This window comes from Macaca thibetana, chromosome 5, assembly GCF_024542745.1.
Source record: "Macaca thibetana thibetana isolate TM-01 chromosome 5, ASM2454274v1, whole genome shotgun sequence".
Classification (NCBI taxonomy): domain Eukaryota; kingdom Metazoa; phylum Chordata; class Mammalia; order Primates; family Cercopithecidae; genus Macaca; species Macaca thibetana.
The window spans coordinates 104171233-104315411 of NC_065582.1; the positions used below are offsets into that span (position 1 = coordinate 104171233).

At 40.5% G+C, this 144179-nt stretch overlaps 1 protein-coding gene and 1 pseudogene across 10 annotated transcripts; one reads left to right on the forward strand and one right to left on the reverse strand.

The window, feature by feature from the left end:
* The first annotated feature begins 8132 nt into the window (after window positions 1–8132).
* On the forward strand, window positions 8133–90324 carry DCUN1D4 (defective in cullin neddylation 1 domain containing 4). Of its 10 annotated transcripts, XM_050790623.1 has the most exons (12): window positions 25683–37089; window positions 37246–37316; window positions 37476–37515; window positions 45731–45978; window positions 47898–48012; window positions 51019–51110; window positions 60050–60120; window positions 65246–65337; window positions 72776–72884; window positions 84581–84685; window positions 86786–86888; window positions 87040–90324. In XM_050790623.1, the coding sequence occupies exons 5-12, from the start codon at window positions 47942–47944 to the stop codon at window positions 87093–87095; spliced, it is 699 nt and encodes a 232-aa protein (XP_050646580.1). In that variant the 5' UTR covers window positions 25683–37089; window positions 37246–37316; window positions 37476–37515; window positions 45731–45978; window positions 47898–47941; the 3' UTR covers window positions 87096–90324. The 10 variants fall into 10 exon arrangements, 8 of the variants coding, with proteins under 8 accessions (XP_050646576.1, XP_050646581.1, XP_050646577.1 ...); XM_050790619.1 differs by lacking the exons at window positions 25683–37089; window positions 45731–45978 and adding an exon at window positions 8133–8205; XM_050790624.1 differs by lacking the exons at window positions 25683–37089; window positions 45731–45978 and adding an exon at window positions 17125–17342.
* LOC126954761 (deoxyuridine 5'-triphosphate nucleotidohydrolase, mitochondrial-like) lies at window positions 38885–39369 on the reverse strand (annotated as a pseudogene).
* Window positions 90325–144179: the final 53855 nt, after the last annotated feature.

Sequence of the window (144179 nt, forward strand, 5' to 3'; positions counted from 1 at the left end):
TTTGAAGTGTCCATTTATGTCCTTTGCACACTTTTTAATGGGTTTGTTTTTCTTTTCATTGTTAATTTAAGATCCTTATAGATGCTGTATATTAGACCTTTGTCAGACGCATAGTTTGCAAATGTTTTCTCCCATTCTGTAGGTTGTCTGTTCACTCTGTTGATCATTGCCTTTGCTGTGCAGAAGCTATTTAGTTTAATTAGATCCTACTTGTCAATATTTGCTTTTGTTGCAATTGCTTTTCATGTCTTTGTCAAGAAATCTTTTCCCATTCCTAGGTTCAGAATAGTATTGCCGAGGTTATGTTCCAAAGTTTTTACAGCTTGGGTTTTACATTTAAGTCTTCAATCCATCTTCTGTTAATTTTTGTATATGGTGTAAGGAAGGGGTCAAGTTTCAATCTTTCTGCGTATGGCTAGCTAGTTACCCCAGCACCATATATTGAATAGAGAATCCTCTCCTCATTGCTTATTTTTGTTGAAGATCAGATAGTTGTAGGTATGCAACCTTATTTCTGTGTTCTCTATTCTGTTTCCTTGGTCTATGTGCCTGTTTTTGTACCACTACCATAATATTTTGGCTACTGTAGGCCTGTAGCATAATTTGAAGTCAGGTAGTGTAATACTTCCAGCTTTGTTCTTTTTGCATAGAATTTCCTTGGCTACTCAGTCTCTTTTTTTGGTTCCACATGAACTTAAAAATATTATAGTTTTTTTCTAGTTCTGTGAAGAATGTCAATGGCAATTTAATAGGAATAGTATTGAATCTATAAATGCTTTGGGTAGTATAGTCATTTTAGTGATATTGACTCTTCCTGTTCATGAGCATGGAATGTTTTTCCATTTGTTTATGTCATCTCTGATTTCTTTGAGCAGTATTTTGTAATTCTTATTGTACAGATCTTTCACCTCTCTGGTTAGCTGTATTCCTAGGTATTTTACTTTTGCGTGGCAGTTGTGAATGGGATTGCATTTCATGTTTGGCTCTCAGCTTGACTGTTGTTGATGTATAGGAATGTTTGAGGCATTTGCACAATAATTTTGTAAGCTGGGACTTTCCTGAAGTTCTTTATCAGCTTAAGGAGCTTTTGGGCTGAGACCATGGGGTTTTCTATATATAGAGTTATGTCATCTGCAAATAGGGATAGTCTGACTTCCTCTGTTTCTATTTGGATGCCATTTATTTCTTTCTCTTGCCTGATTTCCCTGGCCAGGACTTCTAATACTGTGCTGAATAGGAGTGGTGAGAGAGGGCATCCACATCTTGCTCTGGGTTTCAAGAAGAATATTTCCAGCTTTTGTCCATTCAGTATGATGTATGCTGTGGGTTTGTCATAGATGGCTCTTATTATTTTGAGGTATGTTCCTTCAATACCTAGTTGAGAGTTTTTAAGCTGAAAGGTGTTGAATTTTATTGAAACCTTTTCTGCACCTATTGAGATAATCATATGGTTTTTGTCTTTAGTTCTCTTTATGTGATGAATCACATTTACTGATTGATGTATATTGAACCAGTCTTGCATCCTAGAGATGAAGCCTACTTGATCGTGGTGGATAAGCTTTATGATGCGCTGCTGGATTCAGCCTGCCAGTATTTTGTTGAGGATTTTTGCATCAATCTTCATCAAGAATGTTGGTTGGAAGTTTTCTTTTTTGTTGTGTTTCAGCCAGGTTTTGGTATCAGGATGATGCTGGCCTCATAGAATGGGTTGGGGAAGAGCTTTCCCTTCTCAGTTTTTTGGAATAGGTTTAGAAAGAATGATACCAGCTCTTCTTTGTAAATATGATAGAATTCAGCTGTGAATCTGTCTGGTTCTGGGCTTTTTTTTTGGTTGGTTGACTATTTATTACTGACTCAATTTCAGAGCTCATTACTGGTCTGTCCAGGGATTCAATTTCTTCCTGGTTCAGTCTTGGGAGGGTCTATGTGCCCACTAACTTATTCATTTCTTCTGGACTTTTCTAGTTTATGTGCATAGAGGTGTTCATAATATTCTCTAATGGTTGTTTGTATTTCTGTGGGGTCAGTGGTAATATCCCCCTTGTTGTTTCTTATTGTGTTTATTCGAATCTTCTCTCTTTTCTTCGTTATTAGTCTAGCTAGTGGTCCAGTTAATTAATTTCTTTCAAAAAACCAGCTCCTGGATTCATTGATCTTTTGAATGGTTTTCCGTTTCTCAGTCTCCTTCAGTTCAGCTCTGATTTTGGTTCATCTTTTTTTCTTTTGCTAGCTTTGGAATTTGTTTGCTCTTGGCTCTCTAGTTCTTTCAGTTGTGATGTTAGGTTTTTAACTTGAGATCTTTTAAGCTTTTTGATGTGGGCATTTAGTGCTATAAATTTCCCTTGTAACACTGCCTTACCTGTGTCCCAGAGATTCTGGTATGTTGTAGCTTTGTTCTCATAGTTTCACAGAATTTCTTGATTTCTGTCTTAATTCCATTATTTACCCAAAAGTTATTCAGGAGCAGGTTATTCAGTTTCCATGTAATTGTATGGTTTTGAGTGAATTTCTTAGTCTTGATTTCTAATTTGATTGCACTGTGGTCTGAAAGAGTAGTTGCTATGATTTCAGTTATTTTTCATTTGCTGAGAAATGTTTTGTATCCAATTATGTGATTAATTTTAGAGTATGTGCCATGTGGCTGAGAGAAGAATGCATATTCCGTTGCTTTTGGGTGGAGAGTTCTGCCGACGTCTTTCAGGTCCATTTGATCCAGTGCTGAGTTCAGGTCCTGAATATCTTTGTTAATTTTCTGTACTGATGAGCTGTCTAATATTGTCTGTGGGATGCTGAAGTCTTCTACTACTGTTGTGTGTGAGTCTAAGTCTCTTTGTAGGTCTCTAAGAACTTGCTTTATGAATCTCAGTACTCCTGAGTTGGGTGAATATATATTTTGTATAGTTTTATCTTCCTGTTGAATTGAACTCTTTGTCATATAATGCCCTCGTCTTTTTCCATCTTTTGAAAAAATGTTTTCCAAAGCTGCTTTATCATTTTACATTTTCACTAGCAGTGTATAAGGGTTCCAATTTCTCCAAGATGTGTTGGTCTGTAACACTTTTGCCAAGACTTCTTATCATTTGTCTTTTGATTAGAGTCATCCTAGTTAAGTATGAAAGGGTATCCCACTGAGGTTTTGAATTGCACTTTCCTAATAAGATACTGGGAAACTTTTCATGTGCTTATTGGACATTTGTGTATATTCTTTGGAGAAGTGTTTATTCGGGTCCTTTGCCCATTTTGAAATTGAGTTAGTTGCCCTTTTAAAGTTGAGATGTGAGAGTTCTTTATATATTCATAATACTAATACCTTGTAAGATATATTATTTGCAAATCTTTTTTCTCATTCTGTGCATGGCCTTTTTACTTTCCTCATGGTGTCCTTAGAAGCACAAAAGTTTTTAATTTTGATGAAGTTCAGTTTATTTGTATATTTTTTGTCACTTGGGCTTTTGGTGTTAAATCTAGGAAACCATTACCTATTTCAAGTTCACAAAAAATGTATGCCTTTTTCTTATAAGCCTTTATTTACAGTTTTAGCTCTTACACCGAAGTCAATGATCCATTTTGAGTTATGTTTTGTATATGGTGTGAGGTAGCAGGGCAAATTTATCCTTTTGCCTGTGGATATCCAGTTGTCCAGCACTATTTATTGAAAAGACTATTCTTTCTCTGATGAATTGCTTTGGCAGCCTTGTCAAAAATCAATTAACTATAAATGCTTACATTTTTATTTCTGTGCTCTGAATCTTATCTTATTGATCTACATGTCTATCGTTATGCTAGCAACACATCATCTAGATTACTGTAGACTTGTAGTAAGTTTTAAAATCTGAAAGTGTGAGCTTCCAACTTTGTTGTTATTTTTCAATATTGTTTTGACTTTTCAGTGTTCCTTGAATTTCTATACACAACTTTTTATCTGTTTTGCTAATTGCTGTATCCCTAGAGTCTAGCACAGTGCATGGTACATAGCAAGTGCTCAACAAGTATTGTTAGAACAAATGAACGCATTGTCATAAAATAACAATTAAAAAGTAGACATCTTTAAAAAAATTTCCTGCTTAGCATTTCTTTCCTCGATTCTTCTGGAAACAGCCTCTTGCCTTCTTTTGAGTACTGCCCTTTCTTTACTAACTTTATGTTGTTCCTTTGGGGCTCCCAATCCTAGTATCCAATGGCCCCAGAATAAGTTACATGATTCAGTCCTGGCCTATTCTATTCCATCGCCTGCTGTGCCATAGGCTTAGATATAAGCACATGATTTAAGCCCTGCCAATCAAGATCCTGAGATCACACATTTTAAAGAGTGACCCTAAACTGCAAGATAATATATCCTTACCAAAATGAGAAGTGTGTGAAACCACACACACACACACAAAATACTCAAAACCACCATCACAACCAAAACAAGTCAAAACATACATAGAAGTGGAAACAAGACAATGAGAGGAGTCCCATTGAGTTCTAGTTCCTGGATCAAGTTGACCCTGAGGCTAGATTATGTCCGTGGAACTTGGCAAGATTCTTGGTTGCACACAACAAAAGTGACTCTGGTTAACTTATACAGATGATTTATTTAGTGGGAAAGCACTGGGGAGTTCATAGAATGTATGGAAAGCTTGAAAACCCTAGCTTATGCAAGAACCAAGCAGTTTAGAGCATAATTTAAGTCTTGCCACAGAGATGGGCCACTTAGGATGCTGCCACTGACACCAGGCCAGTGCTCCAGACACTTCCTGCACAATGCTGGACTCTGCTACCTCTGAATTCTCTGCTTTTCTGTTAGACCCTCAACTTTGCTGGAATCAAGTGACTATCTCTAATACACTCTTGTACCTTTGCAAAACGTTGTAAAGGTGCAAAGTCCTGGGCAAGAGTATCTGCTTTTTTATTACATGGTCCCAGGCAAGCCACTGAGGCCCCTTTCTCAGTGTCAGGGCCAGTGCTCAATAAATACATTTTCTTCTATTAGTATACCTACTTTGCCTTGTCTTGATTACTCCTTTTTTTTTTTTTTTTTTTTTTTGCCTAAGCTATAAAGGTTGAACTCTTATCATTTACCACAAAAGTAATCCGACTAAAGGAAACAAAAATAATAGTGAAAGCCACAGCAACTTATGACATTTTATGAGGTACCTGAATAAGTGTTTTACATGCCGTATTAATTTCTTACGACTGCTATAACAAATTACCACAAATTTTACTGGCTCAAAAGGGCACATATTTATTGTCTTACAGTTCTCGAATCAGAACTTCAAAATGGCTCTCATAGGATTAAATCCAGGTGTTGTCAGGGCTGTGTTCCTTCTGGAGGCTCTAGGGTAAATCTGTTTCCTTGCCCTGTTCAGTTTCTAGAGGTCACCACGTTCATTAGCTTTTGGCTCCTGGCTCCTTCCAGAGATCGCCTTACTCTGACTCTATCACATCTTCTTCTCTGATTCCCTCCTTCACTTCTAAGGACACTTGTGATTACATGAGGCCCATAGTGAGAATCCAGGATAATCTCCCCATCTCAGGGTCCTTAATTACATCTACAAAGTCTCTTTTGCCATTATTCTGTCTTTCGCATTATGAATTGTCTGCTTAAGTCCCCATAACAGGACTGTGAGGCAGGTGGCGCTATTCGGCCATTTTAGAGATAGAAAAATCTTGCCTAGAAAGGCGGTATAACAATGTCCTCTGTTGGGTGGAAGAGCCAAGTTCAAACCTTGGCTATTTGATTGCAAAATCTAGGTGTAGCATCTTTTTGCAACCCCCACCACCTGGCTTCAATAGATTTGCTGGTTCTATAGTTTTGGGGGAGAAAGTGTGAATAGAATCCGATGGATGCATTGTCTTCATGTTTATCCCCTTATGGGATGAATTGTGAAAAGAATGACAGATACTCTCAAAACCCTTGGATCCCAAGATGCTGGGAAGAATAGCAACCTAATTCTATAATTCGTATACCCAAATATTGGTTTATTCAGCAGCCTCTGTAGGCCAGCCTGGGTCTCAGTCAATAGAGTCTGGCTTATTAAAAAGGGACATGAGTCTCAAATACCAGCTCAAATATCAGCCTCAAATACCAGCCTTTTAAACAAAAAGCCTCAAACACCAGCTTCTTTAACAAAACTAATAGCAATGGTGGCGGCAGCAGCAGCAACAGCACGAGATGCAGTAAGAAGCTGAAATTCTTCAGGCCCTGGAGTTGCAGGGGAAGGATATGCCGCAAAGAGTGATTGCCTTTAGTATGAGAATAATACAAAGACCAATGGGAACGCAGACTGTTGCCGGATGACAAAACCACAGAGGATTTCGAGTTGCCTGACACCTCTAGACAAGGCCCTAGTGGATATTAAGCACAGAGTGAAAGTCATCTTTAACATTCAGAATAGACTTTCAGATCTGAAAAGCATCTTAACCTAAAGGGGCCCCACTGGCACTCAACATACTGAGACAGAACAAAAGCTGCAGACTCTTTTCCTCATGAAATCAACCCCTCTAGCTATCCATAGACAAATTCTAGAGTCATCAGACTCAAATCGGAGTAATCTACTAACGTAAGTATAAGCCCGAGACTGCATATAGAAATACTACCAGTAGAAACCTGTGGATGAACTTGGAGGGTGATGAGAGAAGTACAGAAAAGCCAATCTATCCCTCAATATTTCACCACATCATCCGGCCATGGTGGATGAAATGACTACTGGCAAAGAATTTGTCAAATCTTGATTTGCGAAATATTTACTGAGTTTCAATTATCTGCTAGAGACAGTGCTAAATCATTAACGATAGAGTTCTTGCTCTAAAGGAGAGGGAGTCATACAGAGTAGAAGTTTCTATCATGGAAGGATGAGGTCTGGTAGAGATAATGGAGGCTCCCTGGACTTTGGAGGAAGGAGAGTTGGACAAGCTTTGCTCTATGAGCTGTGACTTTCCTGGTTTCAAGGGACAGAAACCTAACTTGAACTATAGAGTGGGAAGGATTGCCGTGAGACCAATGCACTGGAAGGACAGAGAATTGGCCAGGCCTTGGGAGTGATTGAAACCAGAGGCTAGAAAGTCATCATCAAGACAAGGCCATTGCGTGGGCTGTTCTCTGTGTCTGGAAAGCTCTTTCCTCCAATTTAGTTTATCTTTTGCTCATCGTTCATGTGATTCCAGTCACCTCCTCAGTGAAGCCTCCCCCTCCTACCACTCAACTCCCTGACTGGATCACACCCAGATTCCTGGCTGTTCCACTCAAGTGTTTGGGCAAATTAGAAAAAGGTGATCCCTTTGGCTAGACAGTGCCAGTATGTGAAAAACAGAGTGCCCCTTTTTCTAAGCAAACACAGCTTCTCACCAGGGTTCTTGGCTTGATGAGCAGAGTATAAGTGACATTTCAGCCTGCTTGGCCCCTTTGCTCATGCTGTTTTATGCAGTGCACAAATTGCACAACTGTATATAGCAACTGAGCCAGATTCCACATCTCTCAAAAAAAACTGCACTTTTTCATCTCACTACTTGTTAAAATGGTAGTTTTACTTTGCTTACATGATTATTTAAGGCAAGCCCCATGAAGGCAGCAACTGGGTACATTCTCGCACAATGTACAATGTCTAGAGCCCAGGACAGTGTCTGACATATTGAAGGCCCTGGATAAATAATAGTTGTTTCATGAATGAAATGAGTATGTAAGGAAATGAGTGTTTCTGACTATTTCTCTTAGACTAGCTTTTTCTATGAGGTGGGAGCCATGGTTGTTGGTAGCTATGAGCTCACAGCCACAGAAGGCTGCTTCTCCTTAATTCTAATTTTTAGAATTCCAGGAAAGGATATTTATTGGTCCAGCTGAGATCACATGCTCTCTGGGAGTGGGAGTCTCCCTGACTGGCAACCCCTAATAAAACTTAGTTGCATAAATGGTGGAGTAAACAGTTTCCCAATAGACAAAGGAGTCCTTCTCAGCCAAAGATGGGAGGGCTAAACAGAAACAACTCCAGATGTCCCCCAAACAGCCCACTTATGTCCACAGGCTGGCCACTTCTGTGTCTTCCTTTCCTCACCTGTGAAAGGAGAGAATGTGCTGAGCTGACCTCTGAGATTATCTAGCCCCAAGATTCCATTCCCTTTTGTTCCGGTTCTGGTTCTCCAGCAAAATTCTGTTCTAGTGCTGGAGGCAGTAAGTGGAAAAAGACATGACTGTGGGGAGCCTCAGTGAAGGAAGGCTTAATGGAGGTGAGCTTTAAGCTGTGGCATCAAGGTGGAGGAGGATTTGTATACCGAGAGCGGAAGGAGGGGAGATTTTGAGAGTGGGAGCCTGGCTTGGGGAAGTATATTAGGTTTTGGTGTTAAGCCATTTGTTTGTTAGAAGTCTCTCTCTCTCTCCCTCTCACTCACTCTCTCTCTCTCTCTCTCTCTCTCTCTCTCTCTCTCTCTCTTCTTTTCTTTTTCTTTTTTCTTTCTTTGCTGTAAATCTGTTTGTACGGGATAATACCTTAACTTGTCTATATTTTTCCCCTAACCAAGAACAGCAAGCCAATCATCCACAAGGATCTGAGGGAATGAGACACTGGAAAAGCAAGTTTTGATAAGGGCAAATTAATCAAAATAGGTCCTAAATGCAAACGTCTCTAGGGTATCTGAATTAGGCTGTTTCCGTTGGGGTCTATAATTTGTATGCGTGCTGGGGGTTTTGGAGGGTGGTAGTTTGTGCTCCAGTAGCACAAACTGAGAGCGCTTCAGGGAGGCAGGGAAGAAAGAAGCATCTCCATTTCATGATGCTAAAAGGACATGAGGCTCTTACACACCCAACTGGCCCTATACCCTTCCCTAGATCATTAAAATAGAATAATTTTGGCACTCGTCTATTCTCCTTCTGAGTCTTCAGGCTTCTTCTCTGTGGCTTTCTTCAAGGATGTTGCTCAAGCTCTTTTTAATCTTCAGCCTATTCATAAGATTAGGGAACAAAGAGTGAGGTTTGCCTTTACTTGCTGAGAATGGGCCTTGTCCCGAAAATGGGAGCAGTCTGTCCAGGAGGGCCACCCACCAGGAGCCATGGTCAGAGGCCCTGGGCACCTGGTACAGGAATCTGGAAAGGGAAGCAGAGGCTCCCAAAGAGGATGTGGGAGAATGGGAGCAAATGACGCACTTCTGATCCACGCACAATGGCAATCCTTTAAAGTCGCGTTGCCTGCAACTACACTCTGCTACTTAGGGACCTACTTTTACATATACCAACTTGTGGTCCTGTTTCCAGATCCTCTAATCTGCTTATCAAGGAAGAGAATAAAGGCCCATACCCTGATACTGGGGAAACTGTGTTTCATGTTGCCCCTAATGGGGGGCAGAGAGAACACAGGAGATTTGCCGTGGACTCCAAAGACTATGCTAGGTATCTACTGATGCTAGAAAAACAAGCACAGCTTTCACATTAAAGAATTTGGAGTCTGTGTTGGGGATGCGGGTAGCGGGTGGCCAAGCAGCCTTCTGTAAAATGTTATCAAAGAGGCAACATAGCACAGTGAGTAAAAATACCGATCTGAAGCTGGTCTGCTAGGATTTCATTCTCTGACTTCCACCACTTACTAGCTGTGTGTCTTTGAGAAAGTTACTTTACCTCTCTGTGCTTCAGTGTTTTCACCTATAAAGTGAGTTTTACAAAAATATCTACCTCTTGGGATTGTTGGGAGGATTAATGACTTAACATAAGTACTTGAAACAGTACCCTGGTACAAAGTGAGTGGTACATAAAATGTTTGCCAATATTTCTATTCCCCAATCTGTTATCTGTGGATTTGAAATGTTTCTCAAAGCTAAAGTTATAAAATGTGAATGGAGGTTCAGGAACCACTGAGGTTGTGGTGATGGTGCTTTGAAGTCAGAAAAAGTGCTTGTGAGATGGAAGAGTAAAGAATAAGAGATAAGTTGTTGTGGGGGCCCAAGGCTGGACTTGTAGGCTAAGATTAGCCTGTGGGATGGGGACAGGGCAGCTGGGAGGTCTGGGGCATTTCTGGGGCTTGAGGAGCTGCTTGAGGTCTCAGGTTGAGGGTGAGGGGATGCCATGATGAGATGAGAGAGATGGCAAAGGGAGACCGTGGGTGGGGGTACCCAAGTCTGGGTGTGGGTGGCTGCACAAGAAGCAGTTTTGACTAGACCCCTGTTTCGAACTGGAAGTGGGTAAAATTTGGAAAGAGATGAAATCTATTCTTGGCATTTTGTCTCCAAGAGCTCTTCTCCTCTCTTGCTTCATGTCCAGTACCTTCCCACTGCATTAAAATGCTGGCCCCCAAAGCCAAGCCTTCCTCCTCCCACTGCTCTACAGCCTGAAACTGTTCACTTCACCCACCAGCCCCATCATTTGAGTGCAGGCTCGGATGTCAACCAGACTCGGAAGGAAAGCTAACAAAGTGGAACTAATCTCTCACTAACAAAATTACTGATAGCCATGGATTGTTCCCCAAAGCCCCTGGCTTTTAAAAATGAAATACTTGCTAACTCAAATGTTTAATCTAGGAATTCTTAACTCAGGAGCCGGTGGGGTAGGCATGAGAGGGTTGCAGGCCTCTGATAATCATCATTGTGAATGATTATTAAAAGGGGTCTGTGACCCCTAAAATGTTAAGGGCCATTTGCTTTAACCTGTCTTGGCTGAGGCAGTATAACAAAGTAAAATGTAAGCATTCGGGTTAGTTGGAAATAAATATTTTTCAGTGGAGTAAGCTAGTGATTTGCATGTGTTTGTGTGCATGCCTGCAAATGAACATATGTGTGTGTCTCCAAATTTATTTCTTTTTCAATTTTGGAACCATAGATTTTTCTTCAATGCTTTGATTCATTGCATTTCTCCCACCAGCATAGCTCCTGTGGTAGATTCAGTTGGGGTTCAGATCTGAGTGTTGGGCAGAATGGGGTGGCTGAGGTGGCTGTAACTTGGTTGTAGGGTCTGGAATCTGCTTACTCATGGGTTTTTGACGTACTGCATGTTCTTCCCCCCTAGGACAGGAAGTTCTTACTTCCATAACACATTATCATCACCAAGGAAGTAAGCACATATTTTCCACAGCTCCCATCCTCCCTTCCCTACCCCATTTCCTATTGCTGTCTGCCTTCCCCATCCACTTCCCAGAATGCTTCACTTTGCCATAATGAGATGCTCAGCTGTCATGCAGCCACCAACAACCAGAGATGGATGGGGTCTCCTGTACTGCCCTGAGAGGGATCTTAGAAAGACACTGTATTCATGGTAGCAGGCTAGAGAAGGCAAGGAGAAATGAAGAGCCCGACCATACACAGATGCCATTATCCAAATAAAATGATTATTCTTTCGTCCAGCCCCTGCTAACTGGAGTAATTGAAGCAATGCTATATTTATGGAAAACACCATAAAGGTCATGCATTGTTTAGACTCAATTGGAAAATTGCACCTTCTGAGATCAAATTTAATGCAGCATCATTAGGACTTGATTAGCTCAATGCAGAATAAGGTGAAAATACTCAATTCAGAGAAGAACATGTGGTAATGAATGAATATATTTTTATTCAAATACTTTGTTAATTCCCTAGGCAGGTGTGATTTCCATAAAATAAAAGGTCCTGAGTAAAAAGGAAAAAAAGTCAGTTTAAGAATTCTATGGCTGTACTGGAATAAAATGTTAGCAAAAAGACTTACTAATGCTACCCTGATAGTGATGTGTTTAGAAATCTTAGAAGTTAGAAATAATTTACAAATAAAGGATATTTTCTCCATATCCAGGAGAGGCAAAAAAAAAATTGCTAAATGAAATTAAAATTGAAACACAGATGTCACATCTAAGTATAATTGGAAAATTCTTAGCTTTTCTGAGAGATTTCTAAGATGGCTTCTTTCTAAAGAAAGAAATCAGAATTTTTTAGAAAATTTAAAAGTATAAGGCTAGGTGCTATTGCTCATACCTGCAATCCCAGCACTTTGAGAGGCTTAAGGCAGGCAGATCACTCGAAGTCAGGAGTTAGAGACCAGCCTGACATACATGGTGAAACCCTGTCTCTACTAAAAATATAAAATTAGCCGGGCATGGTGGCACACGCATGTAGTCCCAGCTACAGGATGAGCCACGAGAATCACTTGAACCCAGGAGATGGAGATTACAGTGAGCCGAGATCATGCCACTGCACTCCAGCCTGGGTTCTCAGTGATATGTCAAAGTTGAGAATTTATAACATTCAGCAGAGCTTCATTAAACATGCTGAATAAATAATCTCATTTGCTGTGGGAATAAGGCCAAAGGGTAAAATAGGTAAGAATTTAGTAACCTGGAAGTAATCCTTCTGACCCATACTTTTCATTATATACATCTATAAAAGGAGTCTGAGTGGCTAGATGTTCATCCCTAGAAAGAGGCCTAGTTTCACTTTATTTATTTATTTATGTATTTATTTATTATTTATCTATTTGAGGCAGGGTCTCATTCTGTCACCCAGGCTGGAGTGCAGTGGTGTGATCTCAGCTCACTGCAGCCTCCACCCGTAGGGCTCAAGGGATCCTCCCACCTCAGCTGCCTGAGTGGCTAGGATTACAGGCAGCTGCCACCACACCCAGATAAATATGCATTTTTTTGTAGAGATAGGGTCTCCCTGTGTTGGCCCAGGTTGGTATCAAACTCTTGGGTGCAAGCGATCTGCCCACCTCGGCCTCCTAAAGTGCTGGGATTTCAGGCATGAGCCACCATGCCCAGCCTGGTTTCACTATCTTTTGAGAGCATGTTAACATCCATATTATTGTATTCTTATAAATAATCTCTGAGGTGTATAGGGGCATATATTAACCTGATTAAAAAGAGAAGGAACTGGCCAGACGTGGTGGCTCATGCCTGTAATCTCAGCACTTTGGGAGCTGAGGCAGGCAGATCACCTGAGGTCAGGAGTTCGAGACCAGTCTGGCCAACATGGCAAAACCCTGTCTCTACTGGAAACACAAAAATAGTCGGGTGTGGTGGCATGTACCTGTAATCCCAGCTACTTGGGAGGCTGAGGCAGGAGAATCACTTGAACCCAGGAGGCAGAGGCTGCAGTGAATGGAGATCCCACCACTGCACTCCAGCCTGGGTGACAGAGTGAGACTCCATCTTGAAAGAGAGAGAGAGAGAGAGAGAAAAGGAAGGAAGGAAGGAGAGAAGGAAAGAAGGAAGGAAGGAAGGAAAGAAGGAAGGAGGGAAGGAAGGAGAGAAGGAAGGAAGGGAGGGAGGGAGGGAAGGAGGGAAGGAAAGAAAGAAGGAAGGAAGGAAGGAAAAAAGGAAGGAAAGAAAGAAGGAAAGAAGGAAGGAAAGAAAGAAAACCAACAAGAAAGAAAGCAAGAAAGCAAGCAAGCAAGCAAGAAATGCCCAGCACAGGAATATTAAAAACAGGGAGTCTGGCTACTTAGGGGCACGTTCACTTATTAGCTGGGTAGCAAGTTATCAAAGCTCTTGAAGCTTCAGTTAACTTACCTGTAGATTGGGGATACTATTAGTTATTAGTACTCCACTGGGTTGTTGTGAGATTAAGTAGATTGGTTTACCAGTACAGTACTATCAGAGTAGTGCCTGTCACATAGGAAGCATTAAGAAAGAATCTGTTGTCACTTGGGACAGCAAATTCAGTTGGTCATATTTGGAGAAAGAAAACTATCCTGCCCTTTATGGATAAATTCTCCTTTTTGAGGGGATTTATTTTCATTTCCAAATCCTAGAAACCCACCTAGCCTGACTTTTTATTACTAAAGGAGTTCCGCCAACTCTCTCACTGTAATCTAAGGCCAAATTAATTCCTCCCTGTACTGTGTTCTTTCTTATTCTTTTTAAATCTTACCAGGGACACATTTATCTGTCTGTGCAGCCCCAACTTAATTTCAGTCTTGAGGACTATGCTATTTTTCCTTCTACTCCCAATCCCAACACACGCAGGAAAAGCATGCTACAGTGGGCTTAGCAGAATTTAGGGGAAAGCTTAACGTTTGATAGAAGAGCTCTGCTGTTTTTTTTTTTTTCTCTTACTAGACTTCTCCATATCACATTCTAATCTAGGCTTAGGGCATTTCAAAATATATCTGATTAAAATTAATATTGTACAACTAATAAAGTAGAAAAATTCCAATTAAATTAGGTATCATTAACATGAAGTAACTTGCTTCAATATTACCCTAAGGCACTAACTGGGTGAAATGAAATGGCATAAAGACTGCATCTCCAAATATCTCTACCCATCACAGTCCCAAGATATTCAATTATTAATTTTTTTCTCCAGGGATTCAAATATAAATGTACAGAAGTATAACATTATTATCTCAGTAAACCTCTCCATGGGGATCATGTTCTTTGGGGATACTACCAATGAGAAAAAAAAAGTAAAGTATTGAATTATATACTGAAAAAATCCTGAATGAAATTCATAAAAAAGAAGGCAACATTTCCACCATGAAGCAGACTTGGCATAGTAACTTTCAGATGGGGAGGGAGAGTAGTTTACCTATCTTTGGAATTTGAAGCTTTGATATTAGACAGTGTGGTACAGAGGATAGACCCAGACTAAGAGTTGGGAAACCTGAATTTAAGCACTGTTTTGTTATCAACTAGCCGAATGACTCAGATTAGACATTTAACTCCTTTGGACCTCAAGTCTCATATTTTTAAAACGAGGACATTGGATTTGATAATCACCAAGGTTCTTTTCCAGATCTAAAATTTCATGTATAGTAAACATTCATTTTAAAGGGTATGGTTAACCAGTGCCTACTACAATATTTGAAAGCATTGTACTAGGTGCTAGGCAAATAAAAAAATAACTATAACAAGTTTCCTGATCTCAAAGGTTTATATGTTATGGATTATTTAAATGACCAGCTAATATTTGCAGAGCATTATGTAGTCATTTTACTATACTTCATAAAATGTGGGGGCAGTGAGGCTCAGCCGACTAGGAATGAGCTTTGCCTTTTAATCGTTAGGCTGTAGCTGACTCATTATAAAGATCTGGGTAAATTGCCTCTAAGTCTGTTTTTTACTTGAAAATAATCATACTGACTCAACTGAAAGCAATGTTGAGAAATAACAGGTTGTACATTCCATAAATTTTTATGGACACCATGTACATGCCAGGCCAGTGTTGGGAGCTGGGACAAAGCAGCCAACCCATCCTTCATCTAGCTTAACTCTTATACACATTATTATAAAGTATGCTGCAAATAAATTAATACAGCAAATGGCTAGCTATAATCAATTGTGGGCTTATTGTAATTTAGAGGTGTCACGAAGGAAGCCCTTTTCTGTGCAAAATAACATGTGTCTCAGCCTTTGAAGTACAATGTAAACGGTTAAAAAAAAAAAACCCATAAATATTACACATACAAAAGATTTGAAACTTGTATAAGAAGACATATAATTTACTATTTCCTAGATGTAGATTAAGCTGAAACATAAATAGAAGAAAGAATGCAGAAGCAGCGTCCCTGCTCAGAGTAAGGGCGGACATTCTTACTGCTAGATCTGCCCAACGAGCAATCTGCTATCTCAAGAGTTCAGAGGTACCTATCCATCACTGTGGGGCCCCGCTGAGGCACTGTCGTGATAAAGGTGATCAATAAGGATGTTCTATGAGAGATTCTTGTCTTGAGAAGGAACCTGAAGTAAATAATAAATAACTTCAGGTACAGTTCTGAGATTCCATAAAGTGATTCATAAATGTTTGAATGATAAAAATATGATATAAATAAAATTATAAGGATGTAATTTATTAAAGAGAAATTAGAGATTAAGATGGAGGGAGCGTTTTAGCATGGGAGTGCTGTGGGACACAGAAACTGGTTTGTCTGAGCCCCTTCCAAATAGCATAACATCTGTGTCCTGATTTAAAATCTACATTTCAGAGCCTCGAAACCCAAAAGCCTTGGCTGTAGAAATCTAAAACCAAAAAGACCATGCGTTCTGTTACCTGTGATTTGTGGTGTCACCACTCTTTGAGGCTCCCAGATGGGGCAGGGCCTTGGGATATGGGGATGCCTTGTAGGTATGTTGTTGTTGGAGTTGGTGGTGGGGATGGGGATGGAGGCAGGGTAGGGTAGGGGTGGGTTGGGGTGGGGGGAATCCTCCGTTAATATCTCGAAATATTATTCTGTTGCCATAACGCAGCATGTTAAGTTAGTTTCAAGTATTGAAAAACCAGGGCAGAACTCATGGAAATGGTGCAAATTCTTGACTTAGGGTCAGAAGAATTCACCAAAATTAACGTCTCTCTGTGCCAAATAACAGCCAGTTTTCAATTTCTGGACGGCCTCTCCGCGTGAGTGACAGGTTTTCTTAGATGCCGCGGGGGGTCTTTCGCGGGCTGGTGGCCTGCCCCCTGGACTCGTCCATGTGTCAGGCTGAGTCCGCAGCTTAGAGCGCGGCCCTGTATTTCTGTCTGATGTCTGGGGCATACAGATATGTGTGACGGACAACGCTCGTGGCATTCGAAGCCTCTTTAACAGACGTTTGTGACGAGAGGAAAGAAGTGTGCGAACTCTGGGAAACAAGTGTGCGGACTCTGGAAAAGAAGTGGATTTCGAAAGTGGGGAGGGGATGGATCTTCGTAGGAGAAATGGAAATTTGCTGCTCACCAGAGGGTTTGCTGGAAATGAAAACGCGGCAATTCTTAATCCAGTTTCCTGCAGTAGGAAACAGCGGGCAAGGGAAGTCCCAGTTCAAGTTCGGAGCGAAGTGGGCTCCTGCAAGGAGCCGCCCGGAGGCGTGGGACAAGTGGCGGGAGACCCGGCCGCGTCGCGCCGGGCGCTAGGGACGGACGCACTTCCCTACTTCCAGCAGCGGGTACGAGCCGCCCCAACTGCGCTGCCCTGCTCGATTCTTTGGGAAACACTTCGCGAGCTTTGTTTCAGACGCCGACCCATCTTTCTTGGTGGGTCTGCAGCTCCACCAATCACGCCCGCCACTGGGCGGGGTTTCAGGGTCAAGGTGGACCAATTTCCAGCATCGCCCCTACACGCGCTCTCGGACCCCTGGGGGTGACTGACAGCAGCCGGGCCCAACCCGCTGCTCCGGAGCGTGGCCTCCGCCTGGGGCGTTACGAAGACAAGGCCCCAGGACCAATCGTATTGGCCCGTGGGGGGCGGGGCCTCGCTGCCAGCTCCAGACCAGCGCTACCAGCACTCCTTTTGTCATATGAGAGACGCGGCGGGGCGGCCCCTCAGCCGCGGTTTAGCCAATGGAGAAGGCGAGATGGGCGGGCTGGGAGTGCCTGGCGGCGGGTCGTCAGCTCCGAGCCGAGGTGCAGTGAGCTGGTCGGGGGACCGCGAGGCGAGCGCGGAATCCTGGGCGGCGAGCGGGGTGTGAGCTGCCTGAAAATGCACTCGGATGCCGCCGCTGTCAGTGAGTAGCTGAGAGCCAGCCAGCGGGCCGGGGCTGGGCGGCTACCAGCACTAGCCACTCGGCTCCCGCAGTCCCCGCCCCATGCCTCCGGTCCCGAAACGCGCCGGGACCCCTTGCCCGGGAGCCACCCCTTCCCCTCCCGGGGCCGGGGCGGGCGGTGACGCTGCGGGCGGGCGGGCGGGCGGCGTGGGGCGGGGGCGGGCGTAGGGGGAAGGGGCCGGCCTGCGGGGAGGGCGGAGGTGGGGGGGGACTGGCTCTGTTTCAGTGTTGGGGGAAGGGAGGGCTGGACTTGCGATGAAGGGCCGAGACCCGAGTGTCCGGGGTGAATGGAGGTGGAGGCGGCGTTGGGCTCTAGCGGGCAGGGCCGGGAGGGTGGCACTGGCGAGGAGAGGGAGGGAGCGAGCGAGCGGGGATTCCAAAGGCCTGAGCGGTGCGGGCGGCTCCGTGAGAAAGGCGGGCGAGTGAGAGGGGGGCGCGGGGGCGGGGACAATTGGAAGAAGGGCTGGTTGGCGGGGGTGGGGGGAACAATGGGTTGGGGGAATGGGGGCAGCCACAGAGCGGGGCTGGAGGGCGGGCGAGGGGATGAGGGCTGATGTAACGGGAGAGCGAGGTGGTGGGAGGGACTGGGGTGTAATGGTAGTTGGGGAGTCCGGCGAGGCGGGAGGGGCGTTGGAAGGGCGGTGGGTAGCGGAGAGTGGTGGTAGGGGAAGATATTGAGGTAATGGGATGGGGCAAGTGTACAACGGTAGGGCGATTGGGAGGAAGAGGAGAAAAAGGTGGGGAGGATTTAGGGTGGCAGAGTGGGGGCAGGGGCAGAGAAATAAAGTGGGGGTGAGGAGCTAGTCGGGGAGGAAGAGGAGGTGGGGCGGAGTTGGCCAGGAGGATTGTCATGTCCAGATTCGGTCCGGAGCCGGGCTAAGGGGGTGTCAGACTGTGCTTAGGGGAGGTGCTTCCTCTCCCCGTCGAGGCAGGGTCCCTTGAGGGGGGATTCCAAGCTTCTGGGTGCGGAGAGAGGAGGGGGCGGTGCTGAGGTGGAGGGGACGAGGTAAGTGCCCCAAGGTTGGAACTGGCCGCGGTTCCCCCGGGGCGGCGGGAAGCGAGGTCGGCGCTGGCGCGGGCTCCGGCTGCGAGACTAGGAGGCGGGGCAGGGGTGCGGGCTGCGGGTTTTCCGCCGCAGGAGCCGGAGGGGTCGGGCCCTGAAGGCCAGGTCCGGGGCTTGGCGCGGGGGAGATGTCTGGGTCCCTGGCAGTCCGTGGGTTTGGTAGTCTGTGACGCAGTTGTCTAATTTCTGGCTATTAGGTGTGGGGGTTGGTACCATGGAACCCGCTTCCCTGGAGGGATGGCTGGGCCCTAGGCCGCGCGCCACGCCCTGGGGGCGCGACTTCTCCCAGGCGTGCTGGGAGGGCGCTTGAGGGGTTTCCTTTAGGGTTTGTCTCCAGTCAACGGGTGTGAAGGGGAAATGCGGTTCCGCGGAATTCTGGGACTTGTAGTCGCGGCCGCGCCGGACCGCGGTTGGGTTGGGTGCACGTGGGTAACTGTGGAAACGAGTCCCGGCCTGCAGCGCGCCCTCGGAGCCTCCCTGCTCGGCGAACTTGTGCTTTATTACCTGGCCAGCCCCTGCGCGCTCTCGGGAGGCGGTTGAGTTCCCAGAGACGGAGCGGCTCCCCAGCCCGTCTCCCTTGCGAGAGGGAGAGCCCAAGCCAGGCGCAGCCCTCTCAGGCTTGGGTTCTTGATCCCCAAGTGAATTTCCCCCTGCATTTTGTTGGCCTCGCTCGTGGAATAAATGCTTGGTCTTGAACCATCATGCGCACAGGTTGTGGGAAAACATTCAAGAAGCAATACAATGTAAAGCAACCTTTAGAATAGTGTATTATGGCATCCAGTGTATGTAAGCACTGGGTTCAAACATTGCCTTACATAAATCTGAGAACACAGTGGAGGTACATGTAACCCTCGTAAAGATAATGTAGACTGTGTGTTGGTATTTCTTGGAGTGTTTGAAAAAATAACCCACTTGAAATGAATGATGGAGGTGGCTTAATGGAATTTAGGGTGGCAATATGAAGGTGAGCAAAGGTGATATGTGATGTCTTCAATTTTCGAAGAAGCTTGGAAAGCAAATGAGAATAGAAGAAAACTGTAAGAAGTGGAGAACCGTAAGACTTTTTTTTTGTTTGCTTGCTTTGTTTTTAGCTGCAGGCTGCAATTCCTTCTCTCCTTAATATTAGAAACCTTCCTCTCTGTAGGTAGACTCCCTAAACATCACATCCTTCACCAGTTCCCTTTACTGTTTACAGGGAAGGCACTCCAGAATCTGTCATGTAGAAGGCTAAGATTTAATGCAGAGATGATAGATTTTTGTATGTAAAATATAAGGTATTATGAAACTATTGGCAACATGGTCATTAGAAGAATATTGTAATTTTTCTGATGATAAAAATATTACCAAGAAGTCCTAAAGTTTGTAAACCTTTTGGTGTGATTACAAATATACTGAACTTGGATACTTGGTTGTTTGATGGTTCTTTTCATGATGAGTGAAAAATTGGGCAGTGTGTGGTGTTCTTGTGGAGATCATTTATATCTATCTGTCGTATTTTACATAATCGTGTGGTGAAATATCCAGGAAACTCTTGGTAATATATAAATATGTACAAAAATATGCATTTAACTCTGGAATTTTTTCTTGCAGAGGGTAAAGTGATGAGATTGAAAAACATGCAAGAGCTATAATTGTCTTCAAAATGGTGTTTTTAAAGAAAATATGAAGCTAGTCATAGCTTTCTTTTTTTCTTTTGTTCTGTTACATCCCAAAGAGCAGGTGCTTTTTATACACATACAGCCCACCTCCATCCATTCCCCAAAGCCCTAGGCTCCTACACAGTATCACTGTACACTTTCTGCTCTGGTTTTTAGGTTCCTTTTTGATTTTTGGCCCTTGGGGAGGTCCTTTATTTTCTTGTGAACCTAGCTGTTCATTTAAACAGATGGTTCTTACACGTTACCTAGAATTTTTTACTGTTTTATATTAAGAAGAATTTTTAGGTAATCTTGTCTGTCACATTGCCGGAAAAGAAGGCCTGCCTCATTTTCTCTATCTTAGTGGACTTCTATTCATTTACTCTCTTCTTCCTCTGTTCTTAACCTCTATGTACCCCTACTGACACTTAATCATATTTTTTCAAACTTTATCATTATCTCGTTTTCTGTTTTTATGTTAAGTTGCTCCCAGCAGCTCTTCTTGGCTTACTACCTTCTTCCTGGCTACCTGTTTACATTATTATCTCAGTCATCATCATCTGCTAATTATAACTAATAATATCTAATAACCCTGCTAACTCAGCAGTATAAAGATCAACCTGTGAGAAACTGACCTCATGATGATCTCTTGTTGTATCAGTTAGGATGCCTTTGCCAATACAATGCTCAAATTAATGGCTTAAATAATAGGGCTTATTATCGTTCCGTAGCAAGAAACCTAGAAGTAGTTGGTTCTAAAGCTGGTGCAGTGGCTTAATAATGTCATTAATGATCTAGGCTCTTTGCATCTTTTTCTTCTTCTAAGTGTTTTAGCTTTTATTCCTCAGGCTCATTTGCCTCATGTTTGCTGTATGGTTGCTTTAGCACCAGACATCATGCCTGGATTGGAAAGCAGGGAAGGTGCATATTTCCTTATAACTCCCTGTTAACGGAGAAGTCTTTTGCAGAAACTCACTTTGGAGAGTTTCATTTCAGTGTCATTGGATCGAACTGATCTCATGCCACTGCTAGCTGTGAGGGAGGCTGAGGCAGTGAATGTCTGGCATTTTCCAGCATCTCTTGTAAGATATGGCCTTTCATAGGGTGGAAGAAGGGTGAGAAGAATGCGCTGGGTTGGCAGCTTGCAGGTTATATCTCTGAACCAGCTACTTCGGCCAGCTGTCTCTGGCTTGGTCTCAACCTTTATGTTGATTTAATTTCTGCCTTATTCTAAAAGAATTAGGGGTGACTTGCTAAATATAGATAAAATCCTGTCAAGAGAAGGAAAATTTATATATAGACTTATAAGGTACACAGAAACACTTGCCATGTGTTAGAAATATTTGGCACTGAGCTTCTTAATAGTCAAAGAAGAGAACAAAACTAATAAATTTTATTCATTTGGTAAATGAAACTGCAGTAATTTTAATAACCCACACTGAAATCCTGGACATTTCTTATCCTCTTCTTCCCTGGTCAGTGGCAAGGAGAGAATGCATCTCTTCCCATGCCCAGCCTCTCTTTCCCATACCTATTGCCATGGCCTTATGTCTGAGACAGCCTTTCTTACAGTGTTACAATAACCAGCAATACATTTTTCTCCCTTTTTTTTTTTTTTTTTAGAGGTGGGGTCTTGGACTGGACTCGAACTCTGGGCTCCAGGGGTCCTTCCACCTCAGTCTCTGAGTTGCTGAGACCGTAGGTGCACACCACTGTACCCGGCTCCAGCTGCCCTCAGTGCTGCTGTTTTAGAATTTTTCTTTGCTGTGCTCCCTCTCTGGCAGACTCTCTCCTTCCATGGAATCTCTGAAGCAGTGCTTCCTTCTGTTACTCAGTTTTGTGTTACATAACAATAGCTGCTTGTTTACTTTTATTTATCCTCCCCAATTAGATTATTACCTTTTTGAGATCTGGGACCATGTCTTACCTAGTATCCACTTTAGCATCTAGCATGATGCCTTGCATAGGTCCCCAAATATGTATTGAATTGAACTTGAATGATCAACTGTTGAATAACTTGTGCATTATCTAGGAAAAGTAATTCTTCCTGCTGCTGTTGTCTTTCATTATCTTTAGATTTTTCTTTAAGGAACACAAGCTTTCACCTATTCATTCTTTGCATTTTTTAGACAAAGTCAGTTGTATGCAAACTAATGTTTCTTTTTCAAATATATGCAAGTATCAGTTTTAGAGAATGTGGCATGGAGAAATTCTCAAGGAGAGAGTAAAATGCTAGTAATGTGCTGAGGGAACAGAAGGAGCGTTTGTGAATGTGCACACATCCATTTCTGGTCTCTCGTGTCAGCATCCTACCTGCAGAAGGTTAAGGCAGCATTAACAGGTCTGATGTTAAGGGGCCTAGAGTGTTTGTCCTTTTCCCTTCTTTTTATTTTATATCCATATTCTGGTCCTAAGGATTTATTTCTTAAGTTAACAATATAGTGAGATCGCTGAAAGTCTTTCTTTATTTAAACTGTAAGTTGAAGTTCAGATTTACACAGTAAAATTTTCTTTGATGAATCATAAATGCTGGTAAGTTTTTATAGTTAGTCAACTTCAATTGGTGTTAATTCTTCTCATAGCTTGCTTTTTTTCTTTTGAAATTTACATTAGGAAAAGTACTTCTTGAGAAGTATTCTAAGCAGAACATGTATTTAAAAATGTGTTTTAAGAAGAAAAACACTGAAATACATTTTAAATAGAATTAGGTATTTTAACAATCATTGTATGACAGTTTTAGATGTAGCAAAGTATTTGCTACTTTAGGTTTGAATTGCTTTTAATCAGAAAATGCTGTTAATGAGTTATGTTCAATCTAGGAAGATAGGCTTGTCGCTTATAACTAATGTACTGAATAAAACACTAGATATAAAAAAGACCCTAGCCCTCTTCAAATAGCATTACCTGTGGTATCATTTATTCTAGTTCTGCCTTCGAGGATTTTTTTTTCCTTGTGAAGTTTTTTGCTGGCCTGTATCAGTAGATTTGCAGAGATGGGGAGTAATCCATTTGTATCTGTAATGGACACGGTCAGTCTTGTGGGACCCTGACTCTTCGTCTAGTTGAAGAATTCTTACCCTAGCAGACAGATCTTCTCAGACACACTCACCTGAGACTGTGAACCTGAGGCTGGAGGCAAGGAAAGAAGAGTAGCCCATGTGACCATTTTCTGGAGGGATGCACAGTGGTGGCTGCCGTGCTGCTTCTAGAGGCAAGGTCTAGTTGTGGCTGTAATCATGATGCAGTCTGCTGTGTGCCCTTATGACCAGGGGGAGATTCTGCAAACTGTGTAATAGCACTCCCCCTTTTTTATAAATCCTTTTTTGTTTAAATTAGCTAGAATTAGTTTCTGATGCCCTCCACTAAGAATTCTGATACTTCAGCATCCAGACTTGTCACTGTTACTGGTCAGATATGTGGTTGAAGCCCTTGTGAAGAGCAGTGATGTATTTTTTTCATCCTGGCTGCCTGTACATTCTGGTCAGAGGTGACCCAGAGGACCGGAGGAGGACACAGTCGATACCAGCTGTGGGTGTGGGAACTGTGTTTGCTGGTGGTCAGGCAGGACTCCGAACCACACACTGGGTCTCATCATGTGCCACTCTACTGCTGCTTTTTCCTAATTCTTTGTCCCCCAAAAGTTGAGATGCCTAGGAGCTAATACGTAACTCCTCGTGCAATTTTTTTTTTTTTTTTTTGGCTCTATGGGAATATTAGCTACAGAAATATGTGTGTGCGTGTGTGTGTGTGTTTTAGTGGAATGTTTATTTTGTTTAGCCAAAAATTACATCTGATGTACCAAATACCTTTTTAGTCAACGTTATTTAGGTATAATTTTATGTATTATAAAATTGTACTCATTTTAAGTGTTTGGTGAATTTACTAACGATATAGAACATTTCATTACCCCAAAAGTTCCCTTGGACCCCCTTGTAGTCAGTGCTTCTCTCCCTGCCCCACTACCATAATTGTTGGCTTTTAGTCATCTTAGGCCTCCTCCATATTAGTTGATGAATTGTCACTTTGCTGTTCCTGAGGATATTACAGTATAATAAAGGCATGATAAATCTCTCATTTTTACTGAACTATGAAATCCAAAGGAAAACTATCAGTGCTGTATAAATTATCAATCTGATAAATAATACTTTGCCGCATGGAAGTGTCTTGAGTTAGATGACTTGTTCTGGTGAGCGGCTTTCCAGTGGATGGCTTTTCTGGCTTCTCTGTGGCCTGTAGACATGCAGGGCTCGGGTTTTCTCCATGGATGGGATGATGTCTTTTAATTGTTATTTAGGTCATGTTGGGAGGCAGGAAAGCCAAAATGGCTGGATTCAAATCCTTGCTGTGTCATCTCCTAGCTGAGGGACTGGAGGAGAGTTACCCAGCTGCTCTGTGTGGGCTTCAGAGCCCTCACACCTAAAAATTACCTGTTGAAGGCTGTGGAGTTGTTCAGTCGCCAAGTGTTTATTGGGTACCTACTAGGTACCTGCTCTTCATCTTTCATGAAGTTTTCATTCTGGTGTAGGGGAGGGGGCAGATAATAACAAGTAAATTGTGTAGTATGTCAGATGGTGATAGGTTCTGTAGAGAAAAACAGCAGGGAAGGAGTGCATGCAGGCACCCCTGTGTGCGGGCGTCGGGTGGGGTGGAGGGTGTTGTAATTTTAAATATCGGAGCCAGGAAAGGCTTCACTAAGGAGGTTTTAAGCTAAGCCCTGATGGAGGTGAGGGGCCATTCCAGGCAGAGAGAACATAAATGCAGAAGCTCAGAGTGGAGAGCAGGCCTGTATTTGAGGAACAGTAGAGGCTGGGGTGCTTAAGAGTAGAGGTGTGGAGGCAGGCAGGGGGGAGAAAGTAGGAGGCAAGATTATAAGTAGTCTAAATGAGATGAAACACATAACATGTTTTTGTTGCTTATAATTACTGTGTGATGATAGTCTCCTAGGTAGACTTTAAAAAATAACTCTTGAGAAGAAAAGATGTTATAAGAAAGAACAGAACCAAATGAGGCATTCCCTCACTCAGCCATTCAGCAGACATTCAAGGGTTTTTTTGCTGCCAGGTGCTGCTGTCACAGGCAGGACTGCGTTGGGGAGACCAACCGGGGCTTCAGGAGCTTCCTTCAGTGAGTTCAGTGTGGAGACAGAGAAGGAATGGATGCATGGATTGGTGATGCCTGCTAGGTTAGATGGATACCCAGGGGGGGCTTTGAGAACATGTGGGGAATGGTTAGCAGTTGTCATGTGAGTTGTGTAGCTTTTGACGTTTTATTATGTGAAGAACAGGATCTGTGTGCATGTGCAGGTGGCACATGGGGTCAGGTGGGAGCTTTCCAAGGCCAGTGACAACATGGTGGGGACAGAGAACTGTAGCAGGAGAGGGTGGGTGTTTGGTAGGCTAGAGTGGAGGGGAAGGTGAGGTGCAGGGCTAGGCAAGAGCTGGTGGCAGGGGTGGGGTGGTGGGCGGTGGGAAGGACTCAAAAGAGGCACCAGGGAGAGAGTGTATGAGTGGAAAGGAACTGAGAGAAGAAAGCTCCGAGGTGGGGCACAGGGAGGGAGGAGGAGCAAAGGGGAATGGGGAGGGACTAACACAAATTCAGTGATAATCTTGGATTTGCCTCATCTGCTTTGCCTCTATTAACTCATTTAATCCTTCCAGCAGCCCTCAATAAGTTAGGGACTGTTATTATCTCCATTTCACAGATGAGGAAGCTGAGGTGTAGAAAGGATCACTCACCTCTTCAAGGTCGCACAGCTTATAAGTGGTGAATTGAGATTCTAACCCAAGCATTCTGACTCTGTGGTCTTGGTAACCCTCTACTGCCACTGAAATCATTCTTAACATTTTGTTTGTGCTTTTCATTGAACCCTGATTGGAACACTCACTGCATGTATATTGGAATTCTTTTTTTTTCCTTTTGTCACTGGCCTATGAATGATGATGACAGAGCCAGTTGATGTGATTATGTCTTGGTTCTTTTCTTCTTGGAATGAGTCTCAGCAGGATCAGGATCTGGGATTTCTGAGTCTCTTCTTTCCCATTCTTCTTCATCTCCTCTCATTTTTGCCGGTTTGCTTACAATGATTTAAAAACTGATTTTAAGTGGGAAACTGAAGAATTGTGGCAAAGTATTTGCATACTCTAATGAAATAGTCATTTTTAGTTTTCTTAGATTTTATTTAAATAGACTTGTTATTTTTAAATATAGGAGATCTCAATGACATTGCAGCAAAACTAGAAAACAACTACTAATATCATTTTTGCTTAACATTTTTGAAATTATTTTTCTCTTTTTCCTATAGGTTAGGGTAAGTTTAATGTCTTGTCCTACATATGCAATTCCCAAAATTAAACCACAGATCACTTCTTAATTATTAATTAAACAGGAAACAGGATAGTTGTACATTTAAGTCCAATAGCTAGTGAATTAGTAGTTTTAAACACCGTCACCTTGTAATCTCTTCTGCCCTGTCTTTTTGCAGTTCTAGGTTCAGTCTGTCTCAGTGTCTTCTACGTTCTAGTAATAATAGGGATGAAAACAATTAACCTTGATTGGCACATAATATGGACCAGCACTGTGCTAAGTGCTTGACATGCACCATCTCATTTAATAATCCTCACAGTAGCCTCGCAAAGAGGGTTTTGTTATTTTGGCTTTATGGGTGAGGACACGGGCACAGTGAAGTTTGGAAGCATGTACAGGGTCACTGAGTTAGGACTCAGTTGGAGCTCTGACTCCAACCCAGGGCTTTCTGTTATCAGAGCTGATTGACATTCTTTAACCAAAATCTGGGCTCATTTAACATTAGTGAAATGAAAGGATTTTTACTCTGAACTATCCAGTGATTCTGTGTTCTTCAGTGAGTAGCACAGATTATTTGTGCTCACCTTCAGTGGGTAGGTGGGGTGAGGAGAATGAAGCTAGGGCCCTTTGTACCGTGTCACATTGGGAGTGCAGCCAGACTGGGTGTCCTAAAGTGACTGAGTCCCTTGGGATAGCACCAGTAGGCACAGGCAGTGTGGTGGGCGATGGATGGATGCTGCCTCCCTTGGGCGGATGGTTCCTTCTCCCAGCCCCTTTTTTGAGTCCTGCAAGAGGAAGAAAAAGCCAGCAGCATTATGCTTGGATGGCTTTAATTTTGGATCTGTGTTCAGTGAAAATGCTGAGTCACTTTGAATGACCCGCTCCCTTATCAGTTTTCTCCCTTGGCTTTTGGCTTTTGTGCCTTGTACATAGCATTTATTGATGAGGAGAATGAAGTTAGTTAACACCTTCCTCACCTGCTACTTTCAGTTCTTTCAATTTTTACCCTGCTTTTCAGCTCTGCAATCTTTTTCCTGGACCTTGGCCTTTTCATCATGTGCTGATAGGGTATGGTGAATGAGTTAGATTCCTGTCTAGCGGTGCTGAGGTTGTTCTAGGAGTGGATTGGCTACTGGCAGGCCAGGGATTGAGTTGAGAGTCAGGGATAGAAACTACTTCTCTGGTTACATGTTAGAATCACCTGGGCTGCTTGAGAAGCACGTGGTGCCCCACTCCCATTTTTATTTAATTGATCTGGATTGGGACCCTGGTATTTGGTGTTTTTCAATCTTCTTAAGTGATTCCACTGTGTAGCCAATTGTTTCATTTAAACATTAATAGCTTAATTAGGAAGCTGAGTTTATTTTGGGCTGTGGGGATGGGGCTCAAAAGATGCAGCAGCTCCCCCATGGGCACTGCACTGGGCAGATTACACAGACCCTTCCTGCTCGCCTATGACATAAAAGCCAATACTTGGTAGTGCTTCCCCTGTGCCGTGCACTGTTTGAAGCACAGTGCAGCATTAACTCATTTAATCCTTATGATATCCTTATGAGGCAGGCACTGTGATGATCCATTTTGTAGAACAAGAAATTCTTGCTTGTAGCCATGAAGGACATGTAGTATGAAACTGACCCATAAACCTAGGTTTTGGTTTTTCCTAGGTTTACAGTATAGAAAACATTTCAGATCTTTGTATTTTAATAATTTAGTCTCAAATGTGAATGTATTTGTTTTTACAAATGAAACTGAGACCTGTGCCATGTCATATAGCTAGTGACTATCAGTTAATATACAGAGTTGTAAATTGGTATTGTAAATCATTTAAAACACTACTTTTTTATGGTTTTGACATAGATTTTACTTTATGGTACATTTCATATTTCAGGTTATTTGAGATGTAACTCATTTTTAATGTGATCTTTTTTACTTAAAATTGCATTTTGTACTTTTTGAAAATATATGTACTATGATCTTTGAGTGTGTATTAGATCTTCACTGACTTGTGATCTGACCTGCCTCTTCACAGTCTGGCTACTGTAACTCTCCAGGATACTAAGCAAAACTAATAGCAGCATTTTAAGCATGCTCAAATCTGGCCGTGGTAAAACCCAAACTCAGCACTCCTTCAAACCCACATGCATTTCTAGTCTCCCCTTTATAACCAACTTACTGAACAAGTTGTCTTTGCTTGAAATAGTCTGTATTTCTTCATCATTCATACTATCCTCGGCCCACTTTGTTCTGGTCTCAGTTCTGTCATTGCAGTCTTCTCTGAGGTCATGGAGTAACCTTCATGTTGCTAAATTTAGTAACTATTTTTAAAGCATTTATTCCCCCATTTATTGGTACCTGCCTTGTACTAGGTTTGCGCTGTTGTAGGTACAGGTTGAATACCCTTTATGTGAAAATATGAAACCCAAAATGCTCCAAAATCTGAAACTTTTGAGTGCTGACATTACACTTACGGGAAATATTCATTGTAGCTTTTCAGATTTTTGGATTAGGAATGCTCAACTGGTAAGTATAATACAAACAACAAAACCTGAAGAAATCTGAAATCCGAAATGCTCTGGTCCCAAGCATTTCTGATAAGGGATACTCCAAAATATATTGAGATAGAGTAGTGAATAAAGCAAAAGGAAGACCCTATCCTCATGGAGTTTGGGCTCTAGGAAGAGTGACAAAGACATAAATAAATATATAATATAATGTTAGGATCATGGAAGACTTCCTGTTGTATGACTCTACTAATATAAAATGTCTAGAGTAGGCAAATCTAGAGAGACAGAAAGTAGATTAGTGGTTGCCTAGGGGCTGAAGAGGGGTGAAGGGAGAAATGGGGAATGACTGCTAATAAAAAATGTTTTATAATTAGATTGTGGTGGCGTTTGCACAACTCCGAATATACTGAAACAATTGAATTTTACACTATAATGAGTGAATTGCATGCTATGTGAATTATATTTCAACAAAGCTATTAATATCAGGAAGGTGATAAGTGCTATGAAAAAAATCTAAATCCACTGGGAGATGGAGATACTATTTTGCATAAAGAAATTAGATGAGATGTCTCTGATGAGGTGACATTTAAATAAATATTTCAGGAAAGATAGCTGTTGAGGACAGCTATCAAGGGTCATGGAGGCTTAGGGGCACAGTAAATGCAAAGGCCCTGAGGTAGGAATTCACTTGAATATTCACGAATTGTGTGGCTAGAATGGAGTAGGCAAGGATAATGTATTGGGATGACTTAGGTCAGATCGCGTAGAGCCTTGTGAGGACTAGAATTTTTTTTTTCTTTTATGCTGCAATAGCAAATACAACATCTCAGTGATTCAAGTAAGTGGTTGTTACGCATCCTTTGTGGGTTGGAATGGGTGTCTGCTCCACATCGTTGACATTTTCATCCCTAGTCTATGTGAAACCCATGGGAAAAGAGGGCATGTATTTCTAGAAGGAAGGAAACAAGGCAAATCTAAACAGTGGCTCCCAACCACAGTGCACCCTTGGCTTTAACAATTTTTGTTTTCTTTTCCCATATCACGTTATAAAATTGACTTTTCAGGAGCCTGAGCCATGTGACCCATGGCTTGAAATACCCTTAAGCATTATCTGGTGAATCCCAGTTAGAGAGGCAGATCCCTGTACCTCAGTTGTGTTCTTGTTCTGTTCCAGAGACATTTAGATGAGTGCCGAGGTTAGATGGTAACCTTTAATTTTGTCCAGTAATATTTTGCTTTTTTGGCAGTAACATGGTCATTATTTTGCCCTTTCCTTCTGCCACCTTTACAGGTTTATTTCGTCATTTTCATCATCATCAAAAAGCATTTATTAAGACCATAATACTATTTAAAAATTTTATACCTGAGAGAATTGCTCAGCTGGAGTTTAATAATAAAACACTTTGATGACACTTTAGTGACCAGAAGAGTGAATTGTGCTTAAAAATAGAAATTTAACATTAGTGTTAAATCTTTTCTGTACCATTATTTCCCTGGGGGGAAAATGGTGAATTGTTTTAGATTCAGCCAGTTTAAAATTTTTTTCTTTAATATTAAATTATTTTAAGTATGTGCTTGCTTATTGACAGCTTTGGGTAGGAAATGCTGCTGCTTTTTTCGTATTACAGAGTGTGAAAAGAGATTGATATTTTTGCTTTGATTGGAAATAATTTAGAATGGAAGAAGTAGCCTTGGATTAGGAGTTAGAAGATAGGAGTTTTGCCCAGCTTGGCTATAGCTAGCTCTCTGACTCTGCTCAAGCTAATAAAATGAGAATTGGACAAAAGAACATGAACCATTGAGTGCCTCACTCGCTCTCATCTCTCATGTGCAGTCCTGTTAGTTTTTCCTTACACTGCAATCACATTTTATATAGAGGTTGGTTCTAAAGTCCCTATATAAGGTGAAGATCATTGGTGTTAAAAATACCATTGGAAACACTTGCAGAAGATTCCCCTTTGGAAGCTGCCTCAGAAGAATCCAGCACAGCCCATTCCTTCCTCCAGCATTGGAATAGATCGCTGGCTGTTTATTTGAGCACCAGTTGAGCATCTGGCCTTGGCTTCAACTTCAGTTTAGGGACCATGTTTTATGAAAATACATCATTTTAAATACTCGACTCATACCGTATTGTGAGATGCACAAAATCTGATTAGCATGTGGAAGCAGACCAATGGAGTGACTATTCACGTGTCACGTCTCATGCTCATTAAGTAGATGGGGGGTGGGCAGTTACTGAGACAACTGAAATTTCTTTTCATCTTGCTTCTTCCTTTTTTTTTTTTTTTTTTTTTTTTTTGACCAAATGAGAAGAGTTGAATTTGTGTGAGCTAAATGTCTATTTTCTGTAACTCCAGTGTACTCAGAATCTCTCCTCTCCACTTCTACAGCCACTGTCTTAATGGCCCTAATCCTTTCCCACCTCAGTCACTTCTAGTCATCTCCGTAAATGGCCACTCTAAATTCAGATCACCCATCATCTTTGCTGCACACTTGTCCTAGAGTGATCTTTTTAAATAACTCTCCTGATCAGAACACTTCCATGGCACCAAGACTCACAGGAGTGCTTCTCAGACTTCCCTCCAATGTTTTCTTGTGCAGAGTTTGGTGAATTAAGTTGTCTCAGGGTTCCGGGAGCACAGCTTGATGTGGGGATTATGTTTGTTCTCATGTAAGACTGTCATATTATTGTTGATTAGAATTGATGCTGCTGGAATGTGCCATGCCTGTCATTACGTTTGCATGGTCTCTGGTGCCCCTGTTCGAAGTACAGATCCTTAGGAGATTAAATCTAAACGCTCAAGCAGGATTCACAGGCCCTTGTGGAGCTTACATTCTAATGGGAGAGGATGATGACAAATATATAATGTCAGATGGCATTAATGCTGTAAAGAAAAGCAAAGCATGGTAAGATGATAGAGTGAAGAGGGGGCTCTGTTGATCTGGCAAGGTTATGTGAGGAGGTGATTTTTAAGAATTTTATCTTAATTGACAAATAATTGTATATATTTATGGAGTACAATGTGATGTTTTGATATGTGCATAATTGTGGAGTGATCAAATCAGGCTAATTAACATATCCATCAAAGGTGATATTTAAATGGAAACCTGATGAAGTATGAGAGCAACCATATTATTATTAGGGGGAAGAGGGCTCAAGGTAAAGAGAACAGCACGTGCAAAGGCCCTGTGGTGGGAGTGTTCTTGGAGTGTTAATGAAACAGTAGGAAGCTCACTGTGGCTGAGTGGAATGAACAAGGGGAAGATGGGTAGAAGATGAGATTGGAGAGATTAGTAGATGCAGAGTGTGCAAGGCCCTGAGCCCATAATAAGTTTTCTTTTGCTTTGAACAGCTTCCCCTTCCATCTGTAACTGTTGGGTGAAGTGGAATTAATTTTAATTTGTTCTACATGCTAACCAGTTGCCCCTCTGTTCACTGAATTATTATCTCTTCTCCATTGAATTTGAAATGCCATTTAATTATATGTTGTGTATGCATATTTATATGTATATGTTTGTCAGCTCTCTGTCATTGATTTTTCTTCTTGCACACATAGTATAACATTTTAATTACTGTACCTTTATACCAGGTCTTGTCAAACAATGACCCATGGGCCAAATCCAGCCTACCACCTAGTTTTTATAAATAAAGCTTTATTGGAAAGCAGCCATATTTATGTATTGTTTATGGCTGCTTTTGAGTTACTATGGCAGTGTAGTTGCAACAGAGCCTGTATGGGCCAGAAATCCGGAAATACTTACGATCTGGCCCTTCACACAGAGTTTACCAGGCTCTGCTTTATACTGTGTATCGATATCTGATAGGGCAAGTTCATCCTCATTCTTCTTTTTCAACAATTTCTTGGCAGGGCTAACATGTTTATTTCTCCAGATGAACTTTAGAATCAATTTGCCAAGCTTGCCTGACTTCCTTCTTTTCCCCACCTCTTTTTTGGGGTGGAGAACTGGGGAGCCAGCAGAATAGGAATTTTGATCGCATTAATTTGTGGTTTAGTGAAGTGAGAAGTGATTGCTTTACGTTGGGTCTTTCTATTCCAGAAATATCTCTCTATGTGTATATCTTTCAGTAAACTTTTATTGTTCATTTTGAACAATAAAATCGTACATATTGGAGTTTATTCCTGTATGTATTATTGCTTTTTGTTGCCATTATAATTGAGATCTTGTCCCAGTTATATTTTACAAGTGACTGTGATATAAAGGGAAGTTTTTGCTTTTTATCGATTTAAATTCTGTTTCTAACCCTCTTATGAGAGTAAACTATTAGGACTGTTAATTTTTGTTTCTTTCAATTGACAGTCATTGTCTGAACTTATCAATAATTGTTTTATTAATGTTTATGTCTCTGCCTATATTGTGGAGTTCTCTTACCTAAAGTAGTTTGGGGGAATGGACTTGGACACCCTCAGTGGCATTCGTTTTTTTTCTTTTGTGTAGGTCACAGCAAATGGTAGTTAAAACAAGCCAAAAAAAAAAAAAAAAAAAAAAAAAAACCAGATAACCTAGACAAGTTTATGCCCAATCTGCAGTTGTTGATAGTTTTCAGAAAATCCAGAAGATAACGTAGGCAAGCTATTTATCAAATAGGCTCTGTCTGCCTTTGCAGAGCTGATTGCTGCTTTTAATATATAGAGTTGCCATGTCACCCAGGAGAGTCAGACTCAGCACTGCTTTACTTTGGAGAGCCATTTGATCATGGAATGCAGTCAAAACCTAGCATTTATCCTTTGGAATTGAAATATGAACAGAAGGAGATTTTTATGAATCAGTTAGTGCTTTCCAGAATACATTCTCGGTAAAGCATTTGATCTTTATCCTTAACATCTATGCCTTAAGGAGGTGAAATCTACTTTAGATTTCAAGGTCTATTACTTGCCATGAGCATTGAACAGATGAACTGTAAATCCAATGTGTGTTAACCTTTGTGAATCTATCTTTTAATGCCATTTTTGTCTTTTTTTCCTCCTGAATTTGTGTCTTCTTAACTTTTCCTTATGTTGATGAGACGAAGGAAAAATTATCCATGTTACTGGTTTCATTTTTTCCTTTTCCTTTTTGTTTTTTTGGTTGAAGTGATGATGGTGTGGTAGCAATAGGGATTGGATATAGAAATGGAGAATTGCTGACATATATTATGTATTTGTGAAATGAACCTGTTTATTCCTGTTGCCTTTAGTAAAGTAAAACTTCATGTGTGGAACCTGATTTTAAACATAATATCTGTATTTTTGTTCCTGTGTGTTGTGATTATCTGCAGTCAACATTATGAACATCAGTTGCTGGTATACGAGTAGCAGTGCCATTCTTGCATTACTATAAAAAAATACCTGAGACTGGGTAGTTTATAAAAGAAAAGAGATTTAATTGACTCACAGTTTTGCAGGCTTTACAGGAAGTATGGTGCTGGCATCTGCTTGGCTTCTAGAGAGGCTTATAATCATGGAGGAAGGTGAATGGGGAGCAGGCACATCACATGGTGAAAGCAGGAGAGAGAGAGAGGGTGAGAGGAGGTCTCACACACTTTTAAATGACTGAACCCCATGAGAACTCACTGACTGTCTCAAAGACAGCACTAAGCCAGGAGGGATCCGCCCGCATGATCCAAACATCTGTCACCAGGCCCCACCTCCAGCATTGAGAATTACAATTCAACATAAGACTTGGATGGAGATATATCCAAACTCTATCACATAGGCTATAAAGATGTACCAGGCCACCTGCCTCAATTACAGAGGAAGCTCTGACCTTGGGATCATTAATGTGAGGCGAGAATTGGACTGAGGAAAAGTTAGAGACTATTTTAGATAGCTGTGTGGTATGGAGAATGGTATAAGTAAATATAGTGGGAATTGATGTCTTTTATTGAGCACTTACTATGTTCCAGGTATTGTAATGGGTACCTGATATACCTAGGCGTTGTAATAGGTGTCTGATAAATATTTTCAACCATACAACAACGTTATGAAGGAGAATTTTTTATCCTCATTTTACAGATGAGAAAATTGGGAATTAGGTTAAATAACTGGTAGACCTGAGATTTGAACCAGCTGTTAAGACTCCAGACTCAGGTTGTGAAGCAAAGTGGATTTTTGACAGGAATAGAGTGGTTGTGTGTGTGTGTGTGTGCGCGCGCATGTGTGGGCACACATTTGAATTCTGTTATGTGTAGGAAGGGCAGTGGGCAGAATGTGGGGTTGGAAGGAAGGGTTTTGTGGAGTGGGGTGGTGAAGATATTTGGAGTATGAGTTGGGCCCAACCCACGAAAGTCCTGGAATTCCAGATTGAGGATAACTTGTTTCTTGTCTTGTCTACTTCTTCCATATTTATATAAAGGAGGGAGAAACATACAACAGTTTTGGTTTATTTAGATTCTCTTATGGAAATTTTGGGAGTTGAATTAACAGCAGGGTGGTGAAATGACAAAAGCATAGCCTGGAGAGTTAGAAGAGACCTCATTGCTGGAATAGCTTTTAGCAAGCCCCTTTTTCTCTCCCCTCCCTTGTCCTCAGTGAAAACAGAATGCAGAGCCTAAAGTTTTCTGTTTTTGCTTTTTGTGTTTTTGGTAGCCCAAGAGTTTAACTTCATATATTAAGGTGATAATGGAATGTATCATTTGTCTTCCTATATTTAATCTGAGAGAGTACAAAAAAGGGGCTATGGCTTGGTAGTAGATCAGGTGGAGGTGCAAGAGTTGGATGTTCAAGCTCCTCAGCACCTCTTGCTGGTCCTGAGATGCCTCTTGCTGGTGAGAGGGTTGTTGCTTCTAGCTTCTACCCCATTCTTGTTTAGTAAATATAAATGTCAATAAATAAGTATACAATGCACATACTTTTCTAAACCTCTGTGCAGTTGTATTTAGATGAAAAATCCAGATTCTGAGCCACATTATGTCATCATTTACCTTAAGCATGGCTAGGCTATTCGGATGCTAAGAAATTCATGCATATCTGTATTGGAGGGCCATTTAGAGCTTGAGGCCCTGCTCTGGCTGTCTCTCAGCACAAAACGCTGGTTTTTGGGACCATTCTAGATGGCTATGACTGTGAACAGTGCACATGCACGTGTATGTATACAGGTATGGCCTGCTGTTCCTGACACCGCATGTGAATGTTAGGGGCTCTGCTTCTGCCAACCCCTCTGCCCTGCAGACCTACTCAGAACTGGATGCCCAACAAGCTTTAGAAGAGAAAGTAAAGCGTTCTAACTGTGAACAGGGAAGCCAGCTTGCTTTCAGGGTTCAGAGTGACAGCCCAGAGGATCCAGCCCAAGCACAGACACCTGATGTAGCACCTGCTCTTTGGGTCTGTTCTTTGGATCTGATACGTGTCCTCAATAAAATGTTTCAGTAAAGGGTTCTTTTTTCTTTCTTTCTATCAGAATGGTATAACTTGGAGAGTTACAATATCTTTTCATGGTCATTTTCATACTAACCTTTACTAATAGGAAAGAAGGAACTAATGTAAATCCTGATATTTTATGAAAATACTTCCAGTGGTGCTTACATATGAAATTATTAATAAACTTTCAGCTTACATTTTTATTGCCTAATATGTATGCAAACATACTTTACTTGAAGTTGAGGATGCGTGTGGTGGCCCACACCTTTAATCCCAACATTTTGGGAGGCTGAGGCGGGAGGATCACCTGAACCCAGGAGTTCAAGACCAGCCTGGGAAACATAGAAAGACCCTGTCTCTACAAGAAAAAAAAAGAAAAGAAAAATTAGCCGTGCATGATGGTGCACACTAGTAGTCCCAGCTACCCTGCAGGCTCAGGCAGATCACTTGAGCCTGGGAGGTTGAGGCTGTTTTTGCGCCACTGCACTTCAGCCTGGGCAACATAGTGAGATCCTGTCTCGAAAAAAAAAAAAAAGAAAAAGAAAAAAGAAATACTAATGTTGAGATGCTTTTCTATCATTTTCTTGCCATGAGCTTACTTAATTATACCAGTATTTCTAGAGAAGAGAGGGGAAAGTGAACATTTCATTTGAGACTAATCTGTTTTTATGATTTGTTTAATATGCTAACATTGATGTCTTTCTATTAAGTTCAAGTTCACTGCTGACAGGATTTTACAACTACTGAAGTATTTTTTGTTTTACCTTAGAATTCACATGAAAATTTCATGAACTTTAACATTTGGTTGGGAATTTAACTTTGTTGTCAGACTATTTCTAGGAGGTAGGTCACTAATTGCATGTTTTTAAAACAATTTAGTGTCAGGTTAATTGAGATAGTATTTAATTATATCAAAACATTTGCTTATTTTCTGAGTTTGTTTTTTTTTTATGATATTGGAAATAAATGAAGCTGACATTTTTCCTTTTTCTTTTCAAGATTTTCAGCTGAACTCTCATCTCTCGACACTGGCAAATATTCATAAGATCTACCACACCCTTAATAAGCTGGTAAGTCATTCTTTTAAAGACAAAATTACCAACTGTTTGAAGTAGTCATTTTGTGTAAGAGTATTTGATAAAAATTTAGATTCTAGATACTAGGATATCAGTTTATGAGAATGCTAACGGTGTGTGATTTCTTGGTAATAACGAACATATTTCTTTCAGAACCTAACAGAAGACATTGGCCAAGACGATCACCAAACAGGTATCTGTAAATGCTAACACTACTTAATTTTAAATAACTTCTTAATGTAAAATTAAGAAAGAGAAATACTAGCTATGAATGTGCTGTATTGTCATAATGTACTCCATTAACAAGTTGTTCCTTGGCTGAGGTTGTTTTTCAGGGAGTAATGAAGGCAGCCATGTTATAGCTTCTTCCCAGTAGGAAATCTCTTGTGGAAGCACTTTTTAGTGCCTTTAAAGAGGCTCGAGATTCTTTTGAATAATTGTTTCAAGATACCATTTTTTCTCTACTGCAGTATTTTCATTTATACTAAAAAGGTGCTACAGTAATGCAGTTTGGAAGGTATTCCACAAATATTTGAGAAATTGAGCTGAAAAATGATTTAATGTGTGTGTATGTATGTGTTTATAGTTACTGAGGATTTAGGAATCGGAAAATTGAAGCTTGATTAGTGTAAGGTGTCCTCTAAGTCTGTGGTTCTCAGAGTTTAACTGGCATTATAATCACCTGCGGGGAGGCCTTGTTTAAAGTACAGATGTTAGGTTCCACCCCAGAGTTTCTGGTTCTGTAGACTTGGGGTGGGGCCCCAGAGTTTGCTCCTATGTGGTGCTGATGGAGCTGGTCTGGAGACCACAATTTGAGAACCACTTCTCTCAACTGTTAGTAATCATAAGTTCAGAAACTTACATCTGATCTATAGTTACTAAACTCCCAGCAAAAATTATTAAAACACATTTTAAAGTGTTTGAAAATGGCCATAGTAATAGATGAATTGAAATTTGTCTTAGTCTGGGCTGCTGTAACAAAATCCCTTAAACTGGGTAGTTTATAAACAATAGAACTTGATTGTTCATGGTTCTGGAGACTGGGAAGTTTAAGGTGAAGGCACCAGCAGATCCTGTGTCTGGGGAGGGTCTGTTCCTCACTGATAGTGCCTCTTGCTCACTGCATCTTAACATGGCAGAAGGGGCAGGCCATTTTCAAACACTTTAAAATGTGTTTTAATAATTTTGCTGGAAGTTTAGCACCTTCCTCAGACCTCTTTTGTAAGGCCACTAATTCCATTTATGAGGGCTCTACTTTCCTGACCTAATTGCCTCCCAACTCTACCTCTTAATACCAAGAGACTGGGGATTAGATTTCAGCATGTGAATTTTGGAGGGACAAAAACATTGAGGCCATAGATAGCATTGCTTGTTGGGGAATTTTGAATAGCACAAAAGTAAATAGAGTGAAAAGTGACAGTTATCTTTTGTTTCCTAATCCTATCACTATCTGCCAGCACACGGTTTAACATTGGTTCTTTCAGACATTTTTTTCAAAGCAAAAACTCTTTATTTTTTAAGAAAAAGGTATGATTTCTTATTTTCTATTCTTAGCATAAGTTTTAATTCTTTCCAGTGGAACCCAAACCTTCTGAACCTCTTTCAGTATCATCCAAAGCTTTGAACTTCTATTTCTGGGTAAATAATTTGTTCACAGATGACGTGCAGTTCAATCACCTTTTTTGACTTCAGACTTTTCTTTGCCAAAATTAAACAGTACAGCACCAACATTTCCTCTGTAATCTTCCTCTATGACACCACCTCCTACATCTATAAAGTGTTTTGCAGCCAAGCCAGTCTGGAGCTACTCTTCCACAACACCTGGAAGGAGGAGCTATCTAAATGTCTGTTTGCAAGAACTTTCTCCATAGGTGGTATTATATCATCATAGGCACTGTACAGGTCATAGCCTGCAGCCTGTGCAGGCCTTCAGGTCAGGCTGTGGTATGCTTGGAGAGTTGGGCAAGGCAGAGCTGCATGCTGACCTCCTCCACAGGCCAGAGAGCTTGCCGGGGGAAATGGCAGGTATCTCTTTAGAGAAGGGCATGGCAGTACAAGAAGGTGAGCGAAGGAGAGAGCCGAGGGAATGAGAGGGTGCAGGATCCTTTCTCACATTTGTATGCATGCATATATGTTTATAGTAGTGGTTTTTAATTGAGCATCCCATGATATCATACTGTACATGTTATAGTGTGTTTTTCTTTTTCATTTAATGGTGCATTTTGGGGGCTGTTGAGATTTAGGACTGTCCCCACCTTCTCCTCTAAATTGATTCAAAATCAATTGAAAATTAGATGTAAGATGGAGACTGAAGTAACAGTGTTTTTTGAAAACACAACTTAGATGTGCAGCAAGAATGCGCAGGACTTTCAGCATTTCACCTGAATCACTGTCACAACTACATAAGCACAAGCCAGCACACCTGCTGACCCTTCACACCCTACATTATGACTTTCAGCTTGCTCCACTGGCAGGCGGATCTGAAAGGAAGTTCGAGGGGTTAGGCTCTTTGCTCATTCAGTCTCTCAGCACTTAGATCAGGTACTCTTTCTTCCGGGGGAAAGGAGTGAGACAGAGGGGCAGAGACTGCGCTAGGAGTGTTCTAGGAGTTCAGGGGTACTAAGGGTCCCTTCACCTGATCCTTCCGTATTGGCAAATATAGATCAACTCAAGGACAGTCAAAATCAATTTATTTAATAATTTTAAAAGCAGTATGTCCCTGTGGTTTTGAAAGAAGTATTGAAAAAATATAAAACAAAAAGTGAAGATTTCTGTCCCAGTTTATCACCCCTAGCTTCCATCCCCCACTAGTAGTCCACGTTTGACTTTCCAGAGGTAACTTAGGTTTCTTCTGTTTGTTAACCAAATTATGATGATGATGATGTATTTTTTTCCTTAAATACAAGTGTATATTTATATTTACTGCTTTTTCACTCGGTATGTCTTCGAGATCTTTTCATATTAACACATTTATAAAGTATCTGCTTTCTTTTTTAATGGCTGTGTAATTTTCCAATCAATGGATATTTTATAATATGTTCCTTCCTTCTGTTGATTTATGTACACGTATGTGTTTAACTTTTAGCCACCGCCAGTAATGCAGGAATATAACTTTTGGACCAGTTTTAATAGTTACTTTTGAACTTTTAAATTAGATAATTATTGTTAGTATAGTAATTTTGCATGTAAATATTTAACCCAAAGTGTGGCAGTTGAAATTCAGTTAAATGAAAGTATACTTGGACTCATGCCTCCACTTTTGCTTTGGTTACAGTGGATATGTCTAATACTGGGAGTACTTTTCATGGGATTCTTGGGTGTTGCTTCGCCAGCCGGAAAATTCTGTGGCTGGTGGCACCTTCTGCCTGAGTATTGCCTGTATCTGCTGGGCTCCTTCCACCCACTTGGCCAGGCAGGCTGCACTCAGCTCGCACTACTGGCCTGGATCCCACACCTGCCAAGTGCGAGTTAGGCACAGAGTGGCGAGCAGTGTGTGAGCGAGCGAGCACCCAGTCCAATCACTGCACACAGCCAGGCACGCTGGCTGCTGCAGTGGGGCAAGTAGCGCCAGGTGCCAGCACGGGCGCTAGTACAGGCACCAGCTCTGTGCGAGGCTGCAGCTGGACCAGATGTACTGCATGTGGCTTCCTCTGTGGGCACCTGCACCTGGACGAGGGGAACAAGGTGGCGCCCAGAAGCTTGGAGATTCTAGGAACCACAGAACCCCAAAAAGGGTGTCACAGCCCTGGCTCAAGGATCCCCTAGGTCTGGGCTCCCCAAAGGGCTGCAGCTCTTCTCTCTTCACCGCCCACAATGTGGCAAGTGGCAAGGGGTGTGTTTCAGCCCTGTTCGTGTTACAGTTCTTTTAGTCCTGCCATTTGGCGGAACCTGAGTTCCTGTCCCACATCCAGGAAGAATGAGGTATGCAGACAACTAGAGGGTTAGCAAGGTATAGAGGAGCTTCATTGAGTGGCAGAACAGTTCTCAGCAGACCCAAAGTGGGTAGCTCCTTTCTGCAGGCAGGTCATCCCGACATCTATGCAGCCCTCAGCGGAGAGGAGACCTGAAGTGAGTAGCTCCTATCTGCAGGCAGGTTGTCCTGTCCTCTGCCCGAGTCTGGCAGAGTCTGAGGTTTTTAATGGGCTTCAGAGGGGAGAAAGCACGTGCTGATTGGTCCATGGGTGGCCATGAGCTGGCCTGGAAAAAGCACAATAAGTTCTCACTCTAGTCCCTGGAACTGGCAGCCCAGCCTCCAGGCTTCAGGCCATTCCAGGCTTGAAGGTGGGGATTTACCAGGGACCCACCCCTTTCTGCCCAGAAACTTGTCTGCTTCCTGCTGCCATCAGCTTGCCATCCATGGTGCCCATGGCACTCAGGCTGTTTGTGCCAAGCGGCACCTGCAGGTCTGCACCAAGCTGCTCTCAGCACCCCCCAGCCTCCCCTTCATGCTTGTTGGTGCCCAAAGTTTGAAGGGGGCTGAGGCGGCAGGGGGCTGGTGTGTTAGTGCTGCCCCAAGCATGTGCACACCTGGTTAGGTCACAGCAGTGCCTGGGCTCAGCCTCAACTTTATTCTGATATTGGACAAGGCACCTGGAGTGGGGAGATGCCAGGAAGTAGAAGCAGTCACTTCTGAGGCTGTGGGGGCAGGGAGCTTTCCCAGTCCCTGAGAGTGCAGGGATGCCTGGGTCTGCAGCCATGGTTGGGCGGTTGCAGCTGTGCCAGGAGGGTGAGACTCTTGCCCCCACAGCTCAGAACGGGGTGGGGCTCCTGCCTGTTCCCAGCTCCGTGGAGTGTGCAGCACCTGCTGCTCCTCCTCCTTTGCAGCCCACCTCATGACAGTGATTGCTCCAGGCGGCTGCTGCCGCCATCAGTATGACGTGCTGGTTTATTGCCTGGTACCTTGTAAGTGCCCAGTCAATGTCAGTTAGTGTTAGTAATTTCTTGGAGTAGTCAACTTCATTAACATTTCCCATCTGGTTATAGCATCGCTTGTGATTCCTGTACCCAACAGAGTATACTTTAAAAACTGAGCAACATAAAATCTATGATGTTTAGAAATCTGAGAAAGCTGAGTCATTGTAGTACTTCTTTGAGTCTCTCAACCTAACAGTAGTCTGGGCAATGCTACTGTGTGCAGAAGAGCCAAACCTAAGTCACAGAGGTTGGGTATCTTCCTGCTCTGCCTCCTCTCACGCCTTTCTTTTGTGTGTCCCAGTCTTCATCCCACCAAAAGGAAAAAGACAGAATGAATTAGTGGCTACTCTTGGAGAAAGAACACAAAATAGTAGTGAATTTTAAAAAGCCAATCAGGCTGGGTACGGTGGCTCACGCCTGTTATCCCAGCACCTTGGGAGGCCGAGGCTGGTGGATCACGAGGTCGGGAGTTCAAGACCAGCCTGGTCAACATGGTGAAATCTCGTCTCTACTAAAAATACAGAAATTAGCTGGACATGGTGGTGCATGCCTGTAATCTCAGCTACTCGGGAGGCTGAGGCAGGAGAATTGCTTGAACCCGGATCCGGGGGGCCGAGGTTGCAGTGAGCTGAGCTCACGCCGCTGCACGCCAGCCTAGGCTGTAGAGAGAGACTCCATCTCAAATAAAAAATAAAAAATAATAAATAAATAAATGAGTAAGGATGAAGATGATAGATGTCAGAAGTATTTAGAGAGAGGAAAAAATTCTTTTGTCTTTAGCAGTTCAATGATCTGTTCAAGAAAATGAAATAAAAATATTAGCTACTGGTAAGATCTTAAGAGGCAATCTATTTATCAACTTAAATAACTATCTTTGTGACATTGTTCAATGAAAAGTGAGGTGAAATAGCTATATAAAAAGTACTAAAGTGGCAGAATGAACTCTGTAAAATGTTAGTAAATGAAACAAGGCTATGATACAATCAGCTCACTAAAATGAAACATGAGACAGTGAGATTTTTGTATTGGCACATCTATTTGTATTAAGTTTGGAGAAGTAAAAAATATTCTCTAATTTTGTAGACCTCTTGTACTCTTTTTTACTTGAGGACCACGGAGCAGAAAGATTAAAAAAAAAAAAAAAAAAAAAAAAAAAAAAAAAAAAAAAAGAAGTGAATCACATATTTAGGCACTATTCGTTAAGAAAAATGTGCTATGTAATTAAATTATTATGAAAATAGCAAGCTGGATAGATGATAAAGGGCCTTTAGTCTGAACCAGATGAACTCAAGTTGCCCTTTAAAATGGACTTTCTGTCATAAATACTAGGATAGACCTGTTGAAAAAAATGTTGGCAGTATTTCTGGTTAATGTGGGAAGAAAAGCTATATTCGTTGACTGATTTATTTGAAATCAGATGGGGTCCGTTAAAAAATATTTAATTTGTTCTCTTGAAACACTGAACCCAAAAGAAATGAACCTGAACTTAAACAGTAATCTTTGGGCAAAAATTGCACACAATTTTGATTGCTTTCCTAAGTGTCATGTAAACACCAAAACATTAAGAAAGAGCTTCTAATGATAGGAGGATTGATTTCAGATTCACTAAAACATCAGCCTTAATGTCTTGCTTCTACCTCTAATGCCAGATGTTTGTACCTAAGTAGGTACTTTAAAATGGTTAAAATAGCTATTTTCTGAAGCAGATAAATATTCCATAACATTCTTGTTTATGTTATTTGTATATTTTTTGTAGCTTAAAGATAAACTTGTGAAGTCAAGTAATGCAAAGATACTTCACTGAGTCAGTGAAGTCTAAATTTAATGATACAAATAAATACAAATTTGTAGAAATTATTTCTATTTAAGTATTTTTATCATAAAAACATCACAGAGTTATTTTAAGAAGCAAACATTCATTGAATATGTCTTTTAAAAAATCCTATCTGGTAAGAAATTTAAAGTTAACTGTTTTAGTGACACATGGGGAATAAATATGAAATGATGGTGTTTTATTTACTCATAGGTGTTTTAAGTCTCTGGAAATGTACTTTTTTTTTTTCTTTAGCAGAATCTGATTTATATATGTTTTAGGAGCATTTATTCAACAAATATTTATTGAGAGTCTACCGTATGACTCAGTAATGATGTATCTTATTATTACTGTAATAAGATACTGTATTAGATGATGAGTGTGCACAAATGAACCAAGCAGGACCCCGTAAAGCAGTATGTGCCATTTTACGTACACTCGAGAAATCCTAGTTGTTGCTCTTGCTTAGTTGGGATCCCTGCAACTATTGGGGGAGCAGGTTTGAGGCAAACAGACTTGAATTGGGTGTTTTCTGTGTATTTTGTTGATTTAGTTCACTTTGGCAAATTACTATTTTAAGTAAAGTTGTTTTCCCAAGCATTAAAAAGTTGCTTTTTTTGTAGCCTGAATGGGTTCCAGGGAGACTCCACCTTGACCAGCTGTGCTGTGTGGTCCTCAGTCAATTCCCTTCCCTTTCCTGGGTCTGAGTTTGCTTCATCTTCCTTGTCAGCCAGCTGTGTGAGAGTCAGCGAGTCAGTGCCTGAACTTAGATGACTGTTGGGGCAGGTGGATAGACACAGTTTCTTTGTGAAAAAATGACCCCTTAACTGTCACTTGCTTATGCTGATGATTAGAGTGGAGAGATTTACACACACACAAAAAAAGTCATGCCTCTTAGGAGATAAAAAATTTAATAAATGACAGATCACTTGCTAATCTGGGATGATTTGGGTCTCAAAGATGAGTAAGTTTTCCACAGACACAAGAAAAAAGTATTTGTGAAACTTTTAATAGAAAGCATTTATCAATAAGAAAGAAACATAAGAGAAAGCTGAAAATGTTAGTTATGATGTTTGTGTATTTACCAAAAACGTGCTAATCTTGACAAGTAGGATTCAGTGGAAACCAAATGTTGTACCAGTGTGTGTCTAGGAAGAAGCAGGTGGTAGAGGAGCTAATGAATGAACTTTTATTGGTGAATATTGGTGTAGACATTATTTTAAACAGTGTTTCTCTTCTTATGGATTGAGGAGACAAATGCATTTTCTTCTGTGTTCTGCACATGTGGAAGGGGAGGGGTTGCTGCTAGACCAGAAGCTAAGAACCAAACCATGATTTTGCTATTGGAAGAAAATGTCTTTTATTCCCACATATACCACTAAGGAGGGAGACGCCAGCCTTGAGGATCAGGACAGACTCTTCATTTCTGGGCAATATAACACGCTTTACAGCTGAGCAGGGCATGTTTTTCATTCTGAAAGCCCTGCCCTAGGGCATTAATAGATATGAATAAATCTTTGTTTTTGTATGTTGGCAGTCTGCAGAAGCTTGGATCACTGCAATTCTTTGGACCTTTTAGTATGCTTTAGTGGTGTTTGTGAACGGGGCAACATTTTACAGGGAAGATGAATGGGGTGTGTGGGGTGGTAGGCAGCACTCTCCCTGATTCTTTCTTTTCCAGTTCTCATTGCAGGTGTGGGAAGAGAGATATGGGGGTGCCTAGTGTCTCTGAAGAGCCCTCTACTCCTATCCTTGGAAGGAAAGAGCCTGGTTGGGTCCCCAGGAATGTTGACTGAGGGTCATCTGTTTAGACCTGAACTGGTGGTGTGCTGAAGGAGCAGGCAGGATCCTTGAGCCTGGGCACTGTCCAAGACTGGGGTCTGGGAAGGACCCTCATCTGGGCCAGAGTCACAATTTATAATGGAAAAGGTGCTTTGGACTGTTATGTTGCTGGAGCATGTCACCCCAGGAACTTAGCACAGTGATAGAAACCCAGATATGAACTGGGATTTGGGTTTCAGCTCTGATCATTGCTCTTAGCAGGGTTGTGACTGTTGGCTGTTGACAGCTCTCTCTGCCTTCAGAGCAGGTATCTGGAAAGAGCTGTTCACATTCACTGTGTCCACTTCCTCACCTCACTTCTCTCCACAGCCCGTTGCAATCTGGCCTGCACTCCCACCGATCCATGGACACTGTACTTGATTGCTAAATCTCATGTGTGCCTTCACTCCTTAGTTGAGTTGACCTCTGTGCTGCAGTTGGACACTCCCTTCTCAAAGCATGCTCTCCTCCTTTGGCTTCCAGGACATGACACTCTCCTGGATTTCCTCCCTGCCTAGGTTTTACCTTCTTTTCCCAGGGCTCTGTCCTTAGTTCTCTGCTTCCCGGTTTCCGCTTTTATGGCCTCATAGAAGTGGCAGCAAATGGTGGCTGAGAGCTTGGGCTTTGCTGCTGGGCTGCTTGGGTTCATACCTTGGCTTTACGTGCTGCTTTCCAGCTGTCACTTAATCTATCTCTGCGTTGATTTCCCTGTTTGTTAAAATATGTTACATGCTGGTGAATCATGTCCTGAGAGTTCAGTGAATGCTGAAGGCCGCCATAAGGTCAGTGCGCATGCCTCCTTCCACGGTGCTGCTCGGAACCAATGTCTTTATTTCAGCAACACCTGAACACAGCACTTGGTGCCTAAACACTTATTGAATGGATATTTTTTTCCTTCATAAAAATCCTGAGAGGTAGCTATATAACAATTCTTATTCTTCAAATGGTGAATGAGAGACCCCAGGTAGGTTAGTGACTGATAGAACCCCATAGGTAAAGAACTGAAACTCACTCATTGACTGCAGATCATTCAGTCCCCAGCACCCTTCACGGTCTCCTGTCCTCATCACTCCCTGAGAGCTGTGGGTCTTTAGCCAAGGGCTTGTGCAAGGAAGAAAGGCATGGGATTCAGAATTCACCACTTTTCACTCCTGAGACCTCAGGAGGTCACTCGAATGCCTAAGCCTTAGTTTTCCCTGTCTGTTAAGTAGAAATAATTATCTTTGCCCTGCCTGTCATTCATGATTATTGTAGAAACCAAATGACATAATATATTTGAGGGCACTTGTACCAAGATGGGGTATTTTAATCATCTTATAGTTGTCTTGTAATTTATAATTTAAGACGGCCTGAAGCAAGAGCTTTGCCATTTACCTAACCCCCCTCCACCTCCATAAGTGTTCAGTGGCTATTATTATCTGTTATTACATTTTAATATCAGACAATTACCAAATGCAAGTTATGTTTCCTTACTGAAAACCCTGACTGAACATGGCAAAATCTTCAAGTGGCAGAAATAAACAAAATTGTTGTGGACATTTTGCTGAAGGTCATGTCAGACTTCTGCTTAAAAAATCCCAGATCCTGTTTTTTTTTAAATCAGGTATCTCTTGAAGGTTAAGAGTACTGGGACTGTTGTGCCTACATGTATTTTAGAGTCAGGGTTACTCGTTGAGCTGACCTGTTACCTCTGTAGTTCGTTTTGAGAGAACATTGACATAGGAGAAACAGAAAGGTTAAATGACTTAGATTAGTATTTTTGGAGAGTAAATTGAAATTATAATAACTTCTATTTCTAGTGTGATTTGGGTTGGTGGACGTATTAACTTATTTGTGTCATCACTAGGTTTATTTCTTGACCATAACATTTTTTTCAAAAAGGAACTGAAAGCCCATCTTTTCTTTAACATCTAAATTCTTTACAATACAAGCTGTGGAAGTGTTTAATTTAGCAATACTGTTCTTTGGAAGTATGAAGTTAGGATGTAGCATACCTTAATTTTGTGCTCTTTGAATTTGTTTTGTAGGAAGTCTGCGGTCTTGCAGTTCTTCAGACTGCTTTAATAAAGTGATGCCACCAAGGAAAAAGAGAAGACCTGCCTCTGGAGATGATTTATCTGCCAAGAAAAGTAGACATGATAGGTATGATGTAGAGACAGTAGATCAGAATCAGTGATACATATGTCGAAGATGCACATTTCTACCTAATTTAGTATGGGTCTTCTAAGTGTGCAAATGTCAAGTGGAATATTGTTTTGGCTTTGCCAGTCAGTTTTTCAAAATGTAATTATTTGATCACATTTATTTTGTGTTTTAGTTTAAAAACAAAAAAACAAATTCGGTAATTTGAATTCTTAGACGTTAAAGTTTTATCTTAATCCATTGATTGCCCAAAACTGGTGCAGAGTTGATTTCTTTCCTTTTAAAGCCTTACTGTCTGTACCTGCTGAGGACCACAGAATTGGTCTCTTGTTCTTTAAGCGGGTCTCACTCATTCACTTCAACCACAGAGCTGGAGAGATCTGCCTGTACTTAATGGTCTGTGCCTGCCCAGAATATCAGCCAAGCTGAGGTTTATTCTCACATGGATGAGAATTTGATAGAACTGTGAAAAACAAGACTCTTTAAATTGCTTCTCTTTCAGATAAGTGAACTTGCTAATTTTGATAACTCCAAGGGCATGTTAGATTCATTTATTTCAAACATCTTTATTGTTTCACCCTGAGTCTAGTAAGTAGTTTTTTCTTCCTTGTTTTAGAAACAATGAACGAACATCATTGTCTAGTCTTTTCTGCCTTTCTCCATCTTTCCCCATTCTGGCTTTGTGGGTCACATCACTAATGGACCTGAATTTCCACATCTGTTAATCCAGGGAATTTAAGTGGGATTTTTCTGTTTCTTTCGAGCTGTGATTCTTTGTATACTACAACTCAGAGGAATAAGAAAGACTCTGAAAATGTAAAAATAATGTCACTGTTTATATCTCAAATGAATAGAAAATATTATCTAAAAGAAGCTAGTAGTGATTTAGAAAATAATCACCAGCAATCTTTAGGCCAGTGATTTTTCAACTTTACAAAGGCAGGCTACTTTGATACTTTTTTGGTGGTATGGATGTTACTGTCAGAATTGTTAAATTCTGACAATCACACAACATTTTGTGACTTTATAGCACTTAGTATTTTCTCACCATAGTCTAATAAAATATAGTATGATAAAGCCAGATTTGAAACTGGCAGTATAGTTGCAGTTTCTGAATTTCATTCTTGCCCTTTCTTTTATAAACAACTTTATTTTTATAAACAACTTTATTTACATACCATAAAGTTCATCCATTTTAAGTGCACAGTTTAGTGATTTTTATTAAGTTAACTGAGTTGTGCACACCATCACTACAAACCAGTTATAGAACATTTCCATTATCCCAGTAAGATCCCTAATCCCCATTCAGTCACTCCCAGCCCTAGACAACCACTAATTTACTTTGTCTCGACAGATTTCCTTTTTATGGATATGGTCTTTGTGTCTCGCTTCTTTCACTAAGCAGGATGTTTTTGAGATTCTTGCGTGAAATAGCATATATCAGTATTTCATTCCTTTTATTTGCTGAATGATATTCCATTGTATACTCTTGGTTCTTTTTTATGTATTTTTCAATAATTAATATAGTGTCTCCAAGTTATTGACCAGTTACAGGCTTCAAGCTGAAATAGGAATGCCTGGGCCCAGAATTAGAACATATCTATTTGAACACTTGGCCGGTATCCACTTTTGTTTCCAGGTGGTATGGCTACCTTTTATAGAAGAAATACAGAACTGCTGGTTTGCAGTTTCAGTAACTTAACACCTTATTATAACTATGTTCTTTTTTTGGTGTTAAAACCCAGAAACTAATCAGAAGTATATACTGATAATCAGGTGAGTGTCTAGATCATGAATCAGTGTTCAATGAAAAAGAATTATACAGTTGACTGTTGCACAATACAAGTTTAAACTGCACGGGTCTACTTATGTGGATTTTTTTCAGCCGAACAGAGATAGAAAATATACCATTGAGGGATGTGAAACCCCACCTGTATGGAGCACTAACTTTTGGTATACACAGGTCTTGCAGGGCTGACTGGGGGACTTGAGTGTGTGCAGATTTGGGTATAGGTGGGGGTCCTGGAACCAGTCCCCTGCATAGACTGGGGAATTAACGAATATTATTTTCATATTCTTACATACTGTATAAATAAAAACTGTATTTATAAATGCTTATATACACAACTAGGTAATTTATAAATAAGGGATACAAAAATGTATATACTTACAATTTTTATATCCAGATCATCATTTTAAAGCTATTGCCTCCTTTTCCCTCTCCATGTAGGGAGTATCACCTTCCTACCTTCCTCAGCCCCTGGTTATTATGAGTATGTCATTTTTGTGGAAGGTCACACTTGCAACAGGAGGCTGCTGTGCTTCCTGATTCAGTTCTCCAGTTTATGCTGGGCTGTCCACAAGGCTAGAATCTGAAGAAAAAGGCAGAAGCTGGATTCTCTATTCTTCTGTCTCCTGAGGTTTCTAAGGTTATACTAATCAAGAAACCACCTAAGGGACGTTGTCTTTGTCAGCCTTACATCAAAGTTTATTTTTTTCCTGGAAGCTTGGACATGATTTGATGTTTCTTTTTATTTGCTTAGTGTTCTCTTGAGTTGTCTAATACTGAGAGATTCTTCCTTAGACTGTGTTCTGTGCCCAGCCTAACTTGTAAGACACAGAAGTCAGACATGAGTTGTAGGCTTATTAATTGCGGAAAACACCTTAGACATTTCTTGCCGTATCTCACCATTATTTTGTAGTTAGTTCTGGCTGGTGAGGTAGAAGGGAGTATATCAAATACCTGTTCTGCTCAGTTCTTACTGATTATTTCTTAATCAGAGAAAAACTGACATTAAGTGCTTACCACTTCTATATTAGGAGTGAATGTGTTTAAACACTGTAGTTAAAAGCTGAAGCCTGCAAATGCAGGAAATAAAATGTTTAAAGTATACTTAAAATACTGACTGAATAGATGTCTGGTTTGGGTAAAAGAATATAAATTATCTGCTACTTAAAAGAACTCAGTATCTTTAAATAACTTAAAACTGCTTTTTCAATTTCTAGCATGTATAGAAAATATGATTCAACTAGAATAAAGACTGAAGAAGAAGCCTTTTCAAGTAAAAGGTGCTTAGAATGGTTCTATGAATATGCAGGTAGGTAATCATTTGTATCATCTAAGACTGATCCTTATGACAATAAGGAGTACCTTAGAAGTAATTAAAGAATTTAAAAATGTGTACATTTCAAATTTGTGTGTGTATGTGTGTGTGTGTGTCCCTGTTAGAGGGAGAGAGGGACATAGCTTTAACAAATCACCAAATGGCCTATTTTTATAGCCAGCAGCTAAGCCAAATAATTCAGAACACTAGAAAAGAACTGAAAACATGAAATGACTTGGGAGAAGTACTTTGGATTGCTAGGAAAACTATTTAGAATGCTGATAATGGGTGATTATTGGTCAAAGCACCTGTGTTAAAATAAGCTTTGCTGCTTTGAACCCCTAGAGCAGTGAAATTTCTTTATATTAAGTGTTTCTATTTGGAAAGATCATTTGGCAGAAAACATTTGTTTTGTCACTTAAAATGTCTTAAATTTAGTCTTTCTTTTTACAACTTACTATAATTGGTTGGGTAATATAACGTTGCAACCTGGGGCTTATTTGTTATTGTGGCTTTGTGTGGTGTAAAAAAGAAAAAGAAAAAATTTTCAAACAAGCTCAAGCTGAAGACTCTTTCACCTTTCTTCTTTTTCACCTTACTTCAGGTTCTTTTATAACTTACCAACTGGCTATTCCAGCAACCTTCAGACCAATTTTCCTGTCATCAATCTCTTCTCCAGACAGCCTGCCATGTGCCACTGTTGTCTTATTTTTTTAAAACTAAGCTGAGCAGATCATACATGCATTCCTTAACAACCCCAACCGCTCCCCTCCAACCCCAACCCTATCTCCTGGCCAAAAAAATCCTTGCTATCTGCAGGATAAAAGACAGTGAACTCCCTGTGCTTTTGCCTGAAGTGATTTTCTCCACTTTTCTATCTGACATGCTCTATACATCTTTTAAACCCTTAATTAACTTAGTAGCCTTTTCTGTACTTCACAGGATAGTGTTTATAACTTTTTTTGGTTCCCTTTTATTGGTATCAAAATGAGGAATTCCCCCTGTAGCCTGATCTGGCTATTTTTCTCCTCTTCCCAACCAACCCTTTTTGTGATAAGAGCCTTGCCCCTGTTGTCCGCAGAGATTGGTCTAGGTGACTGGCACATAACCCAGGCCAGGGCAGTCAGACAAATCTTCCCAGGGGTTTTCAGACTGAAGCTGGGAGGAGCATGTCTTTCTCTTCTGGTGGAGGACTTGAGAGGCTACAGTTCCGATTCCTGTAGTTCTTCTTTGGACTTTTGTGAGCTACCCCAACATCTTTCTAATGAATTCTCCGTCATTCCTTTAACAACTTTGATCTGGATTTTGTTCGCGAGGCATGGACACTAGTGCAAACACATAGATGGTTTTAGCATTTGTCTGTTTTCATGTTTACAGACAAATTAAACATGAATTTGTTTGATTCATTGAACCCGAATCTCTTGGAAACCTTTAGAATTTCTAGTAAAAGTGATTGACAGCTGGGTGCGGTGGCTCATGTCTGAAATCCCAGCACTTTGGGAGGCGAAGGCAAAAGGATTGCCTGAGTTCAGGAGTTCAAGACCAGCCTGGGCAACACGGTGAAACCCCGTCTCTACTAAAATACAAAAAAACTTGTTGGGCGTGATGACATGCACCTGTAATCCCTGCTACTCAGGAGGCTGAGGCAGGAGAATCACGTGAACCTGGGAGGCAGAGGTTGCAGTGAGCCGAGATTGTACCACTGCACTCCAACCTGGGTGACAGAGCAAGACTTTGTCTCCAAAAACCAAAAGTAATTTGACACTTTGCCAGGTATTCTGTAAATAGGTTCTGAATGAATGAAGAGCATTCTCATATTCTTATCACATTGATTATGAAGATCTCTTGCTTTCTTATATTGATTCACATTTATTGTTATGAAAATGTTTTATAAGAAGGAAATTTTAAACAAAGAAAAAGTACACTTAATCCCATCACCATAGCATAGTTATTCTGATCTTTTGGTGTACCTTCCTTTATAAGCAAACAGATTTTTTCATAATAGAAGCTAAGAAAATAGCAAAGGATGACTTTTCTTCTTGTTTGTCTTTCTCTGACTGCAGAAAGGTGACATTTTGGACATAAAGATTAAGCTACATTATTTAGGTTCCTTGAAATCCCTGCTAAGTCGTTCATTTTAACTCATCCCTTAGCCATCCCTTTCTTTTTCCCCCTTTTGCTATAGCTTGTCCATGGGGAAAATCTGGCATTGGGAATAACTGAAAGCCCCATTGACATATGTTTTCATTTTGTGTATTCTCAACCACATGAACTGAAACTGTAGGTCAGTATTAGTCAAGAAAAATGAATCGGGAGAAGAACCAGTGTGACTAACAGGTTGTGCTGTAGGATGAGTCTGTGGGAGCAGGCTGTGAGACCACAGGCCTCCTAGATACCAGCACAAAGAGGGCTTATAAGTGAACTTGAGCCATGTTCATTTTCCGTAGAAGAGAGCAGGCTGGTTTGGGCTGAGGATAAATGCTGACTCCTTGCCTTTTAATCTGGAGGACACTGGAGTGGAGGGGCAGCAGGGTCCTGGTGTGTGATTATTTCACATGGATGGACCTTCAGCTCTTTCCAGCATTCTCAGTTCCACTTTGTACCTTGCCCTCTGCTTTACATGGCTCCTGAGGCCTGAGCCCAGCTCCTCCAAGCTTATGTCTGGCCAGTTAACCCCAGTCGTCCACTGCATATTCTAGAATGCAGCTTCTCACTTTCTAAAATCTCCACCAGCTCAATTTCTGATCTCCAGAAATGTAATAAATAAACCGTCCTTCGCTGGGGGCTTTTCCTCCTGTTCTCTGATTGTAGGTTTACTCCCTTTTGCACTTTGGTACTTTAGCTCTCTGTGACTTTAGAAAGGATTAGCTGGGAGGTTCAGGGGAAGTGTTTTTTTGGACCTTGATCTGAACCTGGACTCCCATTTTGTTTCATTAGAGCGAAGACAACCAGGCCGGGCATGGTGGCTCACGCCTGTAATCCTAACACTGGGAGGTCAAGGCGGGTGGATCATGAGGTCAGGAGATTGAGACTATCCTGGCTAACATGGCGAAATCCCGTCTCTGCTAAAATTACAAAAAATTAGCCGGGCATGGTGGCTTGCGCCTGAGGTGCCAGCTATTCGGGAAGCTGAGGCAGGAGAATCACTTGAACCCAGGAGGCAGAGGTTGCAGTGAGCCAAAATTGCATCACTGCACTCCAGCCTGGGCAACAGAACGAGACTCTGTCTCAAAAAAAAAAAAAAAAAGAATGAAGGCAACCAGTTTACATCATTTATCTAATAACTTCCACTTTTTGAAATGTATCTAAGAATAATGAATTAAACCAAATACACAGGTGCCAACATTGGTTTTACAGTTATACCAAAGCTCACATACATAGGTCATAATAGTTCTACAAGTTCTGACTGTAGGCCCTTAGTCTATTTTGGATTAAGTTCTATAGCAGAATTGTTTGGTTTACCAGAAATAAAGTCAGTCATGGACAGTTGTAACAAATAATAAACTGGTCTGATAGCGAAGGAAGAGATGTTAAAAACTACCAAAGAGACCATGTGGGCCCCATTTGCCTCCGTGATGTGGCATGCTGTAATTATGGGGCCATCATGAAAAGGTCAAATACCTTTAGTTAGGGGCTCCTGCTTAAGATGGCAGGGAAAGTGGAAGGACCACTTCTTTCTGGATTATTGTCAATATATCCGCCTTACCAGATGTACCTCCAGTATCTTGTCACCTAGGGCATTTTATAGCTTATTATTTTAGATATAAGTTAAAAAAAAACCCTCAAACTTCACTTCTAACCTACTTTGTGTTAGCCAGTGGCATATTTGTTAGCTTGCTTGACAGAGGTAATTACCTTAATTCTACAGGTAAATTTAGTGTAAAATGCAACTAGAATCCCAACAAATCATGTGATTACAACTAGATTTAAATGTGTGCATGGGAAAGATGAGAAGAAAGGTGTTAGGGCTGGGCGCAGTTGGTCACGCCTGTAATTCCAACACTTTGGGAGGCTGAGGTAGGAGGATCGTTTGAGCTAAGGAGTTTGTGACCAGCCTGGGCAATATAGTGAGACCCCATCTCTTAAAAAAAGTGTTAAGATGGCAGGGTTATTGGTAGCATTTAAATAATGTTGATTGGCAAACTGTATTTTAACTATTTTGGATAAGATACTACTTTTGACAGTCATGCCATTGCAAATTATACTCTAAAATCTTGCTCTTCTAAAACACAGACATGTGTATATATAAGTAGTACAACAACACTGTATAAAATTGGGAAAAAAGAAAAAGCATGAATAACTTACATAACCCCTGCAAAGTATACCTCAGCAGACTTTTGTTGAGGTCTGGGGTGCAGTCAGCAGAAGCACTCTGCTCAGAGTTCATTTTCCCATGTGGCAAACAGGCAAATAAAGTGAGAAACATTATCTTTATAGTGAACATTGACAGAAAGAGACGGCGGCAGCCAAGTTGGAGGATGCACGAGGGGGAGGGGAAGCCGGGTAACACCCAAGCCCTGTGCAGAGGCATGGCAAATGCAGGCGGCTTGCTAGGCTCAAGAATAAGTTGCACAGGCCGGGCACGGTGGCTCACACCTGTAATCCCAGCACTTTGGGAAGCCAAGGTGGCCGGATCACGAGGTCAGGAGATCGAGACCATTCTGGCTAATACGGTGAAACCCTGTCTCTACTACTAAAAAATACAAAAAATTAGCCGGACGTGGTGGTGAGCGCCTGTAGTCCCAGCTACTCGGGAGGCTGAGGCAGGAGAATGGCATGAACCCAGGAGGCAGAGCTTGCAGTGAGCCGAGATTGCGCCACTGCACTCCAGCCTTGGTGACCGAGCCAGACTCCGTCTCAAAAAAAAAAAAAATTAAGTTGTACAGAAAGAGCTTTTTTAAATCAGGAAGAATAGAAACCAAAGAGAATTTTAAAAGAATTACAAAGTAACTTGCCCCCAGCTCTCTATGCAACTACTTCTCAATAAGCCATATCAGTAGATACCAAAAAGTATCTATTGCTAGAAACAACACAAAATAGGAATAGATTAATATTTCCTTATCAGAATAATTATTCTTTAATCTCACAGCCTAAATACTTTACAGTAGTAGAATGATGAAAAGAACTTTGATTCATATAAATAAATACACACATATACACTTACAATGGGATAACATAAAATGTATTAATATTAGCTAAGAAGAATGAAGTAGATATATGGGTCCTGTCACAGGAAGATTACCAGACACAGTCAGTGAAAAAGGCAAGGTGTAGAATTACAGGTACCTCACAAACCTATGTACAAATTTGAAAACTGCATTTTAGTATATATTTGCCCATATATAGCAAAAAGGTCCAGGAGGATACATGTCTATCTGGTAAAGAAAGGGAGAAGGCAACTTTCTTATTTAACTGTTTATTTTACTCTGTATCTTCTCTATTTGGATATTTTATCATGTGAATGAATTGATGTGTCGTGTGTCTAATACATACATGAATGTGCACATGTGGTTATATGCACTCTCAAACCAAAGAAAGCAGGCAATATATTGTGTGATAAAATGCTAAATGTCCTATATGAGTCAAGAATGAGATAAGAATGTCCACTCTCACTACTCTTATTTGCCATTGTTTTGGAAGCTACTAGCCACTGCTGTTAGACAAGAGAAAGGAGGAGTGTAAATATTTGAAAGGAGGAGACAGAAATGATCATTGCAGATGAAATGATTAAATTACTTTACACTTGGAAGGCCAGAGAGAATGCCTGGGCAAACTTAGAAACACTAAATAAATATGTATACATTCCATGCCTATACAATTCTATGAGATGGCTTATTTTGGGAAGTGTTGTTAAAGAAGCTCTTTAATAAATAGTTGTCTCTGCAGAGTAGGGAGGAGTTAGAGGGGGATAACTTCACTTTTGGAACATCTTTATTTTTTATTTTCAAATGAAACTTTTTATCATGTTTATGTATTAATGTACAAAACTAAAATATTACTTGGTTTTCTTCTGATAAGAAAACTAGGAATACAAAATATATATTTATATAAAAATTTATATTTTTATATTTATGTTTATACATTTATATAAAAAGGGGATAAAAGGGTACAAAATCCCAGAAAAAGTAACAGATTTGAATATATGAAGCAAAACATTGTGTAACAAAGTAGAACATTTGTGATTAAAAGGAAAATAATGGCAAGGAGAGAAAAGTATTTGCTTTGGCCAGATTATGAGGAAGGGCCTGAGTTTGAACTTTAGGGAGAGCCAAGGATTCGAAGCAGAAAAATGACATAAGACTTCCCAGCAGGAGCTTCTTGTGACTTTAATGTTCCTCCTTTGTTAAGAACAGCCAGTCACCGTATACTTTGTGTTAGTGAAAGTCTTGTTACTTTGTATTGAAGTTACTCCTGGGCCTTGTCTCCCTTCATGGAGGGCAGGGACCATTTGCACCCTAGGCAGCTACTGCAGTGCATAGCTCCAGAATGTGTCTAGTAAATGTTATGGTAATGAAATGGATACATTCTTTTATTTATTTTATTATTTTTTTTTTTTTTGAGACGGAGTCTCGCTCTGTCGCCCAGGCTGGAGTGCAGTGGCGCCATCTCGGCTCACCGCAAGCTCCGCCTCCTGGGTTCACGCCATTCTCCTGCCTCAGCCTCCCGAGTAGCTGCGACTACAGGCGCCCGCCACCTCGTCCGGCTAGTTTTTTTGTATTTTTTTAGTAGAGACGGGCGCGGTGGCTGAAGCCTGTAATCCCAGCACTTTGGGAGGCTGAGACGGGCGGATCACGAGGTCAGGAGATCGAGACCATCCTGGCTAACACGGTGAAATGGATACATTCTAAGATGGTGGATTCTGCTGGACTTGGTGACTTGCTAGATCTAGAGGGTATGGGAGGATTGTAGAGCGATTCCTATATATTCTGGTATTCAGCCATTCATTTATTCCTTCATTCAGTTTTTATTGGACCAACTACTATATACCAGATGATATGCTGAACTTGTAAGAATAAAAGAACTGCTCTTGAGCTTAGAGGAAAAGACAGATGAGCTGGGACTTTGAATGCAGTGTGCTAAATGTGTGAGAACCCTTCCTAGCATTGCGAGGGGTCACAGGACCGCCTGACCCAGCCTCTGCAGGTGGGGAGATTGAGAGGACTGCCCCTTTGCTCTCAGTCTTAAAGGTTGAATAAGTTAGCCAGGGGAGTTGGGGGAAGGGAGAGGAGGGGACAGGAAGGGGACTAGAGGAAGATAGGCAGAGACACAAAGAGTAATACCATGCTGGGTGTGTGTTCGGTGGTGGTGCAGAGTGAAGCCACATTTAAGTAGGTGTTTCTGGACCTTGATTTTTACTCATCCGGCAATATTTATTGATTCATTTATTTCTGAGAAACTTGTTTTACAGTTAGAAAGATATAAGACTGAGGAGGGAAGAAAGGCACTAGATCATAGAGAACCTTATGTGATAAGCCAAACACTTTGGATTTTATCTTTAGGCTCTAGGGAGCCATTGAAGGATTTTAAGCCAGCATGGGATTGCGTTTGAAGTGGATCCCTTCAGTGGCTGTTTGCAGGATGGGTCAAGGGGGAAAGACTCTGGAATTAGGAAATCATGAGGAGACTGCTGTAGTTGTCAAGAATAAAGCTTTGAAAGAGCATGGTGCAGGAGAGGCACAATTAAGAAATAATTAGAAGGTAAAATTGGTAGTACACTTGATAATTGATTGGGTGTGGGAGAAAGGAGGAATACAAGATGACTCCCAGGTTTCTATTTCTGGGTGTGCCACCAGCTGGGACAGCATACCAGAGGATAAGCAGGCCTGATATGGAGAGACATTGGGATCCATTTTAGTGAGGCAGTGTTTGAAAATGTGAAATTCAGGAGGAGTAGGTGTGAAGCAGAAGAAGAGTGTAGTTATGGCAGTTAAACAGGAGGTAGAGCAGCTAGTGAATAAAGTGGCAAGTAGTTCAAAAGTAAGGGGAAAATGTGGTCTAGAAAGACATTTGGGTAGGACCTGGGACCTTGAGTATGGTTGAAATTTCCTGAGAATAATGTATATAGGAAGCACTAGAAGAAGTTTAAGGATGAATCTTTGCACATCAAATTTAACCATCTGGGAGAAGCAGAAGAACCCATAAAGAAGCCAAAAGAAGAGAGGAAGGAGAACCAGATGAGAGAGGGTGCTTCCAGAAGCCATGGGAAGAGACAGTTTTGTGAAGAAAGAACTGCTTCAGATTTTCAGATATCACACAATGGTCAGTTAAAACAAAGACCGAATTTGTCTGTTAGATTCGACATTTAGGGGGTTATCAGAGACGTTGGCAAAAAGAATTTCAGTGGAGAGCTAGGAAAAGAAGAAACCAAATTCCAATGGCTGCAAAGTGAAACGGAGATAAATTAGAGATGGAATGTGTGGACGCTTCCTTCAGGAAGAATCAGGGCTAATGCTAGAACGGAAAAAGGGGACCTTACTGACTTTATCAAGAACAGAGTGATAACTTGATTTTTTTCTATGTAAAAGAAACATTTATGTTTTTTCTTATTTAATTTTATAGAGACTATTATGTGGTTCTTTGCTGTGTTTCCAAAAATTATTTTATGTATTGAAATTATTACCCAAGTAAGAGTTGAAGATTAAGCTGTTTTAAAGAGGAGGAATTGAATTCAGCCTTAACTTTAGACAAATGGTATATACCATATTCCAACGATTGAAGTACATGGTGATAAGTTGATTTAAATGATTGTACAAAGTAGAGTCCTTCAAAGATACTGGAATTCCAGAATACTTTTCAACTTATACTTGATTTTTTTTTTTCCAAAAGGAGTTAATGGCCTTTAAGTCTTACTTGTTGACAGTATATTACTACTACAGTGGTAATAGAGTAGTGTGAATGGTCAGATTTAATTTACATAAGATTGTATTTCACAGGAACTGATGATGTTGTAGGCCCTGAAGGCATGGAGAAATTTTGTGAAGACATTGGTGTTGAACCAGAAAACGTGAGTCTAACTTACTGAGTTGGGTGAATCCGTTGGTTATTTTTCTTACTTAAATCTTTGTTCTTTAGCAAATAAATAAATAAATAAATAAAAACTAATGGTATGTTAGTTTTTATGAAGCAATCTAAGAAATAAGTTCCAATTCTAGTTTGACTTATAAGCACATTTTCCATTCTTGTAAGTGATATGGTGTAACTACAGTTATTTTTTCTCTCATTTAATTTCTTGTATGTAAAAGGTACAGTAAGCCAGATGCTTACAAAATGGTGTGGCCACATTTGCCTACAATGACGGATCAACTGGAGGCCACATTGTACACTGTGTACCTTCGTGCCCCTCAGTAGTTGTTTCAGCCTAGTGTAGAGTCAATGTAGGACTTAAAATTATTCACCATGATTTTGAGTAGATTGTAATTATCAAGACTTTTTCACAGATCTTTTACTTCCAATTGAATTTAGTTCAGAAAGTGATTTTTTTTTTTTTTTTTTTTTTTTTTTTGAGACAGAGTCTCACACTGTCACCAGGCTGGAATACAATGGTATGATCTCGGCTCACTGCAACCTCCGCCTCCCGGGTTCAAGCAATTCCTCTGCCTCAGCCTCCTGAGTAGCTGGGACGACAGGTGTATGCCACCACACTTGGTTAATTTTTTTTATATTTTAGTAGAGATGGGATTTCACCATATTGGCCAGATGGTCTCTATCTCCTGACCTTGTGATCCACCTGGCTCAGCCTCCCAAAGTGCTGGGATTACAGGTGTGAGCCACAGCACCCAGCCATGATTGCTTTTTATAATGTAAAAAGCCCTAGATATTTATTTTTAGAGTGATTTTTATAGGCTTAATTATTTTTGCCTAATTCTTAGCATGTTATTGTTGAATATTTTTTTTCTGTTCCCACATCACCTCTCTTATACTAAAATGAAAAACTATGCTTATACACATGCACTGCCTCATTAACTATGCAGTTTAATATTACATTAGCTCCAGTGTAACAAATATGTACAAGACCCTAAATGAATTTATGATCTGGAAGAGATCTCAAGAGATCATTCCCTTTATTCAGGCTGTTTCGAAGACATCTGCCCAGGCATGTATATCATGCTTTTAAAGAAACTAGCAAAATTCACATTTTTTTCTTTAAACTTTTTATTTTACCCTTACCATTTCTGTGCTTCTGTCATCTACCTCGGCCCCCAGCAATGCTTTAAATTTTCTAAAGAGCCTTTGGAATGTCTTTCACTTATTACGTAGATTTTTATCGTGTGTGTGTGTGTGTGTGTGTGTGTGTGTGTGTGTTTTTAATGTATTCCAGTTCAGGTATTTCAATAAATTACCCAACTTGGCATGAAGGTTTCGGGACACCTGGGTCAATAGTATTTTACCATAGACTGGGCCATAGGCACAAGAAAAGGCCATTACATTGAATTTAAGAAGGAAGTTTTCTATGAGAGCTGGGCCAAGCTTGGCAGAGTGTTTTCTAAACAGTGTAGTCAGAGGGCTGAGAGTGAGTTGGGCTTGAGAGGGGCTCTGGAGGTTCCACTGGGGTGCCGTAATAAGTATATGACAGAGGAGTGGCAGCAGGGCCTGGGCTTGAAGTTAAAGGCTGAGAAGATTGGGAGACAAAGGGCTCGCTGGTATGTAAGGGATTAGCTGAGCATTTAGTCTCAGAGGCAGAAAAGCCTGTCAGGATGGGAGAGCACTGATGTTGATTCTAACTGAAAAAGAAAGGGAGGCCCAGCTCTTCAAGTTACTTCACCCCCAAATACCAGTACTCAATAAAAGATAGTTATTGTCATTCTTTTTTGGTAGTTATGAGTCCTTTAGAACTCTGTTTCTGGCCTGGCGTGGTGGCGCTCATTCCTGTAATCCCAGCACTTTGGGAGACCAAGGCAGGTGGATCACCTGAGATCAGGAGTTCGAGACTGGCCTGGCCAATAAGGCGAAACCCCATCTCTACTAAAAATACAAAAATTAGCTGGGTGTGGCTACTTGGGTGGCTGAGGCAGGAGAATCACTTGAACCCAGGAGGTGGAGGTTGCAGTGAGCAGAGCCAAGATCATGCCACTGCACTACAGCCTGGGTGACAGAGCAGGACTCCGTCTCCAAACAAACAAAAAGAACTCCATTTCTGTAGGAATAGAAATAGCCTTAAAATTTAGAATCAAATTAAAGACTAAAAGGCCATATTATCCAAGTATGTAGGCCGGGCGTGGTGCCTCATGCCTTAATCCCAGTACTTTCAGAGGCCAAGGTGGGTGGGTGGATCACGTGAGGTCAGGAGTTCAGACCAGCCTGGAGAACATGGTGAAACCCCATCTTTAATAAAATACCAAAATTAGCCGGGTGTGGTGACGTGTGCCAGTAATCCCAGCTACTCAGGAGGCTGAGGCACGAGAATCGCTTGAGTCCAGGAGGCGGATGTTGCAGTGAGCTGAGATCGTACCACTATACTCCATCCTGGGCAACAGAGTAAGACTCTGTCTCAAAAAAGAAAAAAAAAAGAATATTATCCAAATATTTACACTGTATGTACTTCAATTCCAAGCTGTCACCAATAGAAGTTATATTATTTTATATCACTAAGAAAGAAAAAGTGTTGCTAAATAAATTCTAACATGCTATATCAATTGTGGATGCATTCCCATTTCAGAGACATTAACGTTTGTAAAATAAGTGGTGAAATATGGTGTTTTCAAGCCTTGTCTGCATTGATAGGCAAGCACGTTTAAAGTATTTAAAACCCTCACCTTGCCTGATATTTGTAGCTTATGAAATTAAGCAGGCTTGTAAAATTCAAGTCTACATTCATTTACCAAGATAACAGCAAAATTCTTTATTTAAGTACTTAGCTTTCTTGTTAGTTAACTTATGAAAGTCTCTTTTTTAGGAACTTGCCCATTATGAGTATCTGTTTTGGCTGCTTGGCCATGTTTCATTCATACTTGTGTGTGTGTGTTCTTGCACCTCACCATTTTTTTTTTTAACTTAACAAGTGTTTATGTAGAATTTTTAAATCTTTTTGGTAGAGAGTAGAATAGAGATGGTTTGAGAATACCTAGTTTGCATTAGAAAATATGAGCTGGTTAGTTGTCCTAGGTAAATTGATATGCAAGAGTCAGAATTCCTAGACATCTGAGGGATGAGGAAAAATCCACTAATGGTGTGAATAATTTGAAGAACTGTAACCCCATCGTTTTGGGAAATTCTTAGTAGCCCCTCGGTCTCTTAAGTCACCACTTTCTAACCTATTTAACAATCATGTTTTAGCCTTGTAAGCAATCATTACTAATCAGTCCTAGTGATTTACCTAGTAATCTAAATTTTTTAATCTAAAACAACCTAATGACTTTCAAAAATTCATATGTACTGATTTATTTGATGAAAGATCCTAAAAATTTCGTAGGTTCTCACTGATACTAATTTCCAGTGAGGAAAACCATAAAGCATCAAGAGAAAGCTTCTCCTTACTACTCTAGATGTAAATTAGACAGAGCTAGAGATTTTTTAGCCTACAACCTAGCTTATTGGCAGACAATTTAAGAAGAGCTTCTGAATCTCCTAACTACTCTTGTTCTAGAGTTTTTAATGGACATGTTGGCTCTCGGAGGCTCAGAAATCATTAAAAATGATTTCTTGCCTCATGTTTCATGTTTTTATATCATCCTAGTTCCTTTTACCACAGCCATCATCTGACCCAGTTGGGCACAGGGATGGTGTTTTAATGGTTTTGAATGATTCTTTCAGTAGCTGAAATGAAGCCTTAGGTTTAAAAGTAGAGATCGAATTAACTGCCAATGTGGAGTATCCTAGTCCTTGGAGAAACATATATCTCTACCCATTGCCTTTTTCTGTTTCAATACAGAGAGAGAGCCTGTTAACAGTGTGTACCTGATTCCCATTGTAGGACTTGGATGTTCCTTATATATGAATGACCGTCCAGAGATAACCAGTTCTACAGAGTGGCTGGCAGAATGGTCCTAAGAAGGCCCTGTCCCTCCTCTTTACCTTTTTAGGACTGACATTCTTTTTTAGTTACTTCTCACCTCTTCTAGCATCTTTGAGGTAGATGAGAAGGAAGGCTTCCTCCTCTTGTCCCAATCACACATGGCCTCAGCCCTGTCCCTATGTAGCATTCCAGATAGCTTAAAACTGGGTGCACCTTTGAAATGTCATTTTGTCTTTACACCTTCAGGTATTTATTAAAACTCACCATCAGTTCTCTGTGCTATCTTTTCTCTAAAATAGCTAAGTGAAACAGTAGCAAGCAGTGGCATAAACCAGAGTTGTCACCGTTTCTGAAACCTGCATGGTTTCAGAAGAGTCACAAAAGCACAGGTGGCACCTGGGGGCCTGACCCTCCTTTACAAGTGATGGGACCATGCCACAGACCCTGGGCCCATTCCAGGCATAGTGCTGTCTTAAGTGGAATGTGGGACTACTTTAAAATAATTTCCAATCAGTGTATATAGTGAATTCACAAACATTAAAGTATATGTGCTACAACTCCACTGCGTGTCTCCTCCTGTCCACCTTGTTATGTTTTAATCCACTGTTCTACACCTTGCTGTTTCACTTAATACATCTTGGAGATTATTCCGTATTTGTCCAGCTAGTTCTACTTCGTTCATCTTAGTGGTGTCATAGTATTCCTTTATATGGAATGTATTCAGCAAAGAAGTATTTAACCAGTCCCTTAATAATGGACATTTGGTTGTTTTCATTCTTTAACTGCTACAAATTGTACTGCAGTAAATACTGTTGACTATTCATCTTTGTGTCTGTTTACAGGTAGACCTATAAGATAACTTTCCATAGGTGGAATTGTCAATAACTGGTTTTACATTTGATACTGCGCTCTGGAGAGAGTGATCACCCTATACCTCTACTATTGTACATCAGGAGAATACATGCTTCTCCAAACTCTTGTCAGCAGACGATATTGTCAAATTTTTTGGATATTTGCCAAACTAGAACTCATTTTTGAAGTTAACTCTGCTCATATTTCAGTGACTACTGTAAACAGACGCATTTGGCAAAACGTTAATGTATTAATGACAGATCTGTTTGTTTATTCTTTTTTAATTTGTCTAATACATTTTTTTAATTGTGTATTTTTTTAACAGGTAGTTATGCTTGTCCTAGCTTGGAAATTGGATGCACAAAACATGGGTTATTTTACTCTGCAGGAGTGGTTGAAAGGAATGACTTCTCTCCAGTAAGTCCTAGGCTGCACTCATGGGGTCCCTGTCCTTCGCAGGTGGTTGCCTCTTCCTGGGACTTCAGGTTTCAGGTGATTTAGTGAGTGGAAGGAAGTCAGGTGGTCTGGCCAAGCTTCCTCAGTGGCCAAGGATGTAAAGACTAAGACCCATTTTGAGGACTATTCTGGGCGAATTTATAAACTGTCTATACGTGTATGTGGAGAGACAGAGTGTGTTGGTATTCTTGTAGAGCAGCTCTCTCCAAGAGAAATAGACCAACATTTTCTCATATGACAAAGCCACCTATGTAATTTAAGATTTTTTGATAGCCGCATATAAAAGTAGAAACAGGTAAAATCAGTTTTAATCTATTTTATTAACCCCAAACAATCCAGCATATTTTCATTCCAACATATAATCAGTGTTTTTAAGAAGTCAATGAGATATTTTTATGTTATTTTTTCTCATGGTTAGTCTTCAAAATCTGGGGTGTATTTTATGGTCCATCTCCATTTGTATTAGCCACATTTCAAGTGCTCAGTAGTCACATGTGCCCAGTGGCTATTGAGTTGGACGGTGCAGTTTTAGAGATTAAAAGGCAAAGACTTACTGGCATCTGGTTTATAGTTAGTGAGAAAAAGTTGAGTAACATATAACTTGTAAGTTAAAATATTTGATATCTCTTTATATATTCTGATTTTAGCTTTGGGTAAAATTAAAACTTCATTACTCCAGTGATTTAAAAAATTAATAAAGATTTGGTTTGTGTAACCTGACCCAGGATAAGAAAAATCAGTGGTTTTATGTATTTGCCTTGTGCATACAGTATGTGCGTGTGTGCATGCGCCTGCGTGTTGTGTGTTTGCTCAGTTTCATTCAAGAAAACAAATTGTCATTCTATATTAGGCCTTGAAAGATGCAGTTAAAGTGGATGACTAAATGTTTCAAATAGCATTGAAGATGAAGTGCTAATTCTTAACATAGTAATTTTAATCTAAAGTAGTTGGGATGACTTTTTCTTTTCACTTTAAGAATAATAGGTCTTGATTTTTACTGGATTAGAATTGGAGTCGAAATGGTTTTATTTAAATAATTTTGGAATTTGTCCACTTTTAATGTCACTGTTCATTTGTTACTGTTAAGAATGCTTTCACATCGTGCTTTAGTAGTTTATGAAGACTTTTCACTGTTCTCACATTTGAATGCCTCATAGCTACTTTGTGAAGAAGACAGATCAGATTTTATCCCGAACATTTTACAAATGAGGAAACTGAGGCAGAGAGGTGATCGGTGATGTGTGAATGTGGCAGAGATGGGAAGAACACTTAAGGCTTCTCATTCTTAAATCATATTCTTCCTTCTAACAATATTATCTGATGACAAATGAGTTTTAGGTAAAAGCCAAACCACCCTTTTCACCCTTTTACAAATATACTTTCCTATCAGAGTGTGTTCTAGAATTTTAGAATTAAATTCTCTGAAATGTTTTAAAACTTGTTTGTCCTTTTGGGGGAACAGCTCCTGATGATTTTAATCCTTTTCACTCTCTTTCATTATTTTTCTCACTTTTCTTCATTGCTTCCTTTTTCTTTTCTTTTCTTTTCTTTTTTTTTTTCTTTTGAGACGGAATGTCCCTCTGTCACCCAGGCTGGAGTGCAGTGGCGTGCTCTTGGCTCACAGCAACCTCCGCCTCCTGGGTTCAAGTGATTCTTGTGCCCTAGCCTCCCGAGTAGCTGGGATTACAAGAGGGCACCACCACACCTGGCTGACTTTTGTATTTTTAGTAGAGATGGGGTTTCGCCATGTTGGCTAGGCTCGAATTCCTGACCTCAAGTGATCTGCCCACCTCAGCCTCCCAAAGTGTTGGGATTACAGGCGTAAGTCACCGTGCCTGGCCATCATTGCTGAGTAGAGCAGCCGATGGCTCCATTTTAAAGTGTCCTTGTGATGATGAATGCATGGGCGTATCAGGATTTTATTTCCAGCCTTCAGACGAGGCACCATCAACATTTTCAGGCCCATTTTTATTTGTCTTAAGAAGGTGTGATACCCAGTTTGTATAGTACTAAGTTCTTTACAAAAGAATGTCCCTCTGCAAAAGAATATTACCTGATACCAGACCTTGCCCATGTGTTTTGAGGGCCATGTCTCCTGGGAAGTGAGAAGCAATTTCCTGGAAGAGGTCTGTGTCCACGTTCTGAGTGCAGGGTACTCCTTCAGGCTGTTTGTTGGGAACCTTGCTTGCCACTTTGTATGATGCAGGTGGTGGCAGGTGGGTTCTCAGGGTGATTGCCACTTGATCCTCGCAATTTGGAGTTTAGTGACAAGCCTGATCCACTATAAAGACATGGAGGAACTGCTTGCTTTTTGTAATGTGAAACTCTGAGGTTGGTGTCCTCATCAATGAGGTGGAGATAATTATTCAGAATAACTTTTAAGTTTCTTTGTAGTTCAAAAATAGTCCAACTTCAAGTTTGAAGAACCTCTGCCTACCCTCCCACCCCTACTTTCCAGCCTTTCTAGATTAGTCATTTGTTCAGCAAATGTTTGAATGGCAGTGATATGCCAAGTATAGTATTCCAGACCCTAGGGAAACAAAAACCATGAGTAAGATAAAGTCCATTAAGAGGAGGGGCTTATAAACAATATTCAGGAAAAAGATCTAAAAGTAACACGGTCACTTATCTTTATGCCAGTAAAGTAACTAAATAAGCATTGTTATTTGTGAGGTATGTGCACCTAGTACTCAAGAAAACCCAGAGAGTAATCGTTTACATGCTCTAAAGGCAGAAAGTAATCTATCTTTTAAACTACTTTGTCTTCTGTTTTGGATTTCTTTTCTATTTTTGCTCATTTTGATTTTATTAAACCTATCTAATGAAATATTTTGATCTCAAACTGGAATTAACAAGTATAGAACAAAATCTTTATTTATATATATTCATGTCTTAGGCCATTTAGGCAGCTATAACAGAATGCTTTAGACTGGGTGGCTTATAAACAACAGAATTTTATTTCTCTGGAGGCCCAGAAGCTCAAGACCAAGATGCCATAGATTTGGTGTCTGGTGAGAGCCTGCTTTTTGGTTCAGAGATGGTGCTTTCTAACTGGATCCTCCCATGTTGGAAGGGGCAAACAAGCTCCCTTGGGTCTCTTAACTAATCTCATTCATGAAGTTTCTGCCCCCAGAACCTAATAATCTCACAAAGGCACCACTTTTTGATACCATCGTCTTGGGGGTGAGGATTTCAACCTACAAATTTAGGGAGGATGCATACGTTCAGACCATTCATTATATTTAGTTAAAATGCTGCAAAAAAGATTAAAAAAAAGTTACTGTATGGTGGGAGTGTGGTAGAAACAGAAAGCCCATGGGCTGTGAAACCAGAGTTTTCAATCATTTCTGTCATTTCCTGGGTGTCTCTGGTAGCATCATTAAACTAGGGTGTTGAAGTACAGCTATGGCTTATGCCTGGGCTCTCAAAAATTAATCTCCTTGATGCTCTCCAGAGGAATTGTGTGCTTGGCTTCCCTAGGGCCTGTGAACCTGGAACAGGAGGTGAATGGTGTGAGAGTTTGGTCTTAGGCTGGCAGCTGGTAGGGAACATCTATCCTTGCACTCCCGAGATCATTCCTCTGCCAGAGAAGACACAGCTCCTGTTTTGGTCTGATGAATTAAGCTAATTGTGGTGCTTAAACTTAAAAGAAAAAGTGAGAATTGTAACTACAATAAACTGATGATGGCCTGGAAAAATACCTTTGGGATGACTAAGTGAAGGGGCAGAGGCCTTTTCCTGGGTAATAGGGGAAAGCTACCTCTGATTTTATAAACTTTGAAGATTACTGTGTTGATTTCTGTCCTTACAAATCTGTTACTGCAGCAAACTCAAAAAGAAAACATTGTGTGCATTTTTTGTGTTGGGAAATGGTGTTCCTTAGAAGCGTGGCACTGTCACTGTGACTTGTACAAGTTTTTTTATACATGGTACATAGAAACATGTTGGAAGACTTGAGTTAAAGATGTGGCTGCTTTCTAAAGTCACGTTGGTGCCTTACATGTCCCAAGCCAGGCTCTGTTAGAACCGAGTCTGAAGATGTGCATATTTACTGGCCACTAGATGGCAGCCTGTGGTTCTGGACAGGGTGACTCAGTGGCCTGTTTCACTATTGGGGGCCGGTCCAGGGGCTTTGTGTGTTCAAGACCCCCTTTAAAGCAGATTAAACTCTGTATTGGCAATATTAGCTCCAACCCCAGGTTTTTAATGGGTACATGAGTTAGTAATATTACTTGTGTATTTTATGTGAAAAGCACAAGAACTGTTCATTTCCTGCATTTCAGACAGGATCTCTGAGCATCTTTCAAACATAGGGACATCTTTTTGCCAAGGTGTTGGACTTGCTCCCAGGCATGCTGCAGAACTTCACATTTCTTCTCATAGTAGCTCTGCCTGGAGATTTATAGCTAACTTTATTTTCTTTTAACTATGGGGTAGTTATCTAAATTAGTGCTTCCTGCTCTTGAATCTGTTAAAACAAACAACTGCTCCTCTTCTTCTTCTTCTTCTTCTTCTTAGACAGGACTAAACTAAACTGCCAGCCAAATCTGTGGCTTTGGTCCTTGACCCTCTTTCCAGTGAAGAACAGGGACCTGGACTTTATGGTTTTGGGTTACCCAGTTTCCCTCCTCTGTGACCCTCCACCATTATTATTAATATTATATTATTATATGCACACCATTAAAAACACTAACCCTATAGTAGAAGCACCCAGTGTAAATTCAGCCCTGCCTTCCAGACTTAACTCCTGTTTACTGCTTTCTTGTGTATCTTTCTAGTCCCTGTGACCCCCTCATTGGGATTCTGGTGCTAGATCTCTAACTGGCTCTCCATATCTCTTTTCCTTCCCCCCAGTCCTTCTGCATGGAGATCAAGAGTAAGCTTGTCAAGATGTAGCCCTGATCATGGTCTTTCTCATAGTGGCAGGTGCCCTCCTTTGTTCCTAGGATGTAATTTTAAAAACCCTCACTCTGGACTACAAAAGCCCTTTATGAGCCCGACCCCGTGTTCCTCTCAGCATCATCTTATACCTCTTTCCATCTTCGTCTATACCCTCCAGCCACAGTGGCTGTCTTTTAGTCTGTTGGACTTAAACCATACTCCCATCTGCTTCTAGGCCTTTGCATATGCTGTTCCTAATAGACAGAGAGCTTTTCCCACCTCTCCAAAATATCTAGTTCCTGCTTATCTCTCAACTCTTAGCTTATGTGTCATTCTCTTGAAGAAGTGTTTTCCGACTCTAAAATAACCCAATTTTAATCTTTTTTACTTTTCACATTAGGAAGAAATAAAGGACTTTCTAAATTGTTCTGTTTCATAGAAATTAAACATTTAGCCTAATTGCAGGCTCTTAGATAGTTTATCATCTCAACAAAGAGATCATAAGGATTTATTTGTAGTTAGGTACAAAGAAGCAGCAGATTTTAAAAACAGATTTGTTTTTAAAAATAGATTAGTGTGCTCTATTATGAACCATTTTAGTTTATACAGTATATAAAACATATTGATAATACTTGGTATATGTATTATCTGTACTTAGTAGGTTAAAGATCTATAATAGAGAAATACAATACATATTCAGCATTGAAAATCTTTAATATTGCTGGTGAAAATGGTGGCTCTTGATTCTCATTTTTAAGGGCTAGATATTGCAAACAGAAAATTAGTTTGTAAAAAGAGCCAGTAAGTCTGCTTGCTTATGAAAAGTAAACACTGTATCACTTACTGGTAAAAACAGATTATCACCACCAAGGCTCCCTGGAGAAATGGCTGATTTCAAGTCTGGAATAGGGTAAGAACAGGGTGAGCTGGAACATCTTGTTCCAGAAAGTAAGGTAATGCTCGGAGACTTGGCGGGGACACGTCAGAAGGAAACTAGAACCAGCTTTAGGGGGCTACTGCCCAAATGGGGAAAGTTTGTACAGTCAAAAAGAATAATGACAGTAACAGATTATAACACACTGAATTAAACGCAAAAAATCCTAAGTCCAGAAAATAAGAAGGTCATGTGTGGAGCTCTTCTTTATAGAAGAATTATAGCCAATAAATGTAAAAGGAATGATAGGATTAGAAAATCACCATCTTGGATCTTCAGATGTTACTGATTCAGGCAGGTATCACCAATGGATGCTATAAGCGTTGTGTGTTGTCCCGAGTATGTCCTCCTTGTGAGGTCTTTAAAGATCATTCCAGCATGGCCACAGAACTTCCACTGGGAGAGGCATAGGAGATTAAAGGATTTATTCTCAGGTTCTAGAGAGGGAAGCATGGCATGCCACACAGGGAGCTATATGGGAGAAGCTCCCAGGGAGTGGGCTCTGCTAAGCAGGTGGGGAACCTAGAGAGAGTGAGGACCCATGGGCAAGTTCCTTCCCTGGATGTCAGATTGGTGGGTGTGGATGTCACTCAGTCATAGTCAGGGGAGGGCAAGAAGGGGACCTTGTGGCAGGGGGCAGACTTATCACTAGTGGACCTGGTCTCCTGGATAGGATGTTCATTGCTTATTTGTGGGGATATTGAGACAGGAGGAAAATAGGAAGTTTAAGTGTAGTGTACAATACACATTGAGTGAAAGGTTGTTAGGACTGGACATTTATAGTCTCAAGGGATCATCCTGTAGATACTTACTATTTCAAAGAGGAAGAATTGCTTTTCAATGGAAAATGGTAGACACCACCGTAACAATAGGAATCCAGTAATGGGACAGGGATAGACAGACATGATGAATAATGTTGTTGTATCTAATATAATCATAGGGAAATTATGATTTCCCTATGATCATATATAGTGTTGGAAGTGTTGGATCTAATATAATCATAGGGAAATTATTTGACAGATGGACATTCTGCAAAAGCAAGTGGTCTGGTCTCCAAAAATGACATTGTCAAGAAAGAAAAAGGCAGGGCACTCTTCTAGAGACTAAGGAAATATGACAGCTAAAAGCAGTGCATGGTCCTTGATTGGTTCCTGGTTGAAAACAGCTATAAAAGAAATTGGGGAATAACTGGGAAATTTGCATGTGGATTGTATATCAGCTAAGAAAGTTAACATTGATACAGTAGTAAGACTGATAATGGTTTTGAAGTGTTTAGGGATGAAGTTTCATTGTGTTTGCAACTTTTAAATGGTATAGAAAATGTATACGTATATGAGAGAGAGTGCATAAATAGAAAAAAAGTTAATTGCTGGATCAAGGGGATAGTATATGAGTGGTTATTTACTATTCTTTCAACTTTTCTGTACATTTAAAAATTTTTTAAGTGTAGAGAAAATAGATTATGGATGAGTTTCAACTTCAGGGTATGTTCTTTCCTTTGGTATTGGGTTTATATTACTGCCTCAATTAAAAAAATTAATAAATGAACTCAGTTCATAATTTGCTTTTATTTTGTTTTTCTAGATGTGATACAACAGAAAAACTCAGAAATACTTTGGATTACTTAAGATCATTCTTAAATGATTCTACAAACTTTAAACTTATTTACAGATATGCGTTTGACTTTGCACGGGTGAGTTCTCTGGAGCCTATCCAGATGTTTCCCTCTTTTCCCTCCCCTTTTAAAATTGCCTTTTGAGGTTCGTTTTTACATGCCACAGCAAAAAATCTTGAATAAGTTACTCCCAGGATGCTAGTTAGCATTTCTTTCTACATGTATGCTTTTGAAAACGAAGTTTGATTCTGGGCAAACATTTTGTAAGTCAGCAAAAAGCTCTAGTGGCAGACGTTTACTGGCTCTTGCAATTGGTTTAGAAGTAACATGGGCATGCAACACACACTGTCTTAAATGTCTCTTAGATAAGCTTGGAAAAGCTTTCCTTCTCACAGAACAACAAACCTTCTCCTGTTGACTTTACTAGAATAAGCTAATCATATCTAATTCAGATTCACCCTGGGTGCTATTATTGTATTTAGAAATCATGTGAATTTTAGACCTAAGCTACTTTCAGTGAACATTACTCAAATATATTTTTCTAATCATCGTTTTGAAAAGCAATTACCCTGTTTCTCACGTAGTGAGTCAAGTCGAAGTATGTGAAAGTAGTTCCCTTGGAGTGAAATAAAACTCTTACTTTTCAGCCTAGTCACCACACATAGTGAATTTTGAAGCACCAGCTGGCATCATACTCAATTCAAACAAAATCTATATCCCATACAATTATAGTTTATTCTGAAATGATGTTTTCTGTTAAGTCTGTTTGTTTAGTGGATTCAGGTGACTAGGCTTTCTTGTTTGATTGCATTTTTTTTAATGATTTTTTTTTTTTTTTAAGGCAGAGAACTCAGTGACAAATGATTCTTTTTTCCTTGCCACCATATTGATTTTTTTCACTTTTTACTCTCTTTGGCTCTGCCAGTTCAGCACCAAAGGAGATAGTGAATTTTGATACATCTTGCAATAACGTTCTCTGTGGTGCCTTCATTCATGCGTTTTCCCATTATTACAACCTTCTAGTAAAATCACACCATGCATAGCAATGTATTGATGTTAAAAATGATGAGGTAAAATTCAGATACAGTGTATGATAAAATGGCATTTACATAATAGTATATAAAAGTTACATGCCAGGCCAGACATAGTGGCTCATACCTGTAACCCCAGCACTTTAGGAAGCTGAGGCAGGAAGATCACTTAAAGCCAGAAGTTTGAGACCAGACTGGGTAACATACTGAGACCCTGTCTCTATAAAAAATAAATTTAAAAATTAGCCAGATATGATGCCTGTAGTTCTGGCTACTCAGGAGGCTGAGGTGAGAGGATTGCTTAAGAACAGGAGTTCGAGGTTAAAAAAAGAAAAGGGAAGTTATTTGTCATATGCTTTTTTTGCTAAATGCTTTTAAAATAGTTAACTGGTTTCTAGGATTAAATAGTTTATTTCATGAGTTTTTTTTTTCCTCCCGAAGTCAGCTGTTTCTTATAGTATGGGCAGAAATTCATTTGGAAACATCATACCTTCTCTACTCAAATCACCTCTATTTTCTAACTTCCTTGATTGGGGGGTCACAGTTCTCCCAGATATTCAATGTGCTTTAGATCCAGGTTCTGCTTTACTCCTCCCTGACTTCCGTCCCATTCTGGGGCAGTCACCCTGGCCCATCTCATGAGTGGTCCTTTGGCCACCTTTTTCTTGGTGCCTCCACTGCAGCCTCACCGGTGGAGGCCGTGCTTCTCCTTACCAACACTCTTCTGGTAGCCTCATGTCCACATTCTTTCACTTCTTACCCAGCGCTCACATCACTAGGGTGTCATTCCTCTTCCTTCAGCCCCTGGGTCACTCAGCCACCTTCCTGCTCCCCACAGCCTCTAGTACCTCCCCACTGTCTTTATATCGACCCAACACTTCCCTGTGTGTATGACACAGTTGTTCCCACGGCAGCTCTAAGGGACAGCCAGGGGTGGTTTCAGTCCACAGAGTAAGAAAGTGCGCTTCAGCAAAGGGGAGAAATGGCCACGTTGTTCATAGTAGATCCATGACTCAAACCGAGGCCTTCTGTCTCCAGGTCTAGTGTGTGGGTTACTCCAGACCCTCACAACTAAGTCCCAAGCTTCCCCATGCAATGCCTGCATTGTGATGAAATTGCATTAACGGTTGCTCACTGGCCCTGCTTCCTGGCATCTCTGCATTCTGCCTTTGGTCATGCTGGGCCCTTGCCTAGCACCCCATTTGCACTAGCATAGTTGTATCCATCCAGGCCCTGGGTCTGAGCCACGTGCTTCTGCTTCCACACAGCCTGCCCGTCAGCCTGTCAGGGATCATCCTGTCAGGGTGGTGCTGGTTTCAGTTACATACTCCTGGTGTCTCCTCTGCTTGACTTTGAAGTTTGAGTACAGAACTTAATTTTTCCTGGTAGATTGAGGGACTCTGTACTTTCTTTCTTTGTACGTCCTTTGTTTTAAAGGAAAGTCTCAATTAATATTGGTGGATTAAGCCCTTTCACATAACAATAAATAAAAACAACCATATTTAATCATTGCCTAATTACCAGATAGATTCAGTTTAGCTAAAATATGCTCTAAGATAAATTTTTTAATGGATCCTGTTCTTTTTTGCTTTGTTTTGTTGAGCTGTATTTTCACCAATTTTGAGATGTTGTATTTTCATTTTCATTCAGTTAAAAATATTTTCTAGTTCCCCTTGTTAATTCTTTTTTGGCCCATTGATTATTTAGAAGTATGTTATTTTCCAGGTATTTAGGATTTTCCAGATATTCTTTGTATTATTGATATTCAGTTTAATTCTGTTGTGGTCAGAGAACATACCCTGTATAATTTTAATCTATTTGATTTATGGTCCAGAATATGGTCTGCTGCAGTGAATGTTTTATGCGTACTTTAGAAGAATGAAATGTTCTACTGTTGTCAGTGGAGTGTTCTATAAATGTCAATTAGGTCAAGTTGGTTGATAGTGTTGTTCAGGTCTTTTGTATTCTTCCTGATTTCTGTCTACTTGTTCTATCAACTACTGAGAGAGGAATGTTGAACTCTCCACCTGTATTTCTTCTGTCACCACTATCACTTTTTTGCTGCATGTTTTGAAGCGCTGATATTAGGTTTAGACATACTTAGTATTGTTATATCCTCTTGATGAATTGAGACTTTTTACCATTATGAAACGTCTCTCTTTATCTCTAGTAATATTCCTTATACTGAAGTCTACTTTGTCCAATACAAATGTGTTCACTCCAACTTTCTTTTGATTAAAGTCTGCATGCTATATCTTTTTTAAATCTTTTACTTTTAACCTGTTTGTTTCTTTACGTTTAAAGTGGGTTTCTTATAGATAGCATATGGTTGGGTCTGACAATATGTGTTTTAACTGGGATGCTGAAACTGTTACATTTAATGTAATTATTGGTATGGTCAAAATTTATATCTCCTATCTTGCTATTTTTTCTCTATGTATCCCACCTATTTTTTGTTCATTTTTTCCTCTTTTCATGCCTTCTTTTTAGATTAATTTTTTAAATCATTCCATTTTATTTTCACTATTGCCTTATTAACTTTTTTGTCCTAGTAGTTGCTCTGGGCGTTCCAGTATACATCTTTAAATTTCACAGCCTACCTTCATATAATATGCCACTTCATGTATAATGCAAGAACCTTTTACAACAGTATACTTTCATTTTGCCCTCTCATACCTCATGCTGTTTTTGTCATATATTTTATTTAGGATGTAAATCTCACAATATGCTGCTATAACTTTTGCTTTAAATTGGCAAAAATGTCTTTTATTGTTACTCAGATATACCAAATATATCATTTCTATGCTCTTCATTTCTTTTGTGTAGATCCAGATTTCTATCTGGTATCATTTTCCTTCTGCCTAAAAAACTTTCTTTAACATTTCTCATAGGATAGATCTGCTGGTGATGAATTCTGTAAGCTTTTATTTTGCCTTCAACTTAGAAAGAGACTTCTCTGGGTAAAAAATTCTAGATTGACACTTTTTTCTTTCAGTACTGCAGTAATGTCTCTGCATTATCATCATGTGTAATTATAAATCTGGTGCCATTCTTATCTTTATTCCTCTAAACATGTCTTTTGTTTTCTGACTTTTTATTCTCTTTCCATTGCTTTTTAGCAAGTTTATTATAATACTCCCTGGAATAATTTTCTTTATGTTTATTTTGGTTAGGGATTGTTGAGCTTTTTGGATCTGTGGATTTATAGTTTTTATGAAGTTGGAAACTTTTTCTGCTGTTATTTCTCCAAATGTTTTTTCTGTTCTCTCTCTGCTCTTCTGGGACTACAGTTATAACTATGTTTGGTTGCTTGAATGTGTCCCACAAGCTACTGATGCTGTGTTCCTTTTTATTTTTTCAGTTTTTTCCCTGTCTCATTTTTAATAATTTTTATTACTATGTCTTCCAGTATTAATCTTTTCTTTTGCAGTGTTTAATCTGTTAATCTCACCCAATATATTTTTCATTTCAGATACTATATTTTTCATCTTCAAAAGTTCCATTTGGGTCTTGTTTATGTCTCCAGTTTATCTCCCCATCATGATAATATTTTCTTCTGCTTCCTTGAACTTCTAGAACTTGTTATAGTAGGTATTTTTATAACCTTATCTTCTAGTTCCATCATCTGTCATTTCTGTGTGTCTTTCTGTTGGTTTATTTTTCTCTTGGTTATGTGAGTCACTTGCCCAGCTTCTTTGCATTGCTTGTATTTTTTTTTTTTTTTAATTGGAGCTGGGTATTGTGAATTTTATGTATTTGGTTGCTGTGGGTTTTGTTGTATTCCTTTAGATAGTGTTGAGTTTGTTTTTTAAGTGCATAAATTACTTGGAATCAGCTTGACCCTTTGGAAGGGCTGGTCCAAAGCAGTCTTGATAGGGATGATTTGGCCCCACTACTAAGGCAATATTTTTTTTTTTGAGGATTCTACCCAATGCCTTGTGTACTATGAGATCTTTCCATGCTGACTGATGGGACTACAAACTGTCCCCAGTCCTGAAAAAACACTGGGGACTTTGGCTCACTCATTTGCAATGTTTCTTTTCAGACTCAGGTTGTTTCCTCTCACAGGTTTATACGGCCAAAGACTCAAGGAGACCACTCTGGAGACCTTCACATCTCTTTGTGTAGTTCCCACCTCACTAGTATTTGGCTGCATAAATTATAGTTATCTTTGCCACCTCGAACTCCAAGCTGTGTCTTGTCCAACTCAGCAAGATTGCTGGGCTCAGTTTTGGGTTCCCCCTCCCTTGCTATGGCCTAGAAACCACCTCCACAGAGTAAGCTGGTATCAACCTAGGGCTTACCTTATTTATTTTCTTTTTCTTGGGGATCACAGTCTTGTGTTGCCTGTTTTTCATCGTCTAAAGCCATCATTTCATCTTTTTGTCCAGTTTGCTGGTTGTTTTTAAGTGGAAAGGGAAATCTTGCCTGTTAGCCTATCTTGGTTGGAAGAAGAACTCAAACCTCATTTCTTTCCCCCTCAAATCTTTTTTTTTCCTATTAGAAAAGTGAACTCCTGGAGGTAAAAACTCAACCAGCAGTGAACCTTTTAAAAATCACACTTTAATGAAAATTGAGCTTTATGATATAATTTTAATATCCTGAATATTATATTGCAACTAACAATGGTGGTATATATTAATTATTCTGAATTCTGCGTTAATATGCCTGGAAAGAAACTACAGTACAACACCAGAAAATGATAAAATAGCCCCTTTAACAGCTCTCTACCAAAATTGCAGCCCCAAGAAATGATCAGCCGATCATTTCTTTCTTTCCCTTTGAAACTTGTAGCCAATTTAAAATAGTACTTGGCTATAAAGTTGTGTTATTTTTCTCCTAATTTATCTTTGACTTGAACTTACTTATAGTTGAAAAGGATCCTCAGAAGTCATCTGGTCCAGGCCTATCAATGTAGGGTGATGAGATTGAGAGCCAGTGAGGAGGGGCAGCAGCAGGGCCCGCATCTGCCCTTGACGTCCAGGCCAGTGTCCTTCACAGAGCCACATTGCCTTTCCCTCCACAAAGCTCTCCTCCCCCTGTAGAATCTTGCTAGAAAAAGACAGTGGGATATACACAAGGGCCAACATGATCATTTCTCTTCTACAGTTGGAATTTTGCCTCAGTATTTTTATGCATAGGGTTTTTTGCCCTCAATGTAAATTTCATTATATAAACAAGTATTGTTGTATGGATTCTTTTAAATAAAGCAGCCACTTTTCCTTGCTTCCTTTTTAAAAAAGGACCTAGTGAGAACAAGATTAGGTGAAGAGAATAGACTAAAATACTATATAATTTTTCACTGATCTGAGACTAGTTATAAGTGTCAGTCCATTGGATATTTTACCTTCTCTGTGATGGAGACAAGCTTGCTGGTTCAAAGGTTGTGCAGAGGCTGGCGCGTGGCATTTGGAGGAGGGTGTGTGTGGGGTTGAGTGGGGCGCCGATCAGCAGCATTGAGGGTCAGGTGAGAGCAGAGACCGTGGATTTGCAGTGCTGTTGTTCTCCACAGAGCAGGATGTGTTTCCAGCATTACAGTCCTGCCTTGATGCAGGAAGGGACAGATTTAGAGTGAGAAGTTTGAGAGGAGCCCTGGTGGAGTGATTGAGGTGAACCAGACAGGATCAAGAAGGAAGCAAAGTTAGGAGAAGCTGCTAGAGAGGAAGAGAAAGGGAGGCCTTTCAGGAAAGGGGGAACGAGTGAAAGGGAAGATGGGAGGAGGGCACTGGAGAGGTCACCTTTTCACTTCTTGAAATAAAACCTTAAAGAAGTTGCATGAAGAGTCTTGTAGAGGCAGAACGCTCCAGTGGGAATGGCTTTTACTGAGAGGTAATCTTGTGGCAGGTTAGAGAGCAAGTCTATCAGCCCCTGCATGTACTCTCTTTCCCAGCAGAACGTGCCGACTGCTCTTCTCCAGTGTTTCTGAGGCCATGTTTCAGGAAACTGTAAGCAACCACACAGGTTCAAGCTGGTACACTGTCCTCCTCTCAGTACCACAATGGCCAAACCAGAAATGATTATGGATATTACTCATAGAATTCACCAAGGAAAATTTTGCTAGGTCTTGTGTTCAACAACCCCTGTTATCAGAGAAATTTTCTCTTGAACTTAACCTAAATCTCCTGCAATCATTTGGATTCACTTCCTCTTCTGATTTGAGTCAGCCTTTCATTTGTTAGTTGATGTATTCATCCAATTTCCTTCTCCACACAATGCCACCGCCCAAACATGTGTCCACGTGCACACTCACGCACTCCCCTCACACTTTCCCTCATACTTCATTGTCAATTACAAAGAAAACAGAAGGTAGACCTGGGTCATAGTAAGAATAAGAATATCATGGAGTCATCTAAGCCCACATCTATTACACTGAAAATCTTAGTTTTATCCTTAAGATTCCTCTTTAGTTGTTGCAGAGCGAGGCAAATTTGCTCAGTAGTTATTGGTAGAGCCCGCTAGCCTGTGTGTTTCTTCATATCGAAATCTCTCTTCCCTCCTTACTTCTGAGGGAAGCAGCCTGGTAGGCAGTGAAGAGCTCCAGCTTGGAATCAACTTCCTAGCTCAAGTTCCAGCTCTACCGTTTGTTGACTATATTTAACTCCTTGTGCCTCAGTTTCCTTATTTATAAATTGGGGATTATAGTAATCCCTGTTTACTAATAGAGGTGAAATAAGTTTAAGTGTAAGGCACTTAGAACAGTTTCTAACTTGAAGTAGTTCTCAGGAAAAGTTAACCATAGAATTAGAAATAATTGTTGAATTCTTCACTGATATTACTTAGGTGTCTGCAGATGTCATTTCAAATAATGACATTTTTTGAGAGTAGTGCTTACAGTAGTAGAATCAGATTGTACCAAATAAAATAATAATGAACTCCTGTGCCAGTTGGCAGATGTTTTCCTTTTGTTTTAAAGAAAGTGTCAAGAATTGAGCTTAATCGATTGCCTTGCAAACATTGTTATCTCTAAACTAATGTTAGCTAAGTTCTAAGAGCATAAACTCCCATTCAAAAAATTGTTTTGCTATATTTTTGGTTTCACAAACTGAGCCACAATATTTAAGATATGAGCTCTTTACAGCCCTCTATTTTTATCTTTTGTTTACTTAGGTAGCTGGGTTAAGGAGGACTGCATTTTCTCTATGTCTGTTTTTCCTGTGGCCTCGATTGGAACACCATGACACATGTAATAGGTCTTCGCTTTTAAGGCCTTTTGATTTCATGTACCAATTTCTGACTTCACCATTTATGTTTGGAATTGTGATTGCCTGTATATTATTTCTTGATTCCAGCTAGTCTCTCTTGAAAATCTTCTGGGTTTTTATTTTTCCTGTTGAATTTTTTTCTTTGTAATTTTAATAATTCAGGGTTCCTCTTTTTCATATGTAAGTCTTAAGCTGTAAAGTTTGGTATAAATTGGAAATACATCTTTTGAAATAGTTAGAGGCCTTAGATTTAACAGATCTGGATACTCAGATGTTTAAAGGTCATTTTTGTAATGTATTTATATTACATGTTTACAGTTAACTATTTTGTTTCAGTTGTTAGGTCATTTGTGTCATCTAAGAAAAAAATGCTTAACTGTCACCTCTTACCAGGAGGACCTGTACAGAAACAGTATTATGTAAACAAAGGCACTGGTTTTTTATTTCATACTAGAACTCTAAATCAGATTTTAATAAAATTTCACTGTTCTTTACACTAGCTGTTATTAGTCTTTAGCTTACGGAGTATATTTATTCCATTTATAAAACATAACGTAGACTATTTAGAGTAGGATCCTTTGGTTTTGCAGCTGTACTATATCATTCTATAACTTCTATTTTTAATCTACATTAAGGAAGACCACAAAGTAGAATCTAGTTGTATATTGTGGGGGATTGATATGTCTTTCATGTATAGAGCCTGTTCAGTTCGTATTACTATTTGAAAAATGACACAAAATTCTTTTTATCTTAGGAAATTAAAGTTTATGAAATCCATACACATTTTGGGTCAAGAGGTGGGTAGGGAGAGATGTTTTCATTTCCTTCTCCTTTAACCTTGATGGGCCTTCTGGGGATGCTGGTTGGCTCTTGGCAGGCTCTCAAGGTACCTTCTGTCTGATTCTGACCTTGGGATGCAGGAATCTATTGGTCTGCCCCTTGCTCCTTGGTGCTCCATGAGCAGAGGGTCACAGGATTGGTGCTGACAGCGTACAATTTTAATTTCTTACAAAGAGCTTTTGGATGTCTTCACTGTACTCCTTGAATTTGTTATGGTGATTTTTTTTTTAAATGCCTATAAAGTCGATGGCTGCCTGATAGCATCCTGGGAGATTCATTTCACTTTTAATTGGGAACTCTTTCGCAGAGAATGTCATTAGGATCATTGTTGTAGAGAACCCCCTGCGAGTTTCTCCAATTTTGATGTTTATTAGATGTTTGCTGTGGGAGCTCTCGACTCTTGTTCCCGGGAATTTTGAGTGTTTCCAGTCATGGTCATTTGCACATAGCCACAAGTCCACTCACAGGCAATGTTGGTTATCAGTGAGATGCCACTGTTCAGATTGTGAGTGCATCCATAATATCTTTCTCTTATTTGCTAGGCCGAAGATGGTGTTAGTGATTGAGAGCTGCTGGCTGGCACCCTTGCAGAGCAGGAGTAAGTGAGTGCTGTTCAGCTTTCCAGTCCTGTGAGTCTGATGCCTTTCCTCCATGTTTTGGCATCACTGCCAAACATATGCATTGAAATCCTTCATGATCATCAGTTTGTCAGATGATTATATTGTTGCAAAGAGTCTGTCCAGGTCTTTTGTATCTTTTTTTTCTTTTTTGTCACCTTAGTGTATGTCCATTGTGACGGGGACGTAGGCATTGATGATGATGATGGAAGAAGGCACAATATATATCACAACAAGACTAGAGATTTGGGGTTTAGTGAATGATTACAAACTCGGCAAAGGGAAAACTTTTCCAGAGCGCCAGTGTCGTCAGCCCAGTGCTGCATGAGCTGTTGTTCAACAAATGGACTTTGGCCCAGTCCTGTGGTGCCGCGTGTGTTTCTCAACAGTTTACTCGTTTATCTTGTGGATTGCTTCATAGTATGGTGTGCTGTTGCCATCTGCCACACCTGTGTTACAGGGTAAGAGGAAGTTTTGCATTTGCTTGCACGGTGCATCACAGAAGTGTAAGCCCTTGAAACACAACAAATCAATGCAGTTTGGCTGGCAAAAGGCAGGCAGTCTCTAGATGACCTCTTCTCCTGTCCTCTTTTCCATTGGGAGTGCGTACTGCAGCCCTGAGCAGGACAATACATATGGCCAAGGGGCAGGCAGAGAACCCTGTGGAAAGGAGGTCCCACCTGTTTGCATAGAACTGTGGAACTGAGATACACCTGCCCTCATCAGAATTAAGTTATGTGACCTCTGAAAGAAGATTGATGCGGAGCCATCTGACCTGGTCTATTCATGGACAGTCGTTACACTTCACAACCTAGACCAAAAGGCCAGATCTATTGCACATCTTCCTTAGGCAACAAGTTTCCTTATCTTCATCTACCTTGATTGTTGTTGTTAAGTGAGGCCCTTACATTTGCTGTATAAAGTCCCAATTCAGGGTCATGGCTAGAAATGGTGTGCTAAAGAGTACCTCACTGTTAAAGAGTCCTTGCAGTGATGATTTATTTTATCAGGAGGTATATATGGCTGCATATGTGGCTTAAGGTGGTGGTCACAGCATCATCCCTTAATTTGAACATTTAGATTCCACTCCACTGGACTAGCCAGGCACTTTCTCCCTTTGTAGAAAAATACTTTTACAAATTTCCACTGTAGTTAAGATACCATATGAAAACTAGCTTTGGATATGTAAGGTACGCTTATGGTCCCAGGCCCTCTATTCCTTTCCATGGAAACTGACCACTTGTAGTTCTGGAATGGAAGCATATAAGAAGGACGGGAATGAGAAATTAGGATCCTTAATTGCAAATGTAAGTGGAATGAGCTTACCCTGCCCATATTTAGGTTTATGTTCTTATCTTTTTTCTGGTGTCCTTACGGAATGTTGTCTTTCACTTGGTTACTAGTTAGGTGTATTCTACTAGGAAATTTACATCTTAGAACTCTATCTATCCATCTGTCTATTGAAGGACTGTATTGATAGACTTCCTGCCTTCCACCAGAGTGGGTAGATGAATATATCCTTTGATTTAGAGAGACACTTCAGAGCCCCAGCATTTGGTATGAGCTGAAGTTAATTCCAGCATGTTTAGGTTCAAGAAAAATATTTATCAATGAAATCAAATTGTTGAAAAAAGTATTTTTATTAAGGAAACCTGATTCCTAATCATAGGCATCAAAACCTTTAAGCTCCGTTAAGTTATGTTAAAGGCTTTATGGTCAACAATTAGGATTTTGATAATTATCATAAATGTCAAACATGCAAGTGATTGAGTTACAAGTTTTTATTAATCCCATGAAAAGACTGTAGAAACTGCTACAACATAACTAATTGATTTTGCGTTAGGGTGATCATTCAGTTGACATAAGTCTTTCTCACAGTAAATTTATATAATATCGCAATGCAGAAGCCTTCCATTGTGTTTGACTACCTCCCCTCCCCACCCTTAGTGTGGATGCAGGGTCTTTAAGGTGTATGATAAATGAGCTGTTTACTAATTTCCTGTTGAAGTGAATACACATTTGCAATTATTGGAATTTATTATTTGGGGGCATCTGGCTCATCCTTGTTTTTGTTTGTTAAACAGGAAAAGGACCAGCGCAGCCTAGACATAAACACTGCCAAGTGCATGTTGGGACTGTTATTAGGAAAAATCTGGCCCCTTTTTCCAGTTTTTCACCAATTCTTAGAGGTACCAAATTGTTGTTTTATGAAATGTATGTTTGCTTGCTTAGAACTACCAAATAATTTTATTTACCCATTGTATGTAATTTTTTGTTTGTTGTACTTTTCTGTCTATGTAGGAATTATGGTGACATAATTGCTGTCAGTCAGCAACTACCTATCTTCTTGGAGTGCATCTGTGTATGCGTTTAATGTTGTGTTGCTTCATTCCACATTAAAAATGCATCCAAAACAGCCACAGCTCTGTCCTTTTCTCTCTTTTCTCATCCCCATTTTAAAGCTTCACTTTTGTTTATATTTTCTGTTCTTTGTAACAATAGAAAAAGAAGATTTACTTTCTTTTGACTTTAGATGAACTTCCACTTTTATTAAGCAGAGGTTTAAAAGACAGTCATCTGCCTTCTTACCAAAATTAGTTTGTAATCTGTTCTTATCTACTCTTATCACCAAGTAACTTGAGGACCTTAGATCAATCTAAGTATTAGGCAAACTGACAATATCTCCTTCAGTTTAAATTGTCTTCAGATCAGTATCAAAACAGTCCAGCACTTCATTCCATCATTGTTTGTGGGCTTTAAGTATTGATGATCAGAAATTCTGAGCTACTGGTTTTGTTGAAGTGTCATTCTGTGAGACCTGGAAGTATATGGGATACAAGTTTGAGTTACTTGGGTTGTCATATATGGCATCCTCCTTTCCCTCCCACCCCAAGCCCTTCTAAAAATGGTCCTTTGTTTGCAAGGATGAGGGTGTTGGGTCTTTGAGAAAATGCTGGGCTGTATGATGACTCTGGCTTCACTCTTGAATAATCTTTCTCACAACTTACTTTATGTAATAGTCCAGAAAATTTTAATATCTAATAGGATTCTTTGAGAACTGTTATTAAAAATTTCTTTTAACATTACTAACTGGGACTCCTCAAAAATTTAAAAACTAGTTTTACGTAAGTATCTGTTTACCCAGTAGTCCATGTCGACATATAATCTGTTCTGATTTCTCTGGCAATCCGTTGAGATGAGTTATCATTATTTGGAAAAATAAATAGAAATAGTTTCCTGTTCTCAGAGAGTTTAGCTGGATTTGCACCTGCGTGTAAAGAGTCTTAAGCTGGAAGACCTGGCCTGGAGGAAATCTGACTTTGCATAATTCCAGGTGCATCATCAACTGTTTCAGAACTGGTTTTTGCTTTTACTTGCTTAGAAAGTTAAACTTATAGTCTGTGCTTTGTTCTCTTATATTAGTCTGCATTTTTCTTTAAAAAAGACAGTATTCCTCTCATTTCAGCTTTTCTTGTGTTTGCATCCTCAAAACCATTGGCCCAAATCTCTTTGCTTTTTATGTACTTGTATTGTTTTACTATGTTTCTGATTTTAGTGGGGAGGATTTAAAAATCATTGGTTCTGGATTTTATTTATGAATCTTTGTACAGGGATACTGTATTTTTAAATAGATACATGGCAAAATTCTTGTCTAAGAGGAATAGAAAAACTATTTCACAGCTATTCTAGTTTCTTTTATGATCAGATTCCAGTTTTGAATTATTAGAACAGTAATTTTTTTCTGTGACAAGAATACCTAGTTTTGAGACCACTTGCAGCACTTACTGGATCTCATCAAGTAACCTGCTGCTGCATGTGCTTTAAGCCAAAGGCTTGGCCATGGGCAGTGCTGGTTATGTCAGGGGTTATATTAATGGGACCTACTCTTTATTTAGCACTTACTTTGTGCCAAGCACTGAATGAAGTGTTTCACATGAATTAGTAAATCATCTCTTTTAATTCTTACAATATCTTTATGAAGTAGATATTATCCCCATTTTATATAAAACAGCTTTTGCAGTTTAGAATTTTCACTTCTGGGGATGTATAATCATGTTATTTTGATGTGCTTTCCATTTTGTATTGAGACCCTATAATATTTTTGTAATGACAATTGTCATCTTAAATTCAACTCTTACTCTCCCTCACCATCCTCCTAGATTGGTGCTTAACAAACCTCAAATGCAAAGAGTTAACCTTACATGAACTTAAATGTTGATTCATAGAGCAATTGAAACCGTCCCATTTGTTCAAGTGTCAGTAATTCATATTACTTTTCCCTCCATCAGCAATCAAAATACAAAGTTATTAATAAAGACCAGTGGTGCAATGTCCTAGAGTTTAGCAGAACGATTAATCTTGACCTCAGCAACTATGATGAAGATGGAGCATGTAAGTACTGCCGCTACCCTTCTGCCATTCATGTACCTTTCTATATCATCTTCATTGGGAAAAGCCTTGGCTACATCATTATTATTATTATTATTATTATTATTATTATTATGATGATTACTACTACTACTGTTTCTCTCTTTCACTCCAGGGCCAGTTTTGTTGGACGAGTTTGTGGAATGGTATAAAGACAAACAGATGTCCTAGGACTTTATGCATAGCAGCGAGAGAGTCACTGTTACCACAGTTATGTCACCCATTAGCCATAAATTGCTGTTTGTATTAAAGCGCATGCTGCTTTTCTTGCACTGTTTCCCTTTCGCAGGAACATGTTGGTGTTTGCTATTGAATTGGCCAGCTCTGCTTGCTGTGTGGCATTGTTCTCTTCGAAGGCTGCTTTGCAGTTTGTATTTACACTACAGATTGGTGAATTTGCCAATGTCCTCACTGTGATTATGTGTATATTGCTGTTTAAATTTTGTATATGTGTATAAAAGGAAAAACCTTCACCTAGAGATTATTTCTGAAAAATGTATTGTAAAAATAATTTTGTGGCATTTCTAGTCCCTTTTTTGAATGAACCAATTATACTTTATTTGGTCTCCTATGTAGCATATCAGAAAACACGACAAAACTGTTACCATGAACAAACATTGCCAGAATTAACCTTACTATTTAAGAGGCCAACTTCTGGAAGGAGGTAAGAGTCATAACTTTTCAGAGGCATATGCCAAATATCATTTGGTATATTTAACAATATTAGTGTTCTAAAATGACGAAAGTTATAATTATTTGAACATATAGATATGTAACATGCCACAAATTATTTCCACCACACGAGGTATATAAGTTGTTTATTTTTTAGTGTTAAAACTATAGTAGCTTGAATGTAGGTACCAATGAACAAACTCAAATTGCACCTCTTTTCTTAAAAGAATGGGATTTAAACTCTTGTAAACATTCTTTAACTTTTTTGTTCGTTTGTTTTCTTTTTTTCCTTTTGCATTCTTCTAGCCAGTGATTGATCTGCTAATGCTTTCTTTGCCACTCTAAGTAAAATTTATTTTGCCTCCTCAATGAAAACCTCATGGTTTTGCTGGCTATTTATAACTGCATCACACTTCTAGTTGTGGCTTGAATTTTCAATTAAGCTTTCATGGTGTGTAATTTTCCAGCCTTTTGAGAAAACAAGCATACTATAAGTGAGAGCTGTTTTGTTTTCTGTTTTGTTTTCCTTGTTTGTTTGTTTCATGCTAGGCTTTTCCTGGCAGCATGTCCATTGCAGGCAGTGGACAAGAAACCACCAGCATTGAGCTAACCCAGTACATGCTAGGACCTGTCCTAGAGGGGCCACTTTTCATTACCTGAGTTATTTGTACAGAAGGGTGATGGCCATTATTTTTGTGGATGAGGAAACAAGAATAAACAGAATGGTATTTGTAGGTTTGTATTTTATGTCTTTTTTTTTTTTTTTTTTTTTTTTGCCATTCTTGAGGAAATATAGAGATGACGTTTTCACCCCAACTATCTGGTGCTATTGAATGACTAATTCAGTCCCTAAAGTTCTGTGAAAACACAAAAGTCTAATGATTTGAGTGAGTGGTGCATTTGAAGAAGTAAATGCTGTCGTCAGCAAGATCCGTGATTTAAGCATGTGATGATTGGAAAAGGTTTGGGTTATTTGGAAGTCTGGCTAAAAATTCTTTTGGGTGACATGTGATCCTTTAAATGGCATTAAGTGAATAAAGCACACAGACAATGCTACTCTTGACCACTATTTTACCATTTATTTGCAAACAGTGTTCACATTTTCATATTTTTTCCCTAACTAACCCACCAAAGAAAGAAATTTTGTATGTATATACAGTGCGTGTGTGTATACAAAATCATGATATAGTAGAATGCAACGACTTTCTTTTTCTACCAAACTAAAGGTTTTATTTGCTGTGAAATAAACCAGAAGTTTAAAAAACCCTGTAGTGATTAAGCATACGTAACCACTCCTTGTTTGCAGATTCACTTTCAACCTTAAAAATTAATACCAGTTTGCATAAACCAATATCTGAAAAGAATAGAACATGTTGATGGCAAGCAACAGCTATTAAAACTGATGTGATGGATGCATTTGTTTTGCAGTGGTGGCTGGCGTAGGCAGATTTGGATCTGTGAATTGATTCATTTTCAAAATCATTCCATAAAGTTAAAAAATACACTTTAAAGGCAACAGGTCATACAGTTCTTTAAATTTGATCAACTGTAGCTTTATTTAAAGCAAATGTAAATCATAGATGGAGTTATTTTAAACATTATGCTAGAATATAGATTTTTTTTTAAATGCTAATAAGCACAGTTAATTCTAAAATGAGAGGATTGTTACAGGAGGGAGATGTTACAGTTACTCCACAATCAACATGTTGATGGTAGGGAAAAAACTGTGTAAAAACTATTGCATTATGTATGATAAGAAAGTAAGTATTCCAAAGGGATAATCTTGCATATTAAGAAAGCTCCAAATAATCTTTAAATTGCCTTGAAAAATAAACTTCTGTGACCGCTGAGTGGCAGAGTGCTTACCCTTGGTTTTCTTGATTTTATATAGTTATTTCTAAGGGGAGAAAAAGGGGTCAGAGTAATACATTTTCTTAAAAACCTCTCTTAAGTTGCACAAAATTGAACAATCATCAATAACTTATTTACTGGCTACTGTTGAATAAATTAGGGTGCCTTCATCTGGGTTTTCTTTAGTACCTAAGTCTACAAACCTTTCTCTTTTTCTATTGTGTTTTGAACTCCACATTGCAATACTCTGTTGTCATGGAATACAACCTTTAGATGTTTGCTGCTGAAGTAGGTCAGAAATTTTATTACTTGATTTGCCCCAAACATCCACTGTAATGTTACATGCACCTTTTTTGAAGCATGAACTCTGAATTACGTTTTTATAAATCTGACTAGACAAACCTAGATTCTGGTTTCACAATAGATTTATTTTGTCTCTCACTCTCCATTTTAACAGTGCTTTTGAAGTTTATACAGAAAGCTTTAAAAGTTAGTTTGTGTCCTTAGTTTTTATTATTACAACTGCTAAAATACCTCTGTAAGCCTTATCCTTTATTCCTTCATATGTTGTATAATAAATGTATACATTTCGTTGACCAACTAAAATGTTGGGTGTCTGTAAATGAGACCAAAACGTGGGTTGCTTTTTTCATAAAATAATTTCTATTGGGGGTTACTGTTCAATGGCAGCAGGTAACCTATAACTGTGAATGCTTCATGTCGTCAGTATTTGCATTACATTCATAAAAGTGTGCAAGTCCTGTGACTCCCAGCTTATGCCACCTAACTTGAGTAAAGCAAACTGGTTTTAGGTTTCAATGAAATTGATGTAAAATGATATCCCATAAATAAAAAGTATTTGTGTTTGGTTTCAGAACAGATGTGTAAATTTTTTCTTCTCTTCTGGCTTTCTCTTCAAAAACCATTTAAGGTAGTCTTTAAAGCATTTTTCGTCCTTTTTTGTTTGTTTTTTCCAATTTTCTATTGAAAATTTCCAAAGCTACAATAATATAATGAACATCTGTGTACCTGTGACTTAGATTTTTCAGTTGTTAACATTTTACCGTATTTCCTGCCTTACTCTTGTGCTATACATGTGTGTGTACTTCTCACTTTCTGTAAATAGATTCTGAGAATAAATTACATTATGGCACTTCACACCTGATATTTTGGAATAAGGGCATTCTCCTATGATGCATGATACAATGGTACAATGATCACGCTCAAGAATTTTAATGGTGGTACAATACTATAATAAACTGTGCAGATTTAAATATCCCCATTTGTACCAGTCATGGTCTTGATAGCTGTTATCTTTTTAATCCAGGGATAAGCATTGTATTTAGTTGTTACACCTCTTTAGTCTCTTCCAATCTAGAAACAGTATTTTAAATGTTTTGATTAAAGATAGTGCAGTCACTCCTCAGCCAAATCGTGATTTTTTAAAAACCCACCGTGTTTTGTATATTTTTACACATTGAGCTAAGAAGAATTAAGCACATACTGTGGGCCACAAGCCAGGCAGGAATGACCACTTTTACTGCCCTCAAGGCTGCCACCCAATTGATCTGTATGTGTGTATTAGCCCTGGCTACCCCTTTCTAAAATTGTCTTACACTATACTAGAATGTAAGCTTTCTGAGAGAGGACCTCTGGCCATGTAGTGGATGGCCAGAAAATGGAAAGAAGCAGATAACAGAATTTCCTCTCTGGGCAAAGAATTGTCAGGACCTAAGAAACATGTAAAGATTAGAAAATCCAAGAATAAATCGAGGATGATTTTTATTTTTATAAGCTTGAAAGCAAGAGAGAGGAAGTAGAAAATAAGATTCCTTAGAATCCAGGTGCACACTGTTAAAATTGTCAATGTGGATGATTCTTTAAACCATAATTTGGGCCAAAAGCTGAGCATCATGCCAAGAAAATACCTCTGCTTCTAGACATCAAGAGAGGTGGGGATAAAGGAAAAAGCTTAATGCCAAATTGATAGCAGTGAGAGGCAACAAACCTTAGGACAGGGAATCCTTAACTTGTGGCAGAGCAAACAAACTCATGAGACATGTTATCCAGTAATAGAAAATAGGAACATGAGATTTATTCCACTGGACAGTACTAGGATTCTACATGTATATTCATGGGAATTGAAATAAAGTTCTCCGGTGTAATTGGAACAAGATAGACTGAGGAGAGAGTAAACCACGAATGCTGGCTCAAGACAAAAAACCCAGCAGAGATGAATTGCAGACATACCCATGACGGAAAAACTTACACAAGATCACTCTAAAGGAAAGACATTGTTAAGCCCTTTGAAATGATGGGGTGGAGAGGAAAGTGAACTGAAAAAATGAAAAACACCCACAGGAAGAAATCGAAGACGATTGGGTCAACCCCAGGGCTGCCGAAGTGAGGAAGAAAGTTGGCTGTTTCCAGACAGTGACTTTCTTAATTTGTTGAGCATACATGTCCTTCGCAGGACATGCTTTTTCTATGGTCGCTGGTTGCATCAAATAGAAATGAGTTATTGGAATGTTACCTCCAAATCCTTACATGAAGAGTAAGCAAAAGATGAAAGCTTTTGATTCCTTTACAAAATAATTGCTTTTGGGACTTTACTATAGCTAGAAAAAAAAAAAAAAAACTATCACGCGAGGAAGTAACACATCAAGCTTTCTGGCCCGGTAAGGCAGAAGGTAATTCAAAATCGGCATGTTCACCACTTTTGGCACGTTCAGCAGAAAAATGTTTAGCTTTTTCTCTGCCAGAATTTGTTCCTAGCATTTATTTCCAGTTGCCTTAACAAAAAATAAAATCATCCCGTGTATATAAGTACTTGCTTAGAAATCATGGTGAATTAGTACGTAGGCTATGCTGAGAATAATAATTGGAAACTGAAAAACAAAGATTGACTATAGTAATTAAATGGAAACTTTAAAAACCATCATTTAAAATGTGAATCTCTTCTCCAATAAGTGTATTCGGTCCTTTGAAAGAAATTCCTTTGCAATCACTCTCTGAAGAATATAGATTGTAAAGAATCCTGGCTGTGAGAAAGGAAGCTGAAAAGGGTTTGTTTTTCCCTCTGACACTTTGCAGCAGAGACATCTCAGAATTGCCTAAGTGTGAATATCTAAAATTACAAACTAGTGTTCTCTAGAAATCTTAGGATACATGTGTGATGGTATAGAAAGCTACAGCTGTACTCATTACCAGTGAAATAACTCATGAAAAAGTTTTGGGCCAACTTTCAATAGCATGTTGAAAGTCACTGCATTTTCTTTGTCTCTACTTGCTTATTGTTCATTTTAGCTTCATTACCTGTAGTGACTTCTATGTATCCCATTGTAAGAGTAGGGCCTGGACAAGGTTTGTAATCCTATCACATTTCCAAAATTATTGAATAAAGTAATAGATGCCTTCTAGCAACCTGTTCTGTGTGTGTGTGTTCTGTGTGTCTCAAAGTGCTCATAAATCCTCCAAGTCCTTATTTTGCCTACATCAGGTTTTCAGATTCTCAATATAATCATTGTATCAACAAACTTTAATTGTGTGTTAGGCAGAATTCCTATGTGAAATTGGTAACACAGGCATTAAAGTTTACAAGAGTGCATAGAGGAAACTGGAGTAAAAAATCAAGAGACGGAAGAATTAGGAAAGACCTATGAATGGGAGGCCTTATGCCCACTGAGTGTCAGTGCCTTTAGACACTTAGAAATGGTAGACCAGAAACACCAACTGGGTTAGAGCTGAGAGTTCCTTTTGGAGAGTATAGTATAATAGGGAGAGATCAGGAATCGGTGTGATGCCACATTGCATACTCATGGATCTGGTTTTGTTGGTGCTCCAACACCTGGATGGGTCAGCAAGCTCTAATGGATTTTAGAGATGTAGTCAAGACCAGTTGGTTGCTTATTGACATCATTTAGCTCCTTTGAGAAAAAGTGTCCAGCCAGTGTGCTTTATACTGACCTCCTTGAACACCTTTCAACACTTAGGTGAAGTATGTAGAGGACCCTGAAGTAGAATTTAAGTAACTGGTCTAAAGTCAACATAGCTGGAAAGTTGGAAAGCTGAGGTTGAAGCTAAAGTCCGTCTCCACCCCAGCGCCTTGGGGAGCCCCAAGAAATAAAAGTCTGACAAGAGCTAAGAAGATTGAGTTCTGTAGGTCTGTATGCTGTCTGGCTCATTCAAGGTCTCCTAGTGCCCTTTACAGGAAATCCCCTCTCTCCAACCCAAGGTCCTGGCATCCAGTGAGTTTGCTGGGATGTCATATAAATGGAATCCTATGTTATGTAGCCTTTTGTTTTTGCTTCTTTCACTTGTAATGCTTTTCAGATTTAGCCATGCACCATTGATTCATTGCTTTTTATTGCTGAGCAGTGTTCCATTGAATGGATGTGCTATGAAATGTTGGTGGACATTTGGATTATTTCCAGTTCAGGGCAATTATTATTATTTTTGTGGACATACGCTATTATTTCTCTAGACCATTTTGGGATCAAATAGGATTGCTGGGTCAAAGGATAAGTGTATGTTTAATTTTGTAAGAAATTGCCAAGCCATTTTCCAAAGTCATAACCATTTGGCATTTCTATCAACAATGTATGAGAGTTCCAGTGGCTCCCTATACCCTCATCAGCATTTAGTATTTTCAGTTTTTAAAATTTTAGCCATTCTCATAGGTATGTACTGAATGCTTTCTCACTTGCAAAATACATCAAATACATAGTGATGAGCAAATTAACCCAGGGTTGGTAAGCTCATTTATGGTTTGAGCAAATTCAGTTTTCTATAAAAAACATACTCTGCAGATTAACCGAATAAACACAGTATCCTGTGACATGTTTTACAAGGTCTGTAGTAACATGTTTCCCAGCTAATGGTTACAGACAGTCTGTTGCTTCAGAGTATAGTAGTTGAGTATTTTGGAATGTTTCTTGCTCCTTTTCAGCTCTTGTGAAGAAGAGCTATAATTTGATAACTAGAGATTGTCCACATAGATTTCAATGTAAATAAGATTTTATATTCACCTCTCTGGTCCACTTTGTTCACTGTGTCCTTCTAACCTCCTCTTCCTCATTGGCTCACTCATACATATTTGGAATTCAAAGGCTGTCACTAAAATTCTTCCCTCTTTAGTTTTGGAAAACTTCTAAGGATAGATCCATTTCGAGAGGCTTATAATTATATTTCACAGTTGACAAAGTGCTTTTTACATAGTCTCATTTTAGTCACACAACCACCCGATGAGGTAGATTTTATTATTTTCATTTAACAAATGAAAACAAAAAACAAAGGGGTTGCAGAGTTCCAGTGACTTATTCAAATTCACACTTAGTAACTGAAAGAAGTATGCCTGGAGCCTGCATCTTCTAGTTCTGAATCCTATGTGCTTTCTTCCATGCCACCCCAACCCCATGCCCTGTGCTTTTGCAACTTTCCTCTGTGATTAGTGCTAAAAGCCATAGGCCAAGTGAAATGTTGAAGGCCAATTAAGGATGGCCAGGTCTAGCCCTGACATCCTGGAAGCTGCCTTTGGCTCCACTAGGCCCTACTTTGAAAGAGCTTTGGAGGATCTCATTGCTGCTCTGAGGAGACGAAGGGCAACATCACTCAAAGGAGTAGAGGAAATGCACAAGGCAGCCCCCAGTATAGTGCGGAAATGCACAAGGCCGAAGCCATCTGGGAGCCAGCACAGAAATCTTGACAGCCAAGTACTCAGCAGGCAGGAAAGCAGAAGGTGAGCCCTGGAGGAACTGACTGTGTGTCAGGCAGAGGGTTAGGGACTAGGGATAATACCTGGTCCCCGCTCTTAAGCTTAGACCCATGGAGGAGCTCTGAATGGTTGTACCCTGTTAAGTCAAGCTTAGACAGGGGATTCAAAGGGTGCTGTGAGGCAAGGTGGGAGGTTGGGTGGGGTTTATTAGTATTCTGGAGAGTAATAGAACCAATAGTGCTTGCGTGTGTTTGTACCATATGTAGGTAGAGGATGGGGTTATTAAGGAATTAGCTTATGCAGTCATGGAGGCCGAGAAGTCCCAAAATCTGCAAGCACCCATAAGTTCCAGTTTGAATCTGAAAACCTGAGAACCAGGAGAACTGGCTGTAGTTCCAGTTGAAAAGCCAGCAGACTTAAAACCCAAGAAGAGCCAATGTTTCAGACCAAGTTTGGTTGCAGAAAAAGATTCATGTTCCAGCTCAAGCAGTCAGGCAGGAAGGGTTCCCTCTTCCTCTACTCTTTTCTTTTCAAGTCTTAAATTGAGTGGATGAGACCCATCCATATTATTGAGTGCCATCTACTCAAGTCTGCAGATTCAAATGTTAATGTCATTCAGAAACATCCTCACAGATAAACCCAGAAAAATGTTTGGGCAAATGTCTGGGCACTCCATGGCCCAGTCATGTTGCAACACAAAATTAACTATCACAAGTCCACCCTTTGTCAGTTTGGAACCCATACACATCTCCTTAAACCATAAACTCCAAATAAAGACAATAACAATGTCGTAATTTCACCTCACGATAACAACTACCTTGCATACAACTGAAAACACACCAACTCCTTTCCCAGAAGAGAAGATGAGGTATTTGAGTGATATTTACTCTTCTCCATAATATCCCATTACTTAAATAATATGATATAAAATTAATACTTAAATGTTATATCAATACATCACAAGGTAAGAGAATAAGAGAAGGAAGAAAACAAACATATAGAGTGTGTTAGAGACTGAATGTTTATGACTCCCCAAAATTCATGTGTTGGAATCAATCCCCAATGTGATAATATAAGGCCGTTTGGAAGGCACTATGTCATGAGGGTGGGGTCTGCAGGAATGTGATTAGCGCCCTTACAGAAAGAGACCCCAGAGAGCTCCTCAACCTCTTTCTGCTATGTGAGGATATAAGGACAAGTCAGTAGTCTACAACCTGGAAGAGGGCCCTCACCAGAATCCAGTCAAACTGGTACCATCTCAAACTTTCAGCCTCCAGATCTGTGAGAAATACATTTCTGTTGTTTATGAGGCACCCAGTCTATGGTACCCTGTTACAGCAGCCTGAAGTAAAACTAAAACTGATCCATGACAAGATAGGGAAGAGGGGGCGGAGCAAGATGGCCGAATAGGAACAGCTCCAGTCTCCAACTCCCAGCGCGAGCGACACAGAAGACCGGTGATTTCTGCATTTTCAACTGAGGTACTGGGTTCATCTCACTGGGGAGTGCCGGACGATCGGTGCTGGTCAGCTGCTGCAGCCCCACCAGCGAGAGCTGAAGCAGGGCGAGGCATTGCCTCACCTGGGAAGCGCAAGGGGAAAGGGAATCCCTTTTCCTAGCCAGGGGAACTGAGACACACAACACCTGGAAAATCGGGTAACTCCCACCCCAATACTGCGCTTTAAGCAAACAGGCACACCAGGAGATCATATCCCACTCCTGGCCGGGAGGGTCCCACACCCACGGAGCCTCCCTCATTGCTAGCACAGCAGTCTGTGATCTACCAGCAAGGCAGGAGCGAGGCTGGGGGAGGGGCGCCCCCCATTGCTGAGGCTTAAGTAGGTAAACAAAGCTGCTGGGAAGCTCGAACTGGGTGGAGCTCATAGCAACTCAAGGAAACCTGCCTGTCTCTGTAGACTCCACCTCTGGGGACAGGGCAATAACAAATGCAGCCGAAACCTCTGCAGACGCAAACGACTCTGTCTGACAGCTTTGAAGAGAGCAGTGGATCTCCCAACACGGAGGTTGAGATCTGAGAAGGGACAGACTCCCTGCTCAAGTGGGTCCCTGACCCCTGAGTAGCCTAACTGGGAGACATCCCCCACTAGGGGCAGTCTGACACCCCACACCTCACAGGGAGGAGTACACCCCTGAGAGGAAGCTTCCAAAGCAAGAATCAGACAGGTACACTCGCTGTTCAGAAATATTCTATCTTCTGCAGCCTCTGCTGCTGATACCCAGGCAAACAGGGTCTGGAGTGGACCTCAAGCAATCTCCAACAGACCTACAGCTGAGGGTTCTGACTGTTAGAAGGAAAACTATCAATCAGGAAGGACACCTACACCAAAACCCCATCAGTACATCACCATCATCAAAGACCAGGGGCAGATAAAACCACAAAGATGGGGAAAAAGCAGGGCAGAAAAGCTGGAAATTCAAAAAATAAGAGCGCATCTCCCCCGGCAAAGGAGCGCAGCTCATCGCCAGCAATGGATCAAAGCTGGATGGAGAATGACTTTGACGAGATGAGAGAAGAAGGCTTCAGTCCATCAAATTTCTCAGAGCTAAAGGAGGAATTACGTACCCAGCGCAAAGAAACTAAAAATCTTGAAAAAAAGTGGAAGAATTGATGGCTAGAGTAATTAATGCAGAGAAGGTCATAAACGAAATGAAAGAGATGAAAACCATGACACGAGAAATACGTGACAAATGCACAAGCTTCAGTAACCGACTCGATCAACTGGAAGAAAGAGTATCTGCGATTGAGGATCAAATGAATGAAATGAAGCGAGAAGAGAAACCAAAAGAAAAAAGAAGAAAAAGAAATGAACAAAGCCTGCAAGAAGTATGGGATTATGTAAAAAGACCAAATCTACGTCTGATTGGGGTGCCTGAAAGTGAGGGGGAAAATGGAACCAAGTTGGAAAACACTCTTCAGGATATCATCCAGGAGAACTTCCCCAACCTAGTAGGGCAGGCCAACATTCAAATCCAGGAAATACAGAGAACGCCACAAAGATACTCCTCGAGAAGAGCAACTCCAAGACACATAATTGCCAGATTCACCAAAGTTGAAATGAAGGAAAAAATCTTAAGGGCAGCCAGAGAGAAAGGTCGGGTTACCCACAAAGGGAAGCCCATCAGACTAACAGCAGATCTCTCGGCAGAAACTCTGCAAGCCAGAAGAGAGTGGGGGCCAATATTCAACATTCTTAAAGAAAAGAATTTTCAACCCAGAATTTCATATCCAGCCAAACTAAGTTTCATAAGTGAAGGAGAAATAAAATCCTTTACAGATACGCAAATGCTTAGAGATTTTGTCACCACTAGACCTGCCTTACAAGAGACCCTGAAGGAAGCACTAAACATGGAAAGGAACAACCGGTACCAGCCATTGCAAAAACATGCCAAAATGTAAAGACCATTTAGGCTAGGAAGAAACTGCATCAACTAACGAGCAAAATAACCCGTTAATATCATAATGGCAGAATCAAGTTCACACATAACAATCTTAAATGTAAACGGACTAAATGCTCCAATTAAAAGAGACAGACTGGCAAACTGGATAAAGAGTCAAGACCCATCAGTCTGCTGCATTCAGGAGACCCATCTCACACGCAGAGACATACATAGGCTCAAAATAAAGGGATGGAGGAAGATTTACCAAGCAAATGGAGAACAAAAAAAAGCGGGGGTTGCAATACTAGTCTGATAAAACAGACTTTAAACCATCAAAGATCAAAAGAGACAAAGAAGGCCATTACATAATGGTAAAGGGATCAATTCAACAGGAAGAGCTAACTATCCTAAATATATATGCACCCAATACAGGAGCACCCAGATTCATAAAGCAAGTCCTTAGAGACTTACAAAGAGACCTAGACTCCCATACAATAATAATGGGAGACTTCAACACTCCACTGTCAACATTAGACAGATCAACGAGACAGAAAGTTAACAAGGATATCCAGGAATTGAACTCATCTCTGCAGCAAGCAGACCTAATAGACATCTATAGAACTCTCCACCCCAAATCAACAGAATATACATTCTTCTCAGCACCACATCGTACTTACTCCAAAATCGACCACGTAATTGGAAGTAAAGCACTCCTCAGCAAATATACAAGAACAGAAATTATAACAAACTGTCTCTCAGACCACAGTGCAATCAAACTAGAACTCAGGACTAAGAAACTCAATCAAAACCGCTCAACTACATGGAAACTGAACAACCTGCTCCTGAATGACTACTGGGTACATAACGAAATGAAGGCAGAAATAAAGATGTTCTTTGAAACCAATGAGAACAAAGATACAACATACCAGAATCTCTGGGACACATTTAAAGCAGTGTGTAGAGGGAAATTTATAGCACTAAATGCCCACAAGAGAAAGCAGGAAAGATCTAAAATTGACACTCTAACATCACAATTAAAAGAACTAGAGAAGCAAGAGCAAACACATTCGAAAGCTAGCAGAAGGCAAGAAATAACTAAGATCAGAGCAGAACTGAAGGAGAGAGAGACACAAAAAACTCTCCAAAAAATCAATGAATCCAGGAGTTGGTTATTTGAAAAGATCAACAAAATTGACAGACCACTAGCAAGACTAATAAAGAAGAAAAGAGAGAAGAATCAAATCGACGCAATTAAAAATGATAAAGGGGATATCACCACCGACCCCACAGAAATACAAACTACCATCAGAGAATACTATAAACACCTCTACGCAAATAAACTGGAAAATCTAGAAGAAATGGATAATTTCCTGGACACTTACACTCTTCCAAGACTAAACCAGGAAGAAGTTGAATCCCTGAATAGACCAATAGCAGGCTCTGAAATTGAGGCAATAATTAATAGCCTACCAACCAAAAAAAGTCCAGGACCAGATGGATTCACAGCTGAATTCTACCAGAGGTACAAGGAGGAGTTGGTACCATTCCTTCTGAAACTATTCCAATCAATAGAAAAAGAGGGAATCCTCCCTAACTCATTTTATGAGGCCAACATCATCCTGATACCAAAGCCTGGCAGAGACACAACAAAAAAAGAGAATTTTAGACCAATATCCCTGATGAACATCGATGCAAAAATCCTCAATAAAATACTGGCAAACCGGATTCAGCAACACATCAAAAAGCTTATCCACCATGATCAAGTGGGCTTCATCCCTGGGATGCAACGCTGGTTCAACATTCGCAAATCAATAAACATAATCCAGCATATAAACAGAACCAAAGACAAGAACCACATGATTATCTCAATAGATGCAGAAAAGGCCTTTGACAAAATTCAACAGCCCTTCATGCTAAAAACGCTCAATAAATTCGGTATTGATGGAACGTACCTCAAAATAATAAGAGCTATTTATGACAAACCCACAGCCAATATCATACTGAATGGGCAAAAACTGGAAAAATTCCCTTTGAAAACTGGCACAAGACAGGGATGCCCTCTCTCACCACTCCTATTCAACATAGTGTTGGAAGTTCTGGCTAGGGCAATTAGGCAAGAGAAAGAAATCAAGGGTATTCAGTTAGGAAAAGAAGAAGTCAAACTGTCCCTCTTTGCAGATGACATGATTGTATATTTAGAAAACCCCATTGTCTCAGCCCAAAATCTCCTTAAGCTGATAAGCAACTTCAGCAAAGTCTCAGGATACAAAATCAATGTGCAAAAATCACAAGCATTCTTATACACCAGTAACAGACAAACAGAGAGCCAAATCAGGAATGAACTTCCATTCACAATTGCTTCAAAGAGAATAAAATACCTAGGAATCCAACTTACAAGGGATGTAAAGGACCTCTTCAAGGAGAACTACAAACCACTGCTCAGTGAAATCAAAGAGGACACAAACAAATGGAAGAACATACCATGCTCATGGATAGGAAGAATCAATATCGTGAAAATGGCCATACTGCCCAAGGTAATTTATAGATTCAATGCCATCCCCATCAAGCTACCAATGAGTTTCTTCACAGAATTGGAAAAAACTGCTTTAAAGTTCATATGGAACCAAAAAAGACCCCGCATCTCCAAGACAATCCTAAGTCAAAAGAACAAAGCTGGAGGCATCACGCTACCTGACTTCAAACTATACTACAAGGCTACAGTAACCAAAACAGCATGGTACTGGTACCAAAACAGAGATATAGACCAATGGAACAGAACAGAGTCCTCAGAAGTAATACCACACATCTACAGCCATCTGATCTTTGACAAACCTGAGAGAAACAAGAAATGGGGAAAGGATTCCCTATTTAATAAATGGCGCTGGGAAAATTGGCTAGCCATAAGTAGAAAGCTGAAACTGGATCCTTTCCTTACTCCTTATACGAAAATTAATTCAACATGGATTAGAGACTTAAATGTTAGACCTAATACCATAAAAATCCTAGAGGAAAACCTAGGTAGTACCATTCAGGACATAGGCATGGGCAAGGACTTCATGTCTAAAACACCAAAAGCAACAGCAGCAAAAGCCAAAATTGACAAATGGGATCTCATTAAATTAAAGAGATTCTGCACAGCAAAAGAAACTACCATCAGAGTGAACAGGCAACCTACAGAATGGGAGAAAATTTTTGCAATCTACTCATCTGACAAAGGGCTAATATCCAGAACCTACAAAGAACTCAAACAAATTTAGAAGAAAAAAACAAACAACCCCATCAAAAAGTGGGCAAAGGATATGAACAGACATTTCTCAAAAGAAGACATTCATACAGCCAACAGACACATGAAAAAATGCTCATCATCACTGGCCATCAGAGAAATGCAAATCAAAACCACAATGAGATACCATCTCACACCAGTTAGAATGGCGATCATTAAAAAGTCAGGAAACAACAGGTGCTGGAGAGGATGTGGAGAAATAGGAACACTTTTACACTGCTGGTGGGATTGTAAACTAGTTCAACAATTATGGAAAACAGTATGGCGATTCCTCAAGGATCTAGAACTAGATGTACCATATGACCCAGCCATCCCATTACTGGGTATATACCCAAAGGATTATAAATTATGCTGCTATAAAGACACATGCACACGTATGTTTATTGCAGCACTATTCACAATAGCAAAGACTTGGAATCAACCCAAATGTCCATCAGTGACAGATTGGATTAAGAAAATGTGGCACATATACACCATGGAATACTATGCAGCCATCAAAAAGGATGAGTTTGTGTCCTTTGTAGGGACATGGATGCAGCTGGAAACCATCATTCTTAGCAAACTATCACAAGAACAGAAAACCAAACACCGCATGTTCTCACTCATAGGTGGGAACTGAACAATGAGATCACTTGGACTCAGGAAGGGGAACATCACACACAGGGGCCTATCATGGGGAGGGGGGAGGGGGGAGGGATTGCATTGGGAGTTATACCTGATGTAAATGATGAGTTGATGGGTGCAGCACACCAACATGGCACAAGTATACATATGTAACAAACCTGCACGTTATGCACATGTACCCTACAACTTAAAGTATAATAATAATAAATAAATTAAAAAAAAAAAAAAAGATAGGGAAGAAATACTCATGAGAATTAGTCTTCATTCCTCTTACTAGTCATGTGGTCGTAGGTAGTACTTGTGACTGACTACTTTTTTCCACTACCCATGCTTTATTCCCTTTGCCTTAAGCAAGCACCTTAGCTGGTCATGGTTCTTTACCTGTCAGGGTGACCCAGTCTATTTCTGAAGGGTCTTAGCCACTACTTGGCTAAGTCATCTTGCCTGGATTGAGTTGTACTTTTCCATTGATCTTAATCACAGGACTTGGCAATACTAAGATGCTTTAGGGGATCTCCCATGTTTCAGACATACTCTTCCTTGCCTCCATTCTGGAACAGAAGTATAATTCCTCCTTGGTAGGCAGGATCAGTCACCCTAGCTGACATTGTAACTCCCTTCTTTGCCTGTCGATTCAGAGACATGGGGAATCCAAAGTGGCTCAGTGGCAGTCTTAACTGTCAGTTCAATGGAATCGTTGTTCTGTCTCCTGATGGAAGCATTCCTCCCTTTGGCACAAAGATCTCTAGTACAGCAGAGCAAAGGGCACAGGGACAGGAAGCAAAAATTTTGCTAGTGGATCACTAGTGTGGTAGTGATTTGTGCCACTCCCATTTCCACCCCTTGATTCCTAGGCCAGTGAATCCATGTTATGGAAGAAACAACACCATATATATAGGATGCTGATTCAGAAGATATAACCCTTCTGAAGAAGCTTGCCCCAGTCCTGCAAGGTACTGTGCCCACTTTGTGTCTTCAAAAGGCCACTCCATGATTCTATCAAGACAGCTGCTTCAGGGAGTGAATTCCATGAGCATGAGTTCATTGCTGCACATCTTTGCCTGTGAAATGAGTTCCTTGATCAGAAGCAATGCTGTGTGGAATACCATAACAGTGGATGAGGCAATCTGTAAGTCCATGGATGGTAGTTTTGTTAGAAGTATGCAGGGAAGGCCAATCCATATCTAGAGTGTCTATTCCACTAAGAACGAAATGGTGTTCTTTTCTTGATGGGAAGTCGTCCAATGTAATCAACCCATGGGCAGGTAGCTGGCTGATCACCCTGGGAATGGTGCCATATCAGGGACTCTCAATGTTGGTCTTTGCTGCTGGCAGAGTGGACACTCAGAAGTGACCATAGCCAGGTCAGCTTTGGTGAGTGAAAGTCCATGTTGCAGAGCCCATGCACAGCCTCCATCCATGCCACCATGGCTACTTCATTCATGAGCCCATTGGCAATGACAGGGGTGACTGAGGAAACAGGCTGACTAGTCTCAGAACAGTCATCTATCCACTTATTCATGTCCTCCTCTACCGAGGTCACCTTTTGGTAATAGCACACAACTCCCATGTTTTTTCCCCATTCAGAGACATCTAACCACATCCCTCTTCCCCATATTTCCAGGGGAAATAAGTTGGTTGCCAGTTTTCCAATCATGTTCCTTCCAAGTCCCTGACCAGCAAAGCCATTGGCCACAGTCTATGAATCGGTATATCACTGGCTATTGCTCCTTCCAAGCAAAGTGAATAATCAGGTACACTGGTTGGTGTTCTGCCCACTGGGAGGACTTCTGTCCACCACTGTCCTTCAGGGATGTCCCAGAGAGAGGCCATAGTGCTGCAGCTGTCCACTTTCATGTGGTGTCTGCATATTGTGTGGGATCACCTGTACACCAGTCCTGAATCTTCCTCTGTCAACTGATCATAGGGTACCCCCCCCCACGAGGCCTTAGGTAGAGGCTGGAAGAGAGAAGGCAGTGTAGCAGGAGTGTGAAGCATGGGCATTTGTCACTTCACGTAACTTACTCGCGCTATCAGGGCCTGCTCAAAGCCAGTCTCCCATATACACCACTTCCATTTGAAGATGGAGTACCTCTGTGTACACTTAACTTTATGGCTTGGTGGGACAGAACACCAAGTTCATGATGGACAGTCCAGGTTTCATGGTAATGTGTTAACCATTCTAGGTTTCCTAAGGCCCACTAGCAGGCCAATAGTGTTTCTTACAAAGGAAGTAGGTGGTGGTGTACCTCTTTCGGTTGCAGGAGATACTAGATGCAAAAACTTATCTTCCACTTTAGGAAGACATCTCAACAAGCCTCACACCATGAGACCCTGAAACATTTCACCAAGATAGAAGTCTCCTAAAATTTTGTTGAATTGTTTTCTGATCTTTGGCACACAGATGTCTTGCCAGTAAGTCTAGAGTAATTGCTACTTCTTGCTCACTAGGTCCAATCAACATAATGTCCTCGATGTAATGGACCAATGTGATATGCTATGGAAGGGAAAAGTGATGAAGAGCCCTGCAAACTAAATTATGACATAGAGCTGGAGAGTTTACATACCTTGAAGTAGGACAGTGAAGGTGCATTGCTGACTTTGCCCACTGAAAACAAACAACTTCTGGTGGAGATTATTGGCAGGGATGGAGAAAGGAATTTATCAGATCAATAGCTGCATATCAGATACCACGTCCATGTTTCAGACAGCCAACCAAACAAACTGTTAGAGACCTGCATTAGTCAGGGTTCTCTAGAGGGACAGAATTAATAGGATAGATGTATATAAAAAGGCAAGTTTATTAAGCAGTATTGACTCATACTATCACAAAAGTTAAGTCCCACAATAGGCTGTCTGCAAGCTGGGGAGCAAAGAAGTGAGCCCAAGTTCCAAAACCTCAAAAATAGGGAAGCCGATAGTGCAGTCTTCAGTCTGTGGCTGAAGGCCCAAGAGTCCCTGGCAAATCACTGGTGTTAAGTCCAAGAGTCCAAAAGCTGAGGAACTTGGAGTCTGATGTTTGAGGGCAGGAAGTATCCAGCACAGGAGAAAGAAGAAGGCTGGAAGTCTCAGCAAGTCTGCTCTTTCCAACTTTTGCCTGCTTTATTCTGGCAGCTGATTAGATGGTGCCTACCCAGATTTAGGATGAGTTTGCCTCTCCCAGTCCACTGACTCAAATGTTAATCTCCTTTGGCAACACCCTCACAGATACACCCAGGAACAATACTTTGCATCCTTCAGTCCAATCAATTTGACACTCAACATTAACCATCACAAGACCTAACTCCCAGAACTGCAACATTAAATGCAGAATCTCTGCCTAGTAGGGCTGTCAATCAGACACCAGAGAATGTGTTTTATGTCACCCCACAAAATGGGCTCACAGGCTCCAGCCCCAAACTTAAATTGACAAATCTAAAAGGCTTTGGACTTTGGATTCCTCTGACCTTGAGGATTTCTTCCTCTGCACAAGCTGCTGACACAACTCCACTTTGGGCATGCCTTCTGAGAAAAAAGGGAGTCCCAGCAAAACCATGTCTACTGGCTCGAATCATCATGTATCCTTGAATATTTGCATATACTTTGCATTGTTTATTAGGTGAAGGGATGGTAAATAAAATGGAAGTTTCCATAGTTAAGACCCCATTCCCACCAACCTTCAAAATCATTTGTGTTAATTTACTCAAGCAATGAAATCACATCTGGTACAGCAGCTGCAATTGCAATCACCACCTGGTTAAACTTATGATAATCCATTGTTATTCTCCAATATCTATTGATTACTTGACCTCCATAATCCCCTACTGTGACCGGTGAGCCACAGTATATATAGATATTTCGGGTCTTCTGGAATTAGTGTCAGTTCAGAGTCAGAGTCCAGTAGTCCCACAGATGTTTGATTATTTCCTTTTTTCAATGCAGTTATCCTGGTAAAAGACCATAGCTCTTTTGGGGAAGACTAGGAGGTTAATAGTGTAATTTTTTGTTTTGTTTTGTTTTTTGGTTTTTGTTTTTTGAGATGGAGTCTCTATCACCCAGGCTGGAGTGCGGGGCGTGATCTCGGCTCACTGCAACCTCCACCTCTGGGATTCCAGCAATTCTCCTGCCTAAGCCTCCTGAGTAGCTGGGACTACAGGCATGCACCACCATGCCTGGCTAATTTTTTAGTAAAGATGGGGTTTCACCATATTGGCCAGGCTGGTCTCAAACTCTGGACCTCATGATCCACCCACCTCGGCCTCCCAAAGTGCTGGGATTACATGTACATGTGTGAGCCACTGCGCCCGGCCTTAATAGTGTAAATTTTTGACAGTGTACTGGAGTCCTTCCTCAAAGGGATTTAGTGTCGCCTTTATTCAAGGTGTTCTGGGTCTGTCACTAGGGTTAATATTGAATTGTTTCACTCCCTTTTCTACTCTTTGACTCCTGGACCCATGAATCCTAGTTAGCTGAAATCTGGGGGTTGATTGAGTAGCTGTCATTCTCTGTTTTTATGATTCAGGTTAGATTTTTGTTTACCTGACCTGGAAGTTTTCTGCTTATACAGATGAGGTAAGAATTTAGTAGGTTCCTATCTATTTCACTTCTAGGCACACTGTGATCAACTAGTCAATAGCAGAAGTTAGTGAGAGTCAGACTATTCTGATTGCTTCTCTGACTCTGTTGTTCATTATGGTTACCAGGCCCACCTACCTTTAGTCCCTGCCCCACCACTTGGCCCCTGCCTCCCTGGGATCCAATTATTCCCATTGCATTTAGGTTTCCCAATTCAGTGGCTGTAGTTCCCATGGTGAGGTCCCATCTACAGAGAAGAGCAATCACAAACTTTTTCAAGAATGTTAGGCTCCCCACACGAATTCATTTCTCATGTTATTGATGAAAGGTATGATTTCTGAATCCTCCCAGGGTGAATGACTATGTCTTAAGTAACAAATCCATTCTAACATACCAACCTCCCTAAACCTTTGATTCCCTTCCTCTGCATGAAACCAGGGCAGGTAGGACACTTCCAGATTGCTCACTGTGGGCCATCTTTTGGTCCATGTTTCAGATACCCAACCAAACCAATTTTTAGAGCTCCTTCTAACTCCCAGAACTGCAGCATTAAATGCAGAATCTCTGCTTAGTGAAGCTATCTCAGTAAATTTAACCTGATCCTTCTGTTCCTTCCACTTCCTTCTGTTCCTTCCACCATTAACCCACACCTTTTTTTTTTTTTTTTTTTTTTTTTTGAGACAGAGTCTCCCTCTGTTGCTGTTTTGAGACAGAGTCTCCCTCTGTTGCTGAGGCTGGAGTGCAGTGGCGCAAACTCGGCTCACCGCAACTTCCGCCTCCCAGGTTCAAGCGATTTTCTCCTGCCTCAGTCTCCCAAGCAGCTGGGACTACAGGCATGCACCACCAGCCCCAGCCAGTTTTTGTATTTTTTGTAGAGATGGAGTTTCACCATGTTGACCAGGCTGGTCTGAAACTCCTGACCTCAGGTTATCCACCTGCCTCAGCCTCCCAGAGTGCTGGGATTACAGGTGTGAGCCAAGGTGCCTGGCCCCCACACCCTTAATATCCATTCCCACACATTCCCCATATGTCTAGCTGTATAAATTAGAAAACTGGAGTCGGTTTTTTGGAGTGTAGCTCACATCCTCATGGGTCACATTTTTAAGTCTCCTTTATGGGCCCACTGGGACTTGAGTCTAGTTATAGGTCTAGAAGCAAAGAGGATTGGTAGGGATGGGTCTTGAGGAGACTCAGCATTGTGTTGCATGGCTACTGCCTCAGGAGAGAACATGGTAGTTTCTTCAGTCACTGCAGGGTTTATTTCCTCAGTCAGAGGTGAAAACACCAGTGTCACTGGGGATGGGGAGACTGCCTCTACTGGGGATGAGGAGAAATCTTACACTCCAGAGAAGACTCATCAGAATTTTGATGAGTCTTCAAACTCACTGATGAAACTCAGTGTTCCCAGCTTCATTCATCAAGGTTATCCCACATGTCACTATTCCAATTTGTAGGATCTCATTGTTTCCTAATCCCAATCTACTTTAATGGTAGACACTCTGCAAGGCTGGGAGTTCAACTTGTATTATAATTCAGCCAGTTGCAGGATGAGATTCTGCATGTGATTTGATATTTCAATCATCTCAGCCTTGCGGCTACAGAAAATAAGGGTCTCTTTCAGGAAACACACAGAGCCTTCAGATCATTTATATGGCACTTGAGCTGGAATACAAATCCCTGAGCTTTTTTTTTTTTTTTTTTTTTAACCACGTTTTCCAGTGTCATTAAGAGCAACCAGCCAACCTTAGCATATTCATTAATTTTTGAAAAATGTTGGAAAGTATCATATACACAATCACCCAGCTTCTTGCTTCTCATAAGCAGTGGATTAGGAGTATCCAATGCAGGTATCTTGCATATTTCTATTGCCAGATTACAACATGGACAATCAGAGCTTTCTTTACTACTAGAAATATATTCATTAGCATATTTAAATCTAATCACAATAGAGAGCTGATTCTAGAAACTACAGAACCAATTCAGAAAACACTCTTTAAAAAATTCTGTTCCTCTAGACCCACTCCTGGTGCCAAAATCTGTACTACTCAGGATTCTCTAGAGAAACAGAACCAATAGGAGACTATATATATATATACTTTATAGTTACAATGTTAGACCATATATATGTACACATATATATGTGTGTATATACATATAGTCTAATATTCCAATCTCCCATATATAAATACATATATTTTATATAGAGAGAGTTATTTTATATATTTTTTATATATGTATATATAAAGAGATTTATTTTAAGGTATTGACTTCCATGATCCTTGAGACTGAGAAGTCTCACCATCTGCTATCTGTAAGCTGGAGACCCAGGAAAGCTGGTGGTATAGTTTGAAAGCCTGAGTGCTGAAGAGCCAATGGTGTAGATTTTGGTCTAGGTCTGAAGGCCTGAGATCCAGGAGTGCTGAAGGTAGGAGAAGATCCACATCCCAGTTCAAGTTGTCAGGCAGAGACAGCAAATCCTTCTTTCCTCCACTTTTTTCATCTACTCAAGCTCTCAATGGATTGCATCATGCCTTCCCACATTGGAGAAGGAAATTTGGTTTACTCAGTCTACCCATTCAAATGCTAATATATTTTAGAATAACCACAGATACTTCCAGAAATAATGTTTTACCAGCCACTTGGCCATCCTGTAGCTCAGTCAACTTGACCCAGAATTTACCATCACAGGTCCCTGTCATCTTTATGACTTCATTTAACTTTAAACCTCCCTAAAGGCCCTGTCTCCAAATATAGTCACATTGTGAGTTTTGGCTTCAACATATAGATTTCAATGGACATATTTTAGTATATAATGGAGGGAGAATGGAGAAGACGGTAGAAAGTCCAAGGAGAGAGGTGAAAGTTTGGAAATGCCCCTGAAAAGAGTAAGAAAAGATAAGGAATAAATCTAATTGCCCAGACAGAAATAAAATGGAGAATTGAGACTAGGTATGTAACTATGGTACAGAATGAACTTATGAATTCAGAACCTGGACATTAGGTGAAGGTGACATGAGCTGATATGCTCCAGTCCAAAACCTAAATTGGCATTAAAGGCAGGAGGATTTGGGCTTTGAACTCCTCTGGTTTAGAAAATGTCCCCCTCTGTACAAACTGCTGAGACCACCCAACTTTGAACATGCCTTCTGAAGAAATAAGGAAGTCACAATGAAACAATGTTCACTAGTTCGAGCTATCATGTATGTATGCTTGAATACTGCATATACTTTGCATTGTTTACTAGGTGAAGGGATGGTAAACAAAGTGGAAATTTCCTGAGTTGAATTGAGCTCCTCTTCCCACCAGTCTTCAAACTCATACCAGCCCTATGTCCAGCACAGTCCTTGCGGAATGGTCAGTAGGCTTGGGCAGAATGACCTCATTTGTAAGAAAGAGCATGGAAAGGCTGAGGCCAGCATGAGAAACTTTCTAAGTTTTTGGAGTTGTGTAGTCTAGTTGGTAACTCTCCATAGTTTTTGAGCTGCAGGCCCAGTGAAAGGTGGGCATCTGTGGGATTATTCTGGGGCACTGGAGGGGATGATCTGGTGGGTTAAAACAGAATAGTGGGACAAGGTTCATGCTGAATCTTAGCACTGCAATACCAGGAATACAAAACTTCTCACTAATTTGGAATAAACATCAAAAGAGGTCAAATTCTCCCAAGGATACAGTAAGCCTTAGGAAACGAGATGCTAAGGTAGAAAGACACTGTATGACCACTTAGGTAAGGAGGACTCACCTAGTGGTACCACCAGTTTCCTCCCTTGGATCATCTCCAGGGCTGGATTCTCATTTGGCAATTAGGGGATCCTGAAGGGTGTTCTGGAGGATAGAAAGTGAGGGAAACCAAGAGTCTAAACAGGTAGAAGACAACCACTCCTATTGAGAGGTGACAATGTGCTAGCAGCCCTCACTCTCAGTGCCTCCTCGGCCTGGGCATCCACTCTGGTGGCGCTTGAGGAGCCCTTCAGCCCACCACGGCACCGTGGGAGCCCCTCTCTGGGTGGGCTGAGGCCGGAGCCTCCTCCCTCTGCTTGCAGGGAGGTGTGGAGGGAGAGGCACGGGCGGGAACCCGGGGCTGTGCTGACGGGCCAGTGTGAGTTCCGGCGGGTGCGGGCACTGGCTCGGGGGGCCCAGCACACGGAGCGGGCCGGCTGGCACCACCAGCCCAGGGCAGTGAGGGGCTTAGCACTTGGGCCAGCAGCTGTGGAGGTTGCGCCCAGTACCCCAGCAGTGCTGGCCCTCCGGGGCTGCACTCAAATTCTCCCTGGGCCTTAGCTGCCTCCCTGCAGGGCAGGGCTGGGGACTTGCACCCGCCATGTCTGAGCTCCTCCCTCTGCAGTGGGCTCCCCTGCTGCAGCCTGAGCCTCCCCGACGGGCGCCCCGGCCTGCTCAGTGGCACCCGGTCCCCGTGGACAGCCCAAGGGCTGAGGAGTGCAGGCACAGCTGGCGGGCAGCTCTGCCTGCAGCCCTCCTGCAGGATCCACTGGGTGAAGCCAACTGGGCTCCTGAACTGGATGGGGACTTGGAGAACTTTTATATCTAGCCAGAGGATGGTGTGTGCACCAATCAGCACTCTGTGTCTAGCTCAGGGTTTGTGAATACACCAATTGGTACTCTGTATCTAGCTAACTAGCAGTCTGTGACTGTGTCTAGCTCAAGGATTGTAAACGCACCAATCAGCACTCTGTCAAAATGGACCAATTGGCTCTCTGTAAAGTGGACCAATCAGCTCTCTGTAAAATGGACGAATCAGCAGGATGTGGGTGGGGCCAGATAAGGGAATAAAAGCAGGCTGCCTGAGCCAGCAGTGGCAACCTGTTGGGGACAGTTTCTGCACTGTGGAAGGTTTGTTCTTTTGCTGTTTGCAATAAATCTTGTTGCAGCTCACTGGGTGCATGTGGCCATTAAGAGCTGAAACACTCACCACGAAGGTCTGCAGCTTCACTCCTGACAGCGAGACCACGAACCCACCAGAAGGAAGAAACTCCAGACACATCTGAACGTCTGAAGGAACAAACTCCGGACACACCATCTTTAAGAACTGTAACACTTACCGCGAGGGTCTGCAGCTTCATTCTTGAAGTCAGTGAGACCAAGAACCCACCAGTTTCCGACACACTATGGGGAGCCATCTAGAAATGGAACTGGTAGAGAGTTGGAGGAAACTGAAGGATGGGTCTGTTGACTTTATCCCAGGACTGTGACATCAGAATAGCCACGGCAATGTATTTAAGAAACAGAAGTAGTGGCTGACCTCTCCTGTCATCATCCAACCCCATACTCCTCCAGACCTTGGAGACTACCTGGATGGACTCCACAGACCCAGGTTATCCTAATATCAGGTCCATCAGAAGATGGGAGGTTGTACGTCAAGGTATTATATTAATAAACGGGGTGGGTGGGAAAACATGTTCTAAGGGCTTCCTCAATATGAAAAGTCAAATGAAAGCTAGTGACCCTTGTTGCTTTCTTTCTTTTTCTTTTTCTTTTTTTTTTTTTTTTTTTTTTTTTTTGAGGCAGAGTTTTGCTCTTGTTGCCCAGGCTAGAGTGCAATGGTATGATCTTGGCTCACTGCAACCTCCACCTCCTGGGTTCAAGCGATTCTCCTGCCTCAGCCTCCCAAGTAGCTGGGATTACAGGCATGCACCACCACACCTGGCTAATTTTGTATTTTTAGTAGAGATGGGGTTTCACAATGTTGGTCAGGCTGGTCCTGGACTCCTGACCTCAGCTGACGAACCTACCTCAGCCTCCCAAAGTACTGGGATTATAGGCCATGCCTGGCCCACCCTGTTACTTTACAAAATGATCTCCTGTTTGGTAAGAAATCTCGAAGGGCACATCACAGAAGGCCCAGAGAGTCTATGAGAAGCACAGCCACTGTCTAATGATTATGACTGTGGGAGACACACCAGACAGAATGCACTGTGGGGTTGGGCATATAAGGAAACAGCAGGAAGGGCAAGAGTCTTTTTCTTTTCTTTTTTCCTCTTTTTTCTTTTCTTTTTACTTTGTTGCCCAAGCTGGAGTGCAGTGGCATAATCATAACTCACTGCAGCTTCCAACTCACAGACTAAGGTATCCTTTAGCCTCTGCCTCTAAAATAGCTAGGACTACAGGTGCACACAACCGCACCCAGCTAATATTTTTCCTATAGAGATGGGATCTCACTATGTTGCCCAGGCTGGTCTCTAACTCCTGGCCTCATGTGATCCTCCCACCTCAGCCTCCCAAAGTACTGGTATTACAGGTATGAGCCATTGCACTAGTTGACAGTTTCTTACATAGAGACCCACACCATGTTGATGGATAGAGTCCACCCAATTTCTCAGTTTGTGCCAACTATCCCGTTAGTTTAACATTTGTTATTACCTTACCTCAGGCAGAGTGGATGAAGTCACAGCTCTTATTAAAGATAAAATCAGTGGTTGTGGTGGGGGAAGATCTGTATATCACACTACACAACCCGTTGTCACATTCATGAGTTGCTCAGGCTGAACCTGATTTATGGCAAGAGCAGATAATGTGCCCCATTGACCTATGTTTTCAGAAAGCTCTTGAGAAAAACCATCAGGTGCAATGGTTAATGTAAAAGTTAGTTATAAGATCCTCCATAATATGGAGGACCAAATGACCTGGGAAAGAAGACTAATTATTATTCTAAAATGGTGACATTCTTAGGAAGTATATGGATAACTTCTGGGGTTTTGCTTCCAAAAGTGGCTACCTTTTCTTGGACAGCCTCCGATAAGATAATCAAAAAAGTTAAGCAAAATATTTCAAACATCTGTTTGAAGGTGCGGAGGCCAAAGCAACTCGATCTTGGATGCTAATCCGCCATGCTGACATCTGATTAACTTTTTTCTGGCAAGTCCTCTAAGATTGCCAGTTTATCTATTTTACTTTGTGTAAGAGCACATGCACTGGAAATCTTGCCCTTAGGCCAAAACAACTTTGACGTTATTGCACCTTGATTGTTCTACACACGCCTTCTGAGTCACCTCCACACTATGGTATATAAGCCCTGGGGCTGGGGATTAATGGTGCAGGGATCCACCATCTTATCTTGCTGCCGCCCAAGACACAGGCAAGACTTCTGTTTATAAGTCCCTATTAAATGCTTCTAAGAAACTGGATTTGTCAGTCTTTTTATTCTCTCAGTTCGCTCAGACTTTTGGGAGTAGGTTTGCATAGTCCTGCCCACTGCAAAACAGAAAGACTTGAAAATCTACTAAGGAAGGGAAGATTTGTGGGGCAAACATCTGGAAGAAGAAAGAAGCCAAGAGAGATGAGCCTAGCTTTTAAGGCCACTTTCCCTGCTTCATGCAGTTGTCAATTCTGAAAGTGAAAGCAGAGGCTGAGGAGCTCGGAAGAACTTTAGAAAGTTGCACTGGGACAGAGGGACAAAACCCAGAGTTCAGGGTCTTCGAAAAAGGATGGGATCTGGTAAACCCCCAGACATATGATCAGGGTCCTGAAAAGCTAGCGGGGTCTATGTAAGGATGAAGTTAGAAGTACTCCAATACTCACAGGGCAAAATCTCAGTTCTAAACCAACTCAGTCCCTGATGAGATTGGGGTGATTGCCTGTAGTCCAACTATCTGCCAGAACAAGAAGTGACTTCTTTCTGGAAAAATACATCACCCATGAGTGACACATATATGAGGTAAAATTCTGCCTCACTTGTGAAAAATGAATTCAAATTTAAAACAATGAGATTCAATTTATCTTCAGCAAAGCTAACAGATGAGGAAAATAACAAAATCTAGTGATGCTCATGTGAATTTTCTCATACTATATGATTACCTTTGGGTTCTGCCACGAGTGACTTCTAAGCTTGATCTTGCTGCCTTTTTGGGACACGTGACCTCATACCTTCTCAGCTAAGGATGATTGGACCAGGAGCACACACCAGTCCCAAGATAGATGGTGGGCATGAGAGGTCATGAAGATTTGGGGTAGATTGACATTTTACCTTGTTTATATGCCAGTAAGTCAGAAGCAAAAGCTGATTAGCAAAGAACAGCAGTATGAGATGTTGCACAGTTCCCTGAGAGATGAATGGGACAGCTTTAGGGGCCACAGTTCCAGGTCCAGAACCTGTTTTCCCAGCTGTTTTTGTTCTGCTTTTTGATATCAGTGTTTGGATATCTATAAGATGGACAATTGAAGTCTTAAAATAAAACTTCTTTTATTAAATATGTGTCTTCCAGAACCACACATTATGTCTTTTTTTTTTTTTTTTTTTTTTTTTTTGTGGCAGGGTCTTGCTCTGTTCCCCACACTGGAGTGCCGTGGCATGATCACAGCCCACTGCAATCTCCACCTCCCTGGCTCAGGCAATCCTCCCACGTCAGCCTCCCAAGTGGCTGGGCCCACAAGTATGTAACGTCACACCCAACTGATATTTGTAGTTTTTGTAGACATGGGATTTCCAATGGTCTCAAACTCCTGGGCTCAAGCAATCTGCCTTTCTCACCCTCCCAAAATGCTGGAATTACAAGCATGAGCCACCACCCCCAACCCATGTCTACATTTCCTTATACACAATGTTAGCAATTAATAAAAAATAAACAGACCTTCCTAAAATAGATAACAACTTTTTAAAAGGGGGAAAATCAATATTAAAATGACTCATAGGAGATTCAGATGTTAGGGTTATTTGTTACGGAGTTTAAATTACTATAAATTAATTTGGATAAGAATTTATAAGTCAGAGAATTTTAGCAGAGAACTGGAAACTATGAAAAAGAATCAAATGAAAATTCTGGAACTGAATATTCAAAATATATAATTCATAACTCAGTAGATTATATTTAACAGAAGATTAGATAAAATATAGATAGAATTATTGAAAAGAAAATAGGCCAGAAAGAAATTAGGCTAAAGCACAGAAAAACCAAAAAAGTAGAAAATACAGAGCAGAGCCAAGAGATTTATGACACAGTGTAAAGGTCTAAAGTATGTGAAATTAAAGTCCTGCAAAAAGAGGAGAGAGAAAGTGGTGAAGCAATATTTAAAGAGATAATGTTCAAGAATTTTCCAAAACCAATTAAAGACAACAAACTCCAATTCAAAATTGCTACAAAGCTCCAACCAGGACAAATATAAAGAAATCAAACCTAGAAGTAAAACACATAGAAGTAAAACTTCTGAAAAACAAAGACAAAAATCCTTATAAGCTGCCACACATAGATAGAAACTATATGGATAAATTAAAAGCAATTTCTTATGAGTCATTTTTCTATTGTTTTTCCCCTTTTAAAATAAGTTATCCTTTTTTAGGAGGGCTGATTATTTTTTATTACCTGAAGGCACTGGAGCATAAACAAAGACAGCCAGATTCAAGCGGAAAGTTGACACTTGGGTCAAGAGAATGGCACAGGTGAATTCCCCATTTTTTACAGTTTATAGCCTAGGTCATGCCACAGTCATCACCTCATGCATGACTAAAACTTTTATAGAAATTTCACAGTATTTCCAAGAACCAAAGGACGAATTTCAAGACAACTCTAGACAATTTCAAGACAAGCTTCTAAAAAGTGAAGGAGAGAATCCCAGAAACAGCTAGAGAGAATTCCCGAATTCTGAGTATAAACTCTACCCAAATCTTCAGGTGGTTCCTGACCACCACACATTTGCAGAGTGAGTTGCAAGCAGCCCAGCTAAAGACAAAACTACTAAAATGAATTTTTAGTTGCCACTCAACAGAGTTTGCGATTTGAATTGAAGCAAATTAATCAACATTCTTTGGAGGAATTTGACATAATCCAGAGTTTCCACACACACAAAAAAAAAACACACTATGCAAGATAATATTCAGAATTATTTAATTTTTGAAGAACCCAAAAATATAACCCAATCTCCAAAGAGAAGACTATCAGCGAAGACTGGTCCTAAGGTGATCCAGATGTTAGAATTTGTAGACAAGAATTTTAAAGCAGTATCATTACTTGCTCCTCAATAATATAAAGAAAAATGTGATCATAATAAGTGAAATGATAGGAAATCTCAGCAAATAAATAGTAACAAGAAAATACAACTATGAGTGGAAATTCTGGTGCTCAAGAGATATGATACCTTAAAAAAAAAACTTACAGGGGAAATATTAAATGTGAATGAAGATACATCAATGAATGAATACAATATGAAGAACAGAAAAAATGAACATCACTTAGGGATCTATGTGATAATATCAAAGATTTAACATATATATAATTGGAGTTTCAGAAGGAAACAAGGGGAGGGGTGAGAAAAAAATAGAATTAAAGGGACTTCCCCAAAGTTGGTGAAATACATATATGTACATATTTAAGAAGCTCAGAAAACCCAAAAAAGGGTAAATATGAATAAAACCATGCCTAGGCATATCATAGTCAAACTGAGGGTAAATATGAATAAAACCATGCCTAGGCATATCATAGTCAAACTGTTGAGAATCAAAGATAAAAATCAAAAGCAACCAGGATTTTAAAACCCATACATATATACAGGGGAAAGACAATTTCAGTACTACTGCCTTCTCATCAAACATAATGAAGGTCAGTACGGAACCAATACCCATAATGTGGCAAAATTAAAAATAAGCTTTTCAACTCAGAATTTCTATATCCAGTGAAAATATACTTCAAGAATAAAGGTGAAATTAAGACAATTTCAAACAACTGAAAATCATGACAATATGTTCCTAGCAGTCTTACAGTACAAGAAATGCCAAAAGAATTTCTTCAGGCTGAAGTAAAATCTTATCAGATATAAATGGTAAGAATACATGTTGATAGAAGGGAAGTAATTTAGTAATAAAAAGTAATCAAAATGAGGATAATAAAAGGAGATAAAAATGAATGTGCACGTATGATAAAGTAGAAAGATGGTAGATTTAAACTCAAATATATCAGTAATTACATTAATTACAAATGGATGAATTACTCTATTTAAAAGACAAAGACACTCAGAACAACAAAAACAACATCCTATGTGCTGCCTTCAAGACACAAATTTTAAATATCAAAATAACGAAATAAAAGGGTAGATAAAGATAGATCATTGCAAACATTAACAAAGAGAAGGCTGGTAAAACAATTCTAATATCAAGGTAGGTTTTAAGGCAACTGACATTTCTCTTTTTTTTTTTCTTATTTTCTTTAATTTGGACAATTTGTATTTTACAGCATTAAAAATTTTTGCTTTTGTGTGAAAAAAAAATCCCACAAGCACTTAGAGTATCAAAGAAATGGCATTTCAAAAAGTCTATGCTAGCACTTTTTAAATCTTCTTAAGAACATTTGCAAACATGCAATTACCAACACTTGACCGGTATTGTTTCATCTGAATCTTCGTGTCTTCCCCATTAGAGGAGCTCACTGTCCCTGTTTTGTTTGTTTGTTTTGCTTTGTTTGTTTTTTTGAGACGGAGGTTCACTCAGTCGCCCAGGCTGGACTAAAGTGGCGCGGTCTCCACTCACTGTAACCTCTGCCTCCCAGGTTCAAGTGATTCTTTGGGCAACTGACATTTCTAAACATCACTCACATTATTAAAGACAAGGGGGGACATTTCATAATGGTAAAATGTTCAATCCATGGAAAATAGAACAATTCTGTTTTATGCACCTAATGATATGGCTTCAAAATATAAGAAGCAAAAAGTTATAGAAGCAAAGAACAAATAGACAAGTCTGCAATCACAGTTGAAGATATTAACACATCTTTCTCAATATCTGATAGAACAAGTAGACAAAGAGACAACATGGATATTCAACATTTAAATGACACACCACAAAACTTAACCTAATTGACTTATACAACACACTACTTTCAACAATTTCAGATTAGACAATTTGTTAAACTGTACACAAAACAGTAACAATACCAACCACATGCTGGAACAAAAAGCAAGTCCCAACAGACTTCCAATAAAGTACCAAGACAGCAAATCTAAATCATGGCCTTAGATGTCGGGACAGTGATGACCTTTGGGAAGGAATGCAATGATTGGAAGAGGACAGGAAATGGGTATTTGGGATGGTAATAATGTTCTGTTTCTTGTACTGGGTACTGGTCGCATGACTGAATTCTGTTTGTGAAAATGTATTGCACTATGTGAGTTAGTTTACGTGCACTTCTATGTGTATAAATTTTAGGTGTATAAATTTATGTGCACTTTTCTGTATGTTCTACTTAATAAGCAGTTAATAGCAGCAACACCTTCCTACAAAAAAAAACAAAACAAAACCACAACAAAACTTCAAGCCCAGTGAATTCTTCCAAACATTTAAGGAAGATATAACAGTACCTTTGGAAACTTGTTTTATAACATCAGTGTACCCTAAGAACTTCACAAAAAAATGTTGTAAGTCAATTTCTTTTGTAAACTTAGGTGCAAAAGTCTTAGGCAAAATATGATCAAATTCAGCTGAGCAAAAATATAAACATCATCAAGTTGAGTTTATTCTAGGAATGAAAAGTTGGTTAACCTTTGAAAATCAATCAATGCTATCTACTGTATTTACAAAATAAAGGGAAAAATCATATAATAATCTCATTAGACACAGTAAAAAAGATTTCATATGATTAAGCATTCAGTCATCTGAGAAATGCAAATGAGTAACCCCCCCACCCACCAGAGAAACACTTCTAACCATAGAATGGCTAAAATTAAAATGACTGACAATATCCAGTTTTGGTGAGGCTGTGGAGCCACTACGTAGCTAGTAGAGTGTACTTTGGTAGAAATTCTATGCAGAATTGTTTGGCATTATATACTAAAGTTGAACATACATATATCCTATGACTCATTCCCCGCTAGGTATATATAGTACTCATCAGAAATGCTCATATGAGTGCATCTAATGACATTGAAATTAATGTTCAGAGAAAACTACCCCTCAACAGCATAGATGATTATCACAATTTCAAAATCAAATAAAAGAAACCAGACACAATTCATTCCCTGTGATTCTGTTTATTTAAGGTTCAAAAACAGGAAAACTAACTTAAGGTGTTGGAAGTCAGTACACTGGTAACCTCTGAGATGGGGTGAGGAGAGAGTAATGGATGGAAGGTGGAATTCTAAGGTACTGGTAGTGATTTGTCTTAGGGTGATGGTTATATAGGTTTCTTCATTTTGTGGCAGTTCCTCAACCTGTATATTTAATATTTGTGCCATTTTCTGGTATATGCATTCTACTTCCATAAAAGAGTTTATATTAACATGATAGCATACAAAGTTACCCATTTTACTGAAGTTCTAAAACCTTTGAATCACTATATAAGTACTGGTCATGTTTCTTGTTCTACATGTAAAGCAGCAACAATTTATCCTGCAACTGTATAAACCCTAATGTAACTCAAGAATGGGGCCAATGAGTACAACATAGAGCTTTAGATGTGGTATGGGAAGCATCCAGATAGATCCCTGAACTGTCACAATGGAATCACAGAGCTGTCAGGGATCTCAAAGAACAGGGGAGAGCAATTTTGGAAAATCCATTATGGGGTAGAGGCTTTGATGAAGGCTTGGTTAACAAATACCCTACAGAACTCCCTAATGTTCCTCTCCCTCATAGAGGGCACCTCCTGGATCACAAGCAATTGAGAGGAAAAGTTTGACACCAAAATAATCATAAGTAACATCTTCTGAGTGCTTTCTGTGAGCCAGGCCCTGTTCTAAGCTCTTTGAAGGCAATAACTTCTTAGTTCTCGCTACACTATGAGGTAAGTGTTAGGATATTATTATTCTTACACAAAAATGTAGACGTTATTAATCTCATTACACAGATGAAAGCATCAGAGGCACAGAGTGGTTAAGCTATTTCCCCAGGATCACACATTCAATAATAAGAGGCAGCAAGATTTGAACCCAGGCAATCTGGCTACAGAGCCCATACTCTTAACTTTTATCCACATAGCTAGCTCTTCTAGGCTAATGAGCACCATCACAAACTGCTTTTGCATATACACTCAGTAAGGGTATCAAATACCATTTTTTTAAATGCAGTGGAAGAATGTTCTTTCTACCCAAAGAAAATATTGTGTTTTTTTTCCCTCCGTTGGCTGTGGTTAGAAACTCATCTGTGTGGAAAGCCTTCACTTTGGCAACTTTGTAATAGAAAACCCTTCCTGCAGCCTAGTCACAGGGGAAATGTGGAATCATGCAAAGCTGCTGACCAACTAGAAGCTTCTGACTTAAGAGGAGCTTGGGTGTGACAGTAAGTAATTCTCCTGATCACAGCAGTGGAAGGATCCCTTTCTTGGCAAAGCCCTTTTCTGCTCAAGGCTGGCCCAGTGTCAAACCCTAAGTCCCTGGGAAGAAGGGAGGTTATAGATTGAATGTCATTTTGCAACATCAGAGTTTTCTCATTGGGACCCTGTAAGTTCTAAGCAACTAAATAGAAAGTGTCTAAGGAATGTACTAACAGTTAAGATATTAGCATTTCCTACCATTGGACCCATTTCTTTCTGTAAATATGTGTTTCTGGAAATGATGGTTTAAAGAAACTAAGAGAAGACAAATAGAACCCTGACCTTGCTCAGATTGTCCACAGGTGCCAGGCTGTCTGGGGACTCTATGGTTCCAGCCCAGGTAACAGTTAGGTGTTAGCAGATGGCAAAGTATTTGCTAGAATGATGCTTGAATGAAGCCATCATGAATTTTTGTAACCCGTGCAGTATTTCTGCTTGCCTGGGCAGTGATCTCAACATGTGAGACCTGATAATTATGGCTCATCTCATGCAACTTAATTATATGCAGACTAATTTTAAGGATACTCATAGATGTTGACTTGGTGCCACAAACAACTCAAAAATTTTCAGTCATCAAATAAAGAAGATTCATAAAAATAACTCTTTTTATAGTAAGTCATCACTTCTTGACTTAATTTCTGTTTCTTAGAGGAGAGCTGTTGCAGATTCTCTCAATGGGACAGATTTAGTTTCTGTTGTTTTGATGCTATGTCCCCCAAATGCAGCAACAACCAACAACATATGACTGAGATGCTTTGCCTATTGTTCATGACTTAGCGATCAATAAGATTCTGTGTTCCTTACATAACTTTAAAATATGTTTCATGCTGGGCATGGTGGCTCACACCTATTAATTCCAGCACTTTGGGAGGCTGACATGGGAGGATCATTTGAACCTAGGAGTTTGAGACCAGCCTGGCAACATAGTGATACCTCATCTCTACAAAACCAAATTAATTTAACAAAATAGCTGGGCATGGTGGCATGTGCCTGTAATCCTAGCTACTCGGGAGACTGAGGCAGGAGGATCCCTTGAGCCCAGTAGTTTGAGGCTGCAGTGAGCTATGATCATGCCACTGTACTTCAGCCTGGGTAATGGAGTGAGACCTTGTCTCTAAATCTATCTATCTATCTATCAATCTATCTATCTATCTATCTATCTATCTATCTATCTATCTATCTATCATCTATCTATCTAAAATATTGACTGGGCACAGTGGCTCAAACCTGTAATCCCAGCACATTGGGAGGCTAAGGCAGGCAGATCACTTGAGACTAGGAATTCGAGACCAGTCTGGCCAACAGGATGAAACCCCATCTCTACTAATATACATATGTATATATAAAGACACACACATATATATACACACATACACATATATATACACATATATATACACACACACACATATATATACATATATATATACACACACATACACACACAAATCCAGATGTGGTGGCAGGTGCCTGTAACACCAACTACTAGGGAGGCTGAGGCATGAGAATTACTTGAACCCAGGATGTGGTGGCTGCAGTAAGCTGAGATCCTGCCACTGCACTCCAGCCTGAACAGCAGAGTGAGACCCTGTCTCCATTAAAAAACAAAACAGACTATATATTCATCAAAATAATAGATGAACACAGTGATATGAATTGTATAATTCAGAAAGTCTTCTAACAAAAGCCAAGTCATCTGTACCACTCATTCCCAGCCCAATCCACTCCTTAGCATATTTTTAATATTCAATCACTTTCTCATGTTAGTTGATGGCTTATTCTCCAATTATCTCTGTTTACTACTGAAACATTTTATTCATTTGGTTTACTGTGGTCTTGTTCTTGAACATTTTGGACTTTATTCAAATGAAGAATGAGCTGTCAGAGAAACTGCAAATTCGCTACTGTTCTTGAGCCTCTCAGGGAGCAGTGGTTGCAGGGCAAGCAACTAACTTGAAATTTAAAAATCAACAGGCACATCCAAGGAGCAGTGGGCCATGAGCACTTCCTTGCCCAGGGCAGATGCTTCTAGATGCTTCTAGATGCCATACAAGTTGGCAAGAAGAATTCAACTAAGATATTTAATTAATTGTTAAAGGCAGAGTATCGGGAGAACCCACTCCCAATGTTTAACGTGAGTTCTTTTCTATTTCCTAAGCGTCTTGGCTGGGTTGGGAAATAAAGGGAAAGGGCACGAGAGAGAGAAATTGAAAGCTGTGTGTCCGGGGGAGCCATCACATGTCGGCAGTATCCATGATGTTCCCCGAGCTGTAAAACCAGTATGTTTTTATTAGAGATTTTCAAAGGGGGAGGGAGTGCATGAATAGGGTGTGGGTCACAGAGATCACATACTTTACAAGGTCATAAAATATCACAAAGCAAATGGAGGCAGGGTGAGATCACAGGACCACCAGATGAGGTGAAATTAAAATTGCTAATGAAGTTTCGGGCACGCATTGTCATTAATAATATCTTATCAGGAAACAGGGTTTGAGAGCAGACGACCTGTCTGACCAAAATTTATTAGGTGGGAATTTTCCTCCTCCTAATAAGCTTGGGAGCACTACAGGAGACTGGGGCTTATTTCATCCCTTTGACCATAAAAGATGGCATGCTTCTAAAGGGGCCATTTATAGGCCTACGCTCAGGGCACATTCTCTTTCTCAGGGATATTCCTTGCTGAGAAAAATAATTCAGCGATATTTCTCCTATTTTCTTTCGAAAGAGGAGAAATATAGCTCTGTTCTGTCCGGCTCACCAGCGGCCAGTTCAAAGTTACCTCTCTTGTTCCCTGAACATCGCTGTTATCCTGTTCTTTTTTAAGATGCCCAGATTTCATATTGTTCAAACACACATGCTCTACAAACAATTTGTGCAGTTGACACAATCATCACAGGGTCCTAAGGTGACATTCATCCTCCTCAGTTTAGGAAGAAGATGACGGGATTAAGAGATTAAAGTAAAGACAGGCATAGGAAATCACAAGGATATTGATTGGGGAAGTGATAAGTGTCCATGAAATCTTCACAATTTATGTTCTTCTGCCACGGCTTCAGCTGGTCCCTCCGTTCGGGATCCCTGACTTCCCGCAACAGCAGAGTGTGAGCTAGCATAATAATATAGAAACTTCAGAAGGTACAGGATTTGAACCCACTTGCAAGTTCTTCACTAAACCTGACCAAACACTCACAAGAAAAGTTAGGGCAGGTTGAGGATGGTTTATATCATGGCCAAGGAACACTGAGCTTAGGGAGTTGACCTCTTTCACAGCAAGCCTGCTCTCTGTCTGGGGGAAGATGTTTCCTTATCCCTTAGGCTCCTCTCTGCAAACATAACCCCTAGGAGTGGCCGAGACAGGCATGAGAGCCTCACACTCTTAGCATACCCAGCAAGAACTGGTAGGGACCCACATAACCATCTCCCCTCCCAGCATGTCCAGAACCAGTCTCAGAGGACCCTGCATGGGTAGTTTCTTCCATTAAAAAAGGAAGTTATCTTTAAATAGGGATGATCCCTTTTCTGCCTGTGATGCCTGGGCCACAGGCTTGCTGCTGAGAATAGGAGGATATGAAATAATGGGAGGGAAAGATTGGAACCTGCCCCTTCCTGCCTTGAGGGATTGTGGGAGGTGATAAGAGAGGAAGTGAGATGGCCTTTCTCAATACAGAAGTAGACATATGCATTAGAGCAGACCAGGAAAATGCTGACAGCATCAGGACTCTGGGAAGGCAACCACCTCAGACACCAACCTGGGGCCACCCCAGCCAAGAAAGCCCAGTGGTGCAGTGCAGTGAAGGAGAAGGGGGCTGGAAGCCAGCTGTCCAGAGATGCTCTCTGCTCCATTGTGGTGTGGCTTTGACCCAGACCCAGGATGAGAGTGAACTGGGCCTCATTTCTGTGCCTCCCTAGGTTCACCTGGCCACGTGCTCCTGGATCCACTCATGAGGCTGTGGCCAGCCATGGGAAATCCTTTCCATTTCTTCCCCTCATTTCTAATTTTAGGTACCTTGGGCTAGTAAGGCTGTAGTTTGGCCAGCTTGACCTGGAGGAGCATGACTTGCCCCAGGTGATGCTATTGACCTTACCTCTTAATGGCCTGCTGTGTGCCCTATGGGAGCTATTGTTGCTGAAGCCAGAGCTCCACCATGTTCAAAGTCAGATGCAACATGGTTCGACTTCCCTTAGTGCTGCCTAGAGAGGCTGGGAGCACAGACGTGCAGAAAAGTTTTGTGCATTACTTTGTATCTGCATTCCCTTGGTCCCTACTTTAGTTACCTTTTTTTTTCATTCTGGCTTCCTCAGGATTGACCCCCACCCCACCCCAGTGATACACTGGCTTTTAAGTTTTACTGCAGACTCTTTTTCCAGGCAGCCCAGCCTCAAGTGGCATGTGTGTTGAAGTTAGTTAGGGGTTGGCCTGGGGACCTTGTCAAAGAGGATCTCCACAATGAGTGTCAGATGGCTGTAGGGATGGGAGTAGAAGAAAGTGAGAGTCAGACTTCACAGGTCACAGTGCTTGCGGGAGTCTGGGTGGGGGCAGGTCAGTCAGGGGAGGCCACCAGGCCTTGACAAAGCCAGAACAAGTGACAGTTGCTTTTAGCCAGAGACTGACAATAAGATGAGCAGTCACTGAGCAGTCCAGTGACACCTCCTGCAAAGCCACCTCTGAGAAGCCCTATGCTTCAAAGCCTCAAAAACAAAGTGTGCCCTCATATATCCAGATGCCAAGCCCAGGAAAAAAAATGAAGCAGAAACAAGTCAGAGAGGTGAGTCATTCCAGGGAGGCTGCTTTGACCAGTCCTAAAAGAGAGAGTTCAGTGAATTTTTAAGATTAAAATTGGAAATAGAGATGAAACCATTTAGATTGGAAGTGATAGAAATATTTTTCATTGACAAGTCTCACTTGTTTCTGCTATCCAGGGTGGTGGGGGCCCCAGGAAGATGATCAGTTATAGATGAAAGAAAGAAATTCCATTTCCTCTGCAAATCTGCGTGCCTTGTGAGTAATGTCATGACCCTGCTATAATTCACTGGAGTTGTAGATGAGAGCCTTTGCTGTTGGCCAGGATTATAGACATGAGGAGCACCCAGAATGGAACTAGATGGGCAGGCAGGAGATGTGAACATGGCTTTTACCAACTTTGTAACTGGGAGTGAATGGTTTCTTTCTCTTTAAACCTGGCCATTTGACCAGATCTGTGATTCTAAAGTCGGGGTTGCAAACTGCAAATGCCCACAGGGGGCAGGCAGATAAGGTAAAGGGAAGAAGTGGAACAGATGGGAAATGGGGGAACTGGAGCCCCTTTCCCGCCATGTACACAGGGCAGATGCTGCTTGACTCCTTCAGGAATAAAGTTTGGTGTTTGGAGATAATAGATTATGTTTACTAAGGGTTTAGTATGTGCTAAACAAATCAATTATCTCATTTTAAGCTCACAATAACCCTATTCAGGAGGTCCTATTATTATCTCCATTTTTCAGATGAGGAAAATAGCTGGAGTTCCTTCCAATCCTGAGGCACAGAGAGGTTAAATAACTTGATGAAGGTCAAAGAAGTAGAAAGTGGCAGAACTAGGATTCAGACCCAGGCAGTCCAGCTGCAGAGCATGCTTGATCATGACTGCACAGTTTTCCTGATTGTTCATGATTAGTGAGACATTGAGATTTTTAAAAACTTAAAATCTTGCAATTAAAAAATGAAAAGTTAAAAAAAAACAAAAACTCATTGAGCTGCAGAAGACCAAAGTGAAAACTCAGCCAGCTTCAGAAGGTCTGTGGGTTGCCAGCTTGTATTTGGCATTCCAAGGCAATGAGTCATGATATATCCTTGGAAAGCAATGATTTTGTGGGGTTGTTTTCCCCAAATATTCATACCAGAGTTTAAACTTGTAGATTTTCCTTCAGAGTAGTCAAGTCAGACACCTATGCACTGTTTCAGATAATGCTTCTATGGCTCAAAATATTTTCGAAATTCCACATTTGGAATTGTCTTCAGAAATCTTCACATATCAGTTATATTATTTTGTGGTCAGATCTCATTTGGTGAGATATGGCTGAGAGTGTGTGTGCATGTGCATACACACCTGTGCTTATGCGCGCGTGTGCGCGCGCGCACACACACACACACACACACACACACAGTGTGGCTGCTCATGTTTTGCTGATGGATACACAGAGGCATGTAGAGAATACCACATTTCCAGAACAACAAAGAATTAGTGGAGGTTTCAGAGGTGTTTTAACCAGAGTGACTCCATCTTGAATAGGTGTGAGAGGAATCAACAGGACTAGTTTTGCAAGGTTCAGGCCACAAAGACCTCGCTGATCAAATGAGATGTGGTAAAGAGGCTGGCCAAAACCCATCAAAACTAAGATGGCCATAAAAGTGACCTCTGTCATCCTCACTGCTCATTACAAGCTAATTCAAATGTATTAGCATGCTAAAAGACACTCCCACCAGTGCCATGACAGCTTATAAATGCCATGGCAACATGGCAATTGTTGAGGGAACACAAACATTCAGACCACAGCATTCCACCTCTTTCCCCCACTAAATGTATGTCCTTTTCACAGGCAAAATAGATTCATTCCATCTCAATAGCCCCAAAAATCTTAACTCTTCGAGGATCAACTCAAAAGATTAAAGTCTTAATCAAATTTGGATTGATATGGTTTGGATATGTGTTCTTTCTAAGTCTCATGTTCAATTGTTATCCCTAGTGTCAAGAGTTGGGATCTGCTGGGAGGTGTTTGTTTCATGGAGGCAGATCCTTCATGGTTTGGTGCTGTCCTTGAGATAGTGAGTTCTCATGAGATCTGGTTGTTTAAGTGTGTGGCACTTCCCCCCTCACTCGCTTGCTCCCACTCTGCCATTCGAGATGCCTGTTCCTGCTTTGCCTTCCACCACAAATAAAAGCTCCTTGAGTCCTTCCCAGAAGCTGAGCAGATGCTGGTGCCATGCTTCTTGTACAGCCTGCAGAACCATGAGCCAATTAAACCTCTTCTTTTATAAATTGCTCAGTCTCAGGTATTTGTTTATAGCAATGCAAAAAATGGCCTAATGCAGAAAATTGGTATCAAGAACATGGAAGTGTTTTAGGAATTGGGTAGCAGGCAGAGGTTGGAAGAGTTTGAAAGGTTCAGAAGAGAACAGGAAGATGAGGGAAAATTTGGAACATCCTAGGGCCTGGTCAAGTGGTTGTGACCAAAATGTTGATAGTGATATAGGCAGTGAAGTCCAGGCTGCTGAGGTCTCAGATGGAAATGAGAAATTTATTGCAAACTGGAGCGAAGGTCATGTCTGTTATGCCTTAGCAAAGAGTTTGGCTGCATTGTGTTTATGACTGAGGGATCTGTGGAAGTTTGAACTTGAGAGTGATAATTTAGAGTGTCTGGTGGAAGAAATTTCTAAGCAGCAAAGCAAGCAAGATATTGCCTGGCTGCTTTCTAACAGCCTAGGCTCAGATGCAGGAACCAATAAATGACTTAAAGTTGTAACATATTTAAAAGGACAGCAGAGCATAAATATTTGAAAAATTATAGCCTGGCCATGTGGTAGAAAGAAAAGCCCATTTTCAGGGGAATAATCCAAGCAGACTGTGGAGCAACCACTTGCTAGAGAAATTTACATAACTAAAAAGGGGCAAGGTGCTGCTAGCCAAGACAGTGGGGAAAAGATCTCAAAGGCATGTCAGAGACTTTTTTGACAGCCCCTCCCACCACAGACCCAGAGGCCAAGAATGGAAAAATGTTTCCATGGGTCAGGCCTAGGGTCCCTGCTGCCCTGTGTGGCCTTGGAACACTGCTCCCTGCATCCCAGCAGCTCCAGCCCCAGTCTCAGCTCAAAGAACTCCAGATATAGCCATAAGCCTTGGTGGCTTCTATGTAGGGTTAAGCCTGCAAATGCTCAGACTGCAAGAATGAAGGAGGCTTGGCAGCCTCTGCTTAGATATTAGAAGATGTATGTGAAAGCCTAGAAGCCCAGGCAGAAGCTTGCCACAGGGACACAGCCCTCACATAGAACCTCTACTAGGGCAGTGCAGAGGAGAAATGCTGGGTTGGAGACTCCACACAAATTCCCCACTGGGGCACTACCTAGTAGAACTGTGAGAAGGGGACTACCATGCTTCAAACTCAGAATGGCAGATCCACTGGCAGCTTGCATCCTGTGCCTGGAAAAGCCACAATCAACCTGAACCTATGAAAGCAGCCACGGGGGCTGACCCCTGTAAAGCCACAGGGGAGTGGAGATGCCCACACCAGTGTGCCCTGGAGGTGGGACAGGGAGTCAAAAGAGATTATTTTGGAACCTTGAGATGTGATGAATGCCCTTCTGGGTTTTGAACTTGCATGGGGCCTGTAGCCCTTTTCTTTTGGCCAGTGTCTTCCTCTTGGAACAGGAATGTTTACCCAATGCCTGCACTTCCATTGTCTCTTGGAAGTAAAAAACTTGTTTTGATTTTACAGTGCTATCTCCATTCGTTTCCAGATGACACTTTGGACTTTGGACTTGGAACTTTTGAGTTAATGCTGGAATGAGTCAAGACTTTGGGGGAACTATTGAGAAGGATGATTGCGTTTTGCAGTGTAAGAAGGATATGAGATTTGAGGGGCCAGGAGCAGAATAATATAGTTTGTATCTACATCTCCTCTATATCTCATGTTGAATTATAATTCCCTGTGTTGGAGGTGGGACCTGGGGGGAGTTGTTTGGGTTATGGGGGCAGATCCCTCATGGTTTGGTGTAGTCTTAGAGATAGTGGGTTCTTGTGACGTCTGGTATTCTAAGTGTGTGGCACCTCCCCCCTCACTCTCTTAGTCCTGCTCTGCCATATGAGATGACTGCTCCTGCTTTGCTTTCTACCACAAGTAAAAGCTCCTTGAGGCTTCCCCAGAAGTTCAACAGATGCTGATACCTTGCTTCCTGTACAGCCTGCAGAACCATGAGCCAGTTAAATCTCTTTTCTTTATACATTAACCATTTTCACATTTTTTTATATATATATATACTTTAAGTTCTAGGGTACATGTGCACAACGTGCAGGTTTGTTACATATATATACATGTGCCATGTTGGTGTGCTGCACCCATTAGCTCACCATTTACATTAGGTATACCTCCTAGTTCTATCTGCCCCTCCCTCACCCCATGACAGGCCCTGGTGTGTGATGCTCCCCACCCTGTGTCCAAGTGTTCTCATTGTTCAATTCTCACCTATCAGTGAGAACATGCAGTGTTTGGTTTGCTGTCCTTGCTATAGTTTGCTGAGAAGGATGGTTTCCAGCTTCATCCATGTCCCTACAAAGGACATGAACTCATCCTTTTTTATGGCTGCATAGTATTCCAAGGTGTGTATGTGCCACATTTTCTTTTCTTTTCTTTTTTTTTAATTTATTTATTATTATTATACTTTAAGTTGTAGGGTACATGTGCATAACGTGCAGGTTTGTTACATATGTATACTTGTGCCATGTTGGTGTGCTGCACCCATCAACTCATCATTTACATCAGGTATAACTCCCAATGTAATCCCTCCCCCCTCCCCCCTCCCCATGATAGGCCCCTGTGTGTGATGTTCCCCTTCCTGAGTCCAAGTGATCTCATTGTTCAGTTCCCACCTATGAGTGAGAACATGCGGTGTTTGGTTTTCTGTTCTTGTGATAGTTTGCTAAGAATGATGGTTTCCAGCTGCATCCATGTCCCTACAAAGGACACAAACTCATCCTTTTTGATGGCTGCATAGTATTCCATGGTGTATATGTGCCACATTTTCTTAATCCAATCTGTCACTGATGGACATTTGGGTTGATTCCAAGTCTTTGCTATTGTGAATAGTGCTGCAATAAACATACGTGTGCATGTGTCTTTATAGCAGCATAATTTATAATCCTTTGGGTATATACCCAGTAATGGGATGGCTGGGTCATATGGTACATCTAGTTCTAGATCCTTGAGGAATCGCCATACTGTTTTCCATAATGGTTGAACTAGTTTACAATCCCACCAACAGTGTAAAAGTGTTCCTATTTCTCCACATCCTCTCCAGCACCTGTTGTTTCCTGACTTTTTAATGATCGCCATTCTAACTGGTGTGAGACGGTATCTCATTGTGGTTTTGATTTGCATTTCTCTGATGGCCAGTGATGATGAGCATTTTTTCATGTGTCTGTTGGCTGTATGAATGTCTTCTTTTGAGAAATGTCTGTTCATATCCTTTGCCCACTTTTTGATGGGGTTGTTTGTTTTTTTCTTCTAAATTTGTTTGAGTTCTTTGTAGGTTCTGGATATTAGCCCTTTGTCAGATGAGTAGATTGCAAAAATTTTCTCCCATTCTGTAGGTTGCCTGTTTACTCTGATGGTAGTTTCTTTTGCTGTGCAGAAGCTCTTTAATTTAATGAGATCCCATTTGTCAATTTTGGCTTTTGCTGCTGTTGCTTTTGGTGTTTTAGACATGAAGTCTTTGCCCATGCCTATGTCCTGAATGGTACTACCTAGGTTTTCCTCTAGGATTTTTATGGTATTAGGTCTAACATTTAAGTCTCTAATCCATGTTGAATTAATTTTCGTATAAGGAGTAAGGAAAGGATCCAGTTTCAGCTTTCTACTTATGGCTAGCCAATTTTCCCAGCGCCATTTATTAAATAGGGAATCCTTTCCCCATTTCTTGTTTCTCTCAGGTTTGTCAAAGATCAGATGGCTGTAGATGTGTGGTATTATTTCTGAGGACTCTGTTCTGTTCCATTGGTCTATATCTCTGTTTTGGTACCAGTACCATGCTGTTTTGGTTACTGTAGCCTTGTAGTATAGTTTGAAGTCAGGTAGCATGATGCCTCCAGCTTTGTTCTTTTGACTTAGGATTGTCTTGGAGATGCGGGGTCTTTTTTGGTTCCATATGAACTTTAAAGCAGTTTTTTCCAATTCTGTGAAGAAACTCATTGGTAGCTTGATGGGGATGGCATTGAATCTATAAATTACCTTGGGCAGTATGGCCATTTTCACGATATTGATTCTTCCTATCCATGAGCATGGTATGTTCTTCCATTTGTTTGTGTCCTCTTTGATTTCACTGAGCAGTGGTTTGTAGTTCTCCTTGAAGAGGTCCTTTACATCCCTTGTAAGTTGGATTCCTAGGTATTTTATTCTCTTTGAAGCAATTGTGAATGGAAGTTCATTCCTGATTTGGCTCTCTGTTTGTCTGTTACTGGTGTATAAGAATGCTTGTGATTTTTGCACATTGATTTTGTATCCTGAGACTTTGCTGAAGTTGCTTATCAGCTTAAGGAGATTTTGGGCTGAGACAATGGGGTTTTCTAAATATACAATCATGTCATCTGCAAAGGGGGACAGTTTGACTTCTTCTTTTCCTAACTGAATACCCTTGATTTCTTTCTCTTGCCTAATTGCCCTAGCCAGAACTTCCAACACTATGTTGAATAGGAGTGGTGAGAGAGGGCATCCCTGTCTTGTGCCAGTTTTCAAAGGGAATTTTTCCAGTTTTTGCCCATTCAGTATGATATTAGCTGTGGGTTTGTCATAAATAGCTCTTATTATTTTGAGGTACGTTCCATCAATACCGAATTTATTGAGCGTTTTTAGCATGAAGGGCTGTTGAATTTTGTCAAAGGCCTTTTCTGCATCTATTGAGATAATCATGTGGTTCTTGTCTTTGGTTCTGTTTATATGCTGGATTATGTTTATTGATTTTGAAATAAATAATATGTCAGAGGTTCCGAGCTAGCAATGCTTTAATGAAGAGTAAAGAAAAGCAATCTGTGCATTCACAGTCAGAATTCACAATTTTTTAAAGGAAAACATTTCATATTTTGTGTGATGATAATCTTATTTTTATACAAAGGAATGCACATTTGCATTTCTTCCGGTGTGTTGAATTTTGCTCATGTATTGCAGTTTGTAACATTACATACTCAAAGATAAAATTTCCATAAGCTTTCATCTGTAGATTTAGACTGTCCAAAGTGGTTAGGCCTTCATAAACTAAATGTATATAAAAGCTGGTTCATGACTTTGTAAATTGATTTTTCTTCTACTGACTCACATAGGGCCATAGCCCACTATATTCTAGTAGTTTGGGATGTAATTTAACATCTATTATTTAGATATGTGGCCTAAACAACACATTGGCATTACTTCTGCATAAATCTATATATTACTTTAAAATACAGACAAAAGTCTTGCATTCATATAGTCCCCACCTCCCTAGGCTCTCACTTTTACTTCCTCTCCTCCATCCTTCCCTTCCCAAACATGGAGTTGATCTCTCTGGGCAGCATATGTTTGTACTTTTGGTGTACAAGTTTGCCTTGGTGAGTCTTTCCGAAGGATTCTAAGCTCTTTGAGGGCAGGGCTGTATTGGTGCAGCCCCTACCTCCATTCCCTCTCAAACCTCACTCTCCTCTCATGGCTTGCATTGCATTTTGTGCAGTAGATGTGTTCGATTGAATTGAGTGGTGAATATTTTTCATGTGTGTGTGTACAATTGAGCAAGCCAATGTAGTGCTTATATTATTTTTTTTTAAATGCATCATGGAGTTAACTGAAAGTAATTCCTTCTAGGCCGCTGAATCAGCCAGAGTAAGAGTGGCTGCATTTTGAAGTTGTGGGGATGGTAGTGGTGGAAATTACAGCATGCAAGATTCTCAGGAAGCCTCATCTTTTGAAATTCTCCAAGCTTTTACATAATCCACACTCTCCCTGAAAGTGACTCTCTGTTTCTGTGCAAGAAAGCATTTTTGCAAGTATTTTGTATTTTCATGTTTTATTTTGTTTTTCCTTGGCAACTGCAGGCAGTACTGAATGCTCTGGGTTTTCTCCCCATTAGATTTGGGTGTGAGTGAATTTATACTTTTACTGTTTTGTAAATCATTGCCTAGGCTTTAACAGAGGCACTTTTGTAGGCAGGGGTGGTATGTGCTTAGCATCTCATGCAGAACATACCAGACATGTAATCACTTCTTTGCTGCAGTGGATATAACTCAGCAATATTCACTTTCCTCCACCCTAGCTGGAACTGCAGAACCTTTCTGCACATTACATAGAAGGCTTTTTAGTTCATTTTATTTGAATACTAAAGTAGTATTGCCAGATAAAATACATTTCACCCAGTTGGATCTGAATTTCAGATAAACAATAAATAATACATTAGTATAAATAGTCTCCAAATATTACATGGGAAATACTGAAATACTAAAAAAGTATTTATCATTTATCTGAAATGCAAACTCAACTGGGCATTCTGTGTTTTTATTTGGTAAATCTGGCAGCCCTAATTAAAATCACAGTTGCAGTCAGCACTGCTGGCTGATATTCTCCCTCAGTAAATGGGAAGAAAATGTTTGATGGAACATGCTGGGTTGAAACTGTCTTTAGCAGGAACAATTTCAGAACAAACACACTACAGCTACTTTTTAAAAAGGCAGTTGAAGGCCATTTTTTGCTGTTACTGCTCTTGTGAATGTAGAGATTCCCTGCTGCTGGCTGCAGGGTATGCCCAGGTAAACTCAAGGGAACGACTGTGTGGGAAAGGCATTGTGTGGAACTGGAAAGGGTGAACTGCAGGAAATGGTGGAGAAAGAAGGAGGATTGGGAAGTGCTCATCTTTGAAGCTGGCTATGTAGAGTCAATCTCAGATGTCAGAAAGATGAAAATTCAGGCTGGAACTGTGAACAGCACAGGCCTAAATACAACTGCATGATAACACCCACACATGGTGAAGGGAGCAGTTAGGCCATCAGATATGGCATTGCCGCTACAGGCAGCCAGTTCTCTTGGAAAGGAGTGTCACAGCAAGATGTTACAGCAAGTTACATGTGTACAGATGTACAGCAAGTGTTACAGCAAGATGCTGTAACATTGTGGATAGAATGTTTTCTAACTCCTGAGTGGCAGGGCTTGCCTATTAAGTGGGCAAGCCAGCAGGAGACAAACAGCAGGAGTGATAGATGCAAGGATAAAGATTGTCCTTATTGATGGGAGACATCTAAGGTAAATTCTGGTTGGAAACAAGAACTAGCTGGGTGACCTTGGGCCCATACATTTACTAATCGGTGCTTGGGTTTCCTCATCTACAGAATAGGTTGGTCAGAACGGTGGGCTCTTGCAAGTCTCATTTCATTATACAACTGGAAACTGCTCCAGATTGGAACAGCACTTCTTCACCATCAGTTCAGTTACCTACTTTAATCATAAGAAAGAGCAGAATGACAAGTTTGGGGGAAAAAAGGGGAGGGGGTAAGATTTGTTATTCCCTGCATAATTCTCAACATTTCTCATCTTCCAGCATCAGAAGCTGATTCTCAGTGGCTGAAGGATGTGTGGATGACATTCAGGGAATTTGGTAAACATGAATGAATTGATGCTGAGGGAAAAGAAAAGATGTACCTATGGTGGTTTTGGTGTTTACAAGGTGTCCATAGATAATATTGTTTCAGATGGAAGATATTTGTGACACAGTATGCATATTTCCCTATGTTTCTGAATTTTATGGACACCTTGTATAACTACTTGATTTCATGTATATATATGTGTGTGTGTGTGTGTGTGTATACAGATATATTTTTATATATTTATATTTATATAAATAATTTCTTGTTCAGAGACAGAAAAATGTAATTAGAGAGACATAGAAAGAGAGGAGGCACATATGGCAGAAATGTTAGTGAATGTCAAAATAGTCAATGAAGGTATAGCTTTAGGTTTTCCAGAGGTGTATTCAGGTAACTACTACTTATATGGTCATAAAATTGAATTTGTATGCAAAATCAGCCTTTAAATCAATGAGCTAAAATAAATGACTGCAATATTAAGGACAAGTATAGAGAAAGATGACTTTACATGAATTCAAATAATTTATGGAAAATAGCTAGTATTAATAAAATGTTCTCCTTTCCAATAATAGACACTGAAGGAATAATTTTTGTTGTTTTTGTGGTTCATTTTGGAACTTTATATCTTATTTGAAAAGCATTTCTAATCCCTACACCAAGATCTAGGCAACGTTGTAGGGATCATTGGGTCCCATTCCTCTCAGCTACATCTGCATGGAGTGAGTCACAGTGCTCAACCTAGAATCAGTTAAGGCTCTGCTAATTCTCCTTGTTTATTAGCTAAAACCTTGCTGCTTTTCATGAAAACTAAGTTTGATGAGATAATTTGCCAGATCAGGATTATTTGAAATTTGGCCTTTCATTGAGTTCTGTTTTATATGTGATACTGTAATGTAGAGGGCAGGATAAATGTGCAAAACGTGATCCTTGCTCTCAGTGACCTTGCCGTCTAGATACTGGAGGACACAGGTGACACTAGTCCGAGGACTGAAGTTTTAGTTCCAGAGATGAAATTGGAAACAGGTTGTTTATCCTCTCCTTTCCCTCCCTCCCTGGCTACCTCCTTCCTTCCTTCCTTCCCTCCTTCCCTCCTTCCCTCCTTCCTTCCTTCCCTCCCTCCTTCCTTCCTTTCTTCCCTCTTTCTTCTCCTTCCTTCCTTTCTTCCCTCTCTCCTTTTCTCCTTCTTTCCCTCCTTCCTTCCTTTTCTTTCTTTTTTTTTTTGAAGCAGGATTTCACTCTGTCATGCAGGCTGGAGTGTAGTGGCGTGATCTCAACTCACTATAACCTTCATTTCCTGGGCTCAAGCTATCCTCCCACCTCAGCCTCCTGAGTATCTGGGACTACAAGTATGCACCACTGAGCCTGGGTAATTTTCATAGTTTTTGTAGAGATGGGGTTTTGCAATGTTGCCCAGGCTGGTCTCAAATTCCTGGACTCAAGGGATCCACCCGCCTCAGCCTCACAAACTGCTGGGATTACAGGCATGAGCCACCATGCCTGGCCAGGTTCTTTTTTCTCTAAAAGAGTGGACCTTTATGCTACCCCACAAAGAATGAGTAAAACCCAGCAAGTTTCAATGCCATAATTCTAGGCTTTTCAGACAGAGCATAGTAGAGTATTCGCAAAGAAGGGAAGGTATTCTATGGTGTGTCTGTACCACCATGGCACACATTTACCTATGTAACAATCCTGCATGTTCTGCACTTGTGTAGCAGAACTAAAAGCAAAACAAAACAAAACAAAACAAAACAAAACAAAACAAAAAAGGAAGACGAAGAAGGAAAGGGAGAAGGAGTTGTTCTAATAACTTGAGACTTCCAAGCATTAGCAGTGGGACCCAGTGCACATCCTGTTGCCTTGAGCTACTCTGCAGAGAAAGCAGAGAGCCCTGTCTATTTGCAGGGTCAGTGGTGTAGTCCTGGCTAAAATCAAGAGAAACCAGGTTTCAAGGCCTGGGTGGCCCCAGCATAATAGCACACCTACCTATAAAAATACAAGGCAGGAAGTCAAATTCACTCTTACATTTCAAACATAACATTAGGGCCTAAATTTAAACTACTATTGTTTTCCAGTTGCAAACTTTTTTTACTTATTTATTTTTTAGAACAGTATTTATTTATTTATTTATTTTAATTAATTAATTAATTAATTTAAATTTTATTTTAAGTTCCAGGGTGCATGTGCAGGATGCACATAGGTTTGTTACATAGGTAAATGTGTGCAATGGTGCTTTGCTGCACCTATCAACCCGTCACCTAGGTATTAATCCCAGAATGCATTAGCTATTTTTCTTGATGCTCTCCCTCTTGCCACCTCCCCACTCCCACAGGGCCCAGTATGTGTTGTTCCTCATCCTGTGTCCATGTGTTCTCATTTTTCAGCTTCCACTTATAAGTGAGAACATGTGGTGTTTGGTTTTCTGTTCCTGTGCTAGTTTGCTGAGGATAATGGCTTCTGGCTCCATCCATGACCCTGCAAAGGACACGATCTCATTCCTTTTTATGACTGCATAGTATTCCAGGGTGTATATGTGCCACATTTCTTTATCCAGTCTATCATTGATGAGTATTTAGGTTGGTTCTATGTCTTTGCTATTGTGAGTAGTGCTGCAATGAACATATGCGTGCATGTATCTTTATAATAGAATGATTTATATTCCTTTGGGTATATACCCAGTAATGAGATTGCTGGGTCAAATGGTATTCCTGGTTCTAGGTCTTTGAGGAATTGCCACACTGTCTTTCACAATGGTTGAACTAATTTACATTCCCACCGACAGTGTAAAAGCATTCCTATTTCTCCACAGGCTCTCCAGCAACTGTTGTTTCTTGATCTTTTAATAATTGTTATTCTGACTGGCATGAGTTGATATCTCATTGTGGTTTTGATTTGCATTTCTCTAATGATCAGTGATGTTGAGCTTTTTTTCATGTGTTTGTTGGCCCCATGAATGTTTTCTTTTCAGAAGTGTCTGTTCATATGCTTTCCCTACTTTTTAATGGGGTTGGTTTTTTGCTTGTAAATTTGTTTAAGTTCCTTGTAGACTCTGGATATTAGACTTTTGTCAGATGGATAGATTGCAAAAATTTTCTCCCATTCTGTATGTTGTCTGTTTGTTCTGATGATAGTTTCTTTTGCTGTACAGAAGTTCTTTAGTTTAATTCGGTCCCATTTGTCAATTTTTGCTTTTGCTACAATCGTTTTTGACGTTTTCATCCTAAAATCTTTGAATGTGGCTATGTCCTGAATGGCATTACCTAGATTTTCTTCTAGGGTTTTTATAGTTTTGGGCTTTATATCTAAGTCTTAAATCCATCTTGAGTTAATTTTTGTATAAGGTATGAGGAAGGGGTCTAGTTTCAATATCCTGCATATGGCTAGCCAGTTTTCCCAGCACCATTTATTAAATAGGGAATCCTTTCCCCATTGCTTGTTTTTGTCAGGTTTGTTGATCAGATGGTTGTCTGTGTGCAGTTTTATTTTTCAGTTCTCTATTCTGTTCTGTTGGTCTAGGCATCTGTTTTTGTAGCAGTACCATGCTGTTTTAGTTACAGTAGCCTTGTAGTGTAGTTTGAAGTTGGGTAGCATGATGCCTCCAGCTTTTGTTCTTTTTGCTTAGGATTGTCTTGGCTATATGGGCTCTTTTATGGTTCCATATGAATTTTAAAATAGTTTTTTCTGATTCTGTGAAGGATGCCAATGGTAGTTCAGTTGGAATAACATTGAATCTATAAATTACTTTAGGCAGTATGGTCATTTTCACAATATTGATTCTTCCTATCCTTGAGCCTGGTATGTTTTTCTATTTGTGTCCTCCCTGATTTCCTTGAGCAGTGGTTTGTAGTTCTCCTTGAACAGGTCCTTCATTTCCCTTGTTAGCTGTATTCCCAAGTATATTATTCTTTTTTTTTTCTTTTTTTTTTGAGATGAAGTCTCGCTCTGTTGCCCCGGCTGGAGTGCAGTGGCACAATCTCGGCTCACTGAGACCTCCGCCTCCCAGGTTCAAGCGATTTTCCAGTCTCAGCCTCCCAAGTAGCTGGGACTACAGGCGCACGCCTCCATCCCTGGCAAATTTTTTTTTTTTTTTTTTGTATTTTTAGTAGAGATGGGGTTTCACCGTGTTCCACAGGCTGGGTTTGAACTGCTGAGCTCAGGCAATCCACCCGCCCTACCCTCCCAAAGTGCTAGGATTACAGGTGTGAACCACCATACCCAGCCTATTTTATTCTTTTTGTAGCAATTGTACATAGGAGTTCATTTGTGATTTGGCTGTCTGCTTGCCTGTTGTTGGTGTATAGGAATGCTAGCAATTTTTGTACACTTATTTTATATCCTGAGATTTTGCTGAAGTTGCTTATCAACTTAAAAAGCTTTTGTGCTGAGATGATGGGGTTTTCTAGATATAAGATCATGTCATATGCAAACAAATATAATTTGACTTCCTCTTTACCTATTTGAATATGCTTTCTTTCTTTCTCTTGACTGATTGCCCTGGCCAGAAGTTCCAATACTATGTTGTATAGGAGTGGTGTGAGAGGGCATCCTTGTCTTGTGCCTGTTTTCAAAAGTTATGTTTTCAGTGTTTGCCCATTCAGTATGATGTTGGCTATGGGTTTGTCATAAATAGCTCTTATTATTTTGAGGTATGTTCCTTCAATATCTAGTTTATTGAGAGTTTTTAACATGAAGAGATGTTGAATTTTATTGAAGGCCTTTTCTGTGTCTATTGATATAATCATGTGGTTTTTATCTTTAGTTCTGTTTATGTGATGAATTACTTTTATTGACATGTTTATGTTGAACCAGCCTTGCATCCTGGGCATGAAGCCAACTTTACTGTGGTGGATACACTTTTTGATGTGCTGCTGGGTTCGGTTTGCCAGTACTTTATTGAGGATTTTTGCAACAGTGTTCATCAAGGATATTGGCCTGAAGTTTTCTTTTTTGTTGTATCTCTGCCAAGTTCTAGTATTAGGATGATACTGGCCTCATAAAATAGGTTAGGGAGGAGTCCCTCCTTTTCAGTTGTTTGCAATAGTTTCAGAAGAAATGGTACCAGCTCCTCTATGTACCTCTGATAGAATTCAGCTGTAAATCTGTCTGGTCCTGGGATTTTTTTGATTGGTAGGCTATTTATTACCGCCTCAATTTCAGAACTTATTATTGGTCTATTCAGTGATTCAGCTTCTTCCTGGTTCAGTCTTGGGAAGGTGTGTTTGTCCAGGAATTTATCCATTTCTTCTAGGCTTATTAGTTTATTTGTATAGAGGTGTGTATAGTATTCTCTGATGGTTGTTTGTATTTCTGTAGGGTCAGTGGTGATATATCCTTTATCATTTTTTATTGTATCTATTTGATTCTTCTCTCTTTTCTTTATTAGTCTAGCTAACAGTCTATCTATTTTATTATTATTATTTTTTTTCAAAACAAAAACAGCCCCTGGATCTGTTGATTTTTTTTTTTTTTGAAGGGTTTTTAATGTCTGTATTTCCTGCAGTTCAGCTCTGATCTTGGTTGTTTCTTGTCTTCTGCCACCTTTGGGGTTTGTTTGCTCTTGGTTCTCTAGTTCTTTTAGTTGTGATGTTAGGATGTCGATTTGAGATCTTTCTAGATTTTTGATGTGAGCCTTTAGTGTTATAAATTTCCCTCTTAACACTACTTTAGCTGTGTCTCAGGGGTTCTGGTACATTACCTCTTCTAATTAGTTTGAAAGAAGTTCTTGATTATTTCTGCCTTAATCTCACTATTTCCCAGGAATTATTCAAGAGCAGGTTGTTCAAATTTCCATGTAGTTGTGTGGTTTTGAGTGAATTTCTTAATCTTGAGTTCTAATTTGATGTACTGTGGTCTGAGAGACTGTTTGTTATGATTTCAGTTATTTTGCTTTTGCTGAGGAGTGTTTTACTTCCAATTATGTGATCAATTTTAGAGTAAGTGCCATGTGGTGTCAAGGAGAATGTATGTTCTGTTGTTTTGGGGTGGAGAGTTTGGTAGGTATCTGTTAGGTCCACTTGATCCAGAGCTGAGTTCAAGTCCTGGATATCTTTGTTAATTTTCTGTCTCGATGATCTGTCTACTGACAGTGGGGTGTTAAAGTCTCCCAATGTTATGGTGGAGAGTCTATATCTCTTTGTAGGTCTCTAAGAATTTGTTTTATGAATCTGGTTGCTCCTGTATTGGTTGCATATATATTTAGGATAGTTAGCACTTCTTATTGAACTAAACCCTTTACCCATTATATAAAGGCATTATGTAATGCTCTTCTTTGTCTTTTTTTTATCTTTGTTGAGTTAAAGTCTGTTTTGTCAGAAATTGGGATTTGCAACCCCTGCTTTTTTCTGCTTTCCATTTTCTTGGTAAATTTTCCTTTATTCCTTTATTTTGAGCCTGTGTGTGTCTTTGTATGTGAGATGGGTCTCTCTAATATAGCACACCAAGGGGTCTTGACTGTTTATTCACCTTGCCATTCTGCTGTTTTTTAATTGGGGCATTTATCCCATTTACATTTAAAGTTAATATTGTTATATGTGAATTTGATCCTGTCATCATGATGCTAGCTGGCTATTCTGCAGACTTATGTGGTTGTTTCATAGTGTGATTGATCTGTGTACATCAGTGTGTTTTTGTAGTGGCTGGTAATGGTTTTTCCTTTCCATATTTAGTGCTTCCTTCAGAAGCTCTTGCAAGGCAGGCCTGCTGGTGATGAATTCCCTCAGCATTTGCTTGTCTGAAAAGGATCTTATTTCTCCATCACTTATGAAGCTTGGTTTGGCCAGGTATAAAATTCTGGGTTGGAAATTTTTTTCTTTAAAAATGTTGGACATTGGCCCCCAATCTCTTCTGGCTTGTGGGGTTTCTGCAGACAGATCCACTGTTAGTCTGATGGGCTTCCTTTTGTGGGTGACCTGGCCTTTCTCTCTGACTGCCCTTAACATTTTTTCCTTCATTTTGACATTGGAGAATCTGATGATTATTTGTCTTCAGGCTAATTTTTCTCATGGAGTATCTTACTGGGGTTCTCTGGATTTCCTGAATTTGAATGTTGGCCTGTCTTGCCAGATTGGGGAAGTTCTGGATAATATCCTGAAGTATGTTTATCAACTTGGTTCTGTTCTCTCTGTCTCTTTGAGGTACCCCAATAAGTCATAGGTTCAGTCTTTTTACATAATCCCATAGTTCTTGAGGGTTTTGTTTGTTCCTTTTCATTCTTTTTTCTCTAATCTTGTCTGCCTGCCTTACTTCAGCAAAATTGTCTTCAAGGCTGAGATTCTTTCCTCCACTTGGTCTGTCCAGCTATTGATACTTGTGGTTGCACTGTGATTTTATTGTGTTGTGTTTTTCAGCTCCATCAGGTCATTTGTGTTTCTCTCTAAACTGGTTATTCTGATTAAGAGCTCCTGTAACGTTTTATCATTGTTCTTAGCTTCTTTGGATTGGATTAGAACAAGCTCCTTTTGTCCAGCAAAGTTCATTATTACCCACCTTCTGAAGCCTACTTCTGTCAATTCATCCATCTCAGCTTCAGCCCAGTTCTGTGCCCTAGCTGGAGAGGTGTTGTGATCATTTGAAGGAGAAAAGGCACTCTGGCCTTTTGAGTTTTCAGCAGTTTTGCATTGATTCTTTCTCATCTTTGTGAGCTTATCTTTGAAGCTGCTGACCTTTGGATGGGGTTTGTGTGGGATCTTTTTTGTTGATGTTATTGATGTTATTGCTTTCTGTTGTTTGCTTGTTTCTCTTTTAACTGTCAGGCCCCTCTTCTGTAGGGCTACTGTGGTTTGCTGGAGGTCCATTCCAGACTCTATTTTTCTGGGTCCTTCCCACACTTGAAGGTGTCACCAGAGGAGGCTACAGAACAGCAAAGATGGCTGCCTGCTCCTTTTTCTGGGATCTCCATCCCAGAGGGGCACTGACCTGATGCCGTGGGAATGCTCTTGTACAAGGTTTCTGACAACCTCTGTTGTGGGGTCTCACCCAGTCAGGAGGCACAGGATCAGGGACCCGCTTAATGAAGCACTCTGGCTGTCCCTTGGCAGAGTGGGTGCACTGCTTTGGGGGCAAATGCCCCTCGTCCAGACTGCCTGGACTCTTCAGAGCCACCAGGCAGGAAAGACTACGTCCACTGAACCATGGAGAATGTGGCCACCCCTCCCTGCAAAGGGCTCCATCCCAAGGAGGTCAGAGTTCTGTCCTTAAACCCCTGGCTGCAGTTGCTGAAATTCACACAGGGAGGCCCAGTCTGGTGAGGAGGGATGGATCTGGTTCCCACCTAAAGAAGCAATCTGGTCACGATCTGCCATAGCCGCTGTACTGTGGGGAATTCTTCCCAGTCCAAACTGCCCAGTCTCCCTGGTACCTGCAGGGAAAATTGCTGACTGGAGCTGCAGTGACGGCTGCAGCCCCTCTGCTCCGGGAATTCAGTCATCTTAGGCAGTCTCCAGCCTGCTGCCTAGAGTCTGCATAGCTATGTTCTTGGGATCCAAGGTCGTGGTGACGTGGGCTCATAAGGGGATCTCTGGATCCACAGGTTGCACAGATCAGTGGAGAAAGTGTGGTTTCCCAGGCAAGGTAGCACCA

Excerpts from the sequence above, each read along its gene's own strand:
- DCUN1D4 (XM_050790618.1), top strand. The coding sequence starts at position 17,637 with ATGAAGGGCCGAGACCCGAGTGTCCGGGGTGAATGGAGGTGGAGGCGG. Across the intron at positions 48,013-51,018 it reads AAGAAAAGTAGACATGATAG|CATGTATAGAAAATATGATT; the intron begins GTATGATGTAGA and ends TTCAATTTCTAG. Across the intron at positions 72,885-86,785 it reads ATGCGTTTGACTTTGCACGG|CAATCAAAATACAAAGTTAT; the intron begins GTGAGTTCTCTG and ends TCCCTCCATCAG.